This window comes from Vidua chalybeata, chromosome 6 (assembly GCF_026979565.1).
Source record: "Vidua chalybeata isolate OUT-0048 chromosome 6, bVidCha1 merged haplotype, whole genome shotgun sequence".
NCBI lineage: Eukaryota > Metazoa > Chordata > Aves > Passeriformes > Viduidae > Vidua > Vidua chalybeata.
In genome coordinates, this window is record NC_071535.1 from 23754451 (window position 1) to 23898629 (window position 144179).

Below are 144179 nucleotides of genomic sequence, written 5' to 3' on the forward strand. Positions count from 1 at the left end.
CTCCATGTGCAAAGCCAAGCCTAACTGACTAAATGTTGGGGAAGGCCTTCTGGGAGGGGAAATTCTAAGATCTTGGCTCTATTCCTTGTATAGAGGTGTTTTGCCTCTCATCTGTGAGCAAAGTGAGCTCTGTCTTGGATGCTCTGAACTCAAGCCTGATATTTATGACATCCTCCTCTCTGGTGAGTTGGAGGGTTTCTATTTTAACTACATAGAGGAAAACACTGCTCAACCTTTTCCATATTGCATATTAACATCTGGCTAATCAGAGCAATATCTAGACAGGTTGTTTTGTTTTGGTTTTGGTTGTTTATTTTTCTGGGAGTAAAAAGTCATTTTTCAGTAAAGATGTCATTTAATGAATGGGTTAATGTTTAATGAGTCCTGACTCACATTAGATAAGAGATAAAGATTGTAAACAAAGCATAAATCCTAGATTTCGTAGCTACTCCACAGTTATTAAAAAAGTTGTATTACAAATCACAAAGAAGTTTTTTTCTAATTCTGCAGGATTTTTACTGACTGAGAAATTAATTTTGTTTTCATCAACTTAGACAACAAACAGCAATAAAACATAAATTCAGTGTTAAGTTTAGACATGGCAGAATATATATACAGCTTCAGTGAACAAAGAAACAGGTGGGAATAATATTAGGTCAATTAGGGCATTATTACTTGCTTTGATGAGAAGGATCAAATTTTCAAGACTGATGTATATCACACACAGTGCACCCAAGGATTGTACAAACAGACTTGAAAAGCTGTGCCAGAGGTAATCAAGGGACAGGATATGAAACCTATTGAAAGCTTTTCTTTCATGACTTTTATTCCTGATTCTAGCTAAAGATTTGTAAAAAAAAAGGGAAGCTGAAAGAGAACCCCATTTTTTAAAAAAGATATTGGTTCTGGAATTTGCAGTAATTGCAAATACTCAAACACAACTAATACACATGTTCTGGTTATCACACTTTTACCTTCCACTTGTAACAGCAGGGAACAATTAGAGAGACCTGTATTGTTGTTGTTCTAATAGGATCGTGTGTCTAATGGTCTTCAACTTGCTCCGTGACACTCCTACTTATAAAAGTTAGCTGGGTTTTTTAAAGACAAAATTACCTACTATAATTAAATCTTTCTGGTTGCCTAGTTTTGAATGAAAAGTCTGAAAGGCATGTAAAAATGCACAGCTTCAGCACAGATGTTTAAGTCTGTGTAATACTGAAACAAATATTGACATCTATTACATTACTGCATCTGACTCAGGGTTTGGGAAAAATAAGAAGTTTCTGAATTTTTTTAAGGAACCTTGTTATAAGAATTTTTTGCACTGTTTTCAAACAAAGTTACTGGTGTCAATATTAGATATCTGAGTTATGATTCAGGATGCTGAGAACACAAACTAGGTGGAAATGGTTAGGAAAGAGAGCTAGAGGGGAAATGCCCTCAAGCTGCACCAGAATAGGTTTAGATTGGATATTAGGAAAAAAATTCTTCACAGAAATGTTGTCAAGCATTGGAACTGCTGCCCAGTTGAGTCACCAGTCCTTCAGGTATTTAAAAGACACGTAGATGTGGCCCCTGGGGACATGGTTTAATGGTGGACTTGTCAGCGTTACATTAGCAGGTGGATTCAATGATTTTAAAGGTGTTTTCCAACCTAAATGATTCTGTGATTCTATGAAAATAAAATAATCTATCAGTGTTATGTTCTGTAGTGGGAGGTTTTTTTTTTCACCTACCTCCTTCTATCTTGTTTTAGCTTTAAATATAATTGAAAATTACTGTCAATAAGAAGTGGGTGGTTTTGTTGTACTGTTATTGGGGCTTTTAAAATATATTTTATTTCCTTTTGGATGTGACTCTGCAGTCCTGCAGTAGCAGAACTCAATGAAGAGCAATAACAAACCACACAGTTTTTCTAGGTTTCCCTTGCATTGCCCAAGGGCAATCGACTTTGTGTCCAAAAATGATTGACTTTTACTATTTTGTAAAAGACTCTTGACCTTTCTATTGTCCTTTTTGTCCAGCTATTTCAAGGCTGTCCTACTTGAGACATGACTTTTGACATGCTAAGACTGTTCTGAAATCCAATAACAAAGCATAATGCTGCTGACTCTTTTGCCACAGGAGGTAAAAGTAGTATAACACAACTGGGATACAATAGGCACATCCATGCAGTGATGTTACAAGCCCCATGAATATAGAATATCCCATCTGATTTCTTTGTGAAACATTGCTAGGGACTCCAGCTATTGTGAGGCATATCTTGTCTTGAATTTTGGGGTTTTGGGAGGGAACGTTGTGCTTATTTTTCTGTTAGAATGTACATGGTACTAAATAAAACATGCAACTCAAACCTACACCAAAAACCTAAAACAAAAACTGGTTTGCTCAATGCAAGTCAAATAAAATGAGTTTGTGGCTTTATTCTCCACTTTACTCGGGGAAGGAGAGATGTTCATATGTTATTTGTGGTTCAATTCTTCCTGATGTGATCTCTGAAAAAGAGGAGGGTCTAGTTCTGGTCTCCTGGTTTTACTTAAGCAAAAACCCTCAGGAAAATTCGTTGAGTCTGATTTCTGTAGTGAAACATGTGAAGCATGTCAAAAATGTTAATGATTAGGGATGAGTGGGTCTTGTTATTTTGATGGCTCTGTGCCTTTCAGCGAGGAGGATGGCAATGCTGTGAAGGGGATGGGCAAGCCAAGCCACGAATGCACAAAACTTTTGGTGTAGAGAGACCCCTTTTTCATGATATAATTGTAGCCTATAACCTCTTATAAGGTAAGCTGATCTGCTGCTTTTGTTACATCCGTTTCTCATATACCTCTGGTGTACTTGAGAATCTGTGTTCCCTTCCCTTGCCCTTTGCCAATGATAAATATGTCAGTGATTAAGACAGTTTCACCAAAGCAACTAGAGTCCAGATGAAATCAGTCAGCATCAAACATGTGTCTAAAGGCTTGTATGCAACAGAGCATTTATAAAAATTAATTTGGAATAAGTAAATAAGTTAATTCAAAACGGGTTACTTAAAATCACCTTTAATTCCTGTGCAAGTGTTGCTATTCAAAAATAATAAAGTCTCACTGTACCTGTATTAGTTCACTATAGATTAAATGAAGCAAAATCTTTGGGTGTTTGATTCTAAGTACTTGATTCAGTACAATTTCTGACAGAGGTGAAAACCATAAATACGCCCCACTGCTCTTCCACAGCATCCTCCTGAAGTGTACTGTCAAACCGTTCTGAATTCACTAGTCCTTGGGCTGGCTCGGTTTTTGTTCAGCAGTTATGGACATGTTAGCAGACACAGCTGCTTATGACCTTTCTGGCACACAGGTGTGCTGGCTGTGTCCCCATATGGGCAGAGGAAATAGAAACGTTCTACATATCTCCATCAGCTAACATGGTAGTCTTCAAAAGGAAGGGTTCCTAATATTTTTTCTACCTCTTTTCAGTATAAAAGCAACATAAAATGCAGGAGCAGATGAAGGACTGCTTTCAGTGTTCCATCCTCTTGACCAGATGCAGTCATAGGGTCTTGAAAAGGAATACATTCACAGAGTGAGGACCACCCCTCCTCATTGTGATTTATCACTGCAGCTCTTGCTGACAGGTTTGGTGAACAATCTAGAAAATCAAAACTAGAAATTCAGTAGTAAAAAACCTTGCTCTTGCCCATCCCCTTTTCTAATTCTTATTCAAATAAAAAGAAATGCCCTCTGAAGCCAACACTTGAGACGTTCTGATCGTGTCAGATACAAACCATGACAACAGATGCCCCTGAAAATATATTTATTGGCAAGCACTCAAATGAACCATAGAATTAGACTAGTAAAGAAAAACAACCAAACAAAAATAAAAAGAGCAACTCTTAGGCCTAAGAGTTAAGTCTTAGGCTTAAGACTCTAAGTCTTAAAAATCTGAATTTGTATGGACCAGATCAAAATGAAGCCATAATATGTCTGCCTGCAAAAGTATATAATAGAATCATAGAATACTGAATTCTGAAGGCACCCATCAGGATCATTGATGTCCAATTCCTGGTGCTGCACAGAACACCCCAAGAATCACATCATGTGCCTGAGAGCATTTTCCAAATGCTTTTTGAACTCTGAGAGGCTTGGTGCTCTGACCACTTCCCTTGAGTGCCCGTTCCAGTGCTCAGCCACTCTTCAGGTGAAAAAACCTTTTCCTCATATCCAGCCTAAACCTCTCCTGACACAGCTTCATGCCATTCCCTCAAGTCTTGCCACTGGTCACAAGAGTGCCAAGATCAGTCCTTGTCCCTCCTCTTCCCCTTGTGAGCCTTTCCTCCAGGCTGAACAGACCAAGTGACCTCAGCCACTCCTCATGCAGCTTCCCCTCCAGACCCTTCACCATCCTCATGGCTGTCCTTTGGACACTCTCTAATAGCTTTGTATCCTTCTTAGATTGTGGCACCCAAAACTGCTCACAGGACTTGAGATGAGGCTGCCCCAGTGCAGAGCAGAACAGAAGAATCCCTTCATTTTGACCAATAGGTGATGCTGCCCCTGATGCCTCTAGAGCAAGGGTGGACCTCCTGTATTTATATGTATGCATACATATATACACACACACACATATATACAGATTTATAGATACATATATATTTTATATATATATACATATAATATATATAATATACATAATATATATATATGAAATGCACACACACACACATATATACATATATATGTATTTATTGTTCACTAGAAACAGATTTTAGGTGTTTTTCAAGATTAACACTCTCTGTGTTTCTGTTTTTTGTCATCTGTTACCTACTTTGCTGTACCCCTGTTTTGGAGTTGTTTCATTTTCAGTTGGTTCAACATAAATTTTAAATCCTATATGCTTGTTTTTGTAGAAGCATTTTCTGTTTGATGTCAAAGTTAAATAGGATCTTGCTGGTTTTTGTCTGGTGTTTTCCATACTTAGATAGGTGCTAAGCCAAGATGAAGACAGCTGTGTTAAATAGCAGAGACAGGTGTGTGATAATCTTGCTCCCACTATGCTGGCTAGCGCAGGGCAGGTGAGAATCAGCAAAGACCTTGAGGAGCAAGTCTCACGTGGGCCAGGCTGTACAGCTGAGAGGATCAAGACTTCTAGCTCAGGACTGAGCACACCCACTACCTGACTGGCACTTGTGAAATCTGGGGCCAGGGAAAATGCTGAAGGGGATATAAACTGAGGTCTTTGCTTTGAGTCTAAAGCAGAGTGAATGTCTGAAGACTACTGCCTGTAGCTGGTAAGTGTTCCAGGGAGCTGCTTTTTGCTGCTTGCTCGTGGAAGCACAATACCTGATTCTGAGAGTGTGTATGGATCCAGCATATAGTGATTCAACAAGTGTTGATGCAAAATTGCTGGTCTGGGAAATATGCCATGAAGGAACTTAATTTTACAGACAGTAGAATTATACAGCTATTACAGATACACCTGTAAAGCACAACTTACAACAACTTACAGATATTTTCAAATATGTGGTGCATTTCTTTTCTCTTTATACTTTCTAAATGAAAGGTAGTATGGACTAATCTGGCATTTTTCAATGTTGGGGATAGAATTAATGAAGTTTTTCCATTTCTTTGGCTTGTCTACTTACTTACTTAACTGATTTTGTTGGAAAGGAGACAGAGTATTAGATAAAGCATTTATTAAAGTGTAATTCCACAGCATAGCGCACAGGGACTGTAAGCTAAGGCTATAAATGTTAAGTCCCAGTTTGTAGTGTGAGTTCTACAGCCTCTGCTTCCTTTTTGATGAAGACTGACTACAGTCACTGAAGGTTCAGGTGGTAGTATTAAGCAGATAAACTGAGAATTCTGAAGCAAAAATTATGTTTTTTTTTTGATTTAAGATCTTATAAGCTAAGACAATACCCACTAGCTATAAGAGTAAAAAGGGCCTCATTTATTTGCAAGTCTGGTTCTGAGAAGCCTTTCATTTGTGGGCCTGTTGTTCTTACCACACAGTGTAGTAGAAAACTACTTTTTTTCCAGTAGAGCTTCCATTTATTTTAGAAAGTTATGCAGTGGTTATGTGTTTAGGCTAAACAGTGGATCATGCCACATATTAAAATTGAAGCCAGGAATGTGTTTGAGGAAGTGTTAAGATGGTAGGGTACATTCATAATATTACAGGAATTTATCTGTAATTCAAGATACTACCTTAAACCTAGGGATGATCTGATCCCAAATGATTAGTTGCAGTTTAGGAAATAAAAAAGGAGAAAGTTGGGGTGCAGCTGAAGTGTGATAATTTCTGATCTTCAATTCATACCACTACTAATTTGTTATTGAAGACACATGATCCATACTGTGTCCTAGTGTTATCCTCTGTGAATAACTGAAACACATTTCTCAAAGTTTATCCCCTTTTTTTCTTTCCCAACTAAAGCACTAAGCACAATCAACTCTTGAGCAGACTGCCTAGGAGAATGCAGTATTTAATTGTTATACTGAAGGGACTAGTGCAAGAAGAACAAGCAATTAGATAAAAAGGGGTTGGAATTCTGACAGATAGGTTAAGATAATCTTTGCTATGCTAAGGGTTACAGCTGCCACTAATTTAGTTGCATTATCCTTCTCATTGCAGATGTTTAGGGATGGGTCTTCTAAATTACAAAGAAGAAAAGCATTTCCACTATAAAAGCAAATTTTATCATAAGAAGTATAATTTATAGGATGATAAAAGCTTTTGATACTGAATGATTTGATAGACTAACAGGAAAATAGAGTATTTGCATAGATATTTATCTGAAGAATAGGGTGAACACAATGACACCAGCCAATGTATTTCCAGTTATGAAACTGAAATAAAACACTTAGGAACAAGTGATTGGGCTGAATTAATATATTGATACCTAATCATGATTTGTTCATTAACTGTGTTGTCCACTAGTGATAACTAGTTAGCACTATGAAAGCTATAATGGGATGTTTTGGTTAATGTATTCAGCTCCTAACAGTTTCATAAATCATTCTTGCAAACAAATCAAAGTCAATAGAAGAGTAACGTGACCACACATAATTTTACAATGGTTTTTCCAATCTCTCAGTCATTGGTAATGTGACCTTCAGCAGTGGTGAAATGTCTGATGGGTTTAAAATGTCTTTTGTTTGCTATTTTGGCAATGATGTTAAAGAAAGACAAAACCTACATTTATAATCCTTAAAAAAAAAAAAAAAAAAAAAGAACCAGCCACAAACTGTGAGAACAGGTGTTAAACTAGATAAACTAGAGGTAAATTTATGTACTAAAGCTCATGCTAAGTGGAAGCATAAAGCTCCTGGGGGCTAATTTACTTCAAGATACTTAGGCTGTATCTGATACTGACCAAACTGGCTTATTTGGAGCTTGTTTGGAGATCTTGAGCTACTTGCTAGTGTGCAATGTAGGTAAACCATTAAAGATTTATGCTAGTTATTTTATTGCTCAGTCTCCAGAAAGGCTCACAAATCTGTAACTGTAGGTTGTGGTTAGGACTGCTCTGGATCATAATCTGTCAAGGATAATTTACTGGTGTGGCCATTGCCTGCCTTCTAGAACACATGGAATTTACATTGGAAAATATTGCTTTTCCTTATAATATAAAGCAGCGGGGTACACATGTTTTTATGGTAGCAACTGCACTTATAATTTAATACAGAGCTCTGAAAAAAATCAGAAATAAAGGATTGGCAAAACCCTTTCATTTTTCTTTGCAACAGTGAAATTTTTAAATAAACCCTCATATAAGAGAGGCTAAGTGTCAGAGGATTAGTCACCCAGCTGTAGCTCAGTGTCCCTGGTCCTACAAACCTTTAAGAAATGTTTAACACATCACATTTATCATGTCAGTCAGTGGAGCTTATGCACAGTGAGGTGCAAGGAGTTAGATTTCAGATATGGGCTCACTATGGCTATACTTTTCCCAAGCCAAAATCCACGTGCAGCAATAGGGACTTCACAGTAAAGCCTTAGGGAGAGCACAATGTTTCTGCACATGGGGACACTGCGCTTTCAAGCTGAACAAGAGAAGCTTGTAGCCAAACGTGGTGTGCTGCAAAGGGGAATGCTGATGCAATTGGACTCTTGTGACCATCTCTGCATGATGTGTGCTCTGCCATTAGGCACATGGGCTGTTTTAGGGCAAGCCTGGATTTCTCCAGCATTTTTCATGTGGTACTGTGTTGACATAGAACAGAGGAGTATTGAAAAGCTTGCTGAAGAATAAAAGTTGAAAAACGAATCTACCTCTCTGGGCACCCTCTAGCTGGAAAATTTAAAATAGAAACATCATCAAGGAAGATGGTGTCTGTTGGATCATAGGTGATAGAGAGAAATATTTGCTCAACATATTCCAGAGAGGGGATCTAAACCTTCTGTTCAAAGCTGATTGTATTTGCTAACCAGAGCTTGTATCTTCCTCTCTGAAACTCCTTGTGAGGGGAAAAAAAGGCTTTATATGTAATTTTAAATTAATTTTGGTTTTTTTTCTTCCTCACTAAATTTGATACCAAAAAATCCAGAATAATTGCATTTTTTCCTTCTTTTGTCTTATTTTTTAACTATAAAATTTTTAAACTTTGACCATAATGTCAGTGTAGTAGAATGGAACTGCTGAATACACTCCTCTAAACAGAGTAGAATACACTCCACTTTTTGCTGGAAAAAAACATCCAACCTGGAAATAGAAAATTTTCAGCTTTGAAAAATGGAATCAGGATGAAAACTTTAAGTAAATTGAATGCTGTAATTTTACAATTTTCCTGTAATTAGATAAGATAGTTGAAGGAAAAATTTTCTTGCGGGAGAGAAAAGGAGATAAATGTGTTTTTTTATCAGTTTCAATCTTTACGGATCATGCCTTTAAGATCATGGTTCTGCTTTTTTCCTTTAATTCCATCTTGGTGTTGCAGGAGGCTACTGATACCTTGACCTTTTGTTTCCTGGAGTACCTAGTGGAAATAATGAAGCGATAAGATTCGGGAAGAGTCACTTGATGGCAACTATTGGCATTTATTTGTTTTGTGTGAATCTTTTCACAGAGTAAAATCTACATTAAGAATACAGTGGTGTCAGAAATTTTCGTTGCAAACACAACAAAGAATTTCTTTGGGAAATGTCCTTTAAAATATATGAATCTATTTAAGTTTCCTGCTTAAAACTAGTTTTGAGATGCTGATTTCTGCTGTGCTCCTGTCTGCTTTATGCTAGGTTTTAAGAAGCAGGAGTCAAACTTAGTCCCCAACAGGAGATGCTGGAATAACAATCTAAATCTTGGGCAGATATGGAGTAGAATATATCCCTGCACTAAGCAGTCTGTAAGTTGTAGAAGCTAATTGAAATATGTAAAGTTGTTTTCTGGGTGTTTTTGTTGGGTGTTTTGAGAGGCATTAATTTTTTGGTGTTTTTGAAAGGAACTCAAAACCAGTTCTTGACTTTTTTTTTTTTTTTCATCCAGCAACCAAACAACTTTGTTTTATAACTAAAACTAAGTATTTTTTTCTTTTCTACTGCAGGTTGCATAGACCTCAGTCTCCCACTGAGAAAAAGAAATATCTTTCTGATTCACATGAGTTACCAGCAAATTTCATGAGAAGCAGTGACATTTTATTTCTCTTCAAAGGCAATCAGTAAAACTGAAAAAAGTCACATTTTGTTTTCAGCAGAAAGTGCCTCTGTGTCATAATTTAAAGTGAACAACAACCTCTAGCTTCATGCAGGAAGACAAGTATATGTTAGACAGGGTTTCAATGGAAAATGTTAATTTCAAGTTCATTAGAGTTTAGAAAATCAAAATGCCTGTTTCTTAATGATTACTCTTCAAGAATTTTTATACATTTTAAAATAATTTCACTTCTGTATGATTTTTTCTCTTTGACTCATTCCTACCATATTTTTGACAAAATTAGACTAATTGACTCTTGCTGTCATGAAAAAATGTAATTTGACAGAAAAAGCACCATGAAATTCAGTTATTGGAGTCATATAACATGACAAACCAATATGTAATATTTTTCTGGATGCAAACTAGAATTTTTGCTTTAAATAGGACTTTCCACAGTTTCACTATTCTGGCAGCAGAAGCATCAACTGGGTGACAGACCAGGAAAACAAACGGCAGATTTTGTTAAACGACCTTGCATTATCTTGCTGTATTCATCCTAGCTTTCAGTGAACATTTGTTTTGGAGAAACTTTGACTGCTTTAGAATCTGTAAAATCTTAAGTTATTTACTGCTTTTCCCATTTATGGATCTAGTTGCTTCTGGTTTTGGCTACGATTGTATAAATGCTTGAATGTAAAAGTTACTTTAGAAATAGAGAACTGTTACCTTGGATGAAATTATTCATGTGTCGGGATTAATATTTCTGGATCAGGAACATCTTCACTATCTTCAAGACAGCTAATCAGTGCAAAAACTGGGAGAAAACTACCAGTGACCTCATCATGTATTTCATTTAAGAAAAAAAAATCTGCAAACAGAAACTTCATGCTGAATGGTTATTACAAAATTACATGAATTGACTCAAGACACATTTTTTTCCCTTTGCTGTAGTAGAAACTAATTATATCCAAGTCTCCTGTAGATCTGACAGTTTTTTAGAATGAAATAGGTTTTTTTTTGGTTGTTTACTGAAAACATTGTAATGGTTAAAGGCAGATGAGATGTTCAAACTGACTCTTGTGAGATTCAATCTAGGACCTAGACCAATCTAGGCTGAGACCTTAGATGTGTACTCTGAAAATGAGAGCAGTGTGTAAATGCACCACTTTGAGAGGAACTCAGATTAGAAACAAGAGTTATGAATGGATCCTATGAGCTCTAAAGGAACAGTCTGCTGGATGCTGTTCACCCTTCCTTCAATAACTTTACTCCATTGTAGAATGCTCTGCAGATTCAAATGTTTGAAAGATTCAGGTGAGAAACCACAGAAGGGAAAGGCAAAGAGCGAAGATTTGTAAATGAGACTTGGAGAGAAGATAAGAAAGTGAGTCAGTGAGGTACAGTTAGATTGTGCCAGATGGCAAAAGACATGGAGTAAATGAGTCTTACCAGAAGTGGGAGAAACAGCTCATGGGCCCAGTCCAGACTAGGCTAAAGAACTTTACTGACTTAGTTCATTTTTTGCTGATGTGGTATAGCTGCAGTTGGCTCTCTAAAGTGCAGAAACATGGCAAATCTGGTCCACAGTGTGGAAGAAGTTGAGCACTTACTGAGAAAAAGGCTTAATTGCCTTATGGTGTGAGAAGGAGCATGAGGAAGATAACTTTTTTCTTCTCCTGAAACTCCATTTATTGGTAGGACAGGAAAAAAAAAGGGGGAAGAATTATCTTCAGCTCTTAATGAAGTATACTTACTCTCCTCCTGCATTTCTATGCAACTCCCATTTTTTTTTCCCTCTTGGTGGCTGGCTGGTATATTTGGTTCCTTCATTATGCACAGGTTGAAAATTGATGTTGAATTTCAGGTCTAAGGGTATTTTAGACTGGTAACTCCTCTGAAATCTCTAAATTTTTGAGCTGCTTCACTTGTTTAAAAATAATCTCTTTTAGATGTTGGAGAAGAAATTAAAATTTAAAGTGTTGTTTGAAAATCTCAGCAAGAAAGGATTGTGTTATTGAGATGTACATAGCTGATAAGTGTGTGATAGCCTGTGTAGCCTGATAGTTTAGTAAATAAAATGCCAGACAAGTTAGCTACTTTGCAAAAAGATCCCACTTTAGAGCTTGCTAATTTATCTCATTTATTCCCCTCTTCTTCTACCCTAATTTTTTTTCCTCCCAGAGGTTATATTTTCATTGTTTAATCTCTGTGTTTCAGATTAATGATATATCATCATTAATCACCCTCCCTGATTTCCCTATCCCTATTTTTAAAGGAAAACTTTTCCATTTTAGGGCTAAGTTCTAGAAGGTCTAAAATAATAATGAAGAGAATATAAATTAGTGAATCTAAGTCTTTGGTCCTAAATCTGTTTCACCAATTACAGCAGAGAACCATGAGTGGAGGCTGATTGCTTGAGAAGCTCCTCAGCCTGACTCACTTCCTTATTTCCCTGCTAAAGACAATAATAATAATAATTTCTCTGTTTTTCTATTGCATAATTATCCACTTCTTTCTTTTAATCCTACACATTCTTTTGTGCTTTGAGATAGTCTGGAGCTTGTTCCCTTCTCTCACAATTAGACTGAGGCTGGGGAATAAAAATGGAAGGGATGTTTGAAGCTTTTTAGTTGTTCTGTTAAAGAATGAGTGAATGTGAGTACAAAAGTGAAAACTTTGCCTAGAATGTGAGTGGTGCATAAATACCTTCTTTGCAAGAAGGGATTAAAATCAAACCCTCTTGAGAAGAGGGATTTTCTTTCTATGGCTTCTTTTTCTCTGAATTGCACTGGATTATACAGAGGGATTTAATGGTTGCAAAACATAGTAATAGGCTATAAGGCAGCCAGGTTTCCAAGAAAAACATTGAAAGTTGAGCAGAAGAAAACTAGGCCTAGGGTTTTATTTTCAGTACATTAGTGCATCCTTCCTCTAAATTCTTTCCCAGCATGTTCTATGAGCTTACTGACCTATCCTTCAATACACTTAGGAGTATGTTTCTTGTCATCTGCCCCTGCCTTGCTGCGCACTTTGCAACATTGAGCACTTGATGTTGCACAGACTCATGAAGGAAAATGGCCATTTTCAAACATTGTTCTGGGAAGATGGCTGAAGGGTTAAGTACTGCAGCGTAGCAATGACACAGACATGAAGAGATAAAAAGGGTCTCAAGGGAAGCAAGTTTCAAACAGAAGGAACTCAGTCTGTTTAGGGAAAATGGTATGATGTTGTTGGCTGCCATGTTCTGAGCGGACACTGTCTAGACCAGCACTACAGTGGCACACAATTGGCCTCCTACTCTCACACTGGTGGTAGTTTGACCCCAGCTGGATGCCAGGCACCCAGCAAAGCCTCTCTCTCTTCCCTCCTCAACTGGAAAGGGAAGAGAAAATATAATGAAAGGCTCATGAATTGGCAGGGAAAGATCACAAATTGTCATGAGCAAATCATGCTGAGCTTGAGGAAATGAATTGAATTTATTACCAGTCAAAATCAGAGTAGAATAAGGAGAAGTAAAACTAATCTTAAACCCCCGTTTCTCTCATCTCTTCCTCTTTCCAGGCTTAACTTTTTTCCTGATTCACTGCTTCTTTTCCCCTCTTCTCCTTCAGAGGTACAAGGGGATGAGAACGGGGGTTGTGGTCAGTTCATCACTTGTTTTTTCTGCTGCTTCTTCCTCCTCAAGGAAAGAAGTCCTTCCCTTGCTCAAAAATGGGGTCAATCCCATAAGACACAGTCCTCCACAAACTTCTCTAACATGAGTCCTTCCCATCAGCTACACTTCTTCACAAACTGCTTCAACATGGGGCCCAACAGGGCTACAAGTCCTACCAGTGAACCTGTTCCAGTGTGGGCTCCTTTCTCCATGGGTACAAAGGTCCTGCCAAGAGCCTCCTCCAGTGTGGGCTTCGCACAGGATCACAGCCTTCTTGTGGGCATCCATCTGCTTCAGCATGGGTCTCTTCCACAGACTGCAGGTGAATGTCTGCACCTCACAGATCTCCAAGGGCTGCAGGGCGACAGCCTGACAGCTTGCCTCCCCATGGTCTTCACCACAGTCTGCAGGGGAATCCCTGCTCCAGCTCCATGTACTCCATTTTCAGTGACTTTGATGTCTGCAGAGTTGTTTCTCTCACATATTCTTTTCTCTGGCCACAATTACTTCTGCACAATAACATTTTTTCCTTCGTAAATAAGTTATCGCAGAGGGTCTGCTACCTTTGCTGATGGGCTTGGCATTGGCCAATGAAGGTTCTGTCTTAGAGCTGGCTGGAATTGGCTATGTTGGGCATGGAGGAAGCTTCTAGCAGCTTCTCATGGAAGCCACCTGTTGCCTTCCCACCCCCCACCAGAACCTTGCCATGCAAACCCAATACAGCAGTTTCTTGGACTGAAGTTGTTCGTGTGTCAAAAGCCATCCTTAACACTTGTCTCTTTGAATTAGAGTAGAAAGAGCTCTTCAACAGTCACATACAACGCAGCCTTAAGAAGTGCTGGTCATCTGCAGCTCCCACTAGAACCGAAGAAGCAGATCCTCTGTATCACTCTGGATTTTGTTTCTAGGTGAAGAAGAATTTGGTGATTTCAGAGGGCACATATCTAAAACTTCTTCTCCTTTGGACTTGTGTCAGTGATAAACAATTATATTTTGCCACTTTGTCTATGATAAGTCCTTTAAACTTCTAATAGAAGACCAGGTATAAGATTTCTGTGTGAATGCTACCACAAGCACCGGGAAAAGAAAATTATTTTTGTTCATTTAGCTTCTTTTATTTTCAGTCTGACATTTCTCTACTGCACTCAGAGACAAGATTCATTTATAGTATTAAAGCGCTTCATTATGTTTTTTCTCTTTGTAGGAATGAAGAGACTTTATGGAATGACTTGAGGTTTTACAGATTTTTTTTTAATATTAAAACCAACAAATTATTCAGAAAGGAGGATTTATTATAAAAATTCCCACTAGAGAAAAAAAATTATTGGAGTTTAAGTATCTGCTAATTTTGCTTGAGACTTTGGATTGTCTTTTATTTGTCCTGAAATTATTTTTTCCTATAGATGCTGAAAAATCCCCTAGTACTTTATTTGGCACAAGAAAAATCCCACTATTCAATCCCCCAAACCCATTCTCAAAACTCAGAGCCTTAAATGGGTCTATGCCATCTGTTCTGCTTCACATTGGCAGCTCTGACTTGACATCTGGCAGTTACAGAACTAAGTGTGAGTTTGTAATTAGAATTGGACTGAGATCTCAAGTTCCTTGTTTTAATAAAACTTCCCTGTACTATGTGATGTTGCAGAGATGCTATCTGAATACTGGTATTCAACATGTGTATATGTTTTTGATGACTCATGTAGATTATGTAGAAAGAAGCAGCTTTATAGTAATGACTTTTGATTTACTTCTTTCAATCCTAATTAGAGCATGTTTTAATGATCACACTGGAGTTATTTTTGTTGGCTTTGTAATATTTCTCTAGATAAACAAGCAATATGACTTCTTCCATGGGGAGAGTTCTCAGCTAAAGGATAGCAGGATTAATCCCTGAGGAGGTACTGTGTTCATTTGTGGTACATAAAATTGTTGAGAGCCTCTAGAGGGCAAACCACAAAGAGTTGAGAGACTGCTGGTGTTATGAACTGTGAAATTAAACCCAGTTGCCAATGGAGAAGGGAGGGGAGAGAAAAATAAGGACAGGCAGCAATTGATTCAAAGATGAAATTAGCTGGTAGGAGGGTAAGCAAGGAGAAGGTATATGCAAGAGAGACTTGAGAACCGGTTAATGAGTTGTTCTGAATTTCTTCTTTTTTTCTATAGCTATCACACTTTATTCACTCAGGATTTCTGAACACTTTCAAATGTGCTCTTTTCATTCACTTGCCCTTGTTTTCCTTTGCTCCAGTAGTGGAAATAATTTGGACAATATATCTTTACTTCAGTGAAGAGACAGCAATTTGGCTTTTTGCTTCAGTTAACAGCTTGAGCTTGGTTCTGCAGGGGATCTTGAGGGTGAACTTGAGCAGCTGAATTTGACTAAGAACCTAGGCTAATGTGGTTCTGCTGCCATTTAAACCCATGCTGTTTAAGAAGGTTAATAATTTCTAAGAACTTCTCCCCGCTGCCTCATCCCTCACTCCTCATGTCCCTGTACTCCTCTTTAGTCAGTGACACTGAATTAGTGTTCTCTTAAAGGCAAGAAGATGACGTTTATTTTCCTCTGATTTGTCATGATGTTACTTTTATGAAAATGGTTCCCTTTTTTTTAACAGCTTTTCATTTAATACAGACTTGGATTTGGTTATATCTATTACAGTCTGTTTCCCTGTATGTTCCTTATGCAGCTCTACATTTGAAAGAGAGCCATCATCTTGACATTTTATTTGGGCTAGATTTTGAATAAGTGTAATTAGGCTTTGTCACGCTTTTTTAGACAGTCAACACAAAGTTATTTCTTTTCTCTTTGATATAAATAGCTCTTTTAGACTGGCTCTCTTTTAATTGCTCTTGAAGATGTTCATATTTTTATAAGGCCTTAAATGTCAGGTCTGGATGAGTCAGACATAAAATATTAGAAAGCAAACTATCTCCTAATGTTCTCACTCTGTCCCAATCCTTGTGAGGTGCCAAGAACTTCTTTGTACATGCTGAGGACTGTTACAGCATTGGAGACAGGGAGAGCTGAAATTGCCTAGCACCTTTGAACACAATCCCTTACCAAACACGCTGCATTGACACCAAAAATGTTTGATCTCCCTACAAAAGATGCTATGACACTTTTTTGAAGAATTAAGTATCTTATTATAATTGATGTTTCCATTTTTGAAACACAGAGCCAAAGCCAGGTTGCATTTCATGTATTCATTCCACATAACCTTTTTGGAGATAAATTAGCAGGAGCTACCTGTACAGACAGAGAGGAGCCTGCATAGAGAGGAGTCAGTGGGAGGTACATGAAAAGAGACGTACAGAGCTGTAGAAGTGTGCTTAGATATGTGTACCAATACTAGCTCTGTTCAATAATTTCTTCTCCCTCCCATCTTTGCCTTGAGTTGCACTGTGGGATGTTAATTAATTTTTACTGGGAAAACAGGTGCATCCAACTGTGATAAGTGGGGAAAAGAAGTGGACTAAGGGCCTGATTTTATGAACCTTCTCAGTTTTCAATGCTTCAGTATTTACAGTATTACAGTCAGGAGGCGACCTGAACTTTTCACAAAATCGTTAATTCTTCTTTCATCTATCTCATTTTTTTCCCAACCACCAAGAATCTTGTGACAGGTCTCCTTTTCCTCCTGTCACCTGACTCTCATGCTCTGCTGTGGATATATATAGGGAGAAAACCTGCAGAGCCATTCTTCTTCCCTAAGCACATGATGATGAAATCAATACAAACCCTCTCTTAGCTTCTCTAGAACAATTCTAGTGATTCTGGTTTTCTATGGAGAAAGAGCTTCAGCCTTATAAATTGCTGCTGCAATAATTTTTGTTGCTTTTCCTCAAGATTTTTGTTTTGGTTTAGCAGGCAGTGAAAGGCTGGGAAGGTAGAATTAAGCTGGGGTTCCTTGCTCAATAGGGGAAAATAGTATTTATTTCCTTCGATTTGCATCTGTCCTTCCACTCATCCTTGAAATTTTTTTCAGCTGACTGACAACTTCAGAAGGTTGAGCTCATGCAAAACAGGGAAAAGTGAAGTAGAGAAATCCAGATTAGTCTTAACCAAATTTATTTTGTAGCTATATGACTATTTATATCAGAGTTTAGATTTCAGCAGTAACTTCCTCTCACTTGTTTCTGCTGTGGCTGCTCCTCTTCCATAAGTCTAACAGGCTGAGATATTTGGCTGGAATGGTCTCCACCCTTTGGGCCTATGCTGATGACCTCATTGGCTTGTCAGCTGCAGTCTTTGCAGAGATTTCTGATCAGAAATCTTGTTAATATCTGTGCACCAGCACCTTTAACTTGCTTGTATGACAGAAGTTTTTATGGCCCAGCCTCTGTGGTAGGGTGGTAAGAAATTGGTCTGTGGGTTTAATGTGTTGACCATTTTTCTAATATTCATGTGCTCATATTGAAAGAATAAATTGTTTGCCTTCTCCATGTTTCCTATGCAACTGCGCTTGTCTTTTGTTTCACCATTTTACAATGCCAGCTTAGGTTTAATATGCTGTTCACGGTAGCTCTTGCCAAACATTATTTTTCAGGTGACAGCCATTCGATAGATTTGCTTCACGCTGCAGCTTTTGCAGGTGTTCTAATATTCTGTCCAAGGTGACTCATGTTATATTGCAAATTGTCTTTCTCACTTTAGTATCCAAAGCATTTGCAGTTATTCTTTCCTTTTAGTAGACCTGGTATTCTGACTTACATTTTAATCCATGAGTTCAATTTTTTTCTATCGACATTAGTGAATTATGAGTTTTTCCAGAACCAAGGCTACCTCCCACCAGTTCAAGTTAAATACTCAGCATCGGTTTACTGCTTCATTTTTTTTTGGTCAATCCTTCTGTATGTATGTATTATGAAGGTAATTTAATTAGATTTTTTTGACTAGGAGATTCGGGACATAGTAAATGTAGTTCAAAATGGTGATGTTTGTCACTTAATATTGCTATGCTAGGTTTTAAAAGAAAGAAAGATAACCTGTCTTCAGAGTAACAGGTCTGAATGTGAATGAGAATCACAGAAAACTTCTAAAACATTTGAATGAGCATTCTTTATACAGCTGTTAAAAGATGCAATAAAGGGAATGGGGTTGGTGGAAAAATTAGAGGTCGCCTCACATTGTTAAACTGTTTGGGCAATCTAAGCCAGTAGATGAAGACAATCTCCAAGAACTACTGGGATGATAGGCAAGATTTCACTAACATTCAACAGAGCAGAGGTGATACCAGAAAACTCTTTTTCATATTGTTCAGCACTTTCCGATACACTCCCCATTTTCAGTTGTTTGTATTTCGATCTCAGAATATGCCTTCTGGCTGAAAGTGTTCATGATTTTTTTCTTGTCTCAGCTTGAATTTTGAAAGTTTTGGATTCAAAGCTTTCTGCATGGAAAAAAAATTAAGGTAGCAGAATTAAAAATAGATAGTATTTGCGATGCTGAAAGCTCCATTGTCTGTTTGATTTGATGTTTTTTAGTTTAACTACTTTGGTACCTTGCCTTATGTATATATACATTACATTTCGTTAGGCCTCATGTTTGTTACTGTAAGGTCTTGGCAGCCAGCCCTCACCTTTTATAGGCTGGATTATACATTTCATCAACAAATAAGCCTCACATGAGGCTTCATTTTCTTTTCCAGTTTTTTTTTATGCATATGTACGAGAGGAAATGAGCTCAGTAAAGATCCTGTGAAATTTCATTTATGACTAATGAAAAAACCTGACAATTTATTTCTGTCTCATTTTATTATTTCTAAGGAACTTTACTGACCACTATTCTGTTACTTGTGAGACTCTGACATAAATGTTTCCTATACTTGTAAATGCATTTGTTTTGCGAGTGCTCAAATAGGAAGCAGGCTTGATGACATTGATGCTATTGTTATTTAGTGGGGGGCAGCCAGCCTTTCATTATAAGTAGTTGTATATCTACATTTGAATCTTAATTGTTCTTTTAAATAACATCAAGCCTGAAAACAAACCCTGAAGAATGCTACTAACATAATGAGTTATAAGACAAAGGACAAAAGCAGCTGCTTTCTGATATATAACTATTGAACAGTTCTCAGCTTCTGTCATGTAGAAGGGACTGATATTTTGTAGTGATAATTATTAAACAAGATCAGTAATAATTAATGGAGGTTCAAATATCTTTTCAGACTACTGTATCCATCCAGTTTTCTTTTTCATTCTTGTAGTCTCATACAAAATGTATTAATTTGTTTGAGACCTATATTCTGTAAAATTATTTTGGCTGTCATAAATTATTATTCTGTATTTATTAATTGAATTTCATATCAACATTTTTTTTTCCCAAGGTTTTTTAGCAAACTACCAAGCCTATAATTACCTGCCATTACTCTTGTTGAGTATCAGCAGAGCACCAGCATCCTTTCAGGCTTCTTGAATGTTCCTGCAATTCTGAAACCAGCAATATGCTCATCCAGAAGTTTTGAGATGTAAATTACCAAGGGCTCAATTTTAAAAGTGTCTAAACTTCACAGGACTGTTTGAAATTTCCTATTACTAGTGCACTGTAAATCAAACTTTAAATCACTTCACAGAAAGACAGAACATTCTGAGTTGAAATGAACCTACAAGGATCTTTGAAGTCCAACTCCTGGCCCTGCACATGACACACCAAGAGTCACACTACATGCCTGAGAGTATTGTCCAAATGCTTCTTGAACTCTGTTAAGTGCTGTGACCACTTTCCTGGGGAGTCTTTTCCAGTGCCCAGCCACCCTTTTGGTGAAGAACCTATTCCCAATATACAACCTAAACCTTGGGTTGTGGTTAGCACAGAGAAGAGATCAGCACCTTCCCTCCCAAGGCACTTGTAGACTGCAATGAGGCCTCTCCTCACTCTTCTCCAGGCTGAGTGACCTCAGCCACTCCTCATGCAGCTTCCCCTCTAGGCCCTTCAGCATCTTCATTGCCCTCTTTTGGACACTCTCTAACAACTTAAGGTCCTTTTTACATTGCAGTGACTGAAACTGCCCCCAGCACTCGAGGTGAGGCTGCCCCAGTGCAGAGCAGAGCAGGACAATCCCCTCCTTTGCCTGGCTGGCCATGCTGTGCCTGATGCACCCCAGGACAGGGTTGGCCCTCCTGGCTGCCAGGGCACTGCTGGCTCAGGTTCAGCTTGAACAGGACCTACAGCTCCCTTTCCACAGCACTGCTTTCCTGCATCTCATTCCCTTGTTTGTATGCACATGCAGGATCTTCCTTGGAATACCTCATTCTGTGTTCTTTTAAACACATATCATAAAGCTAAGAAACACTTTTCAACTTTATAGTGAATATCAAAATCCAGCAGTGAGACTATACCGCTATTACAATATATTTTGCTCTAAGTATTCTGTAAAAGCTTTCATTCTCATTTGCTTTACCTTTACGACCTATGAGTTTTCTCAGAGATTAACTTCCCTAAACATTTTACTCCTTTTTCATTTGATATATCAATATAGATCAATTGTATATCAATATATTATCAGTTTATATATCAGTTTGAAATAATTTAATCTCCTATCTTCTTTGAATATCTCCCTTTAGCAGATACTTACACATAGTCATATCTTTGCTTGATTCTTTTCCTTCAAAATAATGGTCTTCAGATTTAGAAAATTAGCTTTATTGAAGAATATAGTTTGCATTGGAATGGAGATCTGTCTTCTTTTAAAAAAAAATAGGTCATGTTATAGTTATTGATTCTTAGATATCCACAAATTTTGGTCCAGCAATTAATCTTTACGTATTGTGTGATTCTGTAATTGCATCATCACTGGTGCAATGCAATTTGCATTAGAAAATTATCATCTGTATTATTCAGCTAAAACAATTTCAGATTTTGAATTCAATAATGGAATATGCTTAAATTAGTAATGCAAAATGTTTTTGCTATAAAAAACACAGGCTGGAGAAATTTGGGTTTTATGCCATAAATCCTTGCCAGATTTTGATGTAACAAATTGAACATAATTTGTAATTATGCCTGAGAGGTTTTTTATTGTGTTTTGAAAATATGATTTATATGTTTTATTGTCCTCAATTAAAAATATGTGAAAGCAACTATGTATAACTGTTCTTGGAGGGTGTCACGAAGGGGAAAACCATGTGAATATCATAGGAGACATTATGTTAAAAGTATATTAAAAGGATTTTTTAATTAGTGCATGGTTACCATAACAACCAGATGCATGTTTGAAGCTTTTTAATTCACTTAGACAGCTGAGGTGTGTCATGTTCATTGTTTGTGACCTCTGCCTATTGCCTCAACCCAGGTCCAACTCAACTGCTGTTGTCAGTCTATGAAGCCAAGAGAAGTGAGGGTGACAAGAGGTTACTGCCAACTCACTGAGAGGTGGTGCTGACATTCTGTATGGACAACAGTTTTCAAGGCATTGTCGGTACAGGTGGGTTTATTGAAGCACGGGATGTCTCTGAAGGATGGGAACGTTTGACAGTACACCAAAGCTTTCATGACCCCAACCACTGTAATATGCTTCACATCTTAATTTTGTACAGAGTAAACAATGAAATAAACTATATTTTAATCTTAGTTTTTTTATGTAATTGAAGCAAAATTTGTAATGGCAGAGTCTAAAAATTATGTAGGCAGAGTGGGTTGCCCGTTTCTCATAAGCTTTATTGGTTCAGATGGGATATTCCAAAAGGAAACTTATTTGTAATAACAGATCTACTAAATTTACTAAATGTAATAGATCTTGCAAATAATTATAGATTGCATTGGTATGAAATATATCCTGTATGTCAAATACCTTCAAAACAAGTAATTAAATTCTGCTTCTTCAGTGCCTGTTTTTGGTTCTTTTTCTTCCTATGGAATTGTTATTATTTGTCACTGGGATCCTCTGCTTAATACAAAGTGAATATTAGATTGAATTGAAATACTTGCATAGTGAAGGAGATATTCAAGACTCTATGAAATGTTTATTGATACCTGAGAATTGTTAAGCAACAACCTTGAGTACTTTTTGTCTTCTGAACTATTGTCCAGAGAAGTCATCAGAGTAAGGATAACAAACAGTGCAGATTTTGTCTAGATCTCCTCCAAAGATCTGGCTTAAACAGAAAGACCAAAGCCAACAACAGAAAAAGCACAGTGATTGGTTTAAAGAAAATGTGACTTTTCAGCTGAAACCTGGCCAAGATAAGAATCACTCTGGAGTTACTTACATGAACTTCATTTGTAGTAGCAGCTTTAGAAAAGGGATCCATATGAAAAGTTTTTTTACAACTTTTTCTCATATAATTGATTTAAAATCAATATGATAATGATAAAAATAACTTCTTAGGTAAGAATAAAATTTTTCTTGATTATCACTTTTTGTGTTCTGGATGGAAAATACAAAGTTTTTGTATTCAGTATGCACTGAATCCTAGGGACTGATTTAAGAAGAGAACCCAGGAATGGTAAAAGCATGAGGCCTAATTCCTAGGTGAGTGAACTTATGGAGAATAGTAAAAAATTCAGTATCTTTAAAAGATATTCTGTATGTTTTAAAAGATATGCTACATTCCACATGCCAAATCGCAGTGGAATTTGGATTACTCCACAAAGCTTTGCTGTCTGTAAAGTCTGCTTCCTCCCCAGATTTAAAGCAAGCAATAAAAAATATATTGTACCTTAAAAACGAGTATGAATAAAACAAATACTAAAAGGGATGTAATATATCCTCTTCCTCCCCCCCTTTAAGTCTTCTACATTGAATCCACATTTTCTTCCCCAAAATGTCACCCATCTGCTGGGCTTGGAAAACCTGCCTGAATTCAAGAGCTCTGGATTGCACAAGAAAGTAATGTAATAAACTTGAGCCCCTTCTGGTAAGTGTGGGAAAGTTGGTGAAGCCCACAAGTATTTCCTTATGAGTCAGAAAATTTTTCTAAATTACAGTAGTGAAATATTTTGTTAACACAACTGGGACAGAATCATAAAGTTAGAGAAAATTGCAGGAGCAGAGTATGTACCTGTAGACAGCAAATATAGCAACCCCTTTTTCAATTGTTTTGTCAGAAATCCACCCACTCCTTTCTCATCACATGACAGACGAACCCCACAGAAAACGCTCCCTCAGCTTCACGTCCTTCTCTCTTGGGCCAAAGGGCAGGAGCAGATTACATACCTCAGTGTCTGCCTGTCACCTGGTCTGAAGGAAGTTTATCTCAGTCTCATAAAACGGGCAAATATTTGTCATTACAGCCAAGGGAAAATAGGGTAGATACTGAATTTCCATGTAAAGGAATGGTTCTGTTTCTGAGTGTGTTGCATCATAGCAGAAGTACAGAGGCCCTCCAGCTCTGATTTTGCCCTGGCCTTTGGCAGAACGGAAGCACAGTGGCCCTTTAGAGCTGTTCTTCCTCCCTGCATGAAGCTGACACCATTCATTAATCCCAGGAGGGTGGAGGCAGACACAAGTCTTCTTGGTGAAGGGAAAATCCACCAAAGACCAAGAAGTAATCTGTTTCTGTAACCATCTATCTATTGCAACCACAGGAGCAGTGCTTGCAGGGAAGCCTTGCTGTGAAGCCTAGCTTTTAACACCTTTCCCCCTATGGCATCATGAACTGTGAGGACAGAACATCATCTTCTACATATAATACTATTCTCCATATTCTACTATTCTTCATATTCTACATATGCTACTGTCCTGGAAGGTTTGCTTTTGGCACAAATCTTGGTCTCTGCTTCCTTAGTTAAATCAAGGATGTTTCTGATGGCAGCTGCTTCCACCTATTGACAATTACCCTACAAGTATACCTGGGGAAAGCCTGGGGTTATCCATGCTGCCAAACCCTGGCATGAAAGATGTTGGACTATTGTTCTTATTGTAAAAGAACCTGCCTAAGCTTCCCCAGGCAATTTTCAAAAGCATTTCAATCAGCCTCCTGCTTTAAATTGCCCTCCACTACTATACAGGGATCTGAAGGGGCTAAATGCAAGGAAATATTGAAAGTTATTGCATCCCATTGTTGGGTAATTATCAAATGATTTTCACTGGTAGTCCTGACTTCAAAGAGCCATTCTCATTATACAGCTGGTGTCACAGAAATAAGGCTTTGTAATACTGCAGGTCTTTTCTTCCCACATAAATTAATACTTTATATTATTGACTTGGGCATTTAAAATCCTTTGAGCTTTTATTTTTTTCTCTCTCTCTCTCTCTTTTTTTTTTTTTAAATTTGGATTCCTTTTTTTTTTAATTCCCTTTTTTGAGTGAAATAAGCTGAAAAGGAATATTTTAATTTGAATATTATGATGCAGTTTTCATTAAAGCTCTATTCTTGGAGGCATTACTTTAAAAGGGGTTGTAAACATTGTAAACATGGCTCAGAATTAGCATAACTGAAGTGGGAGTAATTTTTCATTTTTATCACTCTCTGCCATGCTTCACTTACCTACATAGTGCAGTCTGTTCTGTGCAGCCTTGATAGATGAAGCAACATACTTGTAAATAACAGATATATTTATATTGCTAGTTCATCAGGAAAGAAACACATCATTGCCACAGCCATGTATTCATAGCAGCTGTAAGACTCTCAGATCAGTTTTTCAGTTTTATATTTTTATGACATGGTGGGAAATAACAGGGCTACAAAATTACATCGAAGTTAATTTTACTGTCAGCATTTCTGCTTTTTTAATGGTCTCTATTAGAATGGTTTTCACATTCTTCACAACAAAGGGGGAAACCTTGGTTAGGACAGAGTTTAAATTCAGCTCTTAACTTTGCCTCTCAGGCTCATCAAGATGAACTTGCATGTCAGTGACCTCTGTTACTTGTCTTAACCCAGTGAGAGAGAAATCTAGGGTCACTCCAGCAGAAAACCTAGATCCACTTGAAAAGGTCAAGATCTTTAAGGCTGTGTGAATAATTAGAGTTTACGAAAATACAGAATTCTACACTCCACTCTGAAATATCAGAGTAACCTTTCAGGAATATTAAACTTTTGTGGTTTTTGTTGGCTGCTAAAAAATACAAAACTGTTGATTGAAACATTGACCTGTTAAGGAATTAATAAGTAACTGCAAGATATTATACAAAATTCTAACTTTCTCTAAGTTATAAATTAGGAGGTGAAAAACCACAAGAGAAATACTAATATTGGAACATTCATATGTGCAATTTCATATATAACAGATTTCTAACTGAGGAAGCTGACTGAGAGAGGAAAAGTGAAATTTTTCTAGTGTGAAAGAAGACTTGTATTATAGTGCTCATTTTTCCAAGACACAACTTTTGAGGACTAAGATTACAAAATCAGATTTTTTTTACATGTAGTTCACAGGCAGCAGATTTTGAAATCTTCAAAATCTTTTGCTGATTTCATGGAATCATCAACTGAAATTTGTAAGTAAGTTTTTTCTTTGTGGCCCGCAAACAAGTGGCCATTTTTCAGCGTAGAAAAAGAAGGAAGAAAAAAGTTTTTCTTCTAACGACAGTAAAAAAAGCTCTCTAAACAGGGATGAAGGCTCTGAGGGGGCAGAATGCTGTATGGATCAAAGAGTGGACAGCTGTAGTTTGCTGTTGGGGGTGAAGAATGGGATATGCACACATACAGCAGTCTGTGAATGCCTGGGCTAGCTAGAAGAGCGTACCTTACTCTGCACTGGTGACAGACTGGGTCATAGCACAGCTGACTGTCCTAAAGGAGTATTCTTCACCCAGCATCAGGCTGTTATTTGAGTTGAGAACAGGGGATCTATTGTATTCATGTATTTCCTTGAAGACTATGGACCAATGTTTGTCTTTGATACATTCCTAGGCAACTGTAAGGAAACAATGTCTCTTACCTGTCTGAGTCTTCTGAACTGTGTTGGCAGTCTTGAGCCAACAAGAGCAGGCAAAGGAAAAGAAATGCTGAACGACATTTGAAATAAACATCTCCCCAAGCTGTCCAAAGACTTCAGGGCATTAGACCTAGTGAAGAACTTTCCAGAGCTGTGTATCAAATCTATCATGGCTCTAACCATGCCATCTGTAAGAATGAAATAATACCTCAGCTTTGATAGGAGTTCTCTTGGAGGACCTAGTTGGCCTCCCACAGAGAAGGAGCAGAGAGCCCAGAAGAGGCTGTAGATAGAGCTGTCTGTTTTGACTCTAAGGGATAGTCAAAGGAGAAGGGTCTGGTTGCCAGATGGTAGTGAAACAAATGGAAAGTCTACAGGCTCTTCTTGTTGGCTCAGTCGGGAGTACTGAGGGAGGAAATGGACCAAGGCCAGATCTATCTTTATTTTTGACCCACTGGGTTAATTGACCTGGGCATTCCATGGTCTATTTTCTTTGCATTTCTCGTGCCTTTTGTCTCTTTGTGCACTTTTTGTCACTGTTATTTCAGCACATTTTCTTCCTTCCTTCTTCCAGGCAGTCTGACCTATACCTTATCTAAATTCTCCATTGCCAGCCATGAAGGTCTTGGTTCTTTTAGAGTGAATTAGGAAACACCATCACAGAGATAACTTTCTTCATAAGATGACAGTGATATGCAAGAGGCAATTTCAGTGGGCATTTTGTGCTCCCATACTGTTGGAATTTCTGTCTTGAAATGGAGTCTTTTACTACTCATTAGTTTAAGAGTCTATAAGAGGTTGAGGGTTCTGTCTGTTGGTTTTCCCCCCACTTCATCTGAAGTCAAATCCTTTTCTTTTCTAGATCAAAGGTTACAGATAAGAATGGTTTGATTATTTGATTCTACAGAGCAATTGGTGTCCTCAGAGGTTTCAGAGATTTTGATTTCAGCAGCAACAAGTGTGAAATTTGCATTTTATTATCAGATTTCAACAAAAGTCTCTGGACAAAAAGGTCAATTTGTTGATCTCAAGGGTGTGTCCAATTTATGTCTGGATCAAGAGCTTGTTTTGAGGCAAATCTGCTCATTTCCAATTTATGCCTTGGTTTGCATTTTGAAGCCGTTCTAGTTGATCCTTTCAGTATCCCTTTTGGCTTTCTTTTGGATGAAACTAATCTGGAAGATGTGGTCAAGGTGCAGCTTCAGGTGCACATTTTCATTCAGTCAGGCCAAGCTAGAGTTATCCCAAAGTTTAGAAATCAAACCCCACCACTGCTGGAATAAGTATAGTGTGGGCATTAAATCCTTATCACCAACTACTTGGCTTTACAGGTCTTCTCTGACTTGTCTACATTAGTTTCTAGCTGGACATATCCCTCAGGAGATTGTGCTGAATGAGCAATGCTTGCACTATTGAAAGTAATATCCTGACAATCCAGTCATATCTTATTACAAGCCAATTCCAGAGCAATGTGCACTTGCAAAAATTTAATTGCTTACTTGTATCAAAGTACAGTTGTATTTGCACTGTAATATAAAAGCAATGAAGAATGCATGTGGTTGGTATTTTATTATTTAAAAGGAATATGGTAATATAGTCATTAATATATTTTTATGCATCACTCACTGTAGAAATTTAAATTAGTAGTTCACTATGATGAATTTTAAGCTAACATTTCTTATTAAAAATGGAGCATCTGAAAGTTTTAGGTTCATAAAGGGTTTATAATTAAACCATGAAAATTAATTTAGCTATGTAAAACGGATTGCTAATTAGTTTGCTAATAGGGCTGTCACTTCCAAACTCATTGCAGAAGGTGAATATTAGGTTAGTTCTGTCTCTTGAGGATTCAGGGAAGTTTATGACATTCCTTATGAAAGGTGTTACTGTCCACATTTTTCTTGTGAAAAGAACTTGTCCTTCCTGCCAAACATTTAAGGAATATTATTGAGAATGATGATAATTTCTATTTTGCTTTGTCTGCTTTTTGGAATAATTTCCTGTGTAATTGATGCCTTTTTTTTTTCTCCCTGTGTGGCACTGATAATCACAAACATTAGAACAAAAATGGAAGTGAAAGCAAATCCTATCTAAATGCTGGAATGACCTTACTATACCCCAAGCTTGGAGTATACCAAATACCTCCTAAAAGAAGATGAATTGAGTCTCTTTCATAAGAGTCTACTCAAGAAATTAACTTGTCTTTATTGCAGTGATATTTGTTCTAAATATTATGCCAGCAATACTAAACCCTGAAAATCACAGTGAGTATTAATTCAGGTCCATTCTGCACAGGGGTCAGAGTGTATACATGTACTAGTATTTTTCTATGCATCCTATCTACAACTAAGCCCTTCAAAGTGACAAAGATGGGTTGCTGCTTTCCTTTTCCCCTCAGCTGTTGAGTGCTCTCTCTGGTGGCATTCATGTGGTGGTGTTATGTCTGTCATCTCTTTGAACAGAGCTAAGGCAACTGACAATTTAAAGATTTCTGATGGATCATCCAGGTTTCTTCAGACACAATCTGGCATTATGCTACTTTTAGGTGAATTTGAATTAATTAAATCTGCCACTGTAACCACTAGAAACTCTAAAAGAACTCTAATTAAAACATAAGCTCTACAAACTCTAGTTATAGACCAAGATTTTTTTTTTTTTCTGTAGTTAAATTCAGCTTGTTAAATCTCAAAATCTCGTTTAACCCAAGCCTGGGCTGGAGATGAACTCAAGGTCCATGTTGTTCCAATATGTTGAGAAGCAATATAATTGGGAGAAAAATACATCTAAAAGATGTATTTGCTTTTTTTTTAAATACAAATGGATTTTTTTTTGCCTTGCAATTTTGTCAGTTTTGTTATATATTTATTTAATCTATGACCAGTCAAGTGTCATATCTGGAGTTTCCATAAAGGGGTTTAACCTCATCCTAAGTTGGTTAATATAAAAAAATTGAGGCATAAATATATATACTGCATAAAGTATGTTACTGGAGTGAAATATGAGATTCTCCAAAGCAAGGAGTCATTCTATATAAGAACTGTAATAAGGAAAAAAAAAGGAGGATTGACCTACTATTGGAATTGTTTGGTGGACTGACTTTAACAACACAATTTTCAATGATGGCAAAAATGAGAACTTTTCTAACAAAACATACGCAACTCCACTGTATTCACCCCTTCATGGTTAATCTACTGATGTCCATACACCACTGTTTGTGTCATAAGCAGGCCTGGTGGCAGAGTGAGAAAATAATCAATGTCAGTTCTCTCGTTTCTGTACTTGCTGTCACTGGCAGCATATTCATGGTGTTTTTATTTTTGTCATGGCTGTTTTAAACTGGGGGAGAAGAAATTCCTTAAGCAATAAAAGTAGAAATTTTTAGTGGATCCATTTTCAACAAATAAAATACATTTATTCAACTTAAATCAAACAGTTCAGATTCTGTAGAAGTCTCCATGCAAATGCATTAACTTCATAGGGATTAATAAATGCAAGGAGTAAAAAGCCTGAAAGTATTTTTAACCTACTTTCTGAAGCTACACCAGCCTACTAATTTTGGATTCTTTCCATAAGGGAAATGTTACCATTTTAGAAATTGATTTTCTCTTTCTGCCTTTATCTTAAAAATATTATTGCTTTTAAAAGTGCTTTTCCAAAGATTTCTGTAGTCCTCAAAAAAGGTCCTTGAATTCTTTATTAGTTTCTGAAGAAGAAAGCCTGAGAAGTAGAAATTTCCTTCAATCTTTGTGTTAATAATTAATACAATTAAACACAATGACAGGCAGAGATGTAGAGTCAGGAATTCACTGAAGAAAAATTACCATAAAGTTCACTTACAAATGAAAATAAATGTAGCTCTCCAATACTTTGGTTTTCAAGGATGATTCTGGAAATGGCCAGAAAAAAGGAATGCATTAATAATTCCAGTATGAGTTGGAATAAAACAAAGACTGTGGTTGTTTTTTTAGACTGGAAAATTTTAGATGGAAGCTTGTTAAAGTGCATATAATAGGATTGCTTATTTTGTAATTTGGCCAAAATTATCAAAAAAGAGAGCATAGAAAAATATGTTAATGAAAGACTTAATATTCCTTCATCTCACTTAGAAGAAGATATCTTCAGTATGCAGATCTCAGATTATTCAGTGACAATAAGACAACTGTGTTTTAAAATTACTGACATTCAAGGTGGAACATTAATGCCTATTATTTTCTGATCTACTAAATAAATTATATAGAATACTAAGGCAAATAAATTCAGGTTTGCTAAAATTCTTAAAAAGCTTAATTAGCTGTTAGCATAGTTCTGCTTTTAGAAAACTTTAGAAGTGTTAAAGAAACATAACAGATTAGTAAAAATATGGCAATAGCTGATTAAGCTGATCAAGAAAAAATTGTTAAAAAATGATTGAGAATTCTAAAACTCCATGAGTTATGGAAATTATTACCAATAAACTGATATAGTTTATATTCTTTCTGGAGTATCTATTTTTAGTTGATACCTGCTAATAATGTACTTTTGTGATAAGAAGATTAAAAACAAAGTATTGTTTACCCACCAAAATGAGGATTGCCTATTAAACATATTACACAGTATATGTATACAAAATTTAATTTATATACTCTTTTTTCCTATATGCCTTGCTATAGTTGGAAAAGTGACTTCCACAATGCTTTTTGCAACATTCCCAGTTTTTAAATTAAAACATACTATATTTGTGAGAAAGTAAACATATTTATGTTCTGGGAGAGGGACTTTCTGCATCCTCTGCATTTGACACAGATGGCTCTTATTTTGAATCTCACTTTCCAAAGCTGAATTTTAATAACTAAAGTAGCTTCCTGCATAAAGTGGGGGGAATATGTGATTGCAAAGGGGTAAGAAATGGAAAAACTATGGGGCATGGAAAGCAGAAAGGCTTCCTCTTCGTTTTGCCCTTTGATTCTTTCTTGTACCTGCTCTTATTTTCCATCATTGCTTTGCTTGCAGGTGCTGGATGTTCATAATCTTTTTGCACTTCCTTGCTTCATATTCTTGCTTCTGTATATCCTTACACCTAAGAGAAATCAGCAGCCATATGGCATCTTGAGTTTTCTTGAGTTTTTCTTTGTTTTCTTTTATACAGAAAAAATTAGTCATCAGCAGGTTCTCCTGCTCTGAGGTAATTGCCCTCATAATGTCTGCATAGTCTGCCCTCATAGTCAAGCATGCATACACCTCTAGTTAGCTCTTTTACTTCCAGCTCTAAGCCTATTGTCTTTCAGCAGAGTGGCCAAAAACCTCTGATGGCTTTCTTCGTGGTCACATCGTCAGTGATTCTCTTGCCAGAGACACAAACAAACACCTGTGTACCAGCAGATTTGTAATCTGCACCACAGATACCTGTGCTTCCATACAACCTGTGTGGTGTTTCTTTTGCAGCCAGTTGTTCCTACTAACCTCCAAAAAGAAGTTTAACTGTTGCTGGTATCTGTGGTAAGTGAAAAGTAGCTGTCTTACCTATACCTTCATTGAGGTTTCACCTAATCCCAAAATAGCCATTTGTTCTAGGGGGAGAAAACCTAATGTGAAAAATATCGAAGTATTAAGCATAATACTGGAATTAAGTATGTCATATAGAGAGTTCAATGTTTATATCCCACAACAACTCAAAATACTTTCTATTTTAAGGCCTTGGATGAAGAGTCTTGCTGAAAACCCAGAGGCTGAACATAGCTCCAGAGCAAACCTTTCTATATATGGTCAGCAAAGAGGAAAAATTCAAATCCTGATATGATTTTTTCCTGGTGTTTCACAGTGCTATGTGTTTTTTTCATAGTCACTTATGTTGCATTAAAATGATCAAATTTAAATATTAAATTAAATTTTTTGTCTTGTCATTTAATGTCCAATTTCTGTAGGAAAGAGATAGGACACTGCATTGTCTAAAAGACTCTTCGTATGTAGGCTATTAGGATAGAAAGTAGTTGTTTTCATTTTAGCCTAAATACATATTTCCATAATGTTTTAGGCCATTAAAATGGAGAAAACTCCATAGATCACTGAAAAGGTGGTGGAAAGGTATCATATAACTTAAATCCTTATGAATAGCAGGCATTAATTTAAGAGAAGTAATAAGGCAGTGCTTAGTCCAGAGACCGAACTGTCTTGGAGTTTGGGAAGTGAGTCACTGTGTTATGAAACAAGGCATGGATGAAAATATGTGCTTTATATTATTTTACATTCAATCATTCATTCCTTCTTCTCTGCCACACCACTCCTACATCAGCCATCCAATCGCTCTCTGGTATTTTCAGAACTCCACTGCAAGATCAAAACCCCATTTGTATCTGAATTATTCCTAGGCTATCTTTTATGAGCTGGTGCATAAACAAGGTATTTCTGCCTACCCAGGCCCAGTCCCTTTTCAAATTCTCTTTAGTAAGTTTAGTACATTTTCCTTATTCAGATGAAGTTTGACAAAAGGATGCTTTCAGCCCTTTTTGCAGCTCTCTGCAACTTGTTCCACCATATTTCTCCTGTGTCAGATTCTCTGACTTTGTCTTTTGTATTTGTCCCAGATATTTTCATCTTTTATAGAAAGGACTGGCAAGGGTTTTCAAACTCTCCACATGATCTCTGTTATTAAATCCTTTAAATACCTAATCTTTTTCCTGAGGCATTTACTTTGGGAGACATTTTAGATATGACTGCACTATCCTAGCTAAAAAATCTTATTTCCTATGGTAAAGATTAGTTTTCACATTGCTGTAACAATAAATGACATGGGTAATATTGGTCACTAACATAAACAACTCAATCCTTACTATGTTCCCAGTAAACCACCTCTCCTCACTGTGTTAGTTGTGCCTGGAGAGGATGAGGTGTGTTTAGCTTGGCTTCTGCTCCTTTTGTGCACCACCCAGTGAAACTGGCAGTGCACAGAAAGGGGAGGAAGCTGCTCTCAACATAGCTTTTGCTGAATTGAGCGTAAGTGGAATGAACAACCATTTATGAAAGATTTCTTCTCTTTCTCTGAATTATTAATTCCAGAACTCATTGGATTGTTTAATATTTCTATTTCCTAATAAAGGAAACAATAGCTAGAGGCATGTAATAAGGATATTTACAGTAATACATCTGTAATTTTTGTTTGTCTCTGGCAATACAGAGACAAGTATTATGTCCTTTTGTACAAACACTTATTAGTAAGCCTTCTGTCCTGTAAGTTGAGATACTCCTCTGAGCAAGGGGACTCTAGTCACGGACTCTGGTTTGAAAGATTGGTTTCATCTGAGTTATTTTACTGTAAGAAAATGAATGCTGAATGGAGAATATAGACTTCAGTGAGACAAAGAGGCCAGTGTCTGATACTAGCTTACAACAGCTCTACTGCAAAGTCAAAATTAGAGTGAAAAAAAAAAAAAGAAAAAAAAATCAGTGAGCAGTCATCTCAAATACAATCTACTTTGATTCGAGGGCTTCATATAACAATGGAAATTCCTGCAGCTAAAACTTTGCAGCTGGTGAAAATGTAATTTGATTTCTTTGACTGTAAATGAAATTCTATCCTTTAAAACTTTGCTGACATAAAAGAAGACAGTGTTCTGGTCATATTTTTCCTTGCTTATATAGTGATTATTCTTCAGAAACATTAAAATTGTCTTTGTACCTACTCTAAAGATTTCAGTAATGTTACTACAGGCAAGTAGTATGGCAACATTCTTAAATAGCACAGAAATAGTGATTTAAGATTATAATAGGCCATTTTCATAGGGATCTAATTGTGATCCAGATGGCAGATGCTGTTAAAGTTATTTCATGAATTAAACAGAAGAGGCTGGTTTCAGTTGTTACAAACAAGATGTCTCTCAGCACAAAAAGAAAGTCAGATGTGGTGGTATTTTTCTTAATGACTACTCTGAAGTGTTTATTAGCAAATTCTTACAATTTCTTACAGGAAATGTGTTTTTTCCCATCCTCTGGGAAGTTGTAATACAACTTCTCTATCCATAGAAATAAAATACTTAATATAGTCCCCATTGTGATTACCCTGGAATGGAGCCACAACCAGGGCTCCCATTGAGCTCTTGTTTCACAAACTGAGCCTCAGTTTCACAAACCTAAAAGAGGCTTGGTTGATCTGTCTTTAGCCTGGCTGATGTCTATTCTTTGATGAAAGTTAGGAAAGCCTCCCTTTTTCTTACAGCTTTCTCCTAAAAGTTGATTTGCCTGTGGAGGGTCAACATAAGGGTCTCTAACTCCTTCCTTAAACCTCACTTTCCTCCTGTGAACAGTCCCTGCTGTATATGGATTTTTATTACCAAACACCAACCAGTACGAGTATGAGAGGGTTCATTAAAATTTCTGTGTGTAGCAAAGTCTGCAGCCTCTATGGGATACACTTACTCTGAAGAGCAGTCATAACAGCTTGTCTGAGCTTATATAGCACTGTATTATTCTTTCAAGTATGTGGAAGCAGAAACTCTTTGACCTACTGGATCGATCCTGCTAATAATTATGAACACATTTCCACCATTAACAAAAAACTCTCTCTAGTAAAGAGCCCTGAAACAGCAATAACTAAAGAGGAATGAGAATTCATCTCAGATGAATCAGATGAATGAGAAACAGTCACATTATCTAAAATATCTTATGCTATTTTTCCAGAATCAAAAGTATACTATAAAGGTCATCAGAATTGTGTGTACTAGAATCCATTTGTTTTACTCTCAACATTCTCTTTTTCAACAATAAAATAACATATAATAACAATTTTACTATTTAGTGCTAAATCATTGTCTTTCTTAGTTCTTGGTCCAAGAGCAATCACCATAAAAAAGGAAAAATATTTTAAGCATGAAAGTCCTGTTGTATTCATATGTACAATAGAAATGCTTTCAATAGTTCCATAGTCAATTTCTGTTTAAAGAAAGGAAAACAAGCAATACTATTGACTTCATTCATACACTAAAATGTAATTTACATTGTTTAAATGTCCTTTTCCTGCCATGCTAAGGTGTTTTTACAGGAAAATTGGTGACTTTGTGGAGGTTTGTGTTTCCTTTTCTTTAAACTGGACTTTCAGCTGTTTAATAAACTCTGGCTAGACCAAGCCTGTAGCCTTTTAGTAGTAATATCTCCTGTAGAAAGGTGTCAGGTCAGAGGAAGAAAGGTGTGTTCTGTCTTTAGCCATCAATAGATGCAGAATTGGCTGCTATGACACATTCACTAGCTGGTTTCTGTTTCAACTTAGTAGTTGAAAAGAGAGCTAGTGAAGACCATACAACTAGCTGCTATTCCTATTAAAGCTCAAGTTTGAAAATGACTCCTCCCTCAGCTGTGCCCTTAAGGATGAGACCATTTGGATTTTAAGATCTGAGCTCAGATTCTGCCCTCTAGAAATATTCCTAAAGATGAACTCTGGCCTTTCAGACTAGAGTGTCTATTTAAGCCTTCTCAATTGTTGTATTGTCTATCCATGTTTGCTGTTTGAGGTGAGACGTGCGTGCTGTTATTTTGGCCTTGCTACGTTATCTGTTTCATGAGTTATTCATGTGTGCTCCTGCAAGTTGTTACTCCAGAAAAAAGTACTTCAATTCCTGACAATGAGTCACAGATTTTCCATTTATTTTCGCTCTGTTGCTATAGTCCAAGACAGACAACTATTAGATTAGTTTTGTATATAGTTGCAAAATCCACAATGCTTTTTAAATTATCACCCATCTCAGAGGAAGATATCTCAAATTTTCTTTAGGAAAGTTACTCTCAGATGACCCTTCTCTGCTACTGCTTTTGATGGCAAACTTTAAGCTCTAAGTCTGCTCGGAAATCTAGGTTTGTAATCCTTACTACCTCTATTGTAATCTTTGACTACATCTAAATTCCTCATTTTTAAATTCCTTTTGCATTAATATCTCTCAGTATGTGATGGTTCTTCTACATGTTCTTGGCTTGTGAACTACTCTTATATTGATTTTGGGTGTTCTATTTGGAGCTTATCTTCTCATTTTTTTAATGCTAATTTTTTTTTTTCTCTCAGAATTTCCTGCATTTCACATGCTTTCACTTTCAGATAGTAACAAAAGAGTCATGGGATTGTAGGATTAAGGATCACTTAGAGGATTTCTTTCAGGATTTTAAAATACCTGCAGGTAAATGATATTTTGGGGGGGTAGAAGTGGTTGTGAAACACAATCTACAATCAAACTCTCATCATCTTGTAGCTTTCACTGTCTATGATTTGTTCCTGCAAAGCAAAATTTCAGTTATAATAATGATTTTCAAAGTCTAGAAAATTTTTCAGGAAATGGAAAGTCTATTAGCATTGCTTATTCATGGCATGTAAATGGCATAATAAAAAGGTGAAGACCGAGCTGCATTTCTAGCAACTACAAATTGACCCCGATTTCTTAAACTGAAAAGATATCACAATCTTTTCTGTTAAAAATGTAATTTTTATTTAATTAGCCAAATTGTCAGTTGTGAGACTCACTCATCAGGATTTACAGATTCAGACTAGATATAAGAAAGAATTTTTTTGTAATGAAGCTCATCAAACACTGGCACAGGTTGCCTCGTTCCTTTAAACAATCAAGGTGAGGTTGGATGGGGCTCTGAGCCTGGTCTAGCTGAACATGTCCCTGCCAATGGCAGGGGATTGGACTAGATGGCCTTTAACAGTCCTTTCTAACTCAAACCTTTCTATGATTCTACACTACAGAGGTAAGAACTGAGTAAATTATTTCTGTATCTATAGAGGTAGAGCTGGATTACTTTTTGGTTTGTAGTTTGCAATTTTTTCTGCTTCCTGCCATATTACTTCTGCCATGCTGCTTTCCAAACTAGAGGACCCTTTTGATGTTTCACAGCATTGTAGTATGATGGTCAATAGAAGAAAAAATGGAACAGGAGATTTGCATGAGGTATTAAACAACCACCATATCACTCTGACCTATGCAATGGGAAGTCAATGGTCCAGAATATAATTTAGCACATTCCATAAAAAAGTCAATGATAGCAAAGACAATGTGCTGTAGAAAGAAATAAAGCAGAAAAATAGTTCTGACTAGTTCTGATTTTGCTTATGGGATATAACAGCTGGGATTGTGAGTGCAACAGCTGCTCAAAAAAATTAGCAGGGAGAGACCAGGAGAGACTTTTACAATTAATTGATCTGATTGTTTCTGTGAAACATATTTTGGTATTACTCTTAATAATTCCAACATTCAATTCGCAGTCCTCTCACTTGACTTCTGGAATCATAGCTTGCCTTGTTTTTTGTGGCTAAACCCTGTGTATCAAATTACAACCTGAATGTCATGTTGTGTAAGTAGCCTCCCATAATTTAGGGGATTCAATGCATTGTACAGCTGGAGGAGCAAACGAGGAAATGGAGAAGGAAATGAGCAGCAGAGATGGCAAACTTAGGGTTTTTTTGGTTGCGATCTACAAAGCCGATTAATGGACTATCCATTTGCCTGCCATTTTACTGCTGGCTTAAAAAGATTATACTGGATGGACTTTAGAAAAAAATTGCTTCTCTAGAAGTCTCTCCTTATTGAGAATAAACTGTGGTTTCAAACCTGTTAAACTTATATATAAGTGTCACCTCAGGAAAAAAACCAGAAATCTTACTTCCTCTCACTAATGTATGTTGCTAAATTCTCCACAATGACCTTTTCTTGTTGTAATCCTTCGCAGCTGGAGAAGCACACGATCAATTTAATCCATGAACTACCAGACACACACACATGGTTTCATATCTCCCAGTGATGTGAAACCACTTATCATTAAACTAAACTGTCAGGAGATGGTTGTTCAGCACACACATCCTTCCTAGTCATGTGCTTAATTTTCCCCTTGGCATCCATCAGTGTTTACCTTTACTGATGGAGCGGCTGCAATTTTTTTCTGCAAATGAGGCTGGTTTTTGTAAGACTCTGTACAAGCATATAGCTAAAGGTGGTCTAAAGTCTAAAAAATCTTCAACTATAGTGACTGCACAGTTTCTCCCATGCAACCTATTCTAGCAATTTTTTTTTTCTATTCTCACCTCTGTAAAGATTATTCTAATAATTAAATTTGCTGAAACTTTTTTCCTTATTGCTAATTTAGAGAATATAAATAGGTTTCTCTCCCTTAATTTGAAAGGTTATCTGCATGCATGTTTTACATACCTGGACATATTACACAGTCTTTTAGCCTTTCCTTTTTTAAACTAAAAAAGTTGTACTATAATTTCTGTCATAACAGTTTAAGTCTCCTAATCTGATCATTATCTCCTTGAACTCTTCCGGGCTCTGTCTAGTCTTTTACATGTTTCTTGGGGGCAGTGATAACAAACAAAAATCACTTTCTGGAGCCTGAAGACTGGAAAGTTTATTTTTTTGTAACATAGTGACAGAATACTTGTTTGTGCATCCCAACATGAAGTCATAACCCAGACCTTGTTCTGCAGAATACTGAATTGTATTTTGCTTTTCCCTGCATTTCTTCAGTTTTTCACAATAGCTCTTAACTGCAGCCCTTGACTTTTCCAGATGCATAGAACATCTAAATGTACGCCTAGTTTCATCCAATGACTTAATAACACTTCCTTGACTTTTTCTAAACCCAGAAAAGACAGATGCCCTTGAGACTTTCTGGTTTGAGAGTTGATAACTATTGCTTTGCATGCGTCTCCTAGTAATTCCATTTATAACCTGCTACCTTATATCATGCAAAACCATGTCAAAAATCCCCTTAAAGTCAGGGTACAGGGTATCTATAGCCTTGTACAATTGTCCTTTTATAGAAAGGAAAATTGCATTGAAAGCTAAAGAATAGGAAATCATCTAAGCAGTTTCCTATTCCCTCCTTCCTTTCAGTGCCTTGAAGTGAGATATATAGTACAAAGAAACGCATTTTCAAATATTGTTTGCTTCATCATTATTTCCCCAGTTTAATTGGCAGTTGGCTGGTCCTTTCATATGCTACCATGTCCATTCACCTAATAATATTGGCTCATTTCTTGTTTGTATAGAGAAAAATACATAAGAAATAAGTAAAATTACTTTGAAAAATCAGTTTTATATTTTTATTTATTTTTTAGGTAAAAACATTGCCTTTTAAAGGAACAAATATAAATTATGCATGAATGATCTACGTTGAGCTGCACTATTACTTCTACTGAGTTACTGTGTTTGATAAGCTTGAAAAGGGACTACAGTTGATTAAAATATTTTTTGGAAAATACTTTACTTCAGCAGGAAAAAAATTAAGATGTACTTTATGATAAAGAATTCTCTCATTGCTTTTGCAGTAGTTTATAGGCAAAGACAAATTTTTTGGGTACTGTAAAAATCAGTTATAAAAGGTAACTTTTATTGTAAAAAATTCATAATTCACACACAGACTATCATTATGGTCCTCAAACATGGACAAAATCTTTGCAGCAATGAACAGGTGTGTCATTTCTTGAGGTCTTAAAATACTCTGGAAAAGCAAGAACATGTTTCTCTTCAGTAGTTGTCTATTTTTATCCTTATTTTTTTTTGTCAGTCATGACAATTTTTGCTTTTCTTAGCTCCCTGTCTTCAGCTTCTCCCTCTATGTTAGCCACAGCCATAGGAATGAAGAACATTGCTCAGTACTTTGAAACAGTCCAGTTTCTGGTTATCTCAATTTTCTGTTATTACAGTAGTTTGTATGAAATGTCTTCTCTCTTCTCTCTAATCATATCAATCTAATGCCTACCACTGTCGATAGAAATCTTCATTGGGCTTCACGATACACTGAATGAGCTTCCACAAGTAAATGATATCAGATTAGGAACTACATGTTACTTACTCCAGTGAGGACAAAGGCTGTGGGCTGGTGGGCAGTATTTCTTGAGATGGACTAAAGAAAAAAATAAATATTAGTGGGAGATATAAGAATAAGCACAATTATATTAGCCGGAACTTTTTCTTGCATTCCTTAGTACTGTGCTTCCATTTAGAAAACTTGTCCATATTTCTCCCTGTCCTTTCTGCATGGCAGCAATACATCATAAAATGGTAGAAAATCAAATTTGACAAGAAATTACACTGTAATTTACACAGGTTCAGGGTGTGACTTGCTCTTTCTTTCTGGACCCAAAAGAGGAAACAATTGTTAGGCTTTTCATTGGAAGGACTTTGAGCCTGAGAAGCTAAGAATAAAAGGGATTATTTAGTTCTGAGAGTATGTGAGATATCTTTCCCTAGTTTACTCTACACTGAAGTCCATGAAAATTTAAGTTTTGGACATGTTGAAAATGTCTTCCCTCTCTGTTGTAAAGTTATGATCTACTTCAGAGACATTTATAGCTATAAATGCCATCTTTTTGGCTTTTATAGAAAGATTATCCCCTGCATCCCCTAAAGCCAGCGAGCTGCATAGCATTGTTCTTAGGGTTTTGTTAACAGTGATGGAAACAAACACTGCAATACTTGAAATAGGAAGGAACTCCACTCTAGCTGGGTATTAGAACAGGAGAGAAAATGAAAACCTTTAGCAGATGAAAGTGAAAATGTGTCTGGTGCTTCTTTATCAAATCCTGAGTTTAAAGAATTAAACCTCAGAGGGGATGTGTTCTTACAGTACTATAATGAAAGTTAAACTGTCAAAAAAAGAGGATGTTTAGGTTTCTTTAACAAAACCTGAATTGTTTTATCCTGAATCATGGTGCTTAAATTAGATTCTTTCCTGAAAAAGTCGTTTTTTGAAAGTATAGAATAGAAATTCAGATCAAAAGCTCAAAAGCATCTGGGAATCGGATCAAAGTCTCTGTAGGAATCCACAGATAAAATAATTTTATAATATATAAACTACACAATTATCAAAACCTACAACCATTAGAAAAATTAAACATTTCCAGCAATCTTATAGTTTAGTTCTTTTTTTTCTAAAATTCCTAACACTTGACAGGATCAGCCCTTAAGAAATTCAATTGATCTGGTAGAAGATATTACCTTATCTACAAAGCGTGCCTAGATTGTATTCTTTGAATATGACTGCTACAACCCAACCACTGGTTTCTTATTTTTTCAGTTCTTGGGAGATGAAAGGGCATTTAATTTCTGGTTTGACTTCTCCACCCCTGCTTTGATGAGTTTTCTTTTCAAAGACTGGATCTGAAACAAGTGAACTGATAAAAATATTCTACTTCATGTGTCCTGTATCAAAACAACTTCCTTACTGTGGTTACTGAAGAAAAGTTAGGAAATATTCAAATTTAGACTATCATATCTTATGATATTGAATACTAAAGGAATGCTAAATAATAAAACAGAATAAAATAATAAAAAAGAATAATAAAGAATAAAACAGAAACCATGTATGCAGCAATTGAATGTATTTTGAAAAAAGAGTATTTGAAAATGCAAAGATTTTAATCTTTTTTCAGAAACAATGTAATAATATTGGATAATTGAATGAAACTATGTCCCAAAATTGGAGTTAAAAGGTAAATAACTGTATTGTTGATGCAAGAAAGACTCTCAGTCCATTTCTCTAGACTTTGAGTGCCTTTTACTCTGCATGCATTGTAAAATCATTCCTTGTTACTCAGGCATTATAATACCGTACTGAAAATGTCTTACAACCATTCCTGCTTTGTTTATATTACTATATTTCAGTATATAAATTAGTATATTTCAGTATACTAATTTGAAGGAGACATGTTCTCCCTCCACCCTACTATATGCATGGTACATGCTTGTTAATCTTTCATCAGGATGTGTGCAGAATAAAATTAATTGCATAATGAATCAATGAACAAAGTACCTTAATTTATTTAAAATTACTATTTTGATAAAAAATAGGGTAATGACAGTTTAAATCTTCATTGGAAATACAAAATGTTCTGCAACTTAATTGTTAGTGAAAAAAATTTGCATACTAACAACCAGACTAACAAGAAAAATACAAAATCCCATCTAAATGAGAGATGTTTAATGCTAAAAAGGAATAAGCATAGAAAACCAGCAATAATTTGGAACCATGTAGTATCATTTCACAGGAAAGAATACTTATTTGATGTAGGACTCATATGAAATACAGAGATAGAGTAGGATATGGAAAACACAAGAAAAAGTTATCTTTGTTTTAGATTTTTTGTATGTATGTATCTCTCTATCGATATGTACAATCAATGTATGAATGCAGTCAGATATTAAACAGGGAAGGACAAACTTTAGATTCCTCACCATAGATTTCAACACTGCATTAAGCTTTAAGATTCTATTGGTTCAGTAAGATGCTTCCAAATTGTGGGTTTCTGCATAAGTCTCCACTTCCCTTGTCCCTGTTGCATCTTGATTCTGAGCTGAGGTGAGGTGTATGTGTGCATCATCCCCTTCTTCTGGTTTCCATGGAAGGAAGTCCAAGGCCAGGGTCTGGAGATTTACTGCTAACCTTGCCTGGTCCTGCTGACCTTGGCTGGGTCTCTCATTTGGATGACTGAAGGACTTGGTCTTGCATGTGCTTTGTGGTCTGTGTTTTTCCTCTCATCCGTTGAAAGAATTAGCTATAATTTTACTTACGTACATGATGTGGCACAGTATCCATGCATAACTTGTTCCTGTCTTGGAGCCCTTAGGAAGTGTAACTCTGTAGGATGTGTGGAAGACAGGTGAGATGAGACAGGACTCTAGCATCATCTCAGAGCCCCAGAGCTACACTTCAGAACCTACTGGCATTTCTGGATCTGAGCTATCATGGGTCAAGCATTTGGTTTAAAATATATTCATGAGATATTTTAAAACAATATGCTGGATTTTTAAAAATTATTTTACTGTTGTTGTTTGAGCTTTTTTAAAATGTATGTTTTCAAGCTTTGCTCTTCAACTACAAAACATATGTATTTTTCTTTCACTTGAGCCTCCCACATCATCACAAATCTCTGGGGATTAAGGCTCTCTGGACAAGTACCAGGCCTCTGAAGCTTGTGATAAGGCAGTAAGAATGAGCAACTCTAGGAAACCTGTGTATGGCAGATCAGGTGTGCAGTATGACAGATGGCTAGGAATATGTGCTGCTTTGCAAACAATAGATACACTCTGTATTAATTTAGTCACAGTGTTTGTTGCTATTGTCTCTTCCATTTTGTGTCTGTCACTTGAATATGCAAGATATGCATCTATAAGCTTTGAGGCTTTCTAATGATAAAACAACTTGAAAATTTTCCCTTGCACTCTAACTTTAATTGGATATAGTCAGTCTAATAACACAGCTCAGGTGTGCTTTAGCCTGTGCTCATTGCTTATGTGCAAAGGAAGCAAATGCAGAACTGAGAATATGTATTGCCCTGTCCAGCCATTTTATAAGGTTCAGTGATTGGATCATAGATGTTAGAATCTATTTTCTGTTTAAAAGGAGAACACTATTTCTTCCTCTTACATCCTGTAAATTACCAGTTCTCTTTTTTTAATCTGGTATCTTGATATATAGTGAGATAATACTATTGCAACATCTGTCATGATCTCAACATATCCAGCTGTCTTTCACATGTCTGTTAAGTTACACCAAGCTAAATGATGTAGTGGCATATTCCATCTCTCAGCTAGGTTTAAAAACTAATTAGGATGCAAACAAGAATGAATGCATAATGGTTTCTTTCTGAAGTTGAGTAGAAATCTGACTGCAGTACAGTTAAGTAAATAATTTCCAATGAATAATTTATATCAATGTCACCTTTTCTGTTTATGAATTATCCACTAGCCTATTAAAACTTTCACTGGTTTGTTAATTTTATCCAATCTGTGACTTTTTAAATTATTGGTCATTTCTTGAACATTGTAATGTATGCAATGTATGCATGTTGCTTTTATCTGATGACTTAGGTAAAAAAACCAGTTCTGTGAAAGGTAAAAAGTTTTGCAAATAAAAAGTGCAAAATATCTGTTTGGCGAGTATTTGTGAATTTTAATTTTGAAGCCAAGAAAATTTGAATGGCAAAAGTACTGGCAATACTCAACTGCTCTTGAGAAACTGTTCACAAGAGGATTACAAACAGAAGTAAAAAGAGTAAATTTTACTTTTATTTAGATTTGACTGAGAGTGTCCTACTTTTTGCTGTGTGCTGATTCATAACTCAAGCCACCAAAACATTCCCTACTGTTTTCTGTTAAAGACTGGGACAAGAGAAGAGAATATTGAAAACTGTTGCATGAGAAGAGAATATTATAATTACTTAATATATCAAACATTTTCATCAAGGCACTCCTTACAAATTCCACAACATAACTGCAGCTGGCTCTTTGTATGGATTCATAGAATAAGCAAGGCTGTGTAAATAGCCTTGCTATTTTGTGCATCTCCAGCACCAGGGACTGATCCTCCTCTAGTCCTTGCTGCATATCAAGTCTCTTTCTTTGCCCAGGGGATGTCTATGAAAGGACAGTTTCTCTTGTCAGGAAGAAATTGGGCCACACTAGACCCACAGGTTTTGACCTCTTTGCTGTATGCACTGCCAAAATCAGACAGCTTTTCTGCACTCATCAAGACTACTCAGAGGGTATCATGACCCTTAATTAACAGGGCAGCTGGTGAACAGTGTTGCTGTTGTCCTATTTCCCTTCACAAAGCCGAATCCCTAAGTTAGTGCAGACATTTTATTCTACTCCTCCTTTGACTTCCCACTTATGCGTATGGAGCAAGCTGTTGACACTCTTTTTTGCCTCTGTAAAATACTAGAAAATATAGTCTGTGCAACTGCATTCTTCATCAATGGCCTGGTTTTAAATAGAACTGAGTTTGTTTTTAAACAAATGTAGCTTCACTCATTTCAGGGAGTAGCTGACCTTCAAATGAATGGAAAGAAACAGTCCTTTGTATCTTCCAGAAAATTTGATGAGAGCTAAGATAGTGTATTCAAAGCAAATACTGCGAGTGGAGTAACATTGGCTAAGGAAAGTTCTGAGTTTGGAACAGAGAAACATCATTACTCCTTTTAAAATTCATCATACTGAAGTTTTAAAATACTCAGAATAATTGAGATTTTTGGGCCATGAAGCATATAGTTCCAGATGCTCGTGCTGAATACAAATAATTCTTGGGGCTTCTAAAGACAGTTAGTTAGGTGCTATGGTGGTTTGACTTTTCCCCATACTGCTTTACAGGAAGTATTTTTATTATATTTACCTCTTAGTTGTTGAGAGATGTTGATTGGCAGACAGCATCTCTATCACTTTTCTCTGTGCTAATGGCTTTAGCAAAATGAAAAATGGCTTTGTATTGGCTAAACCCTACTCTTTCTAATTCTAAAGCAAGCAGGGACAAGATGCATTAGCATGTTAATAGAACTTTGCACCCTAAGGTTCTGGTTTATCAGATATTAAGAATGCATTAGCGATTCACAAACAATGATGGACAGGATTTGTTAGCATGCTAATGCTATCTGAAAATAAATGGTTATTGTGGTATCTAGAATCACACACTCACTGAACGAATAATTTAAACATGAGCTTCTCATTTCAGTAAGCTTTCCCTGTAACATAAAACACATTGCAATGTTTTCAAAGATGATTGTTGACTTTTAGCATCTTAAAATTGAGATATTATCTTAAGATTCTTTGAAAAGGCCAGATTTTCAGATACTCAGGCTTAGGCTATGAATCACACCTAATCTAGTGATTCGATCTCTGTATGTAGTTGAGATACCCAGTGGTTTGTATCATGTAACCATAGTGAAGACAGCCAAAATCACTAGCAATTTTTGTTTGCACAGTAGACCAGTTTAACCTCATTGTCCATTTACGCAGACAGGATTTGTTTCATAATGGTTTCCAGCTCACTGACAAGATTTCCCAGCCTACTGTCATATATTGTGGTTTTGATGCATAAACATGTGGATCAAGCTAGAGGAAATGCGTCAAGAAAGGTGAATTTGAGTAAAATTGTATTTGGGATTCAAAGGTCATTGAAAACACAATATTTTCACTAGACTTGATCTTGTTTGAGGCTGAGTTTCACTTAGCGTTTTAGTTTGTCTGATTGATTGAGGGAACTTAAATACCAATACATAAAAAACATGCAGCACATTTCCATGAAATTGGCTGGTATAAAAATTCTGGGTTTCCCAACACTGTAATGAATGATAGTTCTTTTTGATTCATCTTGGTGCTTGAAGTGAAATTAATCTTACATAAAACCAGGCAGATTTACCACTGTGCCTATGGTGTTTTCTATTCTTTATATTTTTTCTTTTTTTGTACGCTTTTGATTCATAGTGTACCTAAAGCTAGAAGTTGACAGGCTATCACTTGCACAGATAGCTGCTATTCTCAAATACTTTTAATAGGTTTATGTTAAGTTGACAGGGAAAAGGGACAATATAAAATATAAGCCCTACAATATTTGTTGGTAAATATAAAATTTTGGATGTGAAATCTTACCAAGAAAGCTGCAAGGAACACTACTGGAGCTATAGCTGATTGAACATATCTACTTCTTCTTCTCCCTATTACTATTCCTAAGAATAATAACATAGATTCCACATTGTTTATGTAGATAACAAATTCACTTGGGACCTCTCCCACATAGTCAGCAAAATTCCCAGTCTTCAAGTGCAGTAATGCAATTCAATAAGATGTGGCCAATGAACTAGACAGATCACAGTTTAGCCACTTCTGGATACCTTACAACAAGCCTCAACTTTTCAGTCACCATCTTAATAGTTTCAAGTATAGGCTTAACTTCACCTTCATATTGAATTCCCCTCTCCCCCATATTCTACCCCTCCAAGTAAAGGCACCTGGTGTTTTCTCAAGGTGTAACGTGCTATACAGTACTTCATGTCTATAGATTTGGGGTGATATTTAATTTCTTTCATCTGGGTGCTGGTTTTGGGTAGGCATCAGTCTACAAACTTCCACCCCTCAGATTGTGCTGACCTGGTATGATTGGGCCAATGAGTTTCACATGAGGACAATGTTGCCATACCTCAAGCAGATGCCCCCTCCCTACATAGCTTCTTCCAGCATGTACTGACTCCATTAAGTAGTCATTAGAGAGAGCTGATCTAGATCCAGGAGTCCTACAGCTGCATTGTGAAGGAACAATGACAAAACTTTGTAGGATCTGTGAATTTTTAGGATGTCTTTTCACTGCTCTTTAGGCTAAATTGTTCCATCTCTTCTAGCTCATCTACTAGTAATTTGAGTGCTAAATTGAGTGATGTAACATACCTGTAACTGAAGGGGTTTTTTTATGCCCTCCTTGACTTTTCTGTGAGTCAGCTCAAGTAGCTGTATTACTTATTTGCCCTCAGTGAACTAAGAGCGAGTTAGAGTGGTGGGAGAGGTGAATGTGCACATTATGTGACATGTGAGGATGGCTCATCTCTGGTCAATAAGCAGCATCTCTGGATCTTAACCAGCAAAAAGTACTTCTAACAGCTCAGAAATGCAACATGTTTGCTGCTATGTCTACATTACCTGGGCTAGCATGGAATAATATTAGGAAGGATACAGGTAAGCACTTTATATTATATGTGCAGCTTGGAGAAAAAATGATTAGTGCTATCTATAGATGTTATTTAATGGTGTACCTGGTATCAGAAATCACTGCTCTCTACAGGGAATGGTCCTTTATTTAGTCCTCCACAGCGAACTCTAACCACATCATATATCAGTAAAATCCCTTTTGTTTTATGACAACAGAACCATTGGTACTGCACCTATACTTGGGAATCTCTTCTTATGATCACTAATTCTTTTCTTAAGAAGTTCCTGGATATAAATTAACATGGAAGTAGGAAATCAAGACTTGAAGAAGGAATGTTATATTAATATTAGCATCATTTTTTTCATTTAGCACTCTTATGTTGAAATGCTCAGAATTTATAGTCTGAATATAAGCCAAGTCATTCCACTCACCATTAAAAAATCCTAATGAAAGACATTTCTTCCATCAAGAGGTACCAGTAATCATATTTCACTCTTACTCAGGATATTTTATCCACAGGTCTCTGCACTATACAAAAAAAAATTAAAAGCAATTAAGAAATTGATTGAAAACTGGTTCCTGTGTTTTAATTTTTAATCCTGTGATTTAATTTTTCCTTCTTTCAGTTGAAACTTTTGATATTTCTCCCGTAACAAAAACTAACTGGAGATACACAGCCCTGTATATTGGGTGAATCAGTGGTTCAGACCCCTGCTTAAGATGTAGTTCAGTGTTCAGGACTTGTTGAACAGGCTTGGGGCAGCAGAGATTTGTGCATTTATAGTAAGCTCTTTTTAAATCATTCAGTGCTAAATGTAGTGAAAGTCCTAGCTGCAAATAATTAATATGATCAGTTTCAGTCTTTTCATTTGTGCTTTGTAAACAGACCTTGGATCTCATAAATTTGTTTGCTATTCATTATTGATTGGCTATATCACAAGAATGAATTTCAGTTTGTGTGAACAGTGTTTATTGGCTGCATCTGCTGTTCAGTATTACTGCTCTCAGTGATATGTGGGATTGGTCACTCCAGCCCTACAGCTTTGTTTTTCTTCCTTGATTGGTTTAGTGGTCAAAACATGAGGCTAATTGCTGTCTTGGGATAGGGAAGGTAGTGATTGTGGTGTTGTGGTACTAGAATCAAGGAACTCATAAACAGTGTAAATTAATAGATGGTCTGGCAATACAAAAGTGGATTGAGACTCTCCAGACCACTGGCAGCAAAAGATGTACTGCCACTGAAAGTGGAGTGGGCTGTTCACATTTTCATTTGCTCCTTTTGGCACAGATGGATACTAAGTAGTTGGCTGAAATAGAATAAGCTTGCAAACAAGAGCATGAAAGCACTAGTGAGTGAGGAAGGGAGGAGAAGGGATAGAAAGAGTAAAGGAAGCAGGAAAAAGCAAGAGAAGAAGAGAACTATAACCCAGATGAAAAAGAATTAGCAGTTTTATTTCTCAGCACTCTCCTGTGCAATTGCTTTCTGTTCTTTCCTCTGTTATCCCGTAGACTTGTGGCAACACTTTTAATCTGCTTAAGTATATAGGTTTTAGCTGTTTCGGACTTCCAGACTGACTCTCTTAAAACTTAAACAAGCAGCTTTTATACTCCCTTTGCATTTATAGGGCATCATCATAAATTATATCCTTCTCTAATGTCTCTTATAAATGAGATATGGAATAAAATGGAAGAGGAATTGAGTGAATTTGTTTGAACAAACATAACTAGTGTTATCCAAATTACTTTTCAGTTTAAATTTAAGCCATTTTTGTTCTTTGCATATGCCAAGACTATGATTGCGCTAGGCCTGCTCGTCTTTAAAAGAAGCAAACGCTCAATGATGCTTCTCTATCCTAAGTATCCAGTAGCAAAATCTCAGTCTTTAAATACAATAAGATAATCTATTTGGGTGATACAACAGTAGGAACAGCTTGAGCCATATGACTCTGAAGAGGGATCCCTGGGCAGCTATACCCTTACAGTCTAAGTTTCCCACCCCTCATGGGAAATTGGTCCAATTACAATATTAGCATGTGGAGTGTTGATCTCCACTGGTTTTCTTTGTTGTCTCTACATGGGCTGTTTCTTTTCTTATCCCTAAGGCTGCAACTTCTGTTAATGGGGGTAGTGGCCTTTCTTTGCTCTTTATTTTTGAGGATAAATTTGCTCTGAGACCTTCTTTTACTTAGGTAGATAAAAAAGCTCAGGGTACCTAGGTGAAATTTCACAAGTTGCTGCCTCAATTTAGTTCTCCCACCAAGACTCTAAACCACACTGCTGCTTACTTGCTCCCCTTTCTCCACCTCCATTCTGCTCCTCTCCCCACTCTCTGAGGGTGGCCAGAAAGGAGAATTGGAGGCACAAAAGGCAAAGATCAGGGGTTGAGAAAAGAACAATTTACTGGAAACAGCAATGAGATAAGAAAATAGACAACAATACTAATAACAAAAGTGTACAAAAGAGAAGGTGATTTACTTGTGAAATGCTCACTAAGGACTCCAAGATGGTGAACAGTGATGGACAATCCTGACATTTGCTTTTTTCTACCAGAAGCCAGGCTCTTCTTATCAGAAACCAGAGAAAGTCCCTTTCCCATGTCCCTGGCAATGACGTGAGATAGTACTGAATGACACCAAGGTCGTGGCTGAAACTACGTGATGCTAAACAATTAATGCCCTTTATTTCTTTACACAAACCAAACTAGATAATATCCAATCCCTCAATTTCATGTAATCACAAAACTGTACTAAGTACTTCAGTTTAGAAATTATGTCGACAGGTTTCTGGAAATGGTTGATTAGGTTTACTTTGGCAGATTTACAGTCAACATTATTGCATTGTGACATGAATATCCAGACCAGCCAAAGTACTGTTGAATTTGCTAGTGCTAACCATTTTCCTCTCACTTTTAAAAATAATAAATTTGCAGAAATTAGGCTCACAGAGTACCTGAGAAATAAAGTTGATAAACTCTGAAAACATCCATCTTCCAAGAACAATTTATTTTGCAGCTGATCTTTCAGTGTTTCATACTTGCCTGGGGATGGCCAACAATGTTAGGATATCTGTGGTTGAATTATGGTGTCTAATTACCTCTTAAAAGAGACAGTAAAAGACTGGCAATTCTGCCCAAACTTCACTGGTACTCATATTGTACTGTCTTTGGTACGTTGCCTTCTGTTTAGGCAAGCATGTATCAGGGGGAGTGCATGAGCTAGCCTAAACAATACAGTTATTGATCATATATGATTTGCTATAAAATTTTTTCTCTTATTGTGTTTTCTGACAACACATAATTTCCTTCTTTAAGAGGACACAACTTTTAGGTTAATGATGACATGCCAGCTGATCTACTGCTGTGCAAAGCATTAAAAGACTAATATAAAGGTAAGGTTGTTCATTTAAGCAGAAAGGAGTTGCTTGTAGCTTTGATGGAAGCCTGTCTTCCAGTACTGCCTCCATGTGACATTTCTGGCTCAATTTTCTGCTGCTCTGAGTCTTCAGTGACAATCGTTTCCTTTAACTACTATGAGTCACAAAGGAAGCTTGACTATGGAAATTAACAGAATGTCAGAGAAAGAAATATTGAGTTATTATGATGTGCTTGGAAAATATAAGTCATTTGGAAGTGTATTTTCTAAAGTCTGAATTTAAAGATTAAGCCCTCAGCTGCCATAAAGTAAGGTTAACTGTTAGTTTAAGGTAACACTTTTAACTAGAGTAACTGCATTCATTTACCCTAGCATGAGGTGGCTCTGTGTTTTAGAAAGTGTGCTCCCAAATCCCAATGTATAGTATTTTAGCAAACACTTTGATTCTACTCACTAAGCCCTTTGCAGCTTAGAATGCTTGGGTCATGCTAAAGTGATGTTAGCTTGGCTGTGTCCTGGGGATCACAAATAAAAATAAATTTAAAGAATGAGAATATTCAATGCTCACTGTTTTTCAACTCTAAATCTAAATCACTCAGATTTTCAGCAAAAGGGCTAATATGCTAGAAGGACCAAGAGGCTAACACAAAGGTATGCAATATCATAGTTATTTTACTTATTTAAATGCACCCTAGCAACAAAACTATAGTATCTGGCAGCATTTAGAAAGAAATCTTGAACTGATATAAAATGGCATGCTTACTGCTGCTTTTCCATATTAAAGAGAAAATTCTGTTTTTGAAAGCTGACTGTCATGGTTTAACCGCAGTCAACAAATAAGCCCGATACTAATGTTTGCTCAGTTTACCCCTGGTGGGGTGGGAGAGTGAATAAGAAGTACAAAAATGAGCAAACTCATGGGTTGAGATAAAGACAATTTAAAAGGTAAAGCAAAAGCCACACACACAAGCAGAAAAAAACAAGGAATTAATTTACTGCTTTCCATGGGCAGGCAGGTGTTCAGCCATCCCCAGGAAAGCAGTGTTTCATCACATGTAGTAGTTATTTGGCAAGACAAAATCCAGAACTCTGTACACCTCTTCTTCCTCCTTCTTCTCTTCCCAGTTTTATATGCTGGACATGACACCATATCGTATGGAATATCCTTTTGGTCAGTTGGGGTCAGCTGCTCCATCTGGATTCCCTCCAATTTCTTGGATACCCCGAACCTACTCATTGATGGGGTGGTGTGAGAAGGAGCTATTCCTGGGTATGTAAGCACTGCTCAGGAATAGCTAAATATCTTTCAACAATACTTTCAGCACAGATCCAAAATGTAGCTGTACCAGCTACTGTGGATAAAATTAATTATATCCCAGCCTGAACCAGCACTGACTCAATGAAAAGTGCTATATTCTTTGGTTCAGAGAGCGAAGGTCCAAAGAGCAGCTGCCTTGTTCTAATGTATTCAGAAATTGTTACATTATTTGTGAAAAATGTGCTTTGTGGGAAATTGTATTATTTTGCCTTTTTTTTTTTTTTTTCAGATGTTCATTGCCTGTTTTTCCTGTTTCACTTATTACTTTTGGGCTACTATGCTACAGTTTCGTTTCCATTCTTCTCCTTTCTAGGGATTACATTGAGCCTTTGTCCATTTAGTTATTCTTGAATAATACTCCAGTTGCTTATTTCTTATTGAGAAGTCATCTGTCCCCCTTTTTGCTTTATTTCTCTGTAGTTACTGCTACAATGGTCAGGTCTGTGTTAATTTTGCAAGTGTCTTCACTGCAAATAATCTTGTTCATTTAAAGGAGTAAGGTTCCGAATGAATATAGTAGAGTAACATGTTTATGCACAGCACTCCACTAATCACCATGTTATAACCACTCAAACATGTTGCCAATATTACATTTCCATCCAACACATGCATTATATTAAAAAGATGGATTTTTTTTTTACTTTATCTTAATAGAAATTCCTGAGTATGTAATAGAAGTGTTCAATAATTTAAAGAATGAACATCTGTGAACCATGCAAGGCTTGGTCTCTTTTGAGTTATAATGGGAATGAAGTTCTTGAAAGGATGCTTGAAAGTAACCTGAAGTACTCAAATACCAGTCATTCTAGTCAATGTTCTATTCAAAACAACTTTTTCTGTTTTAATGAGACAATTTGTTCCCCCATAGTGAGGTTTCAACCAAGAGACCATGCTCTTATTTGGATATACTCTTATTAATGACATAAGGGTCTTCTCATGAAATAGAAGCCTAACGTCCAACAAATCTGTTTGGTTGCAAAGCAAGACAAGAATTTCAAAAGAATTATTAAATCAGCTAGAATTTGATGCAACATTATGGAGTGAATTAGATTTCACCCTTTATTTAACTCACTCATTGACATCTCGATCCATTCCTCATTAGTACAGGATTTGACAAAAAAATTCATTTCTGCCACTCATTTATATATGGTGATGCTATTACAGCAAGTCAAAATAAGGGAAAATTACCTTGCTTTATATTTCTTGACACTGGTGGGGTCTTTGCCAATAGAAATAGGAACCTAACATGCAAATTCATTATTGCCTTTGAGAGTTCTGTCAGATTTTGGGTTTGCCCTATTCAATTTCCTTCCTTTCCCCTCACCTTCCTTTGCTGCTATGACCTTTGAAACAAGAATGGGAACTGACAAACTGACTACCTACAGAAGAGAAAATAATTAAGCTGACCAGCTGCAGCACTGTCAAAAACAGAGATTGTAAACCGAAGGAGAAAAAAAAGGAAAAAACCCATTTTCCCTCTGATTTTTTTTTTTTTTATCGTACTTCTTCTGGGGTATATATCACTCTTTAAAGAGTCTCTAATTCATCCATTAAAAATGGCATGTTATATAATATATTCTTAAAATAGAATTGATATAATAGAGCTCTGAATTGTTTTGATACATTTCAAAAAAGAATCTGCAGTGCCTCATAACATATTCAGTTTAGAGAGAGCGTTAATAAATATTCAGTTTATTATACTCTCCTGCCATGCATTTTAAATATCTGCAAAATGTATTTATTTAAATAATCGGGTACCTGTGCAATTAACAATAGCTGCTACATTATGCATGATTCTTGGCTACTAATAGTGAAGATCAACTGCAGTGTTCCGTTAGTGGTTTTCAATCTGTTGCTGTGTTTTCTGTAGTTGATTGATGCTACTTGAGACAGTCCTCAAAGCTGCAAAACCAAAAATAGTGTGTTTCCCATCTCTAAGAAAATCCTTTCCCAAGGGTTCCCTTTCCTTCACAACTAGAATGAGAGTGGGCTAGAGAGAGTGAGAAGACATAATCTCACATTCTCCATCATATATCACGATGAAAAGCTTTTCCTGGCTGCCCAGCAGGCAGTGGCATTCAGTTACTCCTGCCAGTTTGCAGCACAGGAACTTGCTCTGTGGGCCATAAAAAGGTCAGGATGTTGTGTGCAATTCTGTGACTGTACTTATGAAAGTGACCGTACTTATCCCATCATCCTGATGGGATTCAATCTGGATTACAGAGTTCCATCACATAATCTCAGAAACCTTTCACACCACACACGCAGTGTAACTCACCCAAGTGTGAAGACCTAGGCTGTGAGCAAATGGCAGGCAAACCTGTAAATTTAACTTGTGATCAAGGGCACTTTGACCAGTTATATGAACAAGGCAACAGGAGGTTTATGGATAGCAGGTGGGAGTGTGCTCATGGCCAGCTTTATAGCTGGTAACCGAGGGGATCTGGGGAGCTTTCTCCTACCTTGCTCTGCCAGACTGTGTTCTCCATACCTCTACAAAACACCACTAGGTCACCACACTGACCTAAGTGCTGATGCAACTTTGGGAAGCATGAGGTAACAACTTCTCCATGTTAAGTCATGTTTAATAATGAGTTCTGCTGATTCTGGAGATGTGCCTAGACACCACGCTGGCCTGGTGGCACCTACTACCTGCATGGCTTCTTAACATAAACAACTGGAGGGATACATGGGAAAATGTGTTCATAAATTCTCATCAAGAATCCCCAAATTTCATTTGCACAAGGCTTAAAATAGTGGTTTTGCTGCCATATTTATCCCTGACACTTGTAGAAACTGCAGGGTCCTTCCAGGCATGTCCCAATAACAAGGGCGGCTGAGAGAGTTCCCGTGTGGGTCTGCTTGCAGAGCTGAGCTGTTCCCCGGGTGTGATAGCATGCTGCCAGACACGTAAAGTGGGAGAAGGGGGTAAAAAGTCATGATGAGGAAGGAGGAAGCCGAGAACTAATGTGTGGCAAAGTGCTATCCAGATAGCAGAGCCTTTTCAAAATGAATGTTGAACAAGGCTCTTCCCCCTTGGGAAACTGGCTTATTATTGATGGTTTCTGAAGTGGTATCTCCATCAGAATTTGAATATCTCTTGGTCCACCCTTGGGAGAAAAGATTTTTGTCTGTCTCTAAGAAGCTTGGCATTATTCATCACACATGATAATGTGAAATTTAGCATGCTGGTAGTAGGTGTTCTTTCCCTAACAGTTATAGCTAATGGAATTTCTACTGAATCATGGATGTCTTGAATCAGAGTTTAATTCTGTGGATGTGCTGGTTTTAAGATCAGCAGGGAATTAAACTGCAAATAAGACACTTCCCTTTCCCTGACACTTTCAGTAAGTGAGGGACAAAATTTAAAAAAAGGCAATAATAGGGCTTGAAGTAACAATTTACTGAAAGCACAAAGCAATGGAAAAAGACACACACAGTAACAACAGCAACATTAATGGCAAAAGTATACAAAACCCGAGAAGGTGTTTTATCCACAAAAAGGTATTCTCCACAGAGAACAAAACCAAGTGGTGGATGCTCCCTGGAAGATGCATCCATGTTGTTTCCCCAGACAAAGGTGATATGGCAAGCTGGATGAATGGATTCCCATGCCCTGTGCCGTGTGGTATTTGGGGAAAAAAAGCAATATAGTGACTGTTTCCTTGCATTGCCATACGGTATTTGTGAAACAAAGGCAATATGGTGAAGGAGGTCCCACAGCTAATGTTTCCCCTTTAACACCATGAAAACAATAAAAAACAAGGTCAAAGGAACCCCTCTAAGCGATGTGGTCAGAGCAGGCATCGTGCAGCCACTTTGCTGAGCTCAGACCCATGCATTTGCTTGAGCTGTTACTTCTATCTCTGAAACGTTCCTGCTCCAGTGCTGACTCCGTGCCACCCTGGCCTTTCAGGGTATGGCTGTGTCTCAGAGCTATCCCTTCAGCCCCATGCCTGGGAGTGGCGCCGCTGTCCCTTTCAGCACTGAAGTTCTATAGTCACACTGAAGAAAAAGTGAGGGGGCAACACGTGGGTGGCAGAGGAGTTGAGTCTGCAGGGGTTGATGGTGACAGTCCCTTCACTAGAGAGATAGAGGCATGATCATTGTTCGGCACCCTGTCTCCTGCTGAAACCCACAGCCCCAGTGATGATGGGCTTGGTGTAGAAGAAACAACTCAGTCACACACAAAGTACTAAGCTCTACACCTTTCTTTGTAACCAGGACAGTAGAAAAACTCTTTTGTATAGCCAATTTTTTATTTGATGTCAACTCTTTGTTGACATAGCATTTGCAAACATTGAACCAATACATCTGTTACCTTTGAAAGCTTTGCACAACAAAGCAATCTCTGCACAGAAAATGTGTACTGCTATGCAGAGTATAGAATTCCACAAACCTGAAACCCTTGCAGCATAGATCAAAAGTCACAGCTACATGTAAGCACCCAAGAATGCGAATCTGATTTCTCGGGAACAAGACTCAGTCGGAGATCAGTAAGTGGTGAGATGTTAAAGGCATTAGGCAGTACGGTTTACTGCTGACAGAGTAGTCTGTCACCATGCTTCTATTATTACAGAGATGTTACCAGTATATTTTCATCTATACACAGACCTACAATATCTGGTTCAGTTATTTCACATATTTTATTGTGTAGTAGGGCATTAAGGCATATGGTAATAAAATAGCCAGTTGTTCTACACATTTTGTTTCTTTTTTTGGTCATGCAGTGTAATTTGCAATATATTCTGTCAGTCTGTAGAAGTAATGTTTTCCTTTGTGTTTTCTCAGTTGGCTGAATTTGTGTGGGGCTTTTTTGTTTGTTTTTTTCAGGACTGTGCTTTTACATATCAGACTTTAAACCCTATAAAAATGGTTGCAAGAGAAGAGTTTGATTTGGCAGGGTAGCCAAGTTGTGCTGTTCAGCTGTGAGACACTGCACAACAGCCCTCTGGCTGAAGTTGCTCTTGTGGGGATTGTGTTGACAGAAGGGGCTCGTACAATATTGTCTTCCAGGACACAGATACTAGGGAGAAGAAGGGTATTTTCAAACCCCAGAACATGTAGAGTGTTCTGGGTAGCACTGACTACTGCTGGGAACAACAGAAAACCTGACAGCTTAGACCTGCTGCGTCTGGAAGATCCTAAATCTTGGAAAGTGATTGACCAAACCCTGCTCTACCTATTTACTGAAACTTGATGGTCCTGAAATTCCAAGACATTGATTGGCACAAAATGTTGAGATACCTGGCATACCTGATTTGCTTCTGTCAAGATGAGACAAGGATAAACAAGAGATACATATGACTTGTAGAATGGACACATATGGATCCAACTGAGTGGCAACCTGCGTATCACACATCCTTGGATCATGAAGAGCAAGGTTTACCTATAGAAAGACATCCTCATAGTCCAATAGAAGAGCTCCAAGCAAAAGCTATAGAATGATATAATTTACATTATGGTGTTACATTGTCTTTAATCTCAGGTAAAAAAATACAGTAGTTCTGGTTTCATTATATGTGGTCTCCTTATGGATGATAGATGTAAGTATCCAAAAGCAAGAAATAAAAATATTTATTTAAATGCAAAATATTATCTCAGGAAAAAGGCTGAGAGATTGATAATAATCTATATAAATGTATGTGCACACATAAATATGAAGCAGTTATACAGAAAGAGAGTTTCCAGAAAAAAAGACAAGCATCTTCTGTCCCTGCAGGAACCTATTGCACGTAAAATTGCAGCACAGGCACAGCAAGTAGACATAAGCCATGTGATAAGAACAAGGAGAAGAGCTCTGTTCAGTGTTCCTAATGCCAGGAATACATCTGGCAGCTGCTGCTCACTTGCAGAGCAAAAGTATATAGAGTACATGCTGTGCATCTGGAAGAGAGTGAACTTATGAGATGGACTGAGTGATGATGACCTGCCCTCACAGTAAGTTCTTTGTGTTCACATAGCACTGACAGTCTATTCTGAGCACATTGCTTGTCAATTTACCATGTGAGTAAACCTGTATAGACTGGTCCAGATTCACAGCACGTGCAACATGAGGTGTGGGCACCAATTTGCATGCAGGACTGCCTGGAACTGAGATGATGAAGTCCAGTTCCTTCTGTTCCTTCCTACACTAATCTAGTAAAAGTACCCCAGGCTGCAAATCTGATTTTCCTTATGTAAATTGTTTTAGGAATTTTAATTTTCTTAAAAGCTATGCACTTCAGTAAAGCAAACATACTTTAACTCTTGGCAAATAATTGGCATGTAATAGGTTACAGAGCTTGGAAAGGTAGTTTGTTTGGGATGAACAGATTCTTCATGTGCTGATGTGTCTTAGAGTCCTCACAACTTCTGTGTGACATCAACTGAAATTTACAAAGTGCTGTGTTAGTGAAAGTTAATTTGAAAATATTTTCTTGCTCTCTAGCATTCCTTTTACAAAACAGACAAAGAGAATAAAACGAAGAATTCATTGTAAAACACATAATTTTAAGGGAAGATAATGAAAGATTTTACTATGAAAAGATAAACAGAAGACAGTTTTAAAAGGAAATTGTACAAGATGGAGGCTGTCTGGCAGACAGAGCCTCCAAATTATATCTGATAGTTTTTTCTAAAGCAAAACCACAAAACCAGCTAGCAGCCACCAAAGTCTGCAGAATTCTGGTCTATTTTTTAGAAAAGCATTTATAGATTAGATGATAAATGATTATAAAGACAGGCAGTTCTTCATACCACATCCCTGCTGCTGGGTAGTGATGTTGCTTAGCAACACTTGAACAGGAAGAATCCTGGACTGGATTGTGTAGAGTGTCAGTGCAGCTTATATTATGTGTCCAGAGAAGATTCATACTGGGTTCATAAGCCATCTTTTAGGCCTTTCCTTGAAACATAATTTTTTTGTAAATAGATATTTTGATTTCTTTGTTTAGCTACTTGTCCATGCTAGACATTTCTGTATTTCATATACATGAGAAACTCCTTGACTGGGCAGAACATACTAAGTGAAGTTGTGGAACTATGGAGGTAATGGTCTACATTTTCTGAAGGTTTACTACCTCTTTCTAGGATATTTGTAGATATATCCACTCAGTAATGTAAAAGCTCGCATTTCCATTCACTGCTATGCCACCCACCCCACATGTGTATTATCTGGTTTAGTGGGATAAACCTTTAAAATACTTACTGGTTAAACAGGCATTTGCTTTTCCCTCTTATACCCCTCCTCATCCTCTCACCCCATCCCCTCCCTGGCTTTGTCTCTGCCCTGCCCATTAGTTGTTTGTGACCCTTCCTATTCACATGTAATCACAGAATCACTGGGCTGGAAGAGACCTTCAAGACCATTGAGTCCAACACATGCCCCAAAACCTCAACTAAGCCATGGCACCAACTGCCACATTCAGTCTTTTTTAAAACACATCCAGGGACGGTGACTCCACCACCTCCCTGGGCAGACCATTCCAGAACTTTATCACCCTTTCTGTAAAAACTTTTTCCTGATATCCAACCTGTATTTCCCTTGGTGCAGCTTAAGACTGTCTGCTCTGGTTCTATCAGTTGCTTCCCGGACAAAAAGACGAACCTGAGTACAATCACCTTTCAGGAAGTTGTGGAGAGTGATAAGATCACCTCTGATACTTATCTAAAAGTCAGAAAGGTTCTTGGACACTGACTTTTTTTCATAACCTATTACACCAGGAAAGGTGAGCAGGAAGGTGCTTGTTTTTGTATGTATGTACTCGCTCTTGGTTCAATTCAGCAGCAGATTGCATTTGTAATTTATACTTATCTAAAATGGATGTAGAAAGCTACTGTTCTGATTTCATGGCACTTTCTATATGTTTTTCTAATTTATACCTTGTAAAGTGTTTGCCGAAATCACCATTTTATTTCCATTTTGCAGAGGTAAAAATTTCCAAAAAAATTGCAGGGCAGTGCTGGATTTGACATGAAGTAACTTTATGAAAACATAGGAAGCAAAGGTATCAACACTGAAGTCTTAAACCAGATAAAACTCCTACCAAAATTATGCTTACCTAAGGATTGCAGGGTACAGCTTCCATTTCCTGTGAAATGCTTTGCAATTTTTAGTGCTAGTCTCTGTATTGAATATTTGCACATATCTACCACTCAGCTCTGGACTTACTCAATGTAATCCAAATTAAACTGAAAACTGGGCTGATTGTGAGACAGAGATCTCTTGTACATGTCTAGCCATAAACCCAGAATATCTAAACCAGAATTCTTAAATGTTTTCCTTAAACCCTCTCTATTCCCTGATTTCTCACTTACTATTGATAATAGCAAGTCTACTTGTCATGAAGATACATGATTTGAGAGTGTCTTATTTCTTGGTCCATTTGCCCATCTGACTTTTCAGCCTTTTACTTCTGAAGTAGAAAGGCATTTCAACTTTTATACTCTCCATCCTAAAACCCTATTTGTGTTCTGAGTATTGTTCTCTTTTGAGGCTTGACAAATGTGGTCTAGTCCTCTCCCATCCATTCAGAAAGTTACTGCAAAGATCATCTCTTCACTGCCATTTACTGACTATGCCTCTCTCCTATAAAACATAAGGTCCCGCTCTCCACGTGGACTCTTAGCTCATGTTCACTCTTGCATTGTTGGTTTCCTCCTCTGATTGACTGTCGCTTAATGAATTCCTCTAAGATATATTTTAGTTCAGGGCAGGAACCCTAGTAGCTGTGAAGTTTCAGAATTTGTCTGACTGGTTCATCATATTAAGGCCACTCAAGAAACCTACTAATCCTGTGGCTCATTCTGTGTTTGTTGTCTTCAAAGCTGACACCGAGGAACAAAACAAAGCTGCTGCAATGTGTGATGTGGGTGTCAGTACTGTAGGGATCCCTACTCTTGTTTCTCTTATGTCATCTGCTTCTGTTTTGATCATTTCTGACTTGATGACTAAGATTGGAGCATCTGACATTTGAGGGGAGGCTGACATATGAGGAGAGAGCTGGGATTGTTTAGGCTAGAGAACTCAGAGGATCTTATAAAGTTATATAAATACCTGATGGAGGAAAGTAAATTAAACAGAGCCAGAGTCTCCTCAGGGGTATCCAGTTAAAGTTCAAGAGGTAAAGAGGAAAAAAATAATTGAAGAAATTCCCCTCAAAAAGAAGAAACAACCATTTTTATTGTAAAGGTAATTAATACTTGAACAGGGCACCCAGAGAGGCTCTGGAACCAACATTCCTGGAGAGCAACATGTTCTAGATGATCACGGAATTGAACAAGGTGATCTCCAAAGGTCGCTTCTAAACTCAGTAATTCTGTGTCCTTCTGAATTTCTGCTTTGAAGTGCAGCCTGTAGCAATTAAAAAAAGTGAAAAGCAAAACCAAAACCCTTGAAAACTCCTAAGAGTTTTTTCCCCCCCATGTTGAGTGCGTAGTTTTTGGAGGTTTTTTTTTTGGGACTCTTTTGGCTTTTGCCATTCTTTTTTTTCATCACAGACAACTATGAATCCCTTCTCTGTAGGAGTTGGATGCAACATTTTTACTGGACTTTTCTTGAGAAATGTCTGCCCATACTGTGTAAACAGAGATGAATGCAGAGACCATGGTTCATGGGTGGGAAGAGTCAGGTGTCTTCCAGAAGGGATCAAAAAACCGATGCCATGTTGAGTTGCACAGCTGAAAAAACCCACAAGAGGTGGTGGGAGAAGCCTTTTGTAGCAAGGCAGCCACTTTGATATTAGTAGATCACCTTGATGTGCAAACTCTCAGATGAATGTTGGCCTAGCTGCTGATCTACACTGGGACCTGGGAGCAGAAGGGAGGCTGGATCCTTGCATGAGTGTGGGAGGAAAGGTTTCTCAAACTCCAAGTGAGGTGCTTGTTACAGGTGAGTAAAAGGCAGGTTGGCATTAACTGCCAGGGGGCTTTGGCCCTGTATAATTCTCACAGTTTCTGGATGTGCTGGTAGTGCTGTAATTACTTATTTTATCCAGCCAAAATTATCCTACTGAAAGAGGCAATAATACAGATTCAGTTTTGTGATTACCATTTTTTTTTAAAAGACTTTGTTCAAGTGCCTGCTTCTGTAGGTTGTTTTTAGAACATACCTGCAACCACAAATTCTCCCACATTTTCTTCAAAGTTGCTGCTTTTATAATTTATTTCTTTAACTGTATTTACTGCATACAGCTAACAAGCCTTTTTCCATTCAGAGTAGCAAACTTCATGCAGATTTGCTCTCATGGATCAATCTAATTTTCTTCAGTTTTCTGTGTCTAATGCCTCATACAGATTCACTGAATTACACAAGAAATCTTTGATTTTTTTCTGAAGGCTCTAAATAAGAAAGAAAACCCATAACATTTAGTGACATTTTGACCTTTGGATTATTTTAAAAAATAGTGCAAGGTTTTCTGCTAGACTGACAGCATTTAAAAAGGAATGCCAGAAATACATTTTCCTTTATCTTAAAATCTTTAAGGATTTTAATACTGTTGAGGAGAAAATAGTATTATAATTTCCAAGATCACAACTCCTGCTGCCAATGCTTCTATTATGTTTATAACCTCCCTTATAAAAGATTTGGATATAACTTCAGTATTAAAATTTTCTTTGCCTAGAGAGCACAGGCACAGAAAACCAGACTATGTTACATGAATGGAATAGAAACAAGACTTTTAAAAATGCTTGCCTGAAGGTATATGGAGCACTTATTTTCTTTACTCTCTTCATAGATGTAACTGATAGCCATCCCAAATGTATGCTCTCTCAGAAGACTGGAATCTACCTTGGGCATGCATTGGAGCTGGATGGAATAGAACGTGTAAAACAGCCAGACACAGCAAAAATAGGTTCTTTTATAGGTTTAAATTCTTCTGGGGATGTTTGAGAACTCACAATTTCATAGTTGCTAATTACACCCACTGTAGTCATTATTGTACACTCACATTAAAATAGCCACAAAAGCAGAAGGTGAATTTTGCAGAGACTGAGAACACTAAAACTTTTCTGTTCCTCCTTTGGATGATTTAAAAGTGGGTTTTTTTTACCTTTTGAACAAATACTGTGATGTAGCTATTAAATCACTGCACAGAATAAAGGGAAATTATAAATAACAGGGAATTTGAATGGGGAATTTTCGGAAGCATTGCTATATCTGGTTAGTAGTTAGCATCTCAGGTACCACGTTATGTTTTATAGCACTGAAAAATACACCAAATGTCACCAAAATCTGGAGTTTTTCAATGCTGTATGCCTTGTGTTTATTTGTATGCCACAATGCATGAGAGGTTGTTGCTAAGCCTAGGAAATTTGTTTTTCAAAGCCTAAGGGAAAGTTCTGTTTTCCCAAGAAGCCTCACTGAGAAAAGATGCAGTGTGATTCAGTTTCAGAAGTTCAGTTATTAAAAAAAGTTGAATAATGTGTTTCAGACATATGTATAGATTTCACTAATACATCATTTGATAAGAAATGTGCAAATGCATTCAAAAATTTTGAAAAGGAGAATGTATTTTTTCTCATGCAACATCTTGAAACCAATTATTCAGCAATATTGGCGTCTGAAAGCTTAGGCATCTTCAAAAGAATTTTGATTAATTTGATTAGTCTTCCTACATATTGAAATCCTTCAGCTGTATTTTCCAAATCAGCAATGATACATTTTTACACTTTTTTATAGAATATGTATAATTACCAAAACTTCTGGTTTCTCAAAAGAAACTAAGATAAATAGTCATATAAAGTATTTTCTTTACTAGTCCTATATTTCTCAGTTTCAGCAATATTACTTGCCAAAATGACATTACAAAGGTATTCTAACATGACTGCTGAGTATGAGGTTAATAATAAGCTGTGTTAAACTCTCCAAGTGAAAATGTGGGCTAATGGCCCTTCCACAGATGTGCTTGGGAGAGGCAATTAGTACACTTGTTAGCTAATTTTTATATAGTAAAAAAAATAACAACAACAACAAAAAAAATTACTGCCCATCACTTTTTAACCTCTTTTTCCTGAGGTATTTCCAAAATTGGGTTTTTCTTTTTTACTATGACACATACTACATAAAAATATTGATCACATCATCTAATGACATTTGTATCTAATGGACAAACACGGCACCATTTGTTGTCCATGTAAGGAGTTTTATATTGTGCCTTTTAGCACAATATGAGCCTTTCAGAATTTATTTCTTTTTCATTCTCTTCTAGGTACTCTTTTGAGTCCTGCTGCTTTCAAAGAATAATTGTAGCAATTGGATACAATAAGACAAATCCATGGAGGGGACAAATTCAATTTTTCAAGGAAATAGGACACATCAAATATTATTTCTGCCTGCTGGCTTGTAAAAAAAAAAAACAAAAACCACTCAAGAAAACATCAAGCCCCGAGATTAAAAACAATCCTACAAATACCCTCAGTGATAGGCTTTGCCTATATGTGTAAAGTCAGCTAGACTTGTAAGCATTAGCAGAATAAGGTTTTAGTTTATAAATATAACTTGCCATTCAGAGGATTTTGGCTTCAAATTCATATAGTATTAACATTTCTGATCATTCTTGAATACACACTAAGGTAAAAAATGGCTCAGACTGGCACTTATTCAACAGATGTGCACTGTGTTTTATGCTTGAAGGAAGAATTAATGAAAGCCCTCAGTGGTGGCCTATCTCTACTCCACCTGAAGCCAGTGTGCACTTTGCTTTTCATTTCAATAGAAAATCTGGGTAAATACTATGCACATCTAAGACTCTAATACACTGGTTTAAAAAGAATCAGAATTCTTAAGCTTTTCTTATGATATGCTATCATATTTAAAAATGAGGCAATTTTAATGCCTCATGGACAGGACAGGACAGGAGATAGTCAAAATATCAGTGAGCATCCTTGTAGATTCAGATTCAAATAATAGTTCTGGTAGACAAATATCATCTCCTGCAAAAGGCCTCCTGCAAAAATATGCTATATAATTAAAAGTAAAAGTAAAAAAAAAATCCAGATAAACCCCATGTTGTTAAAACTGGAATGAGAATAGAATGCAGAGTTATAGTGGTCAGCAATATGGTCAGGCAAACACTGATCACAATTAAAATATTTTGTATTTTATATTCATCTTAATGGTGTTTCCATCATTTGACCTTCAAGAATGCATAAATGATCACATGAGGAAAAATTTATTTCCTCACCTTATAATGGTTAGCTCTTATTTTGGCCTTGAGAAGTGCACACAGTGTTCTGGGACCTTTGCCATACCTGTGCTGAATAGGGTGTGTAAATCATGAAGTGTGACTCTGTTCTATGTTTCTTTTTCTTTCATCAATTATTACTAGATGCTTTGCTTCATTTTTTAAAAATGGACACAAAAAACTCCATACTTGTATCCTTAGCAAGACTGAAAATTCAATTCTGATAATGCAGTGGAGATTTATCAACATTTTCTCATCAAATAGATTTTGGCTACAATGTGTTAGATATTTTAAAGGATGAAGTAATAATGACCCAAATATAAAATTAGGTAATTGAAGCAGCTTTCATTTATACATTGTGCTTGGCATAGGGAATTTGACTGGTATCTGATAATTTATAATCTATGGATAAAAATGCAGTTTCCAGGTTATTAAAATGTGAAAAGGTCACACTTCAATAACTGAATAGCTATTAAAAGATTTTTCAGAGGACACTTTAAATTGGTGCTGTTGACAACCAAAGAGACAGAACTATTTAAACTCCTAAAACCAGAGCTCCTGCCTTCTTTGAGTTTGCATAATACCCACTCAGAAGTGTTGTACTGCTGTATATCCCTCTTAGAAATGAAACTATTGATGCATTTCATTTTTGTTTGTGTGTTTTTAAAATCTGTAATTTTTTTAAGTTCAGAAATAATTTTTTCAATTTCTTACTGATTTTTTTTCTAATGTAAAGTCTACGTCAGCAAAAGCAAATTTTCAAATTAATAATAGCCATCTGGGTTTATTTACCCAGGTAACTTCCTTTAAATCATATTGATATCTCTGAAGAAGGCAGTTTAATTTCTTGGCTAGCAAAATGAAATGAAAATATTAAATAGAATATGAACTGTTTTAATAGAAGTAATCAGAAATTACTTTGAAAGCCAAGGACACATTGTTATACTCCATACCTATTACAATCAATGCATTCATTTTCTTAGAGCAAATATTGTGAGACATTATATAAGAATATTTTATGATACTGGTCTCTGAAGTGCAGAGAGGATCTACCATATTCTAGGGTTTGTTTTAAGATTTGATAAAGTATTGCTTTGGTATTTTGCCTGACCCAGAATGTGAAAATGCTCCCACCTGCCCTGTTCAGATCAGTAAACTAATGTAGAAAGGTTGGAGGAGGAACCTGGATGTCACAGATGTCCTAATCCTTTCCAGTCAAGAAAAGTAATGAAATGGCTGCCCTGTACTGCTTAAGGGATCAGTCAGCAGGAGGCCATGGTGGGACTGTGTCTGTGTGTGCACAGACAACGTACAAAGTTCTACAATGACAAGCCATTTTTGAGCATCCAGCCTGTGCACTGAAATCACAGTGACTCAAAGTCATACTGATTTATTAAAGAAATATGGATATTGATCTAGCACCAATATCCAACTGTGACAGACAAAAACTCTCTAACAGTTTAAAGTCAGAAAGTGTATGTTTATTGCGACGCCGGGCAGCGTGCGGGATAGCTCCCAAATACACACCACACCTTTCAAATGATTACAGAGTCCTTTTATCCACACAAGAATTGAATATCCAAAATACAAATACATATTCATAATTTAGTACATCCCATTCCTCGCTTCGTATGCTAATAATTTCAAAAGCTATTAAGCATGCGTAGTTTGTTCCTTGAAATGGGTTGGTGGTCTCTTTCATAGGGAGGGGTCCCGAAATGAGGAAGTAAATGAAGTCTTCCTCATTCTGACCTTCCTACCTTTTCAATGCTAATATGACAAATGAACCTTGGTAGAACTCCCATTCCTTGTCTTCAATTGGTTTCAGAACAGAGGAGGCCCACAATTGTCTTACGTTCCTCAAAGCTATTTGTCAGTTTCTATATTCTTCATTATAAACCCAGCTAACTAAACATTGTGTTGACAAGCAATCAATTATTAGTTAACTACTAACTCTTAACTTCATCAAGGCCTACTTACAAAATCCCTTTATTTTAATTAACTCTAGTAAGGCTTATCTCTAACTAAAATCTTAGCTCCTCTAAAATCTCTAAATCTCTTAAAGTTTATGTTTCAATACGCCAAGTGATTTTCTAGTGCTTAGCTGGCATGTGCAGGGCTTGGTTAAGCTGAGATCAGTGGCACTATTGCTGCTTTGAGTAATATCTGTTTCATGAGCCCTATTTGTGCAAAAACATGGAGACCTTGAAACTTGTTCTCATTGACTAATGACAGAAACCAATTCTTAGGTGAGGAACTTTGAAGCAATATTGTCAAATCCCACTACCAAATCTCAACAGGTAGTTTTTTTTCCACTGGCAACTTGTCTTCAAAGAGTTGAAGTTGTGGAAAACTTAATGAATGCCTTTAAGACATGGGCTAAAAAATTCTTCATTAGAAGAAATATCTAACTGTGGAGTGTAACTATAGACCCCCTGAGACACTAAACCCCAGCAGAAGGCTGAGTAAATAAGGAATTAGCTATGACCAGGGACAGCAAGGCAGAGAAACTGCATAACAAGAGAGGAGTTGCTACCTCATTAGTTTCAGATATCTACAGGCAGGCTGTAGGTAATCAGATTGTTTTAGATAAAGTCATGGGCTTAATCACTGAGATTTTTTGTAATGAGAATTAGTAGAGAGGTTCATAACCTGGATATTTGGACAGACAAAAAAGAAGGTAGAAGGTACTTGTGGAGAGCTCTGGTCTAGGTGACTCTAGCACTGTTTGCAATTGCAGTCAGTGTGGCAGTAGATGAACTTCCTTTGGCTGGCAGTGATAAGGCTTGCCCAGCACGGAAAAGTTGTCATGGATCTAAGTTTCTCCAGCAGTGTGGAGATGATGACAATTTGCAGAAGATAAAATGTTGCATCTTTATGTTTTTGCTTTCTCTCTCTCCCTTTGTGTATGCTTATGTGTTGTTTTAAAGGAAGGCAGAAGTAACAGTATGAGCTACTTCAATATTTTTCTTTTCATCCAAAGGGACAGATACTCGTTTTTACCAAAGGCACCTAAAGTGGAATCATTATCAATGCACATTTCCATGCAATCGAGGTGAAAGTGGAATATTGTTAAAATGAAATAATAGTATTTTACAGTTCACAGATTTCTATATTTTAAAAGGTTATGATATTCAAAAAGATATTACAGGTGAATTTAAAACAGAAATAATTTGAAACAGGTTTCTAATGCATTTAACTATTTGATGTGGTAACAGAATTCATCTTCAATTCTAACTATTTTGATTATGGGAGATCTAAAGGCAAATAACAGGTTAGTCAATTTCTCTGTGTTTTGAGAGTTTGGAAATCTGATATATGTTGTAGTCATGCCTATATGGGCTTTGACTTTAGTGGGCCAATGTTGCAATTCTTAGAAGCAAAGAGTTTCTGGTTGGACTATCTTTATGTTAAGCAGACATCAGAGTCAGGCTGCAGTCTTGGCTGAAGCCTCAAACTGTTGAAGTAAAAACTATGCCTTTAGCAGTATTTGGACAAGGCTTGCTATTAGTGATAGATTCATTGAGGTCTCCAGAGGTCACCTAGTCCAGCCATCTTTGATAATGCCTATGGTAAAATAACTCAGCAAACAACAATACAAAAGCAGTTTCCTTTATTCTAATTGGAATTTCCTATCACATCTCACGTCTGTTGCCTCTCCTCCTTCCAAAACGTATCTCTGAGAAGAGTTTGGCTTCATCTTCTCTATACCTTCCCACTAGGTAGCCGTAGACAGAGATATGATCTCCCTTGAGCCTTCCTATTTTTAAGAATGAATAAACACAGTTCCCTCAGGCTCTCCTCATCTGTCACAAGCTCTTGGACTTGATGCACTGTGTGAAAATCTTTGGAGAACTGTTCTCATAAATGCCACAGAGAAGGGAATAATCATTTCCTTGACTTGTTCTCAGAGCCTGGGATACAATTGCCTTAGTGGTTGTGAGAGCACAGTGCTGTCTTGTGTTTAGTTTTTGTTTTCCAGGACCTCCAGGTCATTTCAGCCAAGACATCCCACAGCCTGTACTGTTGCATAGGACTATTATACTCCAGATGCAATATTTTGCCTTTATTGAGCTTCATGACGTTCCTATTGGCCCACTTCTCCAGTCTGCCCAGGTTGCTCTGAATGGTAGCCCTGCCCTCCAGCATATTGACTACTCCCTCTCAATTTGATATTATCAGCAATTCTTCTGGGAGTGCACTCTCTTCCATCATCAGGGGCTAGGGCTATGTTTCACAAGATATTGGCATAATCAGGTGGTCACAGCTACGTGCTTGTACAAATAACTGTATGCTGATGACAACAGGATGCTCTAAACTGTGACACGGAGATATGAAAATAATTCCTTTTGTTGCCAACCTCTTTTGCATTGAAATGAAGCATTCCAGAGTCTACTACATTGCAAATCTTCATATTAAAGGCAAATCACAAATACCAAGTAATTTTATGTAGCGATATTAGAATACTATAAAAGAGACAATTGAGAAGTAATTTTCTCTGAGGATACAGGGGAAACTTCTAAACATTTATGCTCTTGTGAAGCTGTTGATGGCTTTTTAATCCTCTTAGAGTGAATTTGCTCTTCCTATATACATGAGCAATTGACCTCAATTATAATAATTGCTAACTACAGTGCTACATCTGGGCTATCAAATGTTACAAAACTGTAGTGGTCTTTGGGTGAATCAACACATAGAGGTAACCAGGGTAACATCCAAAGAACAGTTGAAATGCAAAGAGCTTATTTCATTACCTCCCTAACAATGCCAGGTGGCAAAGACATGAAGGGACACTGTTAGGTTTAGCTCATCCTAGAGAAAAGAGACACACAGGGACACAGGCTCTGTTAGGCTTAGGTTACCCCAGTGGGCAGCAGCAGACAGGGCACTGTCCTGCTCCAATAAGTCAAAGGGCTTTACCATGTGCTATTTATCACAAGACTCTGCTTTTATGACCTCTCTCTCTTCCAGCAGAAGGCTCAAAGTTGTCTATAAGAGTTCCTCTACACAGGAGTTCTACTCAAAGCAGGCAGAGGATGAACAATACTACACATAATCAATGGAGTTTTCCCACACCAACATACTCAGCATTCCCTGCTGCAAGGTCACTCAGCTTGAGTGAGAACTATTCCCTCCTCACTAAATCTTTACGTTTTAACCCTTTTCTCCCAATATTTTATCTTAAAGGACTTTAGGTTCTGTGTGTTAACAAGATTCTATTGTTAATATCATTAAGCATTTAGTGTCTATTTTCAGAATCTCTATCTTATTCAACACGTGAAATGCTTAATCTGCCTTGATCTGATTGGATCCTGACCTAGCTCTACAGGCTAGGTAATGTGACTGTGTTCCTCAGAGGTACAGCATATATTATCTTAAATACAGTCATATTTTAGCAAGGTTTTATGGTTTCTTTTCAGCTAGGATGGAGATTCATGCATTGTATGCCATCCTGTGTATTAATAACCCCTGGTACACAGCAGTAATGACAAAAACACTCTCCACTGCCCCAAACCACAAAGTAACTCTGGTTTTGGTGAGACATCCTTAGGAGAAATGAATCAATTCCCTTCTGAGGGACTCCTCACCTGCTTTCCTCACTGGTTAGGACATTTCTTATTAGGCAAGTATGACGTTTATCCTCCAGAAGCCTACATACTCAAATGGAGAATTAGCCCTCATTCATATAGAACTTATTTTTATTGAATCTTGCTAAGTCTCAATGATGTTTGTTCACAGGAGGTTTCATCTAGAGCGTGATTTCATTTTATTATTTCCAATTGTGCTATTATGTATTTTTACTACAGTAGGCTTTTTTGTACAGTAAGAAAAAAGTTAAAGCCTTCTTGAACAATTCAGTTCTTTGTGAGCTGCCTCTGGGGAGCCACTGCACTGAAGGAATTCATTGTATTTTTGTGATTTGTCACAAGACAAAAACCATAAAACTTCTTGACAATGCTTGTAAATTATCAAAGCAAAAATGTCTGATCCATTCTGTGTATGAGGGCTGCAGTAGTCCCATGGGTGTTGTACTCAATGTTAAAGAAACAGACTGGGATATTGACTGTGTCCTAGAAGGTATTGAAAACACTACATGTGAGGCCAGCTCTCTAATGACTACCAGCTTTAATTGCTGACATAGCAATCTCTTGGTTTACTCAAGTAGGGGCTTAAAAGACGACTTCAAAGAAAAGAGTAGTTAACAATCATAAGGCAACTGCAGGGAAGCAACTTTTTCTTCAAGTGGGAGCAGCAAACATGCAGAAAAGTTTAATATAAGCCAGAAAAACCTGATGTTTTATTGAAAAGATGAGAGACTGCTTTTTTCCTAATCTGAAATAGTGGCATGACCCCCATCTCTCTGAATTTCCAGCCAACATTTGATATGATGCCCTTCAGGAATTACTCTTATCAGGGAGATTATGCCCAGAGCTGTATGGTTGAAAAGAACTGTCTCTAGGGAATTACTGCCTGGAGGGAAGTTATCATTAAAGCTCTGTAAGAATAGAATTTTTTTTTCTTTTTTTACCTCCTTTGAAATCTTTAAAAATTATAACCAATGTTCTGCATACTAACTTTTGGTATGGTCCTTTCTCAAATGAAGTCAGTATTGCAGATTTAACTCATTTATTGCAGAGTAGAGAAGCATAGGATATCAAAATTGTATTGTGTAAATTTTTGTCTCTTATCCTGAGGAAAATTCCAAATAGTGCCTGAACATTGGTCCCATATTACTTCAGGCTTTTCAAGTGACTAAAACCAAAGCTGTTATAGGGACTGACTGTTTCATGCAGTAGAAGACAGGAAGACTTGTACTTGGATTACACTCAGGATTATGAACTCTAACTTTTCATATTTATATGTAATATGAATTATATTCATACTGCACACATAGATATGTACATACATGTAATGCATATATGCATTCAATTACATTTGTAAGTGATAAGAATTATGTAATAACAGTTTAACTCTGCACAAGAGAGTCCTCATCTGTAACTGGAACTACTCCAGTACAAGCACAGACTCCTGGGAGGTCTCTAGGCTTTTTTTCTTTTTCAAGATCTGATTACCAAGTAGTTGTCCATTCTTGGCAATAACTTCTGCTGGTTTTGTTCAACTCAAGGCTCTTCATGATAAGTGATGCACAAACACTGGGTAAGGCAGGCCTTGGTGTTAATGTTCTCATCAGAGTTCTTGAACTATGATCTACCCTGGTACAATAGATTGTCTTGTGGATCAAGGTGCACAATTAGGCTTAGGAAAGCAATAACATATAGGTCTAGTCATAATTTTTCAATTCTGTGTTGCTACTTTAGAACCTCTGAATCTTACCCCATGTTCACACATATTTTATTATTGCCAACCCAAAATGAAGCTTTTATTCTTGAATTTCTGAATATTTTTTAATTTCTGAAATGTCCCTACTCTATCTATAAAGACTGTCCTTCTTTAAACTCTAATAATGATCATGATATCTGAGTGCCAAAATTGATTTAAGAATATATGCTTTTAGGACTTTAGGATTGGGTTGAAATATTTGGATGTAACTTATGTTAAAATCTCAGACTTCAAAGTAGCTGTAGCTGTCAGTCAGACATGTGAGGAATACATTATATGCCTTTTCACAATCTTCAGGCACTGGCTTTAAAACAATTTTGCAGTTATAGTAAAACAAACAACAAAAATAAGAGAGGTCAACTTGTGTTCCTTTGTGTGAAAGACAAAGTGATTGTTGTCAGCTTGGCCAGAGTTCATATTTTAGGAAGTAGAACACTTCTGAAAGAGCAAAAATTCAAGCTTTGCTACTGAGACAGCTCATCATATGGGTAAACATGCATGTGCTGTCTGCCTCCTGAAATAAACTGTCTCTTCAGCTTTCTCTTAGCTGTGCTCATTTGCCATCAGTAGAGAGCTGGTGTTGCTGTAGGGAAAGATGGTAGAGCCTGACATAATAATATATATATTTTATAGCATCAGAATGCTTTGATGCATTCTAACATCTGGCACAAGTATAAAGGGATTTCTGTTACTCTAATCAAATCCTCTTGGAATGATAACATTAGGTATGTACATACTGGTACATTAAAGGCCTCATTTATCATTTATCAGGAAACAGAAGGGAAAACCCAATTTTTATGTAAATGCAGACAAAATGTTAATACAAAGTGCTTAGTGAAAGTCTCAGTATTGCTATGGTGTATAATAACTAGCTTGACTTTTTTTTTATTTCGCTGTTTGCAATATATTATTTGGGATATTCCAACAAGTATTAGGTGTTAAAATCTGATTAACACTAGCAGGACAAACAGAATTTTTGTTCTGAAATGAAATTAAAATAAGAGTTGTCACTGGCATACAGCAAAACAGAAGAGAATATATGGGGATTTTTAAGTGTATAAGGCAGAACTGTTGAAGAATAATCATGTATTTCAATTTGCAAGTCAAGATGGAGCAAGGACAAGAGATGCTCAGAACAGTAGTTCTTTGAATCCAAGTCACAGAAGATTTGTGCTATGCATCAGGCAAAACTGGAATGTGATCTTGAATCTCTAATCAGTGTGTTGTTGGCTATTATTATGTATTTTTTTCCTCAATTTTTAAATGGTTTAATTTTTATTTTGGAACAGGACAAATTTTCGTTTTCTTACTAGTCTCCATATTTCTAGTAATTTTTTTTTTTTGACTGGTCACTTCAACAGTGCAATAAGACTCACTGTGTCAGGCAGAACGCTCTAATTCTACTTGGGCTCAGAAAGCATGCACTAGCCTCTGGTTCAAACAACTCATCAAGGGACTGTGATAACCCTTAAATATGGGGACACGGAATCTAATGCTATTCAGTAGATGAAAAGCAAGCTATCATCCTACCTCTGTTTCAACATGGATGTTAAAAGTGGCTGATTTTGCAGTCACTGCTCCAGAAAGGAGATGAAGAGCTCATTTAATAAAATGGATACTATTTATGATAGCATAACAGAAATTCCTAAACTGCAAAAAAAGCCAGACAGTGGAATCTTCCCTCACTAGACACAGCACTTAACTGCTGTGAAAGAAAGCTGTCAGTACTGTCTCTGATTATTCTAATTTCACTTTCAAATTTTTTGCATACCACCTGCTTATGGATCGTTATCCCCTTTGGCACAGAAGATGATATTCAAATAAGATATTTTTCTTTATCATATTCAAAGATGATATTTATGGTCTAACACTGACTCTGAAGCTCCAAGTACCTTTTGTAGTGTGGTTACTGAGAGAGCCTGAAGTAATTCTGGTGGCATTTGCAGCCAGAATTCAGTGAAGGACAGAACGGTTACTTCTCAGGAATTTGTTGCTGCTGTCTGTCCCTGTCTAGAGAGAAAATAAAAGTGTTTTAAACTTCACATGAAAAAAACAACAAAATACGATTTCTGAAAATATTTTAGAAAAAAATAGTTCAAATAAAAATTTTTGAAAATGTGTGCCTTTAAAAAAGCATTTTGCTAATGATATAGTCATCCTGTAGGGCACGCTGAAACTTTTGTTAGCAGTTGCATTGTGTAGCAATATTCTTCCTGTTGTTTATAGCTTCATTCAAGTCCTGCTAGAATAATTGTGTGCAGTATAACATGAAATAGAAAAATGCTGGTATCAGACAAATTTTAATTTTCAAAAAATGTATCATCTCAGAATCTTCTTAAAACAAGAGCACTTCATAAAGCCCCCTAATTTAATTGTCTCAAAATAACAGTTCCAAAACTGCTTTGATGATCTCTTATTTAACAGTTCATTCAACTGCACCTCGATTCTTCAAATAGACCCAATGCAAAAATCTTTGTTCTAATAAATAGTATCAAATTGTTTCAAAGACCCTGTGGTGTTTTGTATCATTCATTTTCAAGAAGTTTTCTGTTGCTTTCTGTTGAAACGCAAAGCTCCTTTTATTAAAGGACTTATACACCAGATTAAAATTTTGTAAAGAGAATACTTCCAATTTATGTGCTTTTGATTTAGCCAATAGAAACAATAAGCTTTTTTGTCAGACTCCTTAGAATAAGAAGATACTGACTCTGAAAAATCATCTGGTGCTTTCACTGAACCTCTGAAAGCTCTGTGTACTTGTTTCCTGCGGCTATCTAAAGCACTCTTACTTAAAATCTCTTATACACAGAGACTTGGAATGAAATGGCCTTGTAGAAAACAGACTCTTGTGTAGAATAAAGAGTACAAAGCTGAGCAGTTGGAAGATGTTGAATAATTGGAAATCTTCACCTATATACTACATTTCTTCTTTGCCATTCTTGAAGTTCTATAGACAAATTGGGTTTTAACAGCTGGCCCATGAAGACAAAAGACCAAAGACTTGAACTAAAATTCCTGTTAAAGTTTTTAGCTAATAGTTCTTAGAAAGGACTATCAATGCTGCATTTCAATTACCATTTGGTTTACTTGTACCTTACTGCAAGTGCTTCAGCTCTCTATGCCTCATGCATCCTATTCAGAACCTGTGCTAATCAGAGTATGAGCCAGTGTTGGGACTCTCTGTTTTGGCATTTAGCACATGCAAACAGACTCTAAGTAGGCACCATGCAGTTTAAAGGTATTAGCTGTCATTTGTTGTCTAACAGTGGGTGGTTTCTCAATCTGATGAATGTGTAAATGCTCTTGCAATATCTTTGCAGGCTTTCACTTTGTAGGCTTTCACGTCATTCTTGTGGTTTCCTAACATCCACTGTACTGCAACCTTACTACTGAAGAGCTACAACTCTCAGTTGGTCTGAGGATAAATTGGTCTCCTTATGTCATTCATTTCTACTGTCACCAGTTTTATGCTTACTTTGGGAAGTATTACCTTCACTGACTCTTTTTATGGAGGAAAGCAATGCATTCCTGTGGCAAGCTGATAGATATGACCTGGCACAATCTGGATTGTGTCAGCTATTCCAATCCCTGTCACAAGGGTTGATGAATTCTGTGTTCTGCAACCTTATTTATACTGCATCATTTTTTCCCCCACACTGAATTGTCTTCTAGCATACTGAATGACCTGGTTCACAGCATGATCTAGATTTCATCATTAGTTTTGAAGCTGATGCAGTCTCTTTCAACTGCTGACCTAACCCCTTGGTTAAAATTTCTGCTATACTGAGTTTTCTTGCTATTCATCATGTTTTGCCTCACTTTGAACTTACTTCATCAGAGAGACTGACTACTAGGGACCACCACGGGGACCCTTAGTACAGAAAAATGCATTCATAAAGGAGAAGGAAAATATGTTAATGATTTTGAGAAATTGATTATCATATGTATGTTTATTCTGGGACAATCAATGAATATGTATGTACAATACAGTATATAAACAAGAACTCATCATGCACAATATTTTGGAGGAGATATGCCCTGGTGCATCTGGCTGAATAAAGAATGCCTACTTCTTAATCCTACATTGGTGTTATGAAGTTTCTTTGATTTTTCCGGAAGTTTTGGTTACACATAGGTTCTCTTCTCTGGAGCCACACTGTTCAGCATAACACATCCTCTTCTATCTTAGCAGAATGCTTGCTTTTTTTTTCTTCCCTTAGCTATGCACAAAATTGCCATTTTGCCTCTCTCCAGAATCCTATCTGTGCTTTCAGACCCATTTACTGTTCTTGCTCTTTTGTTGTTTTTTTCCTCTCCAAGTTCTCCCTTCAGTCTTTTAAAGAGAACAGGTAAATTAGCCACAACCCTTCACAAAGCTCATAGCTGAGAAGCTCTTACCTTAGTCATTGGTTGAAGCTCACAGCACGATATCTGTCTTTTGCCTTTTTTTTTTATTCAGTCCTTCTGTTTTCTGATGTGGGGCTAGCCTTAATCATACCAGTTGCTCAGGCACTAGAATAAGGCCAGGCTTTGTCCTTTTCCCATCCAACTTGGATATAGCACTGGTTAACTAATCTCTCGGAAGAAAAATGTCATGGAGCTACAGTCTCTCTGTTGCACTTTAATAAGTGTCTAAGGACTTGTTAGGCATGTTAGGAGAAGATAATGTATTTCTGAGATGCTTGGAGATTTTTAATGTTTTACTCCTACAGTGTTTAAATTATAGATCCACTTCAGAAGATTCACCTCATTTATATTTTCAAAGCATCTTGTTCCTTCTAAAAGCCATATGAAACTGTAACAATTTTGGAATTTTTTATACAGTTTGTGGACATGTTGTAGGAAACTTTATTGCTTTTCTCTTAAATGGGCACAGAAGGCAAATGTAAAAATCTGGCAATTGATAAGTTCAGAAAACCTTTGGCTCACAAAGACATAATTGATTCTCATGAGATTGCAATAGATCTTCATTGGAACTTCTCAGTTCACATGGGAAAAGATCAGTCCTAAATTGTGTCCATCTAGGCTGTGATGATGTCCTGCAAACAATATAATTTAAAAGATATTATTAACATGTTTTTCTTATAGGCTGAATTAGAAAGTTTTAGTCATGAAATATACTACTTGTGCACTTTGAATAATATATTAGGCAGTGCCATCTTTCTTCACACTATTTAAACAGTGCTGTTTTGCCAGTATGTAATGTCCTTTTCAAATGACCTTTTTAATAGAACATGTTGAATTCTCTGAAAAGTCGAATTTAATTTGAAGACTTGTCTGTGCACATTGAACATATTGCCATTTTTTCCTGGAGGAAAAGTACCTTGTCTTTTGTTAATTTATGCCCTATGTGGCAAGGAGGTACAGACCTTTGTAATAAATCCACCTATGATATTAAGAATATGCACAACTCTTTATAAGACCATGTTTCAAATCAAGGCTAAATCTATCTCTACAACCCTTGCTGAAAATGAATAGCTCTGAAAGAAGCAGGCTCAGGAAAAGTAACAGTATTTATTATAAAAGAGGAAGAAGTTATCTTAATTAATATTTGATAATACTGAACAATTAAGCTGAAAAACTCATGCATTTTACAAGAAAATAATTGTAAGGATAGAGATATGCACTGTGATAAATGTGATATTATGATTTATTCTATGTATTCTAAAACAGGTATAAACTTTGTATTGGAAAAAAATATTTAATGTATTAGGACTAGTCTATAAGACTCTTACTCAAAAAAACCCCAAATACAATCTGTACAGTGCATTTTACATGTAAGTGCTCATCACTGGCGTCATGAATAAATCATAATTAGATGCACTTTCATGACTGTAGAGCATGTTAGTTTTTTTCCTGTGCAAATTTCTGGAAGAAAGGTTACTATGGTGATAGAATACTCATTTGAATTATTTTATCTCAATTGCTGAGCATTTTTATTCCTGGCTTCTCTAGTATATCTTTTAATTCAAAACTATAATTTTGAAGCTATGAGAGATGTTTTAAATCGTGCTGCAAGGAAATGATGACCAAAACATGAGATGTCCCTCAAACAAATAAGCAAAGAGAGATGAGGAAAAAAAAAAGATGGGAAAATGTGGTTAAACTTTGTGCAATAGCTATCTCACTCTGTAGAATCTGTTTTCTCAAAGTAAAATGACAATAACAGGTAATAATTTAAGAGTTTTAGTATTTTGTAGAATTACTCATGAATAGTTTGAAGTTGCATGACTGGGTACACTATGTTTGAACCTAGGATATCTTCTGGAGATCTCAAATGCCAGGCTTTCAAAATCCAAGGAAGGTCTAATCAGCATTTCATTACCATGTCTAGAGCAACATAGAAGTGAATCTCCAGCCTGCAATTTGGTAAGTCTCAGTTTTAGAGACACCTTCCCAAGAATAAAGCATCTTGGCTGCTAAGTTTTTCCACATGACTCACAAAGCTAAATATGGTTTTTATAATCATGGAGATAAAAAACTGTGAACAGCTGAGTGCTTAAAACTGTGCATTCAGCAGAGAGCTACAGACTAGGAATCTCAGTGAAGTTGCTTAAAAAAATATTGGTGACTAAAGGAGAAAAGTGGGAGACGGAAAAAAATTATTTGTCTGAGTGATTCCATTTTTTATGACCTAACATACTTTATTTCTATCTGTAGAATTGCAGAAATAGAAATATTGCTTATGTGAGGAGAAGGTGAAAATTGCTACATCAAAAACTAATTTGGCAGAGTTGCCTGTTACCGAATGATGTCCATGGCACAGCATCACAATGTGCCCGGGAGGCCAAGAAGGAAGGTGATTAGTCCTGCCTATGCAGCACTGGTTGTACCCTGCCTGGAGTGCTGGGATAAGTTCTGGGCCTTCTAGTACAAAAGAAACATGGACAAACTGGAGTGAGCCTAGGGAAGGGCCACCACGATGAGTGGAAGAACATGTATCATATAAGAGAAAACTCTGATGTGTAAAGATATGTTTCCATAACTAGAATGAAAACCTATTTGTCTGTGGGATTTTCCCTGTAGTTGTAGAATAAGATCATTATTATTAACATTGCCCATGGATGGATATCTGTGTATATTGATAGGTTCACTAATGTTTAATAAAGAATACCTAAATTTTAGCTCAAAGAGGAATTCTGACTTGACTGTAGCTAAAACCCAGTATTTGGATTGGTAGATCCAATAAGTAATACCAAATATTATTTTGGGTTTTAATTCCATAATTTTTTTTGAGAAAATAATCACATGGACTCTCTCTTCTTTTTATAGTTATTCAGTCTTATAATTCACCTTTGCTTATGTAAAACAGCATTGAAAAGATAGGCAAACTAGAAATGGGAGTCCCCTTACCTGTGTAATCTATTCCTACAATTGATCAGGAATTTGCATAAAAATTAGAGGAACAGATATATCCAAACTCTTTGAGAGCAAGAGGTTAGAAGTTCATTGGAATGCATCAGATGGCATTGACAAAAAATGCTAATAAGGAGCAATGGACCTAGGCCCTCCCCTACTTTGGGCTGCTTAGTACATCACAGCAGTCAGTTATACTTTGCATTAAAGCTGAAAGGTGAAAGAGTACTGACACTTAGAGTCTTCCTGATATAGCTTGTGACCAATTTTCTGTTTAAAAATGCTAAATATTATGTTAGCTTTATTACTGAATTTATAATTCTGCACTAAAATATTATTTATGTGGAAAAATACAAGGTTATTTTAACTTTGTTTTCATTATTAAGCAATTTATTTTCATGAATTTTGCTATGTTGAACTCTTGGCAGAAATTCACGACTGTTGAGAAGAAATTCTCCAGTTTTCTTCACTTGTAAACATCTGTAAGGTAATAATAGTCCTGCAAACCCACGAATGTCAATGCCTGCTTTAACCTCCATCCACATACTATCTTGAAATCTGAAATTCATTAAGAATTTGTTCATAAGTAAAATAATTAGAAGAAAGATGCAAGTTTGAGAAGTCTGATTCTTAGCCAGCAGCTGTAAATTCTATGCAGGAAACAAGATATTTTAGTCTGGTTTTAAAATTCATGTAGTGAGATAGTAACTGTACTAAAGGGCTAGATGAAAAAGTGAGTACTTACCTTCCAAACTGACAAGGTCGTGACCACAAACAAAAAGAAAGTAGGCTCTTCCAACATGAGGAACAAGTTAAACAAAACTGCTCAGGAGATTACTTAAAATATTGGATGCTCAGTTTTCAACTTCTCACTAGCTCCCTTTTTGATTCTCTTTTTGGGCCCTATATAAAGACAAAGATGTGATTATGTTGTCTCAAAAAAGGGATTCCCTGCAGCAGTAGTTTAGGCTGGGAAATAGCTCCATGTTGGAGATGCAGGCAGAGACAAAGGCAGACAAGAGGGAATGGAAGCATGTTTAGCCACAAGCAGAACTTCAGATAAACATTAGCAAGTAGCTCTTTTTTCCTCTCATGATCCAGCTTCTCCCATGCTGTGCAAGTAACAGCTACAGAGAATGTTCCACCTGATCTCTATCTTGCTTTCTCACAGAAACCTGCTCCATCTCTGCCATGGATGGGTATTTCCAGTCCTCACTCATTCCTTTTTGCTCTGTTTGATGATCCAACTTCCCCAAGTTATCTTCCTGTGAAAAGACTGAGCTTTTTTTTTCCTTAAGAAAAAAAGAACAGTAAAAAGAAGAAAATGTTTTCCTTCAGTGCCTGAATTCCTCTAGTTTGAGGTTGTGATTTCTAATGCTGCTACCAAGACACTTCACCAAATGCTATCAAAACACTTTCAGATGATGTGCTGTCAGGTTGGGATATGTTTGGACAAAATCTTAATCTCATTTCCTGAGGTAAAAGGTCCATGTCCTATCTTTTGTATAGAAAATTATCTCATTCTTTTAAACTTTGATGTTTTGTGTTGCCACTCCTTCATTGTCACAATATCCTGTTGAGCCTGGTGAAAACTGCACTTGCCAAGGAGAGTTAGCACTTCACATGATTTTTTTTCTTCACTCCATAGACAGAATATTTAAGATGCAGGATTTGTATGAAATCTTTTTGTCACTTACTTTACTTAGGAAGATGGGGCAAGGATAATAAAAATCCCAACAACTAACCAACAAACAAAAAACCCCAAACCCACACCCTATGAAAAAACAACCTGTGTGGATTGCAGGAGGGAAGATCTAAATTATCGGTATTGTATATCAGGATTGTCAGCTCATTTATTGCCCAATAGTTCTTTACCTAAGGCCTTGAATAAACACAGAATTCTTGCTATACAACACTAGAATTGGACTCACAAATCTTCTCAGAAAGAGCAGAGAAAGTGCTTGCACTTCCAAAAAAATCAGTATCGAGTACCGTATCTTTTGAGAAAAGCATCCTTCTACATGTATCTAACTTTAGACCATAACTTCATAACAGCCACAATTCTAGGATTACTAACAATTGTACTTAAATCTGAATCTTTAATATTTTTTTCATTTACTTTTTTGTGTGTGCTATTGGATTTGGATTAAGGACTGAGACAATTAGTATCACTTATTCTTATTGTAAGTTTGCATCATATTCTAATACATGAAAGTTAAAATGGGCTTTCTTTTGCTTGGTCTAAGTAATGCATGAATTATTAGACTTCAGACCTTTCAAGACCATTTTTCTTAAATATATAGTCCTCTTGATTTTTATAGTATAATGCTAAAGACAAAGTAAACATAGTTGATTTAGCTTGATGAATTTACTTTGATCCTTTCCTGACAGCTCATAAGACTTCATGAATTTTAGAAAAAAAATTGTAATTCTATGGCAGTGATCAATTTGCTACAGTCAAGGTCAGCGAATTCCTGCCAAAAACATAGCCAGCAACTGCAGGGAACTTCCTCCTTTGGAGACAACGTGATTTTGTTGTATGTACCTGGAAAGCTGGCTATAATGTGGGTTATTACTTACATCCAGCTGAAGTGAAACTGAATATTAAACCAGACAGAGGAAATAATCAAAATGTATATGTTAGCTTTGGACCAGGTGGGAGTTTCTGGAACCTTCTTTTACCTCATGTCTGTCATTGATGGTTTGACAGGTTCTCTCTTAACATCACAGTCAGCAGTGTTGTTCTGTCCTTATTGCTCCTATCTTGCCTGTTTAGGGACAGGAATTATTGTGTTTAGCTTGGTGGAAGACAAGCAGAAAAACTGACAGATTAGCAGGTGTGTAGAGTTGAGACTGGGAGGGAGCAACATGCCTTCTTGTCTTTAAAATCCAGCAGATGGGAAGGTGTTTATTATTATTAACTGTAGTGGCCAGTCTGTTATTAAAATGACTAATTAAAGTGGTCATCCAAATGCAGCATCTCACTAAGTGTTTGCACCTCACAGTGAGGATGACAGGGCACACAAAGTGTTCTCTGTGTGAGCAGCACACAGTTACTAGGCAGAAAAGTAACAGTTACTAGCCAGAAAAGCCTAACAATTTCAGACTTATGAAAATCTGGTTCAAGAAATCTTTCCATAGAAAAACTTTTCTCATGTTTGCTATTCTTTCAAAACTGGGGAGGCAGGTTTTTAACCATGTACATGTTAGAAACATGCAACTGAATATTTTTAAAAATTTCATCTTTTTTATTCAAGGCTAACAACAAGAGTTTAAAGAACTTCGTCCATATTTCCATCTTCTGACCCTGCACAGAACCTCCACTTTCATCTTTTCATATGCAGTTCTTTGCAGGGACAGGTAATGTCAAAAAATTGTATCCACAGTAAAATGCAGACTTTATTTCTCTGCCTGTAACACTGATTGATGTAGGTGATGAGCAGTTCCATGACCTCTAAAGAAATAAAACTTGTGTTTACACAATTTGGGATAAAGAAAAATGGGCAGTAGCAGCATCAGAGACTGCTTGAATCATGCACAAAGAGGGAGCAGTTGCACACACTCATGGACAAATGGATGTGTAAGAAGCTCTGGCAGAACCCATTTGGAGTGATGTACAAAACTGAGCAGTTAAGTGACAGAAAGTGAAGCCAACTCTCTGACTCCTGGCTTTGAGTGATGACTGTTTCAAAAATAACCTGTGAAAACATTGTGGACAAAGAAAGGAGCAGTCAAAATTTTCAAATTGCAATAGACAAAAGAAGACAACTCAAACTAATTTAAGCAATTCCAAGTATTGCTGCTAATAAAATAAATGGTCCACAGGCAGGATATTTTTTTAATAGTGAATCCTAAAGTGTGTGGTTGTACTTGGTGGTTTCTTCTAAGTTTATTGCAAAATGTGGCTCTAGATATATCAATATGCCTCCATATTTTTAAGTACAATGGTTATTAGGAAGGGGACATAATGAAATGTGTGATTAAAAGACTGTAGAGTTATTACTTAAAAAGCTATATTTTTTTAAGTTACAAAGGCACCTACAGCATTTGTCTACTGATAAGATTTTGCTCAATAACCAGAAATCATTGGTGCAATCATGGCAACTGCTGAGATTAGCCATCAAAGTTTGTCTAGATGCTTTTCTTTTAAGTATCTGAATAAGAGGGTTTCATCTAACTCAGATAATGTAAGGAAAACTGATAATTCTTTTGGTTTACATATCTGGTATCATTTTCAAGACCAGTTTTCACTCAGTCATAATAAGTGGCCATTTCCAAGGCCTTAGAAAAACTTAATTTCATTTTATAAAGTATCTCTGCTGTTTAGAATAAATGAAATTCAAACCACCTAAATTCTTCTTACAATATGAGGGACATGCTTTGTGGAGAAGGGAGTAAATTGACTTTCAACATAATTTGATTCTCTTGCACAGCATTTTCATAACTGAGATACAGAAAGGTTAGGGAATGTGTACGCAAGTGGCTGAAAATTCATACTGAGAGTAGCTATCTGTGGTCCACAAACTGAAAAGAGGAGCAAAGCAAAGTTTCTCAAGTTAAGTATTGCTTGTTGTTTTCATTAAGGGTTTGGACAGCAGAATAGAGAATGCCCTTATTAAATTTTCAGGGGAAAAAAACCCCAAAAAAACAAGGGCAGGAAAACTACAAGCACTTGGGAAGATTAGAATGTGAAATGTTGATTAGTTGGAGCAATAGGATGAATCAGACACAATGTTAATCAATCAGAGAAAGGGAAAATTCCTGGACATGACTATAATAAGCTATGCATATGCAAATGGGAAATGCTAGAAAAGGTGAAGTTCTAAAGAAGAGGACCTGCAGATTTTGGAAGATCAACAGCGGCTTGGTTCCCTACCTTGTGATAAAAGCTAAAAGGCTTAAACTGAACCAGAGAAAGTGCTTGCTATGCTGTAGAAACTGGTTTTGGAAACACTAAGGGTAATCGAGTTCCCAAACAGGATGATTGTCACTGTAGATTTTTTGGTATACAATGACAAAAAAACCCACATCACTAGTTTAAATGCTCATCAGCCATTCAAATTTCCAGTGCTTCTCAGTCAAGGTACTATTTATTTTTAAATGCTATTCATATATTAAACATATGTTGTCCTGGACTGTATATAATGAAACAATGGCAGATAATACATCAGTATATAAGGCAACATATCTGAAAAAAACCATTTTGTCATCATTTCAAAGATAACTGATAAAATACTTGGATTTGGCATTTCATATATTTCTGAAATTTCTTCATATAGTGATGAAAAATTGGGAAAGATAAAACTGGTTTATAATGCCTCTAGGTGCTTAGCACCATTGTTCTTGCGCCTGTGAGTGCTGTCTACCATTGTCTCGTGGATCTGTATAGACCATAACACAGGTAGTTGAGCTATAAGGACAGTTCCAATTAGACACACAAGAAGTTTCAGTGGAGTCAGAAGAGCTGGTTCACAAGAAAAGCCATTAGCAGAGCTTAGCTCTGAATTCTGGTATTCTAAGTCTCAGAAAAGCCCTTAAACCACAAATTCTTTCTGTTCATATTATGAGAATGAAAGGCATTCTTCTGGCATTGTTATATAATGCTTAATTATTAACAACCACAGAACTGTGAAAAAAGATCTTGGGTAGTTGGTTTGCAACTGCTGACAAGAATTCCTGATATTTAAAGGGATATTTATAATGTTACACTCAAATGATTAATTGAGGCTAAGGATTTTTTAAATTATACTTTACAGTATCAAGCAAACTTACTTAACAGGATTCTGGGCAACAGGATATGAATGTGAGATATGTTCTACCCTTGGCAAAGACAAGAAGTTAAATAGCTGCACTGGAAATAGGAGGGAGGACCAGCCTTTTCCAGTAAACACTGTTCAGTGCTCATTTTCTAAAGGGAAGGCATTATTGCCTTGGCTAATTAGAAATAGGAAGCAAAAGAAGGAAGCCAGTTAAATTTGTGTTTGCACAGGAATGGGCAGCAAAAACTCTGTAACTAATTATGGAAGAAATAAATGTTGCTTTCTAGCTGCAATGTTAAAGTTTGTCAAGAGATGTAATTTGGACATTAAGAGTAATGACCTGGGAAAAATTAAAAAAAGAATGCATAATCAGGTCTTAGAAAAAGTTCATTTGACCCTGGAGTAAAGACCTGCGTGATTGAGATGATTTTTTGTAATGTTCTTGTTTCTTTTTTGGCAAACCATATTTGTATGCCAAGAGCACAATTAATTTCCTTCTCTTTCCTTTAAAGGTTGATGTACAAAGTGTTCTTCACTGAACATGGAAACATTGTATATGCTGGCGTGTGATTTAATGCAGAAATATTTGAGGGATTTATGAATTTTCTGGGAAGCTGTAGACAAGTATTTGAATGAATGCATACTTGCATATGCAGAAATCCTTGTGCTGCCCCTTTTTATTATGCTTCATTCAATAAAAGCTTTAAGATGCATGTTTCAGTCTTAGTACTTTGAATAATAAGCAGCAATATTAAATTTCTCTTTCCCTGACCACTCCCAGGTCATGTTACAGTCTGGTGACATTACCAGTAGATCAAGGAATCTTGTTAAGTTTCTAAGGTAGATTTGATGGTGGTGATTTCATTACCCACCTTTCCAATAAGTGCAGGACTTTCCAATTCCTTGAAGGTGATGGAGTGCTTCCTATTATTAATCACCTAACTAGCCACATCTTAATGCTTCAGATGGAGAGGAGAGAAACAGAAGCCAATGTCCTATTAAAAGACTAATGGTTCTTTCAGTGCACCATAGTCAGAACATGCCTCTCCTGCAGAACTATTTTATTTTCCACACTGGCCCTCACTCACAGGCTATTAAAACACCTGTGATCTGTTTGTCTTCTTCTGCAAGTTACATTCTACACATTGTGCATAACCCTTGAAAATACTCTCTTTTTGACTGCTATAGACAATGATAAAATACAGCAATTGAATCAGCAACATGTTTTAGAACAGGTCTGTTGCCATCTGAAGTGTTAGCAGAGGATTTTCTTGTCTCTTCTGACAAGCGAGGACAAAAGCCTGGTTACGTATAAGTCAACACAGTACCAGAGCAGCCTCACAGAGCTTTTCTTTCTGTGAACAGTGTCAGACTTTTTTTTTTTTTGAGAGTTCTTTTCCTGTGTAATTCTAGTGAAACAGCCTAAGTGTGTAAGATAGGGAAAATAAATTAAAACTTCTACATGTTTACAAATAGGCAAAATCAGATCCAGTGATGGGAAAAGTGTGCTTCTGTTCATTACTAGCCCTACTTCCATTCTTTTATCTGGCTTGTTTTTTCATGTTTTCATAGCTGACATGAGGTTCTTGACAGAATTTTCTCTTCCAAATCTGTTTAGAAGATTTCTTTGTCTTTAGGTTGCATTTAACACAAATGATACAAAAAGGAGATAGCTCCCTGAGAGATAGTGGTTTGAGATCCACAGCTTATAAACCACAAAAAATCCTGGCTGATATAATTTGCAAAGTATCCAGTTGCTGAATGAATGATTCAGTTAATGGGGCAGTTTAGCATTAGTGGCTTCCTTCTATGAAAGTAATGACATGGCAATTGGTAAAGAACTAGCAGATGGCAGCTCTGGAGTAGGATTGACCAGAAAATAACACAGTTCTTTAAGAAAAATAGTGAGGTTTTTACACTTCTTTGGTACATTGAAATGAAAATGATACCTTCAGAACATGAGCACTAAATGTCTAAGGGACAGCGTGCAAATTTGTTTGTAGTTTATGCTAGGGAATAATTATGTGGAGAATTATGGTGGCAAGTGTCTCTTAACTGCAGTCAAATGTTGTCCACTTTGTACAAACTAACCATTAATTTTCTCACACAGAGATAAAATGTTTTGATGAGAGTCAGGGTCTCCTGGGTTATGGGGAATTGTCCCAGACAGAAAATTTACCAGCTGACGTAAACAAGTCTCTTATTTTTGAATAGAGCTGAAATCAGGGAGCTAACAAACTTTAGCTACAGTTGGTACTGCATTTTGAAATTTTGGATTCTTTTTTCTGAAGGGATGGCAAATAACACTGCAAACAGGTATTTTAAAAAACATTGACTATAAAATTGAAGACATAAACTATAAATAGATATGTAGTTGTGAGGTGTTAGTCTTCCAATTTTCTCCTCTGTTTTGTACAAATACTTTCATTTTACGTATGAGTCTCCAAACAAGGATTACCTTCCCCCTCAAAAAAAATCAGTGAACCATCCTTGGCAGTCTGAGAAGCTGGATCTGCAGGGGCCACCAAGTGCTCTGTAAATTTACTTTCTGGCACAGAATTAGGTAATTTCATGGAATTTTATGTTTTATGTCTCTTTTGGATGTAAAAGAGATCTCAATTCCAACAGCAAAGCTCGCCAGAGCTTTACTGTTAGCTTCAATGGCACAGGGTTTTAATTGTTGTGTGTTTTTGTTGTCTTGTCAGATGCCAGATGAATGAGGGAGTCACTGATAGTAACTTTGGACCTTTACCATTAATTCCATTTACTTTTGTTTTTTGAGCTGAAGATTTTATTTGGGTCAGTTAGTAGGTTGCAGCAGAGTAATGCACCACTTTTAGTGTCTTCTGGACTTTAATAGGCATGATGACACTTCCAAATGCAGTCTCATTACTGCTGAGCTTATTACCACCAAATATGAGCAATAGCCTCTGTTTGAATAGCAAACAATTATGGCTGTTGTGAACAGTTGTTTATAAAATGATACTTTCTATTTTCTATGAGAAATGAATGGTTATACAGCAAAGATTTAGAGGTACTCAATGTTCAAATTCTGAGGGGAATGCTCATGTTTATATCTTTATGTTGTGATCCTGCCAGCTTTCTTGTTCAAGGTGTTCAAATGTGTGAATTTTCCAATAATAGCCCAAGACTGAATGCTCATCTGTGTGAACCATTCATTACAATATTTATGAAAAGGCAGTTCAGTGTGGAACTAGCACAGAATGAGCTAGTTTAAAATCTCCTATGTTCTGTATGTGTTATGTAGTATTTATTTAGCACTGATTCTGATCTGTGCATCAAAAACACGAATTAGAATTCACTCCATAACTTAGTGTGTTTGGTTGATTGGAAACCTGCCTATTTCTCCTATTTTTATTTTGATTTCTAGTCCCAAGGGGAGCTCACACTGCATATTGAATAGAAACATACAGCACTTTTAATGGAATATCCTATTGCCCTGACATGAACGAGAGCTGCTACACTTTTGCATGGTTCTAACAGTAAACACGGTTCTTAGCTACATTATTCAGGATTGACTCTGGCTTGGGAAAATTAGATACAGACCTAAAGTTTGTGACAGGTTTTCACTGTCAATTTACCCATCTGTTGTGGCTTTTCAAGGGGGAATCTCCAAGGATCTGTTTGGCAATGCAAATTGGTATAGAATCTGATTTTGCAGTTTTTAGTGGCTATTTTAATGGTCGTTTTCCATCACTAAACAACCAAAAATGGTATTAAAGTAGTATATTGAAATGCAAATTGGAGTATAGACATTTAAATATTGTACTTCTGTATAATATTTATATGATTTGTTTCCTTGAATTCTTTCATATGTTTTATTTTTCTTCAGTATTTAACATCCCAAGTAATATATTCTACTTTCCCAAACTTGCAAAGCTTTTCTGTGGTAATTGTACTGTACATAACAAGTAGGCTACCAGGTGACTCTGATTTGGACATTTGGAAAATGTTTATGGAGGGAAAGAGTTTTGTACCGTTTACATAGAAAATGGTACATGTTGAAAAATCCTACTTTGAGTGCACAATGCCATTCAATCTTGAATTTGCAGCTTTATTTTGACAGTATTCTTGGAGTTACCTATTGCATTTTGGAGTTACCTATATATTCTACTATTCAAAAGGCTGAAAGGGCAGCTACAATCTGACAAGTCACTTTAGAGCAGGAAGAAGGACATGTGATAGGATACCTTGCATAATGACCTTGAACAGAGGTGCAGGGCTGACATGTGGAGCCCAGCTGAATTAAGAATGGCAGAGGACCCATGAAGAGCCAGCTGGAGGTCAATCCATATAGCCCAGTATTCTGTCTCTGACAGTGACCAAAAGCAGATGTGAAGAGAAGAGTGTAGGAACAAGGTAAATATGTTTCCCAAAATTATTTCTCTGCCATCCAGTTATTTGCAGCTCAAGGGCCTGTGGAGACAGCTGTATTTTTTCTTTATTTTATAGCATAGTGAGTATCTCTTCTGTGAGCTTTGCAAATCTTTCCTGGAAGTCCTGTAAATGTTTACACTCCACAGCACCTTGTGGCCAGCAGTACTGTAGCTTAAGTGACTGTATGAAGAACAACTCTCTTAGTTCTGGACTGCCTTCTTCAGAGTTCAATTTCACATTCCCATTTTATTTTCTTGGGAGAGTCAATGGCAAATCAATCCTTATACACCCTCTCTATGACACTTCTGATATTAAAGAACTCTGTCTTATTCCCCTCAGTCTTTTCTTTTACCCTCCAAGGAGTCCTATTCTACTTAGTTATTTTTGGTACAGAAACTGCTCCTTGGCTTTGATTGTCCTTATGATCTTTACTGAAACTTTTTTAGCTCTATTATAACCTGTTTGAGATGAGTAGCTCAGGAAAATCTGCCTCTTCATTGTCTGCTCCTTTCCCAAATTACTTAGTAGTAAGTTAAACAATGCAGATGCCAGCACGTATCATTGAACTCCATTCAAGATCTCCTCCCACTGTGATGATTAAGTATCTGTTTCCCCTCCCCTCCCCTCCCCTCCCCTCCCCTCCCCTCCCCTCCCCTCCCCTCCCCTCCCCTCCCTTCCCCTCCCACTGTCAAAAGGACACACAGTCGTGAGAAAAAAAAAGCAAAATATAATCCCATGTGAAGAAGCAATATTTGTACTGACATTAAATGAAAAGTGTTTGACTTATTAGCACTCACTGTGCACTGCTGCAAGGGTGATTATGAAGAAAGCCCAAAGAAGAAGAATAAAAGAAGGTGGTTTCTTAATTGAACCTGGGAAAGAGAACCACAATCAATGGCTGTGCTTTCAACTCTGTCATTATGAGAATGCCTCCCTGCAGCAGACCATGCTGATATTGGGTGACCATGTCAGAGTGAATAATAAATCTGGCTGACATTGTAGGCAGTTGTTCTAGTTTACAGCTTTAATGAAATTGCAGTGAAATGTAGTTATGTTTGGTGTGTTTATTTATATATGTATAATCTATCTATCTGTTTACTTATTACAATTGAGGGCTTGCTGACAATCAGTTCCTTGTCTGAGTTTGATTATGAACTATGGAAGTAGGAAAAAAAGGGTCAGCTTTAATCTCATGTAGACAGTTGAAAATTTAACAAATGTCCCTTTCTTAAAAGTGGGAATGTTTCTGTTTTCTGAAACCTATGTGTCTTGAAGATGCAAACCCTTTGTGTCCTTTGGAGTCCTTTGATATTCCACTGAGATTGGTGCTGCTTCTGGGAATAGTGCTGTGTGTTTCTCTCTTCCTATCTGAATTCTGCAGTTTAATTTCACCTTCCTGTAGCAATCCCTGCTATTGTTGTGATTACTCTATTTGCTCTTGGTGCTGTAGTAAAAATGATAAGGGAGATCATAATAGATTGGCTGCCACAACAGATAAGCAGCTGTCCTTCAGGGTCTGGGAAAAGCCTGTTCCATGCGCTATAAGGTACAGATATGGAAACATCCCTAAATGCTATGGATTGTTTTATGTAGAAATTCAGAGTAGGTAATTGCAATGATCCTCAGCTGTACCTTGTTTTCTTCATAGACAAATGTCAAGACAAACCTAGGGAAAATAGAAGAACATTGACTTACTAGTGTGCAAAAAATCTCTCCTTATTTTGAGGATCTGTTGTTAAAAATCAGAACTGAATTCAAGTGTCAGATTAGATAGGTCATGCAGTGGTGAGCTGAATGATATTGTATCCATCATGAGCTCATTATGGTTTGTCAGGATCAATGTGTTGAGCCAGCACGCAAACAGTTATTGAATTAATTGTCCTGCTGTTGAGCCGTTAACATTATTCAGAACAATGATCTCATTCAAGTGAATCCAGACCTCAAGTCTGAGTAGCTTTTGATTAATTTAAATAATTATCAATCTAGACACAATTTCAAGAAAGGAAAGGCTTTTAAAAACAAATGCTTTCTATAAAGGGAGTCCAGCAAACTGGCACAATGTAGTTTTGATGCATTTATATGTGAAGTTGTGTTTTAAAGAGTTGCGTTCAAAAATAAATGTTCTTTTGTTTTGAAACTAGAGCACAGTTTTACAGCTCACTTATAAATCAGTGGAGAAACTAGACATGGCTATCATGGCTGCAGTCCCCACTGCAGTGTGAAAGGCAGTACAACCACTGCATATCGAAATGTCTATTAAGAGTGAAAAACTAGAGCCACTTTAGGAGTACATTTGATACACAAGGAAGCAACAAAAAATGTGTCTTCAAAATAATTTAAAAAGTTTTGCCTTGTATCATACATGACACCATCTTGATCTTCTCCTTTATTTAAGAACGGAACAAAATCTGCCCAATCTGATACCGTTCCTGCTCAGGAACTCTCTAAAGGTCACAAATAACTTAATGGCAGAAATGCAGTTCCCTTGGTCTCAGTGACACTATACTTAATTTCTTTTTACCTATGCCTGTGTGCCTTCCTGTACAGGAGCTGTGTGTCTCTGCATCCAGTGGGGAAAAATAAATTCCATTTAGGTGCAAAATAAACCCTTTCAGGGCCAGAATGAGAGATCACATATAAATGAAGTGACAAATGTGGCCAGACATTCACAGAGCAAGAATGCTCTGATAGCATAACAGGTATAACAGGTATGCATAAGAGGTTTCCATAACAGGGAATCCAACTCTGTAGCCCAGAGGACCTGACCTCTGGGGCATAACCAGAAGATGCTGAACAGCCATGGCCAGCCTTGAGTCCAGTGTGAGGAACAGAATGCCTTACTGCTCTGAAACACAGAAGATGGAGATGGAATTGTACTGCCATCAGCACTTTGTGAGACAGATTACTGGTTAAAGCCCTCTAGGAATTGTCAGCACAGGCTGCAGCATTTCCTCCAAGTACAGGAACTGAAGCATGATTTCTTACAGAATTGCTTAGTCCCAGAAGAGTCTGTGTCCATTGATCAAGTAAAGAGCCTAAAACCTAACGTCCTTGTCAGAGCTAGGTGTCCATTTTCTGGGTGTTCTGATGTCACTGCTATGAATCTTCAAGGAATCTGAAATCCTTGATCATCTGTAAATGCAAATGGTGATTTTTCTTCAAATATTTTTGGTTGACAGGCCTTACATCGTGGTGGTTTAAAGGCCGAAGACTTCAGCAACCTGAGAGCATGTTGTAAGACATAAATTTGCCCTGTCCTTCCTCTTTGTAGCATAATCTACAGTATGAAGTGCTCTATTTTATATGTAAAGGAAAACTGATATTTAAAACTGAGTAGGTTTGTTGAAGTAGACTTCTTTCTGCTTCACTTGTGCCATTGATTCCAGCATTTTGAAGAGGGTCTTGGGGATATTACCTCTAATTCCAGAAGTAAACCTCCATTAAACTTACATGTTCAAAATCCTAGTGAGAAACCAGCTTTGAGGCATCATTAAGGATATGCACAGTGTATGACGGAAGGAGAAAGTTTGATAAACACCTTTCAGTAATCAGTGTTTGTTTTCTGTGAATGTGAGCATACCACATACTGCCTTTATGACGAGTTTTTTTAATGTGTATGTAGCAGCTTAATCTTTAGAGCACTCAAAGTCCTTGAAGGCACTGGGTAGTGGGTAAGTTAGCCAAGTGATCTTTGCAAATAAATTATATTCAGTATTGGATCAACTTGAGTAGGGGTTGGCTGAAAAATTGGATGGCTCAATTCTGCCAATCCTTTTTTCTCTGTCCAACCCTCTAATCTTCCCACATGCTTCAGTTTTTCAGTGTGGTCTGCATGGACTGTTCCATGTGCCACAAATAGCTCTTTGAAGGATCATGGTTTTGTGAAATTTCATGCAGAGGTTTTCTTTTGGAGAATATTGTTATCAGTGAAACAGTGCACACCAAAGTGACACTGTATTCATCCCAAATTCCATAAACAGAAAATTATCTTGATCTAATAAATATAGTAATGTATGCTGCGTTGAATTTCCTGGGCATAATGCAGCACACAGCAGCATAATGTGGCTATTTAATTAATATTATATATTCCTTTCAACATGCTGCTGTATGATTAACAGTTCCTGCTGAGAAATGTACTGTAGGTACAATTGAAATGGATGAGACTAATGAACAAGGATATTTGCATTTCATTATTATGTTGTATAATTTCACTCATAAAATTTTATGGAATTAATTTAACATTATTTTCTGCAGATGATCATAACAATAACTTTTGAACTAAGACAAGAAAAGTTCATTCAAAACACAATCAAAAAGTACTCAAGTTATTCAAATTACAAAAGCTTCAGATTTCATGTGAAATCCAGCTTTTTGTCTCTAAATTGTTTTAGGAGGCTTTGATGATCAAGCACAGCTCTAATATACTGTTAGCTGAAGTAAAAGGCAAGATTCTTGTCCACTTTATTCTCTCATCTCTCTAATCTCTAATGATTTTCTAGAAGAAAAGAAAGGGAATTTAATTCTCAAAGCAACCATATAATTTGATGGAAAAGCTCCCTGGAAAATTAATTATTTCTTGTATAGAAAATGATCCAGGCATGCGTTGGATGTAAATGCAATTTTCAGTTCTGTTGTTTGCAATTATGGATGTAATATGCTGAGGTACAGGACATAAATTCTTGTTTCAGAAGCAGCCCTTAGAGACAAGATCACAAATGAGAAGGAAGAGGTTATGAAAAGAATCAGCTCTGTCCAGATTAGTCAAATGTCTACTTGCAGACAGGTGCACACACTTTGTAGCAGACCAGAAAAAGGCACTATGAATAAAAATGTCTCCCCAGATTTTAATCTCCTTCTCCGGAGTGAGAGTGTAAAAAGTTTCATTTTGTCTTTTGGTAAAATGACACTTACCTTGACATGAGGTTCCCCCTAATGAAACTGATCCTTCACTAGCAGCTGCCCCAAAGTGTCACCAGGGACAAAGCCATACTAGACAGTAAGGACCCTCAGGACTTCCCCCTCCATGGAGTCTCCTCCAGATGTGCACCCACTGCTCAGCTGGATGCCAGTGCCTCTGCTCTCGAGGCCGTGGGTGAAGGGAGTGGTGAGCCTCAGTAACACGTGCTCATGTGTGGCATCCCTTCAGAGGACACGCTGACTTTGCTGCAGCTTTACTTAATGGCCTTGAGCAAGTAGACTTGTGGGTCTCCCACCCAATAACATCTTGTCAGAGCCAGCTGAATGACAGCATGGATGTCTGGGTGATGTCAAAAAAGCAACAGCAGAGCCATACATTTCTAGTGGAAGAAGAGGTCTGCTTGCTAACTTCACCTGTCAACATATTTTCTATTGGGAACAAGGGAAAAGATGGGCCTTAGTCGTTCCAGCTTTTCCCATTACTCCTGAAGGCAATTTTTCCACCTTACTGGCAAAGATCCCTTCCATGGTGCAGCTCTGTGGATGCTGTGGTGTATTTAGGATTTGTCTGCACTGCAGAGGTTAAATGAATAAATCTACTTTTTTGTCTAGTGGGTATATGTGTGTTGCAACAAAACCCTGCCCTCCCTGCAAGACAAAATGCCTAATTAAAGTGTAGCAATGCCTATACAGTGGTTGATCTGTCTGTGGGAAATTGCCTACACAAAATTGCCCACCCATCACCACAAGCACAGGTAGCTTAGTACCATTTTTTGTTCTAACTTAATTTAGACTAACTTGTGTGGATTTAATGTGGACATACATAACTCAGACTGATTCTTGAGCCTGAGTATGAAAAATAATGATTTATTATTAGACATCAGTAGAAGAGTTCCCATGTGAAGTGAAATCTCTTTTTATGAGTAAGTGAAGGCAGATTTTTGCAGTGTTTAAGGCCAAAAAAGGACATTGCCTTATTTTTGTTTAATTTCAATGCACTTATTCTCAAATCAAACTCCACATCCTCTGAAAGAACTAGAGCACAGATGTATTTCACACATATAAAGTTTCAGCTCACATGAGGAAAAAGAAGTCAGAGAGGCTTTTAGGCTGATGGCTTTTGAGAGGGTTTACCAGATGTAGAAAATTGAAAGAGATAGCAGAGCAGTGCATTTCTTTGATGTGCTGAAGGTTTGTAAAATTTTCTGTCTGCATTCACCTGTCAGGAAGATAGAACTGACATGAGCTCCCATTTTAATGTGAATTTTGATTGACAAGGTTGTTTGTTGTACTTAACTCAGGTGTCATATCTGTGTATAACAAGGCTTTTGACTGATTATTATGCTGGTAGCATTATTCTGCATCTCAGAGAAGAGCTTAGAAGACTGCAAAGATCTGAGGATTATTCAGGGCATACAAAATCTTGTTTTTCAAAAGAGTTTCCCTTTTAAAAAAGAAAGAGGAAATTTGATAAGCTAGCTTGATTATGTTTTAGCCCTTGGTTTGATTTTTGTATTGAAAGATAGTAGTGCAGAAACAGTGTGTGCAAGACCTAAATCTAAAGAAAGTTTTCAGAGTAATATCTGATGATTTATTGTTACTGTGGCTGTGGTAGAGTAGCATGGTCTTATAGAAGAGTAGATGTTCTCTCCCTCAGCAGTCTTAGCCACTTAATTTTTTTCAAAACATAACCTATTCTTATCCTTCCTAAATGTAAGAGATTGAAAAGAAATACACAGCAAGTGTACCCTTTCCTCACCTATAACATGGCCAGTACCATGAAACCCCACCACCTGCTCCAGGGTACATGCCTGGGGGGGGACATCTGCCCAGGCCTCACAATTTTGTATCCTAAGAGAATTCCTTTCCTCAAAGTCAGCCAACAATGTCCTGAGCTTTCTGGAAACACTTGTTCAGGTTTCCTCTCCCATGAGAAGCCAGTTGTGATTGTCTCCTATATTGCTGGCCTTTACATTCACCTCATTGTTTTTCCAGAATGTGCTCATTGCCTCTGTGTAATTTCAATGAATAATTTGCTAAAAGTATTTGCCACTGTTTTTCAGGTTTTTCTCTCCTTTTTGGCAAATGAACAGCTCTGTGGAAAAAAAAACCCAAAACAGTTAAATTAAGGAGAGGTTTAATTTTTTGGATTCAGTTTTTTATTTCCTGTTGGCGTGTTTATTTGATTTTACTTTATAACTAATGGCTTCTTAACTAAATTGAGCTATCTGCATTCTGGTTTACTAACTTGGAATGACAGAGAATGAAGGGATATGCACATCTTGAGACCAAAAAAGGTCTCTTTTACTAAGGCTGTATTTCACTTGTCTTGATTTATTTGACTATTTTAATTATTAAAATTAATATTAAAATATTATTATTTATTATTATTAAAATCAAGTTCTTGATTTCTATTTTTTTGTAAATTACAGTGGAAAGAAGCTGCTGTAGTAACCTCTAGCCTTCATTTAAGGTGTGCAAAATGTGCAGGAAATGTAACGGAACTATTTAGATGATTCTTCCAGTGAATTCATCCAGAAATAACAAAGACCAATGGCTATAGTATTTAGCTTGTATGGATTTCTTTACTGATTTTGCCACAGAAAAATGGTGTAGTCTTTTAAAAATGAGCTCTCTGATTCAGTTTCATCATCCAGAAGACAGTTATTTTGTTACCTTTTTCTCTGAAAACAGAAAATCAGAATGTGCTGACAGACAGAGGCAGTATTTCTAGGCTGTTAATGCTAAATCTGAGACACACCAGATAAAAGAGATGTTAGAACTTGACACCTTTCTTTTATTAATTATTGATTATGGCATTCTCTGCAGGACAAATACATTTGCCACAAAAACCTCTACAAACTTGGAGAAACCAAGTTCCAATCTGGACTTCAATTTTAATATCTGTAGTGAGAAATATTTCTAAATTATAACAAAACCACATTTTCATTCCCACATAAAGATAATAATTGTGATTTTTTTTTTTTTCTGTTTGAAGCTGAACACCACTTCTAGTGAAAAGAGAAAATCCAAGCAACTCTGGCCTACATCAGTTCCCTGAACTTTTCAGAACGCCTTCCTCCCTCTTTGGTATCCTCAGAAAACAGGATATTCTGAAAGGTTGTCCTGCAGATTTGGGGAGAAACCATCTCATCTCCATGATATGAATTTAAAACATTACTGTTTCAGTATGACCAATATTTTTGTAGCTTTAACAAAGCTGTATTTTCTGAAGGCAGCATCCTCACTGGAAGCTCTCAAACCTTTGCCAGCTCTGAATGATCCAGCTCATATGCGTTGACATGAGAAGAAGGATGATACTGGCCAAGGCTTCAGGAGTCAGATGACATGGGGAGACTTTTTTGCAAGTGGCGTTGCCAGATTTTAGGAACTCTCTAAACACAGGCAAAAGAGACAGTTTTAGAGAGGAAACATTGTTTATTCTGTGCAGGGTCCAAGGTGGAAGTTTTCAACAAATTGAGCATACTAGGGGGTAAAAAGCAAAAGAATGTATACATTGAAATTTGTATAAATCCACCTACCTAATTCAGAGCTGCCATCCACCTAAGGCACAGTCATTTAGCTTGCACACCCTTATGCAATTCTTGTTACTGGGCCTGCTTGGGCCTCTCTGGGGTCTCTGGGGGTCATCTGGGGATGTGTCCTCTACTCAGTTCCAAGCAAAGTGCAGCTCAGGCTGCACATAACACAAGATTGGGTACCAAATATGATATGATCTGCAGCTCTGGAGCCTAAACAATTGCCAAGCAGGACTAAAAATATAAAAGCTTTCCATAAACATTAAGCAACAGCTGCTTAACACACCCGATAGCACTATTTGCATTCAAAAGAGGGGTTAGAGGTGAGAATGATACCATCAGCTTCCACTAAAAGAGAGATCAAAAGAAGTGTTGTGTTTTAGAAATGGTACTCCCCAATTTAGTTCTCCCAAGAGATTCTCCCAAACCAGATGCTGCTTGCTCGCTCCCCCTTCTTCCCCTCCCTTTGGAGGTGAGAATTGGAGGCACATAAAGGTGAAAATCATGAACTGAGATAAGCACAATTTACTGGAAACAGCAGTGAAACAAGAAAATGAGCAGTAACAGCAACAATACTAACAACAAAAGGTATAGGAAAAAGAAACTATTTACACAGAAAGTACATAAAGTAAAACACCAGACTGTTTGTGTCACCCCCCCCCCCCCCCCCCATGAGAAATTAGAGAGCCCCTAACTCCTGCCCCTGGCGAGTGACATGGATGGTATTGAAAAGCATCAGGGTCTGGCCAGGTTCCCCTCATGCTCTGTAAAAAAATTAACCCTGTCCTGGCCTAAACTAGAACAGGAAGGGATGGAGAACTTTGCTTAAGTGGGATGGAGCTGGGCAATGAGCTGTCCCTCCTGCCTTTCATTGCTGTCCAAATTGATAAAGGAAGCAAAGGTAATGAGAAAAATGAAATTTTTCAGACATAGGAAAAAGAGATTTGAGGAATGACAACCATGAGTCTCATCAGGATTGGGGAATAAGGAGGATTATGAGTGAGAGGAGGTAGTAGGGCATATTTAGAACCAGGTAGCTACAGGTATTATTAATCAGATGAGGCTGGGGAGACTGTCACAAGGCACTATAAGCATACGGTGTCTTTCATTGTTGAAAGGCAATGATGGCATTTCAACAACATGTTATAGGATAATTATTTAGTTTGTGAGCTAAATTATTTATGTAAAGTAGATAAGTGGCAAAACACATGGCTGTGTTTCCTGAGGAACACTTGTGCTTGTTTTAATGCTTTTCCATATTTTTAACTACATCTCTTTTCTGAATGTTCATGGCATTTATAAATTCATCTTGTTCCTTTAGATCTAATTTACTCTTAGTACAAAGTGCTTTGAAGAAGTTGCTTAATGAATCTAAACCTTACTGATTCCACATGTCCAGCAATCACACAATGTGTGTTTGTCATTTGCAGATGTTCCTAGAGATAAGCAGTCATTATGTTGGAAATTTTATTTTTACAGGTGGCAACATCACATCCATTGAGTGATGATCACATCCAATAGTGATTTTTTATTTTCTGGAATTTTTTTCTCATAGTGTTGTGGGTTTTGATCTGATTCTGTCTCTAGCTCAAATTCTCCTAAGTCTTAGGAGATTTCCATTTATATTCACATGATGTCCTTCTTGGCCTGTGTGTTTTCATTTGATACATTAATATAATTTTGTACCTTATTCATTAATTTAAATCCCTATTAGCGAAAGGGACATTGCAAAACCATTACAGCTCTTCTGTTTGATAATTAGTACTGTTACTAATTTCTTTTAAACAAAGACAATAGATTGGTGGATTCTGTCAGTAGTAGTTCCACATAATTACTAATCATTATTAAAACAAATAGCTTTAAAATTAAATTTAAATAAAATTAACAGTCAAACCTGTGATGAACCCTTACTGCATAAATGAACACTACATTTGTGTGACACTACAAAAGGATGAAAATAAAAGGAGAGGTGTGAATAGGAAGATAAGAACAAGAAAACAAATCTCATGCAGTAAGAGAAAGAAAGCCAAGGAAATAATGCAGAGAGAAAGGTACTGTTTTATCACAAATGGCATTTTCACTGGACTCAGAAAGAGAGCTGTGAAAAGCAAAGTCCAAAGGACAGGCTTTCAGTTTAAAACTTCGGGGTGGGAAAGAGTTTCATAGAGTAATCTTTTTGTAGCTATATACAAATAATTTTTCTTATACACTTGATACTAACACAGAAGTGGAACATTCACAAAGCTAAAGTGTTCTTTTTTTTTTTATTTTTTCAATGATACTTGAAGCTACTTTTGAAGAGCTTGATTTTCTAATGTTATCATAATTGTCTCAAGTGCTGCCATCTTCAGCTCCTTCCCTACTGCCTTTTTTGCTGAGTTCGTGGATACACAGATAAGTGCCATGAAGATAAGACAGGAAGAATTTCCCCTGTTCTTGACTGAAATTCTACAAGTCATATCAACACACTCTTCCTGCACATTTGTGGAGTAGACAGTCTCCAAACATCATCTCTCCCTGGTGTAAATAAATACAGAAAATACAGATGAGTTTGTAGAACCTTGTTGCCTTTTATATTTTGCCTGATCTTTCAAAAGACTGGGGTAGAGGGAAATTAATAAGAAACCAAGTACCCATTAGCCACTGCTGCTAACTGAAAAATACCTCCTCAATACATGCAGGAGGTTGGTTCCAGGTAGAGAACCAACCTTTTGGACTTGTCCATGGGGGCCTTCTCACAGAAGAACTTGTGAAGAGTGAAGTGTGCCAGGCTAATACATTTCAGAAGGTCAAGAATCTGGGAACATTTAAGATCATTAATGTTTAGTAGGCAATTTAGAGGGGGGAAAAACAGTGATGTAAATTGAGGGATGATGGGAAGACTGAAAGGAAACAAATAATTGGTGGAAAATCAAGAACTAGAAAAATTTATGAAGGTAAAAAGTTAAATTAAATCTAGAGTGGAGAAGACATGAGACTTCATTGGAGGGAGATACTGCTACTCTTTAGGACCCTCTTCCCAGTATACTGTCAAAATGGTTTCTACCCTAATAATTGTCATAGGTGGGGGAACTTCATGGAAGTTTGGCATTTTGTGGACCATGTCAAAGAGTCTTGGGAATCTGTAGTAGTTTTTCAGGGTAAAGGAAATATTAATTGATTTTGTTAATGTTATTTCACTGTCATGAAAATCTATGTAATAATTATCTTCCTCAGCAACAGAAATCTTATAACTGGAAAAAAAAAACAAATAAAGATGAAACACATATTTGCATATTATGATATTTGCAAAGCGAACAGACGTGGTCATGCAATTCTATTTACTGTATTTTACCCAAATACAGTGTATCTACAATAGCTTGTAACTTAGGTGACAAAAGCCCTTGGAAAGGGCATTGCTGAAAGGCAGAAAATAGAAGCAATAGCTGTAAGAGAACAGAACCACAAATATTTTTATCTACCCAGTCTTAGACATAAGTCTTCATGATTTTTGCTTTAATTCATTTTTAGTAGCTTTATTTAAAAAAAAAAAAAGTTCCAGTGCTGTTTTATTCAATAGTAGTATCAATGTGTATCACCAAAGAATATAATTAGCAGCAAAGAATTTGAAGCAAAGAGGCTTCGCTTGTTTCTCAAAATGAAGGAAAGAAAAATAATGCTCAGATTCTCATGCAGTGGATCCTCCAGGACATTCAATATTGTCAAATTGAACTTTGTGAGCATCAGACCAACAGCTCAAGCAGGCACGGGAAAGGCAGGAACATTCTTCTTTCAAAATAGTACAAGTGCTCTAACAATGCAGCTGCAGAAAAAAGAGGTTTCAAATCACACCCAAAGCCAATCCATGCCCAATTTCAGCAGGGAAAAGCTACTGTGACAAGAGCTTGTCCAAAAGAGAAAATTATCTTGTAATTAAATCTCATTTCTAATAAAGATGGATTCAAAACCTTGCATCTAAACAACCTGGAATTACTTTGGTTCTAGAAATTAAAACCACCATTTGGATTTCTGCCAGACCAAATGATAAATGTGAGCAGTTACATTAATCTTAACTTCTCCAGGATAAGTATGAAGCCTCAGGGAAGAAAATCATTCATAAGCATGGAGGAGGAAGGAGGAAAGAACTAATGTAGCCCCAAGACTGCTCACCAATTCTTAAAAAAAAATGGAAAATATTTTAAATTATTTAACTTCCAACATTAGTTTTTGACTCCAGATCATATACTAATATTTTCTGATTTTAGAGATGGTACTCTTGATTATTAGAATTCAGATTATTTTCTTCTCAGAAAGTTAATATGCCATCAATTACAGATCACTAAGTGTTCATGAGCACAAATTAACCATTAAAGACCTTGCAGCATTGTCAGCATGCTTTACCTTGGAATATATGGTATTTTCGAATACAATAATCTAACATTAAAACAGCATGATCAAGTATGCAAGTTGCCAATAATGTATGTGCCTTTTCCCACATCTTAAGCCTTGTCTAGATGCTTTTCTAAGATCTCTAATATATGTGTCTAATTTTGCCAGTTAGTGAAAAACTCAGAATTCAGATGTCTTGTTTTCAGGAGTACTGACTGGCCAGCTACTCTTACCCACCCTCTCCTATTCAGTCCAGACTTTTTCCAGAAAAGCATGAGAGGTTTAATTGCAGAATTCTTTTAAAGACATTTTTAGTTGTCTGGTCTCTGTGCAAGATTGGGGTGCTAAAGAGAGGTGTTTGCTCACAACCCTGATTTAGTAGTGTAATCTCTGGAAAGGGCTGGTTGATGGTATTCTTTTGCTTGCTCTTTGCTTTCCCTGTTTCCTAGAGGTACGTCTTCTCCATAATCAGTATGCTGCTTGTTTGGCTTGTCCCTATGAGGCATTGATTAGGGTGCTTGGACACTGGGGTTTTGGTTCTCAGTGAATGACTGAGCACTGAAAATCTGAGTACTGCAGCCCCAGCAGAAATGAATTTACAGGTTATCATGAACTGATCCTTCCCTAACCCATCCTTCCTGCCCAGAGGGAAGTGTGAATAGCTGCCCTATTAGTGGGGTGCCTGAGTATTTCATGAGGTCTGGCTTCATCATTATGATTGAAAAAACTTCTCTGGTGGCTGTAAATACTGTACACTCAATTAAAGTAATGCACTGTTAAATTATTTTTCTACTATACCAAAATGGAGTTGAATTGGTAACAACCAATATGTTAAATGTGATCTTCTATATGATGCAGTAATGACTGCAACTTGTCGCAAGAAAATGATCATTTGCAAAGTGGACAGCTAACCAACTGAGCTGGTCTATACTGCCTCTATCTATTAGATATGATTTAGATACTGCAGAGTCCTCACATCCATAACTGGGATATAAATCTACTGTGTGGGGAAACAGTTAAAAGTGACAGACTGTCTTAATACAATATATGTGTAACACACAGCAGGTAAAAATTAATAAAAAAAGAGAAGTCAAAAGATTAGCTTCTATTTAATTGTGAGTAATTTAATTAATATTTATTTAAATATTTATTTTATTAATTTTTTATTTTATTAATAAATATTTATTTAATTAATCTATTTAATTGTGAGTTAGGTATTAGAGATTAAAAAAAAGTTATTTTACGTGTGAGAACTCCCAATGCTTGATAAAACCAATTGTTGTTTTCTCCACAGCAATTAGGATATAAAACATTACTTTCAAATACGGCTCCTATGAAATAGGTCTGAAAAGTAAAGTCACAATAGCAGGGGCTAGAATAGGTTAGTATTAAATGTTACTATGAATGTGCAGCTGAATTTTTTCCACATTGGCTTGACTTCCAAGGGAAATTAGGCCTATGAGATGCATTGTATCTGTCTTGGTATCTGCCAATCTGTCATTCTGTATCTCCTTGAGCCTACCAGCTACTTTAAAACAAATTTCTAGACAGAGGTATAGAGGGCTCAGTAATATTAAATTCCTCCAAGCTGCAAGAAAATGGGCTGCTGAGAAGAGTCAAATTGACATTGTACCATTGGGACCCCACAGAGTGAGGTCAATTATGTTACTAGAAAAAAGAGATTCCAGTGGAGAGACATACTATGGACACTGCTGTCACAGGAAAGCTTCAAGAACTTGCATTTTATCAGACATTAATTAATCCGAGATATACTTATATAAAACCAGACTTAAGAATTTCTACTCCTAGAATGATCTGTTTAGGTATTGAACTGTGACTCCAACAACAGATCAATGAGAGAGAGCTGTTTATCCCATGGTATAGCCTATTCTATTCACCATATACTGTAGAAGGGAAGTGTTAGGAATTGGTTTTCTGTGTATGGTGGGATTGGCTTCCATCCTTATACTAAACCGGCTTTTTTTCTTTTGTATAGGCAAACTGTTTCTCTGTAAACAACAGGAGATATACACTGAACTACAGAAAATGTTTTGCAAGAAGAACAGACCAGCAGTCACCTTCAAAATATTTGTAAGAATCCAGCAGAAAGATCATTATGTTCATATGAGAAATAAATATATAGCACTGTCACCACAGGCCCCCAGCCGGGTAATAATTAGCATTGACTCCATGATTGCAGAAGGCTGATCAATTGCTTTATTATTATCCTATACTATATGGTACTATACTTATATTACACTAACAAGAACTATCACTAACTAACTAGAAAGCCCCTGACTGTCCCCTGAGAATCCCAACACAGCTGTGGATCCAATTGGTCAATGAATCCAAACAACCATCACCAGAATCCAATCAAGCAATCACCTTGGGTAAACAATCTCCAGAACACATTCTACATGGGCACAAACACTGAGCAGCAGCAAGTGATATAGGAATTGTTTTGATCACTCTTTTCTCTGCTTCTCTCACAGCCTTCCCTGGGAAAATGCCTGGGAAAATCTGTGCCTGCTCTCTGTGGCCAGAGAGCTGCTGCCGTATAGCACAGTCTGAAAATTACGTTTGAAATAAAATTCTAAGTCTTCGGTGTGACTTTTCATAAAAACCACAGGTACTTGTAAGTTCTGGCCTAAATGAAAGTAGCAATGTTTATTTCAGCATTTCATATATAAAAGCATTTCAGTGAAAAATTTCAAGCCAGCCTTTTCCAGAAGGTGAAGATTTCTGAGATAAATGTGTGGTAGGATATTTAAGCAAATGGTTCAGAGAAGCCATTCCTGATGTCAATAAACCTATCTGATTTCATTTTTTTTCACAAGAACTTAATGTAACCATCTACATCTATTTCATAGTCAAATTCACTGTAAAAAAAATGTCAAGAAGATGAAAAGATGCAATGACAAAACTGCTGGTCCATTTTGAAGAAAGTATGAAGTTTCATGTTCCTTATTGTGGTAGCACCTTTGATGGGTTTTTGTGTGGCCCAGCTCTTCTCTGGGCCACACAGTGTGGTATGGGGGCTTTAAGCATGCAGTTTGATAGCTCTTATATATTTCTTTTAAGTGGAAGATCTTTACAAGTACATGCTTGTCTCTCAGACTATGGAAGATGTGAGAGAATATTTACAAAGACTGTTTTATACATGCATATTTCTATTGTTAGTTGGTACTGTTAGTACAAGATATACTTGTAATGACAGATCTTTATTTTCTCCTTCACCCTTCTATCTTCTCATTTTATGCTCTAAGTCAATAAATGAGATTTTCCTTCACTTCTATAAGCTTATAATTAACAACTAGCAGAGTGTTGCATCCTGGGATTGGGTTTTAGGGGTTCTTATTTGTGTTAGCTAGCCGAGTCCTGTGTACCCCCACGCTTCCCCTGTGTATTCCCCCCCCGCAGTTCTGGCCCCATGCTGCCTGCCGTTGGATTTTCCCCTCTGCCACTCCTGTAACCACTCCCCCATCTGGCCCCAGGAACCCCCGTGTCCACCGCCCCATCCCCACGATCCCGCTCAGCCCGAGGCTCGGTGCCCACCCCTGCGGGGTTCGCTGGTTGGTCACTGTCCTATGTCATCATCGCGTCACCCGCACGGATTGGGGGGCGGCGTCTGCCCTCCCTATCACACCCCCTATATCATCCTGCTCCCTCCCGGGTCCTGTCACCATTTCCCCCATGTGGAGTGGGAAGTGTGGGTCGCTAACCCCCACTGCAGCTCTCAGCGACAATAAAGCCTTCCTGCCTTCCTCATGGGTGATCTGGACATTCCTTCACTCTTTACCTCGGACCCGTAGCGTGGGCGACAGAACCTGGCAGACCCTGACCCGCGTGCTGGTGCCAGCGGCACGCGGGAGAGAAGCGGTGAACCCGGGAAGTCCGGGGGCAGGCAGCGCCGGAGGGCGTCGGAGCTGCCCCGGACCGGGGAAAAAGAGAGAACGCTGCAGCAGAGCATTAATGCAGCACTAAAAGGTGAATTCTCTAAGTTTCAAAAGAAAAATATTTCAATTCCCTATATTTTCTTCAGAACTCAGAAGAAATAATCACCCGATAAAGAAATACTTTCCTGTCCTCCTATGTATTGCTCAGTTCTTTTGACATGCTATGCACGGCACGACTTTGCTAAAACAAGAAGATAACTGTTGGCCAGGAAATCATACAATCTAAGTGCTCCCAGAAGAAAGCAGAGCTCTGTGAAATGTCTGACACAAGTTTAGAGGCAAACCTTTGTGCAATGGAACAAGATTATGAAACTGAAGGGTTTGGTCCATATTTTCCATTCTTGGAATTCTGGTTTTGCTTTTAGAATTATGAATCCTGGCTTATTTTTTTCAGGTGTTAAGTTCTGCCCTTGACTGTGTTTGTTAGATCCTTGTCCATGCCCATAGGAAGATTTTTAAACACACATTACTGATGTAAACTGGAGTGAGGTGAAAGCCAAATGTTCATCTTATCAAATGTGCAGAATATGTCCTGTTTTGAATCCATTCCTGTGAGTACTGTATTGCTGTTGACACAAGCTCAGCTCTGTTCTGAAGTGGATTTCTGTGCTATGTGCTCAGGCTCCCTAAGAGAATTGCCAGCAAGGCCCAGGACATTGTGCTTGCTGATGAATGCTTTCTGCTGCCTAGTGCAGCACAGAGATTTACTGAAATATGGCATTGCCTCACCAGGAGATGTGGGGTTTACAGGCCTGTCACTTGAAAGACAGCACATAGAAATCTGGAAAGCTCTTCAGAAGGGTGCCCTGACAGATTTAGCAGAAGAGACCTGTGGAAGCTGAAGACAAGTTTGGGGTTTTTTGCAGGTGGTGATACTTTCCTCATCAGTTATATCCTCCTCACCTCTAATTAAGAAGTGAAAATTAACAGTGACTGCAATATAGTATTTGGGGGAAACTCAGAAGTTTTATACTCTGGCTGTAAGCCAGAACATGCTCAAGTAGTGTCTCTAGTGAAACACGTAGCTTCTAACAGCTGAGACTTGAGCAGTATTTCAGCTCCTGTACTTGTTTTTCTCCATTTATGACACCTGTTTGCCAGCAGTGCTTCTTGTCACTTTCTCATTGCTGTTCATTTGGTTACAGAGAAGAACCTTTCACTCAAATAAGTAGCACGGATCAGCAGAGTAGGGAGTTAAAGGACACTCGAGAGATAAAACTAGAGATTGTTTTATGTGGCCCCTTTTTCTGAATAGCACTGTGTGACAAAGATGCATTTACTCAGGCATCTGCACCCCAGGAAAATTACTTTGTAATACTCTTTCCAGGTTTTCACTCCCTTTTTACATTCTTTGCCTTATTTTCACCCCTGCTTTATTTTAATCACTATTTAATTACTATTACAAATGTCCACAGTCTAAAATCAGGATGGCTTCACCTTACCAAACTTTCTGGAATATCACATTAAGTGTAAAGGGAGGTCAACAAATTTTCTCTCAAAAGCAGAGGAAAAATAGGCCACTTGTGCCCATCTGTATTGAAGGAAATCTAACTCATGTGTGTGGATTTTCTTTGCTCATACCAATATATCCATTCTATCAAATCTGACATAGAGTCCCTGTGTAAGACATTTAAATTAATCTGCCAAAACACAAAAGGGTTCTATTATTTTAAAATCATATTATTATTCATTTTTCACATTAATCTCACTCTATCATTTCTGCAAATAAAATGGCTTGCTCCGTTCATCATACTTCATGAATTAATATCCATTTGCTTAAGTTTGGACTACTGTAACAACACTTTATAGTTTACCTCTTCTCATATACTTTCATAACAATCAGAAATAATGTAAAACTCTTCCCAGAGGCTGACAAAACTTAGCAGAATTTGCAGCTTGTTTTACATGTCTTTAATTTCCCTTCCTAATGAAAAATATTCTGTTTCCTTGTCAAGTTCTAACTTTAACACAAATAAAATACACTATGTTCCCCACTGATCCGCTGGTCAGCATTGCTCTCTGAATAATAAGTCTTACCAATGACAATGGTACTCTTATGATGTATTACACTAGCATATTCATATGAATACATTAATCCAGATCCTGCTCATCACCCAAGGAAATCAGAATATCCACAGAGTTGTGGTGACAAATGATGTACTTGGCAAGAGTGGGGCTCACCTGAGATGCATTAGGAATGAAGACAAAATGTTCATTATCAAAACGTTTGTTCTCATTTATATGAAAGAGAATCCCACCTGACTTTTACAAACAAAAGCAGAATTTCATCATAGGGAAGAGATTATATTTCACTGTTACAAACATCCTTTTCTCTTTCTGCAATCTTGTGTCAATGTTTATTCCCTGTGGTGTAATACAAATGGACTTTAATTTTCCTTGCCCCACATTCTGCCACAGATGTTTTGTCCTAGCTATGTGTTAGCATATATTTAATTTGTAAGGCCTTTTTCCATCCTGGAAATTGAAGCATAAAATTATTTCAGAACATGGGTTTAAATACTGAGTTATCCTGAATGCAAAGCACATGAATTAATCTTTCATTCTTTGTTTAAGTTAAAACCTCTGCCCCAGCAATCCTGTGTGGTTATAGATGAAGAGTCCAGCAGTGCCGTTTCTGTATCTATACTACAGTCACTCCTTTTTCATTTAAACTAGAGGTCTTATCCCTACTGTTTATTCTATAACATGTAATTGAGCATATACCCATCACTAACCTTAAACTGTTTAACACCAGTATTTGTATTGATACAGCTATGATAGAATATAAATATAATAAAATATATAAAAATACAATAAATATATGATATATAATATTATATATATATATATATATGAAAAATGTGTTGGAGAAGCAGGATAGCTGAGTTTGCGCATCCAAAACACCTAACCTGCTCCATTCTTTGAACAGCTTGTTCAAATGTGGCTATTTTGTCTAGTCTATGCTGCAGCGATCACTCTGTCCTAAACCTTAGGACTAAGCATGCGGAATAAATATTACCAGCTTGGTTCTCTTCCTAAGGTGTACAAAATAAGATCTATTCCAGTATAGATATGCTTACCATCATGTTTAAATTGTCCACCTGTGTTTTAATTCAGGAATATTACATCTTTTTCAGTATTAGAGTTCATAAAAAATGAGAGCAGGGGCAGATTTCATTGACTGTTAAAGGAAAAGTGAGTTTCTCACTTGTTTGTGCAGCCACCTGGTTTATCAATGAAGTGATGGAAATCTTGCAGGAAAATTAGCTAAAAATATGCCTGGTTTTGTTTCAGAACTGATCAAAACTTTACATGTTTGTGACTTAATGAAAATGGACTGATGAAAATATGTAGATAGGGGCTCTGAATATTGTTGTATTGTGGAAAAAATACAGATGAGGCAGAGCAAGACAGCTTACAACACTAGAGGGATATTGCATGTAAATATGTACAGTGCATTAAACCATTAATAACTTTGTTCTTCAAGGGAAAAAAATGTTAAAAGAAAGTGCATAGTGAAGGGTCATTAAACTTGAAAAGGCATTGCAGTGATTTTTGAGTATTTCAGTTATTTGCAGTGGAAAGCATATTTCATTTTATACACTGTTCAAGGTGACAGTAGCTAGGGTCATTATCGCCTGAAAGGAGCTGCACTTAAGATCAAGCTTCTGGTTTGGGGTTTGCATTGTGAGTGCCTTGGACTGATTATCAAAACCCCAGATATGAAGTTTCTACTGACTTCTGTTTAAGGAAATTAGGTACCAGCCATTCAGTGAAGCTTTTATGGGAACGAGCTTTGAGCAGATGATGTGGGAATGGGTGGGGAGAATCTCCATGCTGGGCAGGGTGAGATCCTGTTTGGCTCAGCAAGGAAGGCTTTTTGTGTGACTCCTGCCTTGCAAACTCCTCAGTGCTGTATTGTGAAATCCAGCCTCAGCTATAACATTTTTAAGAACTTTCAGCTCAGTCATCACCAGGTGATGGCATGGGTAGCAATGTTGTGCTGTGATACAGCGCTAAATAATATTCCTCAAACATTATATATAGTATGAAATTCAATGGCTCCATCCAGAACACCTAACCTGCTCCATGCTTAAGATCACCCATCAATGTTTTAAAGTTCACCATTTTTATCTGTCTCACATGTTAGATATGAGCTTTATCTCCAGGAAGTAACACGAGAAACCATTCTTCTCCTATTTCCTCCAGCCCAAACTTGTAAAGGTTGTAAAGGAACTCAGGAAAACAAAAAGGGAGGAGAATGCATAACCCCTGTAGAATGAAATTAATCAGGAAAATTATGCCTTTATTTTTCTGTTTCAGTTTGGGTCAATTTTCAACATTGCCTGCATATGCTGCAAAGCTGAGGTCAGAAAACCAGTAGCCCCTGCAGCCATGGACATCCATGATGGAACAGATATCCACATGCAGCCCATGGAGGACCCCACGCTGGAGCAGGTGGATGTGCCCAAAGAGGGGTGTGACCCTTGTGCATTACCAGGCTCCTGGCAGGTTGTGTGGTCCCATGTAGAGGAGCCCATGCTGGAGCAGGTTTGCTGGCAGGACTCGTGACCCTGTGGGGGACCCACACTACACAACCTGTTCCAGAAGGACTGAACCACATCAAATGTTCCCAACTGGAGCAATTTGTGAAGAACTGTAGTGCATGGGAAGGGCTCACACTGGAGAAGTTCATGGAGGACTGTCTCCTATGGGAGGGACCCCACGCTGGAGAAGAGGAACAGTGTGAAGAGTCCTCCCCCTGTGGAGGAAGCAGTGGCAGAGACAATGTGTGAAGAACTGACCATAAACTGGTTCCTATCCTCCTGTTCATCTGGGTGGGGAGGAGGTAGAGAACATGAAAATAAAGTAAAGCCTGGGAAGAAGGAACGGGTGGGAGGAAAGTGTTTTAAAGTTTTGGTTTTATCTCTCATTATCCTGCTCTGATTTGATTGGTGATAAATTAAATTAATTTTCCCAAGTTGAGTCTTTTCTACCTCTGAAAGCAACTAGTGAGTGGTCTCTCCCTACACTTATGAGGGAGAGAACCTCTGGGTCTTTCATTATATTTCCTCTCCCCTGTCCAGGTGAGGAGGGGAGTGATAGAGCAGCTTTGGAGAGCACCTGGAGTCCAGACAGCGTCACCCATGCCATTCTTTTGCTAGCTTGTCCACAGTGGCAAAACAAAGGTTTTCTGTAATGCAGTTCTTTGTAGGGTTTGTTCACTATCACTGCTGAAAAGTGCTGTGCTGCTTTGGAGAGCCCAGACTGCTTGGTTAGTTAGGATAACCATGGCTACAAGAAAACATTTAGTGCTAATAAGCCTAACTGTAGGTCTCTGCTTAAGAACTGCTGTCAGCTGGCACCTTTCAGAAGCATTTCAGAACTTAAATGGCAGGGCAGAGATTTCACTATCAGGTTAAGAGAATTACAAAGTTGCTGATGTTGGGAGGGAGATGGCCTAGATTAACCCCATTGCTCAAACTAGGGCCAGCTAGAGCCAATTGGACTCTTCCTCTAGCTCAATTCACCTGACACTAATCATTCTAATGCAAGCTTGTTAATTGGGGACTAGACATGTTTTTCAATTAGTATAGGTATGTGATGTTTTAACAATTGTTGATATAAAAGAAGTTGTTTGGAAAGTGTTGCCTTCATGGAAATTAACAAAGAATACAGCATGTCTGAACCACCATTTCTGTGTTGCTAGGCTGAATGTCACAAATTCTAGTTCTCATTTATGAAAAGGGCTTCTATGCCTAATTATCCCAGTAGATTCTGTGTACTTGTACAGAGCTCCTGTCATTGGTAACTTGTATGTGTTTCCTAGTTTTCTCAAGAAGCAGGCTGACTATACAAGATGCTGAAAAATTCTTAAGACCTTTGTTCGAGGATGCAATGGGGCAACAAACATTTTTGGCATAGGAAATAGTAATGAAATGCAGCTGGAAAGAGAAAGCAAACTGGAAAAATAAAATCCTTTCAGGTCTTAGGGTTGAGTATTCTGACTAAAGAACAGAGACTTAAAGATCAGAAACAAAAAAGGTAAGAAAAAACCCACCTGCAAAATCCATACAGACATCATCTGTTCACTCCAAAAAGGAGCATTCAGGGAATCTGATATTAGAAATAGAAATTAGGTTGTAGAATTATCTGAATCTCCTAAGGAATCATTGCTCTTAGCTCAGACTCAGCAGGACTGCCTTATTTAGCCTACAGAAAATGCCAGGTAATTTCAGTTACCATGGCTTTCAGATACAAAGAACCTGGCCAATTTAAATTTGCTAAGGGCACGCAGATGACTATCTTTACACATTGGCTGATATAGGGTAACTTTTTGCTTCATGTTAGTTTGTGTGGCTAATACTTTTGAGTTAAAGTTTAATAATTTTCTCTGGTTTTCCCTGTATATAACCCTCTAATACCATAACTTTTTTATTTTTAATGGGAATCAAAACAGATCTGTAATATAACTTTTCAAATTTTCAGTGTCTTTTTAAAAATATTTTGATGCCATTTTTACATAAATACCTCCATAATCTGCTTATATAAACAGGACATTTATGACCTGCATGAAGAGAAACAGCTATAAAATTTCTTGGCTTACACACAGACTAGATCATTTAGCTTGTAATAAAAGGGAAATATTTTCTACATTATGGTTGACATTTTTTGTTTGATAGAAAATTGTATCTTTCATTTAGATTTTAAACGAGCAGGGTATGTTAAAATTCTCTCTGACAATTATCCCTTTATATCCTAAATCTACCTACTAGAAGTACCATAACAAAATGATGCTGAATTTAGTAGATAACCCTCTAATACCATTTACCAAAGAAAGGGCTGTTTTGCCAGCTGTCATAACAAGGGTTGCAAAATGGCAGCCAGTTAATGTAATGAAGATCTTTGCCTCCCAGGTATTTATATATTTCCTATCATATTAGAACAATGTCAACTGAACACTGGATGTTACCACAAAATGAATCATTACTGCTGCAGTTATCCATGCTTAGTTGGCGCCTTAACTGTGGGGGCACACAGCTCTCATCACTGGTCCAGGAGCTGGTCCAGCAGGCAGGAATTAGCTGCCAGTCCCTCCTGCCACCTTCCAGCCCTGCAGCAGTGTGCCTGCTCGCTGGCTGCTCCCTCGTGCTGCTCCCAGCAGTGCGCAGGTGGATGTGCAGCCAGCACGGAGCTGAGCACACAACACCTGCTGACATTAAGGTTTGGAGTGTGTAAGTGAGGCTGTCCCTGCTTCCTCACAGTCATTGCTTGAAGTAATGATTTCTGTAGGTGCCATGCTGAGGTTTGATGGACTGTGTTTGGTAAGCAGCAGGAGCCAGGGACATAGGGAAGCATTTTCCCAAGTTCTTCCTAGGGGGTTAGCACAGAAACCCAAAGCACTAATTCAGTTTCTCTGCAGAGAAAGGAATGATTCCTGTTGAATTTAGTAGCTCTGGATCCAGACTCTGGATTTAGTGTCCAGTATTACAGTGACACTGTATTTAGTATCTGCTTGAGGAATGGGGAAATCTGGGGGAGGCAGAGGGGGCAGTAGCTGCATCAGTTGTTCTGAGTTAATCTACCTGTGATCAGGAGTGAGCGCTGCTGCATACAGCAGCATCAAAGAAAATGCTGCAAACATTCCCAGCCTATGAAATCCAACATCAGATTTGCTTTACTTTTTCAGAGAAACTGGTAATTGCTAGTTATAAAATAGTGAAAGTCATATTATCTTGAAACAAACTTCAATAAAATTTTTTTCTGATCCAACTATAGATCCTCTTTTGGCATCACCCTGTGCAACAGCTCATTCATACTTCTGCCAGCATTACACAGCAGCGTGTCTCCGGCAGTGCTGAGATTTCCTTCTCTCTGAAAGCAGCCTCTTGCTTTTCCACCTGAGCTCTTGTCCATCCACCCACAAATCACAGTCAGCATGTTTCCACTGTTCAGATTGTATGAGAAGTTTTGAGTAAAACTACAGGCTCTGACATATGTCCTTTATGAGTATCATATATAAAAGCCAGTGGCTTAGACCCATGAATTTAAAGCAATTTGAATTGCATATTTATTCATTGAGGAAAATATAGACTGGCTCATTTTTTCAATGTCTAGCTAATGTACCTACTCTAACAGTACCCAGTGATATGTTTCTAATGTTGGCATCTGCTTGCACCAGGAAAAAACTTAGCAAGCACATAAAAAACCCACATCAGGTTCTGCCCAAATTACTTCTGTAAGCTGTACCATATGGTCAAAGATAAAATCTAATATTGGAAACACCAGTTGTTTAATTGCTGGCTCTAATACACTGGGGAAAATAAGATATTTACTCTGAAGGATTCATAATTCGACTTCATCTCTTCTGGTTTTATTGCACGAATGTCAGTGCTGCCTTTTCTGATCATTCAGCTACTCATTAGCTCCTTGGCAGATGTAATGTTCCTGCTCTCTTGCAGTTAGATTTTAACAATCAGACTTTTCCCTAGCTATCACAGCCCTCAAGCAATTAATGCTATCAGAAGGAAAAGTGACTTTTCAGATAACTGAACCAGCCTCACAGCTGAGCATTCTAAATAATTTCTCCAGTAAAAATGATTTTATAAGGATTTTTGGATCCCTTCTGAACTGCATGAAGATTTTATATTCCCAAATCTACTGTACTAAACAAATTTACCTGAGAGTTTAGTCAAGTCTATTTTGAAAAACTAAGAACTGCATGGTAGTTGATGACTTTTTATTCTCAATATTAAATAATACCATCAAATGAACAAGGAATGTTGCTATTTTTTATATATGTGAAGATAAAAATATGGTGATTATATATTATATACATAATATATGGCATTTTGCAAAACACGACTATTTGAACACAGCTGCTGAAGAGATCATGTATGATGGAGGTGCCGTTTAAATTCCACAAGAATTTTAGCCACAAAAAGAAAGATTATCTATTTTAGATCCCTGTGAAAGCATATCACTCTGTTGATGGGTTTGCATAGTCATGCAAAGAAATGAAGGAGAAATGTTCCCTCGCATACATAGATACCACACAAGATTGTCCTGAGATTTTTTAAACTGTGATCTTTTTTCTCCTTAGTTTGAGCATGTTATGTAAGACAAAAATTTACATATGGAATCTAGTGCAAACTGGCATCTCTATTTACCATTTTTTATTATCAAGCCACTCAGATGAGTCCATTCAGAAAGTACTAAAGCTCTCATTATAACTACTATCTCTATTTTTATCTTGATCTGGTTCAAATGCAATATAAATCTATTTTTAAAAGATTGATTTGCTATCACTCTAGAGTAGCAGTTTTAAAATCAATTTACTGATGACAAAAAAAGACTTATAAATTACTGGATCTGGTTCAGTAGAAAGATTGATTAAATATACTTATTCCAATTCTGAGATTTGGGGTTCTACTTCTTTTTTTTTTACTATTTCTGTATTTTTATTTCTAAGGCAGTCAGGATGACAATTACCTACACTTTTAAGAACAAGAACAAAAATGCCCATAACTAGCTCATGCCTACTGAGCAGCTTTCTTTGAAATCTGATTTGCTAATGATTAAAAATAAATAGTGGGTAGCTGTTTGGAGAGGTAATCTGTTTCCCAGTATGTGGCAGGGGGTGCATGGTACAACTTTATTCAAATGATCTTTTTAAAGCTTGGGTTATGAGTGTTTCCAAGTGTTTCCCTTGAGCTGCATGGAAGATATGAGAATTGGAAAAGGCAATACTTTGAGCTACTTTTTTTTTTTTTTTAGGTACATTACCCCTATATTTGTGTCAGTACAGCTTTGTGTTGAAGCTAAGAAGCAGGAGATGTGAACAGCTGAATTTCTCCGAGATGGCAGTAAATGAGATTAAAATAGCTTGAGAAATACTTATGTAAAATATCAGATTTCCTAATGTCCTCTGATGGCTCTATGAAGACAGAACTGGCAGCATGTTATCAGACACAATTATGCAATGATTTGGATTAGGCCTGCTGGGGACAGGGGAAACCAAATGTTTGTATACTTACATACATACATACACTACAGCCACATGTACTGCCACAGCCTGAAATGTATAGTGACAATTTATAAAATTTAGAAACTTTTTTTCAACCCCCCCACTACTAAAATATCTCACTCCTGAGTAACAAATGTTTTCTTTGGCTACATTGCAATAGTGGTTTTAGCTGAGTCACAGTCCTTTGCTGCATCTTGATGTGACTTCCAGGAAATTTCAGGGCATCTTTTTACCAAAGATTTTTCTTTTGTCTGGAAACAGATTAAGAAAGTTTTAATTTATTTTTTAATCCTACTTTTTCTTTATTTCTAGATTTTTAGATTTCTAAAATAACTAGCAGATATGAATCACTGACTGATGGGTCTGTAATGGCCCATTGTGGCAGTGAATAATTGGTAGTTGTATAGAACTACAGAAAATTGTATCCTAAATGGTTGTCTCATTGAAAAGAGACAGCTGGTACCCAGATCAGCTATCCTGAATTTTAGAGGATGGAGACTGCAGGATTAAAAGTCTCTTGTTTTTGCAGCAATCAGTTAAAAGTTCCAGGGAGATTTTCTTACTGAGTGTATCCAGGTATTTGACAAAATGGTGATTCTGCACATAATAGTTATCAAATGAACATCAGCACTGCAGTCATATCAGGATGGAAGAAAGAAAGTCAGAGATTACATTTCTAGCATAAGCAGCTGCTTGATAGGATTAAATTTTCCATATAAATAAACATATTTACTACCTTGATAATATCCTCCCTTGAATTCAGGATTGGTTTACAAGACTACACCAAATCCTTTCACAAAAACATTTTGAAAAGAAATTCTAAAAACTGACCTTTTAACAACATAAATGCACAATGTTATAACATATCCCCCTCCACAAGAGAAAAAAAACAGCTTAACTTTACCTTTAAGCAAAATGAAATAGCGGTCAGTTCATCCCACTGAGTTGAGACCCAGCTGGAGTCTGCTTGTGGGCTGTGGATGAATTTTCCACTAAATGAGAAAATAAATCTTCTGATTAATATGTTAATTTGAGAAATATAATGAAATATATTAGTATAGTCTTTATCTATTGATGAGGTGTAGCTATGGGAGTATGATAATCATATTTGGTTGCTCAGTTGAATATCTATGAAAGTAATACTTAGATCAGGTATAGATGTCCACCTCAACTCAGCATGACTTATCATCCTGGCAAAGTGTCTGAATTAGTGGAGTTTTCTGGTGTCTATGTTTTGTAGGTTATATACTTAGCAAACTGTCCTATGGAAACATTTTCTCAATCTGTACCTCCCCTTCAACCCCCCCCTCCAACTGTTCACATTTAACTATATATCCTTGGTGTTTATCTGGCAGAAAAAATTCATCTTAGAAAATAAATACTACACTAGTTTCTTTTTTGACATTGAAATATAATTTGTCCCAGCAGACAATGCTGTAGATTAGATCAGATTAGATTAGATTAGACTAAAGAAGAAAACACCAAATAATCAAATAATTTAGACCTGATTAGATTTCTAAAAATGGGAAAACTTCAGTAGTTTGCAACATTTACAGATGAAGAATAAGCTAATAGAATAAAAAAGGTGATTCTGATTGGGATTTGGTAATGCAGTATATAACATCTGGGACTACAAACTGATACTTGTCAGTTATTTGTGTGCTGCAAGATAGATACACATATTCACATAAACTTTAACCAAGCTATTACAGCTTTTCAATAAAATAATCATTTTGACAGAATGAAAAACTTTGATGTTTTATTGAAAAGAGCACTGTTTTGAAATAGCCTTCCCTGAGGATGTAGCAAACAAAATTAACATCAAACATACTTCTGTGGCAAGGGTGTTTTTGCCCCATAACGTGTATAGCTATAAGCACACAGATTCACAGCATTCTAAAATTTGAATTTGAAATGCAAGCTTGCTGTTCAAGACTGTGGAAAAGAGCATTTGATAACCATGATCCTCGTGGGGAACCCTTGTTCACACTGACAAGAGATTTTCAAGTGTACAAAGAAAATCAGTCATCCAGTCTGAGAGCCAGCTAAATAACTTGTGTTAATCTGTATGCCTCAGGAAAGATTCTACTAAAATAATGGGGGGTTTAAGTGCCCTTATGACTTTTATTAAGGTTTTGTGATTGTTGCTAACACCAGATAAGCACAGGATACTGAGGCCATGGCTTCACATCTTAAACCTGCATCTTTGCACTGTCATATCAGCCATCCAAGCTGCATTACATCAATGAGTCTTTGTAAAAAATGTTTGAAGAGATTTCATATCACATGATGTAGAACAAAATGTGTTATTTGTTGCACTGTAGTGTTACTTAATCTACCATGGAGCTTCCTGGTAAAATGATCTTTTGACAAAAAGGTCTGAGCAGACTTTAAATAGCAAATTATGTTGCTCTTTTACAGATACACTGTATAGTGTAGTTGCAGCATCTTTCCTGCCATTCTTTTGGTTTGGATACTGTAAATCAGTGAACCACTGTCAGAATTATCCTCTCAGCTTTGGATTAGGACTGGAGACAGTCAGTGGTTGACAAACCTTTGCTTTAGCTGGAGCTGTGCCTGTGAAAAGATTTCCACTGGATAAAATCACAGAAGTTAATCTGTTCCCCCTTGCAGTAGCAGCCAGGTCTGTTCCAAAAATAACTAGCCATTTTCTATATCACAGGGTAAAGCTCAGTTGTGAAAATAGAAAGGAACTGACTTTTGCCATGGAATATTTATAACAAAAATGTGAATCAAAGGAAGCATTTGGCAGAGTTAAAGGCATGTGAGGAAAGATAAATTTAAAAAATTCAGTGCAGTATTATAAGGATTTATGGAAGAACACCAGTATTAGTCTCTTACACATCTGTCCAGTTTTTCTGTTTGCTCAATGTAATTTTGGATATTGGCTCATGCAACAATTGTGTCTTGTCTTTTCATGTTTATTTACTTTCCACAATCTCTAAAGAATAGCACACAGTCTTGTATAGCTACTGCTCTCTTATCCCACTCCAAACATTTAAATTCCCACTATATTTTTCTTCAAGACCTTGACAGTGACAAACTAGACCATGAAGGTGGACCTGCAGAAAGAAGAAAATCATGCTGCACTGAGCCTCCTGTTCTGTTCAGCAGAGAGGAGCACAAGACCCACAGAGTTCATCCCAAATACACCTTACAATTGCAAAAATGAGAATCCTGTCAGGCAAAAATGTTTCAAATGACTGAAGAATTGTCATTAGCATAGTTGGAAAACAACAAATCATAATACATGCTGCTTTTCCATTAGAATCTTTATTCTTAGTTCTAAACCCAAGGACTTTGGAATAATCATTCCAGTGAAGCTTATAGATCATGAGACTGCGTTTCTGAGGCATTCACTCTATAGATTTAATATATTTAAGAAGAATTTCTTTATTTGAAAAAAAAAGTTTTAATTGGAAATAAAACCTGTTTTTTGTTAATTTAACAAAATAAGAGCTGTTTCTACAAACAGCAGTCGCTCTAAACAGCTTTAAACTCAAACAAGAGAATACTAAGTAAAGAAATAAGTAAAAAGAGGCAGAACGCTATCTCCCACTAGCACCACCTTCTGTGGCATTAACCAGAAATATATGGTGTTCCCAGACTCTTTTTCATGTTTTTTTCCTCACATAACTCATTTCCCATGTCAGTGAAAATATATGCTCCTTATTCAATACTCCGTATCCCTTCATGGAATGTGTGGAGGCAAACCTGATTTGGTTATGCACCCTTATACACTCCCTAAAGCAAACAATTGTCATCATAACAAATCAGTTTCAAGTGGAGGATGTCTTGTTGCAATCCAGGCTTACTTTTTAAAATATGTCTAGGAGATATTAAAATCAAGGAATCCATCAAGACACTGATTTTACCTTCGACTGTAATTTTTCCACAATCACTCTTTCAGTGATCTAGATGTGAGAAATACCTGCTTCTATTTCTTAGAAACACAGGTGTTAGCTACCTTCTCACCTCTTGCAAACATCCCCTTCTGCTTTACAGCTACCAAACACCTTTTTCCAACCTGTTGAGTTTGCTACTTCTGTTTTAGACCATAAAAATGTCCCCTATGCCAAACCCAGCTTTTTCATTTGACCGTATCTATCAATTCAATAAGAGTTAACTTATTTCCCTGAACACATATTCATCATCAGATACTGTTTCCTGACAGACAGAATGTGTTGGAACTTGCATAAGAAAACGTTCCATTGCTTTGTCTTGGTAGATTTTGCTCAACATATGTCAGGCTTTGGTAAATAAGGACCTATTGCTGCATGGTGAGGGGAGCAGCAGATCTGAATAACCTCCTTTATATAGGGAAGAGCCTCAGTATTTTTGTGCCTATACAAAGACAGAGAATTTAAGATCCATTGTACTAAACTTAGAAAGAATTAATTTATATATGACAAACTGTGTTAAATGCACACATGCATATGCGCATTTCTGGAACATGGCTTTTCTTGTCATTATCTCTAATTAAAATGTTTGTAAACAGGCAGTGTTTCTGCGTAATGCAATGTGTGCTTGGGGAATATTTTTTTAGCTAAACTAGTCTCCATAACTTCATGTGAGACAGCAGGGAGATGGACTCCTTCCAAAGTAATGGAATTTGTGAAGACTTTGCTGTAAGCAGACTGATAGTGGCTTATCTTACCTATTATACTGGAACAGAAAGAGCTGAACTAAGAAGCTAGACTGGCCCAGAGCCAGCCTGAGAGAAAGGAGACATGGTTAGAGCAATCTGAGAGGAGATACTTGTGTTCATGGAGTCTCTTAGATATAGGCAGCTTCAGAATGGAGCATGTACAAGAAGATAACAAAGATGAAATTGTTGCAAAAGGAATGGGGTTTTAGGAATATGTTTATGACAGATGATACAGAATTATATTCTTCTTTCTTTCTTTTCTTATCTGGAAATATATCAGCCTTGAAAGAAAAAAAATTCAAACAAAAAAATAAACAACAACCCACCCCCACCCAAGCCCAGAGCACTTTCTGGGAGAAGCAATGATTAATGAGTAACCAACTGGTTCATAGGTAGAACTCCAGGGCATTGAAAGAGCTTGTGGGGTTCACAGCTGTACCTACAACCTGCCATCCCATAATGCACAGGAGTTCTTTGACTGTGAAATGAGACTTAAGAGGCTTGCCTCCATGAACTCTCCAATATTTATACAAACTGAAACAGCTCCAGGAGTCAGGGGAGTACAGAGGACAGGGAAGGAGCCATACCCAATGTCCAGGTGTTCATTCATTACTGTCAAATAGTAAGATAACATTGTCATATATTTGAGTATCAGAACCTAAATGATGTGAAAGGAGAACAGTTTGGCCATGTTACTCTGAGATGCCAATTGATAACTCTGCTTAGGGCAGAGAAACAAGAGAAACTTTGAATTAGCATAATATTGACTCAAGCTTCAGCTTCCAAGGAGTCTGGTGGTGTATATCTAGAAACTCATAATGGAAGATCTCAGTAAAAAGGTCCCTGACAGGTGAAGGCAGAATAGAAGTAGGCTTGCTAACGCAGTTTGATACAAAATCAAGTGTTTAATAATAAAAGTTGTATATATTGAATGTGTGGGGAGGGTGGAAATTAGGAAAGGATAACTGAAATAATTTTCGTGGCTTTATGTTGTTAAAGCCATTCTTAGCATGAATTAATTTCAGTAAAACAGGAATGTCACTTGTAAACAGACTGGACCAAGGAGTTCTGCCAAATAGAGGGATAATAGTATTATGTAGGTGTATGTCTGACACTGCTGGAAAGAAAACATTTCAGCAGCTAGAAGGCAGCTCTTTTACTATACTGTAACTTACCAAAAAATATTCATCCTGCCCTTGCCAAGTGCTCAGTTGAAGTCCAAAGGTATGATGGAGAACCTTGTAAAATTATAATGCTTTATGTATGTAAAGTAAATCAATTATTATGCAAGAGAAAGCTCCTGTTAAACTCATCTAGGAGTTGTACACAGGAATTGCCGAGTTTATGAAATGCTGGCAGTCATTTTTGTTCTTTGTACAACCACATTGTCAAATTCATCAATCCTCATTGCTGTTAATCCCCTTACAGCACTAACTGAACATTCAGAGTGCCTCCTTTGCATTTCCAGTGCTAAATGAAGGCTAATAAAGTATTAGTTCAAGTTATTATTTTTTCCCCTCTTTTTAGCTATATAGCTTGATACATTGTAAACAGAGAAGACAAATGTAGAGAGTAGCACAAGATTTGATTTAATTAGTATTTGGCAGAGCACACTCAGATACATTTTTAGCTAGCACTGACTTAAGCAAATACACTTGATTTTATTTAGTTACCGTTTTTCGTTACTGTTTAATGATTTACAGTTCAATTTACCCTAATTTTGACTTGCTTTGTTATTAATCATCTTTATTACTTGAGTATATTTGGACTCCAAGGCATGAAAACAGCATTTAAATTTTGCTTGGAATTTACTTTTCCTTGGCAATAAACAATAAAACAAGGGCAATCCTTATCTAACTTTCTTATTTTTAGATCTAATTTTATTATTTAGCCTTATCTTAATTTGAAGAAGAATAAAATAGCTAATGTTACAGAGAAGTCACAGTGTACCTTCCTCTTACTGTATATTTAGAAGTATTACTGTATCTATTCTTCTTACATTTCCTCTTGAACATAAAAGCTATTTCACAAGTGAGTGATGAACCTTTCTGACTTCAGATTCAGTTTAGACAATCCCAGTTTTCCCACTGCAGCCTTTCTTGTGAGAGGAAGAAGGGCTTCTAGAGGCTCTAATTCAGATCCCAGCTCTGCTTTTTCAGCACTAATCAATTATGTTATAGAAAAAGAAGTGCTAGGTCCCAAGAGCTTCCAGAATAATAGACTTGAGGCAGAAAGGCAAGCAGGATTACAAGTCTGCTCTACGATCAGTCATTGAATGCATTGTTTTCTCATCCTCTCCCCAGCCATTCTGCTTTTTCTGAAAGAAAATGGAGAGTCTTTCAGCTGGTGGAATAGAGTACATATTTTGAGGGAAAATATATACCTCTTGTTCTCATTTAACTAAGTAATTCTTGATATGGTACACTAATGAAATGTAATTGTGTGTGAAAATTTTGCAGTGTTCCCAAGATAATCATACCTGACATAAATGCAATAAATCACATGCCCTCTGATGACATCATCTTCTTGGAAGGACATTTCTCCTCAGACAGGGAACAGACTCAGTGTAAACAAGAGACAGTTTCTTTCAATCTCAAACAGGAGAGCAAATAGGAAAAAATCTAATACCCCCATGCCAGATAAAGAGTCTCTATTCAGCCGTGTAAAGGCTGATCCCTGGCAGGAGTTTTCTGGGCTCCAGCAATGCTATTTTTATGACTGAGTGCTCAGCCACGCCAGCAGGTACTACACAACTCTGTTTAAGACCTCACTATAACTTTGTCAGAAATAAGGCATCCAGAGGGATCTTGAGAAATGAACACATGTAAACCTCATGAGATTTACCAAGGCCAAGTGCAAGATGCTGCAACTCGGCTGGGGCAGTCTCGGTATCAACACAGGCTGGGGATGAACAGATCAGAGCAGCCCTGCTGAGAAGGACTTGGGGGTGCTGCTGGCTGAGAGGCTGACATGACCCAGCCATGGGCACTCCCAGCCCAGAGAGCCAAACGTGTCCTGGGCTGCATCCAAAGCAGTGTGGGCAGCAGGGCCAGGGAGGGGATTCTGCCCCTCTGCTCTAGTGAGAGCCCACCTGCAGCTCTGGGTCCCCAACAGGAAGAACAGGGAACTGTTGGAGAGAGAGCAGAGAAGGGAAACAAAGATGATCAGAAGGATAGAGGAACTCTTCTGTGAGGAAAAGCTGAGAGAATTGCAATTGTTCAGCCTGAACAAGAGAAAGCTTCCAAGTGAGTGTATTGCAGCCTTTCAGTACCTAAAGGAGGACTACAAGAAATCTGAAGGGGAACTGTTCACAAAGGCTTGTGAGCATACAATAGGAGCTGAAATCTTCACACTGAGAGTAGGATTAGATTAGATATCACAAAGAAATTCTTTGCTGTAAGGAAAGGCACTGGAACAGGCTGCCCACAGAAATTGTGGATGTACCTTCCCTGGAAGTGTTCAAGGCCAGCTTGGACAGGGTTCTGAGCAACCTGGTTGAGCAGAGGGTGTCCCTCCCTGTCCACAGCAGGGGAGTTGGAAGTAGACGATTTTTAAGGTCCCTTCCAACCCAAACCATTCTATGATTTCATGGTTCCATGATTCTATGTTTAACAATTATCAGAATGAGGAATTTCTTTCCTACCATACTGCAGATTACCACACAGGACATACTAGTTCAGAGGTCAAGAAGATACAAATTATTTTGCTAGTCTGGTACAATGCATTCCTTTTTTTGTCAGTATGTGTTCTGGAGGTGACTAGTCACCATTTCTACATGAAATGAAATTTAAAAAGTGTTTTTTAAAGGCTGATTATAGAGCAAGATAGCTACTGGTGGGCCAAATATTGCACGAATCATTCGTGTTTGTGAACCTGCGTGTCTCATCTATAGTAATCATCCACTTTTAAAAATGAAGCAGAATATATAAAACAAAAAATATTTTCAATAAAACACAGTATCATTAAAGATGATCTGCTATTGAGAGCTTATTTTTATTATTTAGTCCAATATATTTCTCACCAGCTGTCAAATTACTTTCAGGTTAAAATTACTAGCTTTTATTTTTTATTTTTTTAATTGGTGCAAGAGGTTTGTGCTTTTTTATGTAAGAAGGTTCTTTCAGATGCAGAACATCATAAGAATGATATTAGCTATTTGTGACTTGACTTATACATCTGTAAATGGAGTAAGGGATAGAATTCTTCTTCAGCTCCCTTTTTTCACTTGTTTACACAGGTTAGAAAGTCAATGCAACTAATTTTCAAAAAAATGAAGCAGCCTCATCAGCATCAGAGACAGTGACAACATATGGGGAATTAGGTGAAAAGTTACCTTAGCTGCTGGCATGACCCTGGCTGGGTTATAAACAAACTGAGACTGGAGATTGACTCTAGAAATACAGGAACAAGGCTGGCATGTTTCCCATCTGAGGCATGCAGGCAACTTTAAATACTGACATACAAAACTTTCAGAGCCTACACTGTTGTAGAATAAACATGAGTGTATTGTTTGTACAAAATAATAAACTACTTTCCCTACATGATATGGGCATACACCTATACTGCGTGAGTGAAAGAAAGTGGGAGAAATAGAGAAATGGATGAGAAATAGAGTTCTTGTCAGCTTTCTCTACCACTAGCTAACCTAGCAAGAAAACAATTACATAATTCTATCAAGGTTGGTTGACAGTGAATTGGTACTATCAGAAGAAAGACTTTATGCTTCAGAGGTGTGCTTGAGTTGTAGCAGTCCTCCACTTAAATCCCAGGGTGGTCCAATTTAGATGCCACACCTTGCTCAGAAATATGTATTGAAGTCTCAGGGGTATGTGTAAAACTGGTATTTACCTCAAATCCTCCTAACATCTTAGAACCATATTCTGAAACAGGCAAACATTTCATCTGCAGGCTCACAAAAGCCAATAATCCACAGGCAGAGTGGAGGTAATTGAACATGATACAGGCCTCTGCACAGCTGTGGGACAGAGTCCTCAATGTTGGAACACAGAAGGACAGTTTTGTTCTCCTTTCTGGCATGGTAACAGGAGGAGAGAGTTTCACTGGTTAGGTAAATATAGCTGATAATTTTGCTTGAATAAAAGAGGAGACTTACCCTTGAATTCTCTGGATATGAATAAGTAATGCCCAACTGTTTCCAAATATAATTCAAAGCATTGTTTTGTCTCAACAAATTTGTATGATGTGATTGGAAAAAAAACTGTTTTGGCTTTTTCAAAGTTTCTGTGCCAGTCAGTTCATCTGTCCATACTTGTGTACACAAGGAGGACTCAATGCATAAAAACTAAACTAACTCTTAATAGACAGATAGAGTAATTGCCATCAGCATTCTGGCAGAATGGAATTCAAATACTTTTTTTTTTTGTTAACTTCTTTGGCAACTGTGCCAAATGCTGAAAACTGTGGATGTTTTCAGACTTATTATGTTAATGGCTCATTTTCAGGATCTGTAGCTGGAGTATCAAGACAATGAGTGTCTTGGGATGGTCACATGTTTGCTCACTGTACAAAATAAAATTAAGGTGGGTGAAGTGTTCATTTATTAAAAAAAAAAAAATATATATATATATATAGAGTTCTTGCAAATGACAATAAAGGGTTGGCCATAAGAGGTACTGGTATCTTATTTAGCTGAGCAATTTCTGCTAAAGTTATAGGAGAATGTCCAAGATTAATTAGATAAGCATGGCAAGCATCATGGAATCATTGCAAAGTTTGTGCCGTGGCATTCTGATTGTGCTACAAATTGCTCATGTCACTGAATAGTGGGAAAAGTGCATGTAATAATATAGCCACAAGTTATATATTACTGCAGAAGAAATGAAGATTAGATTGTCTCATGCATCTGTCTAAGGGAAGAAAGTAAAATTACTTTGTGAATCCTCTCTACTTGCAGTCTTGGCATAAGCATCTAGAGGAATGTTGGAAGAATCCTCTGTAAGTGTGACTCTATGGGCAAATAGGAAAGGGCAAGAAAAGTGATGTTAAAAATCACAATTTAAGAGAAAAGGAAGAAAAATTATCAAAAGACAAAAAGCTGTGCACAGAGGACATCACACCACTGTGGTCAGTAAAACTGAGGAAAATCAGAATGATTACAGGTGCATAGATAAGTCTGAATGTAATTAAACTATGAGCTGCTGGGATTACAGATTAAGGGAATGTTCGAAGGCATCTGATTTTTGCAGAGAAAACTTTAAATTTGTCAATGCTCAAAATCTATTTTAGAGCAATTCAGTGTTAGTAAAGATATTTTTTTCAACTGAAGCTACTCATAGACTGATAACAAAGCATCTGTGAGATGTCACATATCCACTTATTACATGTAATTCTGTGAAAAAATGGATATTTAATTTGTATTGAAATCAATGGAAGTTGTGAATTTTGCCTCTCACGGATTTCTGTCTGAAAAAGGTGCTGTTAAGCACTGTGACATTCACCTTCACTATTGTAAATGTTTGGGGAAGAAATCTATAGACAGTTGTGCAGCGAATACTACATCTCTGTTATAACCTGGGAGGATAATATATGATAATTAAAATGTTTTATTATCTTAAGAGAAGAAATGAATCATTACTGGCATGCAGTCACACCAGGTTATATATCCACTGCTTTTCTAAATGTTATTAAAACAGAATTATTCACTGTGAGGCTTCAAGGAGCACCCCAGTGCCACCTGGTTCTCACAGGAAGAGCACTACCAAGAGAGGGGGAATTTTTCCTGCATTTTGTCACCTACAGCATCACCTCACAGAACCCTGCACTTCTGGCAGTTCTGGTTGAAAAACTTGCCAAAGAGAGAAGTCAAAATGTTTATTGATTTAGAGGCATGGAAATTCTTAAAAAAATTAAAGACTGAAAACCAGTTGCCAAAACACTGGCTTATTTAGATTTGTTTTTCTAGGAAGATTTTATTGAGATTAGCCACAAGTTTTCATGGTTAGGCTTCTCAAAAGAAGAGCCAGTCAAAAGCATATGGCATGTTAGATGGGTTTTGATAGAATTTAGGTCATATGAAGTTGTCCCTAAGAGATTGCATGTTAAGTTGGAATGTATAATTTTTTTCATGTCATATGAGATTTTGTTTTGATGTACATTTTTGTCTTTGCATTTTTAATTTTTTAATGTTTTGTTTATTTTAATTTTAAAATCCAGCATATAAACCCAGGTCTCAAACCTGTGACAGTAGGTAAGAAATTATGTGGTAAATGTTTTTGAAACTTGGATAAAAGCCTCACCACAATAATTAACTCTATGTCTGAATTTCCTGAAGCTCATTTAGAGAAGCTAAAACTCACTAAAAATATTGAAGAGAATGGAATTAGGGAATTATCATAAGCCTACTTAGTAAATAAAATACATCCAACAAACTATTTGATACATTAATTGATTTAATTCATTAAGTGACTAAACTGGGCAACACGTTTGTGCACTGGCCATTACATGGTTTTGAGTGTTAAAGAATGGTTACAACATGGTTCATCAATATTTAACTCACATTCTGATAAAATCTCGGCTGCCTGATATCTTCATGACAGTCTTCTGTGTTATAAATATTGTACATCTTACTAAAGACTCAAGATCTTTCCCTAAAGCTATTTATGTGACAGTCCAGCTGTGTGATATTATCACTTTTCATGTCCCTTACATTTCATTTTTGTTTGTCAGTGTGATATGAACATTTTAATTTTTTAGGTAATTCAAACCTCTCCTGTCCCTAAAGGTAACAATCTTCATTAGGCTGGGTTTATTTAAAAGAAAAAGCAAATCTAAGTAGCTTCTTTAAAGTGATGTGCTGAATTATCAAGAGCTGTTCCATTGTAACCTGCCAGACATATTATAAGGCAAGGACATGCAAGTGACTAGCAGCTATCAGAAAAGACCTTCAGCTGAAAATGTCTTTAAAGGCCACATACTTTGTAAATTATATTTTAGAAGGTGCTTTTAAATGTTAACCAGTAATGGTATCCATGGCCCAAAAATATATTATTATGCTATTATGGAGATTTATAAGCAACTGAACTGATATGTACAAAATACATTCACTACATGAGTAAGTACCTTTTTCTCTAATTTGAGACAGACAGGGTCAAATTTTTAACTTAGTAATACCTCTCCTCAAACTTTCAGCTGGGTTTTGGGATAGTCAGAAATGCTCTAACATGAAAAATAGAATGTATAAAGCTCCTGGAGCAGGAGCCAAGTGCAAAATTTGATTCATTAAATGAAATTCTTCTCTGAGCTATAAGGCTTTTGCAATGTTAGACAGTTAACTAGATTTTCTCTTGGCTCTTGTGCCAGCAACAAACAGTAGTCAGCACACTTCTAATTACAGACTGCTGTAAGACGGAAACCAAATGCAGATTCAGATTGATTTACATACTGAATGAAGCTCAGTATTTTGAATTTTGATAGTTCTTTCTCCTAGCTGCCTCTGAGTTTCTTTTATTTCTTCTTTACCCCTCAGCACTTTATGATTTCTGTGCTTACATGATTTTATTATCACCTCTTTGCTCCAAACACACTTCAGTTAACAGGAACAACATCAGCCCACGGAACCTGGACAGCTTCTGAATGGGTTTGCCTGTGGGTCAGCTGGCCTCCCACCTCCACCTCAGGACAAGGCACCACTACAACAACTCCCCCTCCACCCTGCTTCCTATGGGAGGAAAGCTCAGGTGCACAGCTGAGATGAAGCCTGCAGAATGATTCAGCAGGTGCTGACCTCAGCACATGGGGAACCACCTCCCACGAGATGCTACATCATGATTCATCATCAAAAACATGCCAAAGTGCACTATTTGTATTTCTGAACCTGCCAATGCCGACCAAAAGGAGAAATCAGGAAATGCCACGGAAGTAGCCATTGCTCTGCTCTTTGCAGTCCAAATTCTGAAACAAAGGTTAGGCTTATATTTTCAAGAGTGTTTCTTCATCTTTGCTCTAAAAAGGCTGAAAAGCCAAACAAGCCATTCACATTGCTAATTATCTACTAAACTGCAAGCACTTCTGTACAAACTACTAACTGTTGTTTTTGTGGGAAACACAGTTTAAATAAAATGGGACTTATATTCTTGTGTTGAGATATACAAAATGGGAGAGAAGCAATACCTCCCATGCTATGCACAACCACATACACAGGTTTCCTGTGGCTCTGGCATACAGAAATCACAGAGGGATATCAGACCAATCACAAACTTATAATAAATACACTTTACTCAAAAGTTACATCTTGAAGTAATCCTAGTGAAAGTTCTCCCCAAAATATTGAAAGATGTGTAGAAAATTTTGAGCTATTAATGGATACATGGTTTCTTTACAGATAGAGTATATTAAACACCGTTTATATTTCAGGAGATTCCCTTTCTCCTTCAGGACACTCAGTTTCAACTGCTCAGCATGTTGTCTGGGATGTTGGCTTGCCTGCTGCTGTACATGAAGCAGGGTCAGGCAGCAGTAGAAACATTTTTGTACTCTTGCAAGTCTCAGCTAATTCACACTCCCTCAAGTCCTGCAATTCTTTCTCCTTAAAGAGCACAATGGCTTTTGGAACACAAGTTAAATAATTTTTGGATTATTATTTCTTAATATTAAATGTGTTAACTATTACAGTTTTCTTTACTGCAGTGTCTTTTGAGGTATTCCTTGTGACTCTGAGTACTCTTTGTGTCTTCACACATTTTCATATGCAATGAAAATTCATCAAAGAACAAATTCAGACAAAATCTCTCACTTTTATATGCTTTTAAGGTTAATTGGAATTGCATTCTCTATTATCATAGAATCATAGAATGGTTTGGGTTGGAAGGGACCTCAAAGATCATCTACTTCCAACTCCCCTGCTGTGGACAGGGAGGGACACCCTCTGCTCAACCAGGTTGCTCAGAACCCTATCCAAGCTGGCCTTGAACATTTCCAGGGAAGGTACATCCACAATTTCTGTGGGCAGCCTGTTCTGGTGCCTTTCCTTACAGCAAAGAACTTTGTAATATCTAATCTAATCATACTCTCAGTGTGAAGATATTACCTCCTATTGTATGCTCACAAGCCTTTGTGAACAGTTCCCCTTCAGATTTCTTGTAGTCCTCCTTTAGGTACTGAAAGGCTGCAATACACTCACTTGGAAGCTTTCTCTTGTCCAGGCTGAACAATTGCAATTCTCTCAGCTTTTCCTCACAGGAGAGTTCCTCTATCCATTCCTCCAACCATCTTGGTGGCCCTTGTCTGGACTTAATCCACTTAATCAATATCCTTCCTGTACTGAGGATGTTGTTACTATGCTTGCCTACTCCATATAAAAATACATTAGTATTATTAAAATTTATTGTACCAGAATTACTATGGAGTAATTATCATGCTATTATCATGCTTCCCCTTTCAAAAGCTTTTTTGTGCTTTCTCACAGCTCCTGCCTTTTGATAATCCTGTTCCAACTTTCAGTCAGAGGTCTAGCCAGTGGTGCTTTTTCCATTTCCATTTTCAATGCCAATATTTTAAAGGCTCATATGAAACCCTGCCATCACAGCTTCCTTCCCAAACAATGGATATCTGGATGTAATAGCTGGAATAGATGCTACTACCTTTCATAAGTACTTTGCATTATCAATTTACTCTTATTTCATCAGAATATTACTTCTTCTTCTTCATCTTTGTCTTCTTGTTATCATTATTATTTTTGATTATTGTTATTATTTTATTTTTATCATTAATGTTATTTTATTATTGCTATTGTTATTATTATCACCAACATCAACATTATTATCTTTATTATTATTTCATCAGTGTTTCTGGATATGAAGAATTTTCAAGCAAAAATAGTTTATCCAACATGGCCAAATAATTTTAATTAATGCTTATCCAGAATAGCAGTGTGGAAAACTGTAAGTGGGAGTTAAGTGACAAGTGCATAACTACGTGCAAATGGATTGCATATTTATACAAAGCAAAAGCAATAAAATATTACATAATGAAATAAAAGAGTTTTAAAGGAGGACTATGAATATTTAAATGCCATAACTGACAAATAATCATTAGTCATTTTCTGTCAGATAAAGTATAGGAGTGCATTTTTGACAGTGTCTCTTGGATTAACCTACATTTAGCCAGGATGTGAAATTAATATTTCATGTAGACTAGAAGCTTCTTCACAGAGTTGTATCCATGAGTACAATAGAATGGGATCTAGGGAGAACAAAAACTGTCTTCCAGAAGTTCTGGGGTTTGGATGAAGTCAGGAGGACCTAAGAGCCTTATGAAATAATATGCCTAGACACATAATTCAACAGTGTAAACGACACTATGAGGGCCAGACACATATGTTAGGTTCAGCAGTGTTGAGCTTTTCTGTGCCTAAATTTCCACTCTTGATCTATCAGCTTAATAAAGCTGATTTTGAATACCTCAAAATAGCTTTGAAAATGGAAGGAAGCATTAGAACATTACCTCTATAAGAAGGAATATATCTCTGGGATAGTTTATTGAACAGATGCCAATTTCTGCTAGTGAACTAGAAATATATTCTAATCCACCATGAAATTGAAGACACAAAAAGTAAAATGCTATGGTGTAATAACACAGAAAAAGCAATCAGTCATGGCAGCTATCTAAGTTTATGTCCTTTCATTATAGCAAAGGCTGTTTCTAAAATGTGTAGGGCATATAACATAAGAGGGAAAGATAATGACCCTGCAGTAAAGCCTTCACGGAAAGCTGACAGAAACTTTTGCCACTTAGTCATCTCTGAAGTTCAGAGGTCTGTTTTATTCCAAGTCTTTCTACAGCACACCTCTCTTGGATGCAAATATATTTGTACTATGCCTGTCCTGCTGAAACCCAGCAAGATGAATACTAAGAGGACCAAAAGTGACTAATGAACACTGAGAACACCAAGCTTAAGGATTTATATCATGGCTTTCTGAAAGAGATTTGTTTTTTAACTTTGAATTCTCAGCTTGTGTAGCTACTCCATTCATTACAAATGCTAATAACCATGGCATTGAAATTTTAAAAAAATAAAGAATGGGAAGGAAAATGTAGCATTTAAAAATTATTTTGTGCCTCCTGTGTATTCTTAGCTCCTTCTCTTGGAAAACCAGCTAAAAAAATTTCAAGTTAAGACATACAAATGTTTTTAACTCTTGGCCTAAGCCACTGCCCAACACAATAGGAGAAACCCCTGACCGGAGAAAGAGAAGAATCTGGATTTCCTAAGCCTGCTCCAGTATCAGAGCCAAGGGCTGACTGTGTAACCATTTGCAGGATTTTAGATCTTTATGGTAAAAATAGTGGCTGGTGAAAGATCTACCTTTCTCAATGAGTGATATCACTCTGCTTAGTGAGACTTTAGAAAAACAACTTAATGGCTTCACGTAGCAAACAGAAGGGTTTGTTTGATGTATTAAGGGAACAGTGGCCATAGAAAGCACATGGAAACCAGCTGGTAGTCATCATAGCAGAAACAGAAAGTACAGGATTTTGCTTCCAAAGTTGTTTTTCTCTCACAGTACCCTATTTTAATGAGTTTTTCAGACCAACAGTAAATTAATCCACCAGTTCATCCACACCATCATATTGTCAAATGAATAGATATGGGAATTGTATACTGTGTTCATTCAATTTACCAAGTAAGAGGAATTAGGGACATGCTTTTTCTAATCACAATTTGTACCCATAAATATTTGTTACCACTTTTCAACAGGTCTAAATATATCTTCCTGAATTAATATGATCTATTAGCAGGAATTTTATTCTCTACTTCTATTCCCAGAGTACATTATCCTTATTTCACTTTTCTGACTTGGAAAATAAGTTTCTTCTCTTCCGCAAATGTCTATGCTCTTTTTGGCTTTTCCTGTCAAAACAGCAGACCCTGCTCTATCTCATCACCCTCCACTGCTGACACTATCCCTTGAGATTTCAGGGGCACAAACTCATGGGTTTTGGTGGTTTTATGTTTGGTTAAGCAGACTTTCTTGTTTTTAACTTTATTCAACCAAGAGTCAAAAAACTCACAAGAGAAGAAGACAAAAATGTATAGAGCAGTTTGTGTGGGTATTCTCAGCTCAGTCAGAGAGAAAGAGAAAGGTTTTCTAACCAGGCAAGAACCTGGGAAACAGTTGGGAAAGAATGTAAATAATTCTCTAATCTATCTTGTTATCTATAAACATGTTCTGCTACTGTGCGTCATTCACTGCCCACCAATGGTGTGACATGTTTTTACTCTAAGACCAATGAAATTAATCTTCTCGATTTCTCTATATATAGAGCGGTACATTTGAAATAAGGGAGAGCTCATTTTCTTTGCCTTCTGATCTGGAGTTCTCTGTTCCCGTCCTGCTCAACAGCGACAAGTTTGTTCCCAGCAAGGCCCATTCTCAGTGCCAGAGTCTGGCACAAAGGCTGCTCAGTTCATGTCATCTCGGATGCACGGAGCAATGCTGTGCTGGCTTATGAGCTCAAGGATGCCAGCAGTGTATTGGGTAATAAGAAAATCCAAGCTCAGGGCTGCAGCAGGTGAGTGTGCTCACAAGCAGGGCTTTACTGAGTGCGAGGTATAACCAGATGGCAAACCCATCATGGACAAGGTCTGTAACATTCCGTCACAGGGTGTTGTATTGTGTTTTTATATCTCTGTAACAGTTCTTTAATGGTTTGCCCCTTTACCCCCCGTTTTCTCCTGGTGGTTCCACCCTGAGGTTTCCCGCCTTTCCCTCAATGCCAATCTCCCTGAAAATGCTCAGTCGTTCCCCTGTCCCCTCCCTGGTACCCTGTCCATCCCTCAGCTCCTCATCCCACTCTCCCAGAATCTTCCACCTTGGGCATCGAGTGAGTGGACGAGGGCCAGAGGTCCCTCCCTTGAACTTTCCCCATTGGTTTGTGTGTCTGTCTGTCCCTCCGCCTTCCACTCCCCTGAATTCCTCCATTGGGTGGTGGGTGTCCCTCCCCCCTTGTCACCGCCCTGGTACTTAAGACATTTGCAAGAGCCTCGAGGCTACTTTTGACCACCAGGACAATGGCATTCAGAGCTCCCCAGAGCTTGCATTAAACCTGAGACTTTTTCCCCGGCCTTGAGTTGACTCCCTCATTACCTCCTCGGACGCCGCCTCTCCTCCATACAAGGCAGACAGCGCAGCGCTCTGTCTTAGCTGCTCCCCGAATGTTGTCGAGAAACAGGGGAGTGTCGCCTGCTGCTGACTGTGCCTCGGCTGGGCAGGCGAAGCCAGGGAGCTTCAGGCAGGCACGGCGGCAACAGGGGAAAGTAGAGACTGAGGCAGGGATGTAAATGCATGAGAGGAAGCTCCGGCTGTGTGGCAGCAGAAGTCAGGGGTTAGTTACTTGTGATTGCTTGCAGGGCTTGATATAACAGGGAACATAAAGACATACAGAGAATGACATATCAGACTAGAAAGATCACTACATTTTATCCTCCTTTCCCCAGCCATTACCTCCTCTTCATCCTCTTCTTTCATAATGCCTACTCAGCATCTTTATAATTAATGTTTATTAATCAGTCTGCCAGAGTTGAAGCAGATTAAAGAAGATTTAAACTACATACTGTAATAACATTGAAGGAAACCAGAGGGCAAGTAAATGCTTTCAAAAGCTAAATCTGGATGTTGATTAGATATCTGTATGATCAAGAAGCCATGGAAAAATTAACCTTGTAAAAGTGGAGAATATTAAATTATTTTCTAAAAGTTCACATGTAAATTACTACAAATTGGTTCATTTTAAAGGTATAGTGAATTCTTTGTTGTCTTGAGCACCCAGAAAATTGTTTATCTCTTCCTATAGAGAACATCTTTGATTAGGCAGTTTTGCATGAGTGCTTCTGTCTGTGTTAATTTGTGTCTATCCATGCTTATGTGTGTGTATCAGGTATATACACATGTGTTCCCACAAGGAATACATGCTACTGGCTTGAGCATGGAGCTTGACCATGGAGCTGCTCCAGCTCTGTTTCTCTCAGGCTACTGGACTCAGTGTCTCCTAACAAAGGTGACCAAGATCACATGTGGACATGACCAGGTAATTTATCCATATATTAATGCATGTCTAGAAGTTTAAAATATGTCTGCACGATTAGAAACGGCACTTAGACTCAGCAGGAATTTTCCAAGATCAAGTCAATTTGAAGAATATCCATAACAGAGAAGCTTGTGTTATGAACAAAAATTCCCATTTTAAGACTAAATGCTGCTAAAACACATCCTTGTGACCACTAATTTTATTTTGTTTCACCTAACTTAGACACTACCAAGTAAGAGAAATCACACAAAATGTCTCTCTCTTGCTAATAGGAAAGAATCCACCAATGTGGGAATGTTTGGGAGTCATCTTATTCTGCACAAAGCAAACAAGAGTCCTTGGAAAATGTTAGGTTTCATGCCCAGTAAGATGCTTTTATCTAGCAGTAATATATGCCAATAGCCATGGCATCAGGAGATTGAAACATAGACTTTCTTTTCTTGGGTTTTGTTTAATTTTGTTTATATACTGGAACCCCGGTGGATCTATCTGGTCATTTATTTTTAATATCAAAAGATAATTGTCTCCAGAAATTTTCCACAACTAGGCAGGATGTGATAAGAGGTCAGGGTTCTCAGTATGAAAAAGTCAGACATAACCCAAGACAATGATCTTCATAAATACAGGTTTAAACAAATGACTTTTAAAAACTTTCCCATAGGATCTTAGCCTGAAGAACAATGTGATACTAGTTTTTTTCCTATCCTTAGGGCAGTTTAGACATAAGTACATATGTTTTATTTTTCAGCACTCATATGAAAAACTTATCTTACTTATCTAGGGTGCTTATGGCCCAGAATTACATTTATTTGTGGAAAGCTGTCTAGTTTCTGGACATCTGCCATGTTGACAGTGCAGTGTTATTTTCAGTACTGCATTGAAGGCATTAAGCAAATAACATTAAACAATTTAATAGAAATAGGAAGAACCTGAAAGAAAAACAAGTCTGATAAGGTACGAAGTTTTATGTGTGTAGCATTTCCCTATATTTTAAATTTTTTACAGAAAGTAAAACCTCATGCTTAGACAAAATTTGTTATTTGTTATTTTTTATTTAATTTCCAATCCACTTGATTTGGGCTACAAAAATCATACTTCAGAAGAACAGTACCATGGCTATGAAATAAATTCTACATATTTCTGCAGTAATGTAGTACTTGTGAGAACAGTGTAGAAAATGCCTTTATCTTAGGTTGACATTAGTAAATAGTAAAAATGCTGTAGTTCTTTTCTAGTGAGCAGCTTCTGTTACAGCATAAATGAGGCCTGCTGTAACTCAGATCTTGTCAAACTCAGAAGAAAACAGATTGGTTTCCCCTCTATTCTCCCTATAATAATAAGTCTAAGGTCCTTAGTAGCAATATACATTTGAAGTAAGATTTCAAAGTATGACTTGAAAGTGATCTTCTCTAAAGGTGCAGAATGTGAGATGCAGAAAATGAGAGACCAAAAGTTTTTTGCTATAGTCATTATGCAGATCTGCAAAAGAACTGGAAAAAGACTGCAGTTCTAAGCCCAGTCCAAAGCCCTGCCTTTTAGGTCACACTACTAAATTTATAGCAAATTAATTTATATAAAAATCATACTTAGAAATGTAATTGAAATTGCCAAGAGTGCCATTTTCCATGCAGCCCCATTAGCAGCCTAAGTGAACACCTCTGTCAGCAACTTCTGAACCCAGCACCTAATTCCCCTCACATCTGGCAGAAGTGATGAGATAATTAAGCTTCTATTATCATTATGCTAATTATGAGAGATACTTGTAATTGCTCTGAATGAAGGAAAAGTTCAAACCTGGTTTTACACCTTAAGACTTCTTCAACATGTTCCTACTGGCAGAGATGAGTTTTTTAGGTTTTGTCCTCCTGTAAAAGCTCAACACAACCAAACGAGGCGGCAACATTGTCTCTCCTTTGCGCCACTCAGCAGCCTTCTGCATCACAGAGACACTGTGATGTGTCCTCTCAACATTGGAGAGGAACCAGTGTACAGCCAGAAGACTGCAAGGACCTACTGGAGCAATCAGCTGTGAGTTTAGTTGTAAAGTGACTCCTTCAGCCAGATAAAAATTGTCATCCAGACCCCAAATATTCAGATTAAACCTCTATTAACAGATCCTTGGTGAGGATCTAAATATGTGAGAAACGCTTTACTCTTGAATTATTTCACCAGTTTCTTTTGGACAAAAGTTTTCTTTTGACACCTTCACAAGTTGTAGTGAAGGTGGACAATGAGGAGAGGAGGAGATAAGAGCAGATATGTAACTGAGAAAACATATAACTTGCTGCTTAACATTTTAGAGTAAAAGGGAAGACTAATAGAGTAACAAATTATTTCATTAACTGAATACTTGTTCAACTTTTCATTACACAAAGTTCAAAACCAGTTATCATCACTTAAGGGAAGTGTTTTCAGTTTGACAGGTATTTCTGAAAATGGTCTTTCTGGGGTGACCTGGAAAGTTTGGAAAGGAATTCAGTAATTCAGGGACTTGAAACAAATCATGGTCTTTTTGTGTTGTATGTTGGATGGTTTGGGTGCATTTGGGTTTTTCAGTGGAACTTCAAGCAAAGCAGATACTGTCACGATAATCCTGACTAGCTGGGCTCAACCATATCCTTATCTCGGAGTTTTACACAGCACTGGGACTCCTTAAGGGGGATGCTGATGAAATGGGTTCCATGGCAAGGTGGAGGGGGGAGGGGGGACTGCAGGGGTTGCTTCTGTGAGATTGGACCAGAGGCTGCCCCTTCCGAGGGAGAACCAGTTCCTACTGCCTTCAAAACAGACCCTTGGCTCCACAAAGCTCAGTCAGGCTGGTGGCACCTCCAAAAACATTTTTAAAAGGATAAAAACCACTTCACAGCAGCTGTGAGAATGAAATGATAAAAATGTGACAGAAACAACCTTCTAGATACAAAGGTTATTCCTGCTTCCACACTGAAGCAGTTTATGAAGGATTGCATCCCCACGTATTGGAGCTGGGGAAAATTAGGAGGCGGAAGGGCAGCAGAGACTTGTACTATAAGCTGCCTGCAGCCCCCAGTCCTCAAAAGCCATTCCACTTGCAGGAGGGAGGAAAAGGAAGAAGAGTCACAAACAAGGGAGTTAAGCTGAGCCTGAGAAAAAGGAGAGGTGGGGAAAGGTGGGTTTAGTTTTGTCTTTTAGTTTTGTCTTTGTGTCTTACTATTCTACTCTAATTGGCAGTAAATTAAATTAATCTTCCCCCCAAGCTGAGCCTGTTTTGCTCATGATTGTAATGGCTGAGTGATCTCCCTGGTTTTATCCTTATTTATCTTTATCTTTATCTTTATCTTTATCTTTATCTTTATCTTTATCTTTATCTTTCTTATCTTTATCATATTTATATATTATATTCATCTATCTTATCTTTATCTTTATTTCACAAGCTTTTTCATCACACTCTTTTCCTTTGTCCTGCTGAGGAGGAAAAGTGAGATAGTGGCTGTAAGGCGGTCTGGCAGCCAGTCACTCTCAACCTATCACAGCTGGAATCCTGGGACATCAAAGCATCTAGCATAGGGGAAAACAAACTACAGTAACAGAAATCTTCCTTCGCCATCGGTTATATCTTCTCTCATACACATATTTAAGTTTCTTGGGGCAATAAAAGTAACATTTCAGAATAAGTTCTGGAAGAAATAGGAAGGTCCAGGAGTTGACATTTGCTGCATACCTGTGTCATTTTTTTATCCCAAATGATGTGCTTTTGGCTGAAGTCAGCTCCAGCATAGCCTATTGGTTTCTGGTTGCAGTCTTACAGTGAAATGTAAACATTTCAGACAGATGTCTGCCAATAAATTGTTTCTTCAAATATTTCCTAGCTCCTGTGTAGTATCTGCGTGTGGATGTCTCAGATACCCCTGGGATGTCTTGAATGGCACTTATATTTAGACAACAGCAGTAAACCCCACACAGCCCAAGCAAGTAAGACTCTTGGGAGGAGGCTCATTCCCTCTTTTCTATGTGATTAAGGTCTAGGCCATTCATAATTCACCTATGAATTTGAAAGGGGAATCCATCAAGAAAAAATTTACTTTATTATATGTTTCATTAAGACACATCTTCCTACTGTTAAGCTGTCAACTCAGTGTCAGAGGCTTCCCATCCACCAGGATATTGTGACTGAATTAATTTCATAGGTTTTCACCAGTTTAGCAAAATTATTACCACTTTCTTTTCCCTTAACCATAAATAAGCACCATTCCCATATTTTCCTTCTGTTCATCATGGAATTCTTGCCAAGCTTCCTCCCTCCCCCCCACGCCCCTTTCTTCTCTTTACTGGCAAGTTTTCAAGGGCACTTGAAGACAATGATGAGAAAAATCATGACTGATCTACTCATGACTTCTATGGCAGGAACTGCTGCATTACAATTGCATGGGGAGACAAAGGCTGACAGCCTTTTTATGTTTCAGCAGCAATTTTAGGCTGTTAACCTTGAAGGCAATGGCAGCTGCTGACCCTCGAAGGCTGAATCCAGTTAGTGCTGAGCCAGAGAGTGAAGGGCTGAGCAGCTCCAGAGCCAGCCAGGTCAGCAGCAGTAGGAGGGCTCAGTGCCCCAAGAGTTTGTCCCCTGACTGATGATTTCTTAAAGCTGCCTGGGCTGAAAAATTGATTCAAGCCAAGTAACTTGTTCTTGCAACTTGTTTCAGGTAGCAAAGGTACCCCATGACTGTAGAGCTAATATCTCAATTTAGGAGCTATTCTTGAAGGGCACAAAGTGACTCAATTCACCAGGACTTCCCTGGGAGCTGATGGTATTTGGCACTCTGCAGGGTCAAGGTCTAAAAACAAATAAAAATGAAAGACTCCTCAGTTGACTTTTCACAAAGTGATGCAGTGAGGATTTGTTTGACAGATTAAAGTGATAAAGCCAGCTAAAAGTTACATTGTAATACTGAGTATTTATTCGCCTCTGGTGTCTTGTAGCTGACAGACATCTGGCAAAATTCTGCAGTGGTTGAGGATTCATCAATAAGGGTGGTTAATTTCACTGGTAATTTGGCTGAAGCAACACCAGTAAAGCCAAATTAATTCCATGGTAAAGCTCTGAAGATATTCAGTTTATGAGACTGAAAGACTTAAGCTGCACTCTTCTGTCTTTAACAGCTGATTAGTCCCTTGAACTAAACCTACTGAAAAATCTTCAGTGCTACACTTACTAAACCCTTTATTATTTGTTCTGGGTCTTTGTTATAGGTTGCCTTTGGAGCTTTCTCTACCTGTTTTTAATTAAGAATATATCTGAGCTTGGGAAAGTAATACCTGAAACAAAAAAGAGATTTGTAATGACAACAGTACAGGAAATAGTAATTTGTATTCAGAGAATGGAAGTGATGAGTGTTATTGCTAGCTGGTACCCTTGATACCACAGCCATATTGTTCATCTCTATACAATCCTGGTTCAAGTCCCATTGTCATTGTTGTTATTGCTATTTCTAGGCAAATGCACTTCTGGGTTTTAGATTAGATCTATTTGAAGACTTTACTATTTTCGTCTTTGCTTTCCTCCTTTTCCCCTTGCAAATGTTGTGATTCCAGTCACTTCACGGGGAAGGAGTTTACTGAAAGGTTATACACTGGCTCCAGGACTCTCTGAGCTGGAATTGTCATCCTGCCAATCCTGTGCAAATAAGATTTTCATTCATCAGCTGCTAACCAGCACAGGACAATTAAGAAACCTTCTTTTCAATTCTTAATCCCACAAAAGTACCCTTTACATAACACCACACCCTAAAACTGTTTTGCATGTCTCTGGGCTGGGATCTGGGTGGTCTGCCCAAGAGTTCAAAGATATCTTGTGAGAAGGAGAAAAAAAGGAGGATGACTTAATTCATCATATTTTTTCAACATAGCTTGTCCCTAAAACCAGCACAGAAGAGGATGTGATGAGCCTTGCATGGTGTCAATTTCTGAACATTGCAGTTTTCCCTTATTAATTTAACCTAAGACTTGTATGTAGTCTAATCACAGAGTAAAAGAGCAGCTGTTAAAAACATCTAGTTTTCCTTAAATTAAATGTGTTATAATGATGACTGCTTTTTTGAATATTCCTGCAGTTATTAGTACAGCAAAGGAATTAGAAATACTTACTGCAAAACAATATTAGTAGATTGCATTTACTGAGTAAAAAGAACATAGTGTTATAAATTGTGCTATAATATGAATATTTAACATAATGTAAAGTGACATTTTTTAGCACAAAAAAGTGGCAGTGTTCTCATACCCTCTTGTTCAGAAAATCTGTCAAATGAGCAAGTGTAAACAGCAGTTTGAAAACAGTTCTTGCCTGTGTTCACATTTTATTAATCATCACAAACAGATTTGAGATCAGATAATCTGCATGAAGTATTTTGATGCTATTTGAAGATACAAACTTGAAAAATTACATGTCCAGTTCTGATTACACTCCATTTTTAATAAAAATTATAATCATCAAGAGATTTGTTGCAGTGTGTTAAAATACCATAAAGCCTATCACTCATATATCATTTTACTTATATCACTTAAGTATTTATCTGGAGACAGGAATCAAAACCAGGCTGATTCTGCTTGTGCCACAAATGGTGCCACAGGCGGTTCTGTGTGACCAACTCACTGTGTCACTCAGGGAAAAGGAATCTGCTCAGTTGCCCCTCAGGAAGGCATTCATTATTGTGTCTCTCTCAGCAGAGAATTCATAACCATCTGGCTTCCAATTAAGTAAAACATACAAAAGTGCTTTTGCTGCTTTCAGTTGAAGCTGATATACCCTCCCTGCAGAACTCAAAGAACTACAGACAAAGACAACATTCAAGAGCTGAACACAAGACACCATGCTGGAGGTTCAGATGTTTATTAGAGAAGGAATAGCACTGGGAACTTATTTCTAAATGTGTTTGAGTTTTACATTAAACAGCCATTTGGTAAAACATTGAAATATTAATTTTAGGCAAGGACTGGAAAAATAATCACTTCCCTCCCAGGAGCCTGATTTCAGGATAAGGTCAAGAACAGTGACCTCCACCAGAGAAATGAAAGCCTCCTGCCAGAGCTATGGAAGCTGCTGATGCAGCTCCAGAAGGCATTTGGATTTAGAACAGCAGCATGTCTGGTACTGCCTAGTGAGTAACATGGAGCTATGTGCTAATTTCTGGTCCTGCAGTGTATATGCAATCTCAGCATTTGTTGGACTGATGATTTATTAAGAATTAAGGACATTTCTCACCTGGCAGGATCAGAGCTTTAGACAGCAACACATTTTCTTGTTCACCAAGATGCTCATCCATAGACAAGAAACTAGAGAACAGGAAGAATTATTCAGCAGCACCAGAAACAACAGATCTGCATGTAAAGCTTGGCAAGGCATCTCTGAGCAGCACACTGAGCTTGTAACAGAGCCAAGCTATATTTCAGAAGCAAAGAC

At 37.2% G+C, this 144179-nt stretch overlaps 1 long non-coding RNA gene across 1 annotated transcript; it reads left to right on the forward strand.

Moving 5' to 3' along the window:
* The first annotated feature begins 21633 nt into the window (after positions 1-21633).
* On the forward strand, positions 21634-105126 carry LOC128789873 (uncharacterized). Its single transcript, XR_008431560.1, has 3 exons — positions 21634-21694; positions 78973-79085; positions 105050-105126. It is a non-coding gene; the product is annotated as an uncharacterized LOC128789873 (long non-coding RNA).
* The last annotated feature ends 39053 nt before the right edge of the window (positions 105127-144179 follow it).